The sequence below is a fragment of the Leopardus geoffroyi genome, chromosome C1 (assembly GCF_018350155.1).
Source record: "Leopardus geoffroyi isolate Oge1 chromosome C1, O.geoffroyi_Oge1_pat1.0, whole genome shotgun sequence".
NCBI lineage: Eukaryota > Metazoa > Chordata > Mammalia > Carnivora > Felidae > Leopardus > Leopardus geoffroyi.
In genome coordinates, this window is record NC_059328.1 from 210,748,502 (window position 1) to 210,856,739 (window position 108,238).

At 39.8% G+C, this 108,238-nt stretch overlaps 1 protein-coding gene and 1 long non-coding RNA gene across 12 annotated transcripts; one reads left to right on the top strand and one right to left on the bottom strand.

The window, feature by feature from the left end:
• Positions 1-6,456: 6,456 nt before the first annotated feature.
• LOC123599572 lies at positions 6,457-20,919 on the bottom strand. Its single transcript, XR_006713203.1, has 3 exons — positions 19,971-20,919; positions 19,666-19,836; positions 6,457-6,526 (listed from the first exon to the last, which is right to left on the bottom strand). It is a non-coding gene; the product is annotated as an uncharacterized LOC123599572 (long non-coding RNA).
• Positions 20,920-20,953: 34 nt separating this feature from the next.
• AGFG1 (ArfGAP with FG repeats 1) lies at positions 20,954-94,758 on the top strand. 11 transcript variants are annotated; one of them, XM_045481549.1, is made up of 15 exons: positions 21,113-21,391; positions 39,411-39,504; positions 64,961-65,076; positions 68,304-68,466; positions 69,472-69,625; positions 77,918-78,037; positions 78,717-78,788; positions 80,254-80,463; positions 82,010-82,190; positions 84,985-85,064; positions 85,275-85,367; positions 90,397-90,444; positions 92,279-92,437; positions 93,392-93,477; positions 94,073-94,758. In XM_045481549.1, the coding sequence occupies exons 1-15, from the start codon at positions 21,225-21,227 to the stop codon at positions 94,130-94,132; spliced, it is 1,803 nt and encodes a 600-aa protein (XP_045337505.1). In that variant the 5' UTR covers positions 21,113-21,224; the 3' UTR covers positions 94,133-94,758. The 11 variants fall into 11 exon arrangements, with proteins under 11 accessions (XP_045337510.1, XP_045337505.1, XP_045337504.1 ...); XM_045481548.1 differs by having other exon boundaries at positions 21,114-21,391; positions 93,386-93,477; XM_045481552.1 differs by having other exon boundaries at positions 21,114-21,391; positions 82,073-82,190; positions 93,386-93,477.
• Positions 94,759-108,238: the final 13,480 nt, after the last annotated feature.

A 108,238-nucleotide genomic window follows, 5' to 3' on the forward strand; every position in this document is an offset into this window, starting at 1 on the left:
TTATTTTTTAATTTTTTTATTTTTTAATTTATTTTTGGGACAGAGAGAGACAGAGCATGAATGGGGGAGGGGCAGAGAGAGGGAGACACAGAATCGGAAACAGGCTCCAGGCTCTGAGCCATCAGCCCAGAGCCTGACTCGGGGCTTGAACTCACGGACCGCGAGATTGTGACCTGGCTGAAGTCGGACGCTTAACCGACTGCGCCACCCAGGTGCCCCTGTTTTATTTATTTTTTAATGTTTATTCATTTCTGAGAGAAAGAGGTGAGGGAGGGGCAGAGAGAGAGAGGGACAGAGGATCCGAAGCAGACTCTGGGCTGACAGCAGCGAGCCAGATGTGGGGCTCGAGCTCATGAACTGTGAGATCATGACCTTAGCTGAAGTCAGATGTTCAACCGACTGAGCCACCCAGGTGCCTTAACTTGGTTTTATTTCTATTGGTGCCAACGGTTCTGGACTGATTTGAATTTAAGAGAAGGGAGGAACTTTCTTCCACATGTGTTCTGTCCATGAGGATATATGTTAAAAGGCCCTAGGCTAGGGCCAGATGGGGCAGGTTACCCACTAGCCATTCCAAGGAGGGATTCCCCAGGCTTGGGGAGAGATGACTCAGGTGGACCCAGGTAGAGCTCTGATTCCATGTGAATAGACAGCCAGAGAATGCCTGGCAGGTGGCAGGCAGCCAGGAATCTGTCACCAGGTGGCAGTCCCTTAGTGGCTTGGGTGAAGTTGGTGAGTTTCCCTAAGAGCAGACTGGAGCCCAGAATGACTGTACGAAGAGCCTTGGGGGCAGGCTCAGATACAGTAGTGTGTTTCTGGTATGTGTTTAAAAGCACACAGGTTCAAGGTATGTCCGGGGGGAACAGGAAACTAGCCAGGAAGATGGCTGGGAAAACGATGCATTCCTGCTTTAGGATTTAAAGGGAATAGTTAGGGTCCTGCCTCTTGAAGTAACAAGATACTCAAGGTCTATGTGTCCGCTAATGAACATCCCAGTTCCACACGGTCTCCTTCGATTAGCAGGATGATGTTACTTTCAGGCTCCACTGCGTTTCACTACATGAAGCCCTTTTTGTAATTAAAGAAAAACAGCTACAACATTCCAAGTCAACTTGGGAACTTGGGTTAAGAGCAGATAGAGAGAGAACTCACTGAAGGCTGGAGACAATGTTATTTAAAGCCTTCCATTAATATTAAGAGATTATTTTCTCTAATTATCTCTCTCACTTATTTGAAGCAGCTTGAGTTATATATCCCAGGGACTGGCCTGGTAAAGGCTTAGTGGCGATATAAAACACTGTGAGTTCTGGAAATAAAACAAAAACAAAAACAAAAACAAACAAAAACAGAGAGAGAGAGGGAGAGAGAGAAAAGGAGTTGGGGCACAGAAAAAAAAATCATTTTTTCTCTCTTCTCTCTGAAAATTTCTAGGAGAACACACGAGGAACTATTAAGTGCCTCTTTCTGAGCAGTGGGGCTGGAGGTGGGGCAGGTAGGGAAGGGCAGGGCAGGGGCAGGTTGCTTTCACTATCGCTTTGTGAGATCGGCATTTTTTCATTCACCATGAGCTGAAATGACTATTGCAATTTGTAGAAAATAAGCAAATCAGAAAGAAAGGAACAGAGTTTATTAAGTGTATTCTGAGTTTATGGAGAAAGTTAGGACTGGATTTTTCAATTCTTAGCTCTGTTACGACCCTCCTATTGTCTTCCCTGTAAAGAATTCGTGTTTGAAGTATCCTGGGCGGCCTCATTCAGTAGAGGAGGAATGTAAGCAACTGATTTTAATAACAATAAAGGGCTAAGATTCTAGACTGTATCCTTTGTAAAGATGCTTCACGCACTAAACATCGCCAGGATGTCTCCGCTAAGCCTTAGCTGCACGATTGTCATAAATACCCCAGGAAATGCCCAAGGATCAGACACAGTTCATTAGGAAATGTAACAGAGTTGTAACTGAACGCTAGTGACAGATTTTAATTCAGCTTAGCCCAATAGTGCAGAAAAGTCCACCCTTGATTCTGTTTGGGGCAGGGGAGGGGACAGAATGTCATAACCAAGGCACAATTTCAAGGAAAGAATGACTCCTTAATGGGTTACTGAGTAAATGTTTTTAATGTCTCCCGTGGGCACATACTATTCTGCTACCGGCATCAAAGAGTTAAACAAAATTCCTTGTATTTCACAAGGATTTGCAAGGGATCTGGCTTGCTTCTCACACTTCCAAAACATCTGAGCTAACCTGGAATTTGTAACAGCTCTTTGGTCTTTGAAAATATAAACTCAAATTAGATTCCCCAGACCAGAAACTCAAAGCAAGCAAAAATATTATGACAAGCTAATGTATTTCTAATACTGCTTACCTTTTTGATGCTAGTGTTTTAGTAACTGTTCATAAGGTAAATTGTTTTACCTGTTATTTCCCCCTTTAGAATGTCACTGACATCTACATTACATTGAAATCTACACTGCAGATGAGAACAAGGCCAGGGCTAAATTCCACAGAAAGCTGGAGACCCAAGAGCCAACCAGGAACCTTTGGGCAGCCAACGTCCTTTCAAACCTGGAGACACCAAAATTTTAGTTATCTTTCTACTTTCCTTTTATTTCATCTTTCCTTCCCTTATTCTACCGCTCCCTTCTCTCTTCTCTTCTCTTTTCCTTTCTTTACTTCCTAAAAAAGAATGAAGGCTGGATATGATTTGGGGTGAGGGCAGATGATACAGTGTCTGTGGAATACTCTTGAGATATTTGTTTGCTACCGAAGGGTTGTCACTTAAGGTTTGACTTTGAAGATCTACCCTGCCTGTCAAAACTTCTGTTTGAAGAATACATAGAAACAAAAATATAAGTTTCTGATTAACAATAGGACTCTAATGATTTAGGCAAGTATGAGGGTTTCTTTTTCTTTACATCTCTTTAATGTTAGTTACTTGATCTGGAGTCCTATGAAATTCAATTCGTCGACTGCTAGAAACAGTCTACCTCTTGAAATAACTAGAAAAGGTGCCTTTGTTTCTCTGTATGATTTTTCATACTTGCTGAGGTTGGGACTAAGAACCAGAGTTAGTAGGAAACTAAATAGTTTATTTCAGAATAACGTGTGCTCCTTGGAGCCACGTAACCAAGGAATTGGCTTTGCTTGGGGCTGAGTGAACAGTTAGACAACAGGCAAAAAAGCTTAGGAAAAAAGCCTAAACCAGTTTTTCAATCTCGGCAATAATGACATTTGAGGCCAGATAATCCTTTGTGGTGGTGTTGGGGCGGTAGAGGAGGGCCCATGCAATGTAGGATGTTTAGCGACATCCCTGGCCTCTACCCAATAGATGGCCGAAGCGCCTTCCCCTCCCCCAAGATGCGACAGCTGAAAAAAAAATTTCTCTAAATATTGCCAAATGTCTCCTGGGGGACACAATCGCGCCCCCCCCCCCCAAGAACCACTAACCTAATTCAGCAGTGGAACTGTTTTATGGACAATCTCTGGGAGTCATTTTGGAAATTTAAAATAATTAAAAACTGTAGCAGAGTAAAACTGTACACGCCTCTTCATTTTCCTTGGTCATTTGCCTAAGGTGACCTGTCACAGCCTCTCCCAGGGGACACAGACCCGCGCCAGGAATGGGTTTTGATGACCTAATAGATCTTTTCCTGTCTCGGTATTCTGGCTAATGACAGCATAATCAATGTGCTGATGCTGAAAACATGCTGAAGAAACAATGGGAACAGAGTCAAATTCCCCTGAAGAAAGATTTTTCTTTTTTGTCTTTTTATTTTTTTTTTTAGTAGCCTGGGCCAAACACAACATTGCATGGTACATTTTTCAGAAGGCAGAAATCATCAGAGATTCGAGGCAAAGTGAAAAGTCGGCCCTTTTATTGTGGTTCTGTCCGGCCCATATCTGTACATATATGGAGCTAAGATATAGTGGCAAAAGCAGAAATCTTGAAATATGTAACCAGGTGGCTTAAAATTCACAGCCAAATCTATATATTCAATTTGGCAGGAAAACACCTTCTTTCCTTTTTTGGGAGAGATATCACACTATGCCTCCCAGATTCTGCTGAATTATGAAATGCAGAAATTGAGACGCAGGGACAAAAAAGAAACCACTTTTCCCCTCCTTTCTTCTTTCCTTTTTTTTTTTTTTTTTTTTTTCCATTATAGTGTTCACAGATATAAGAAAAGTTGATTCAACACATCTGGATTGTGAAATCAAGCACGAGGCATGGATGTGTCAGTCCAAGTATTGCGTACTTTAATGTTCGATTGAACGCTGAAAATCAAGCAGCTGCCTTCCTTAGCAAGCTCTGAGAAGGGAGCGTGGGTTTTGCTGTCTTCTCTGTAGCTTGCAGAACTTTTCATGTTGTACAAACCAAGGACAGGTCTTTTGTTGTAAAAGTTAAACATGATTCCATGAAATGTTTCCTAGGGGGGTGCCTGGCCAACTGTCTACACCACTCATGTAGCTTGAAGTGCCTGGAAACTTCTTCTGCTAGGAGAGGTAAGGGGGTGGTCAGACAAGGGACTGGCTAACTGATGAGAATTTCACTTCATTGAAAATCGTTTTTTTTTTTTTTTTTTTTTTTTTTGAGAGAGAGAGAGGGCACAAGTGAGAGAGTGGCAGAGAGAGGGAGAGAATCCCACAAGGGGATAGAGAGAGAGAAAGAGAGAGAGAAGGAGAGAGAGAGAGAAAAGCGGGGCTCACCTGATGTGGGACTCGAACCCACAAACCTTGAGATCATGACCTGAAATGAAGTCAGATGGTTAACAACTGAGCCACCCAGACACCCTCAATTCATTGAAAATTATTAATGTTTTCTAAATCTCAATAACAGAATTTGCCATTAAAAGCCTGACCTTCAAGCATCCTACTCTATGAACAGATGAGATTCTCCATTCTCTGTCTGCCTCCTGCGTTTTCCCACTTCTAGCTTTAACCCTGGTTGTTTCCTTTGTCTGGGATGGTCTTTTTCCCCGGGGCCAAGTGGGAAAACCCTCCAACCCTGCCCATCTCAACTGCCACCTCCTCCGTGGAGTGTTCTGTCCCTCATCCTTTGAGACCAAGGAAGTCACGCCTTCCTTTGAGCTGCCTTAGCACATTATCTCCCTACTCCTGTGACACTTTGCCCTTCCAGCAAAAGATCTGTCTCTGGTTCCTTGCTCTCTATTTCTCATACCATGTGGCTTAGGGCACTGTATTCGGGAGATAACATGTTAAATGTATGACCCTTTAGATACCTATCCATGTCTGATATTTGTTCGATTCTAAGTGTGTCTGTCTAGAGGTCAAGATAATGGGGTCAGGCTCCCCTGTAACACCATCGGTTGAAGAAACACAAATATGGGTTTTAGTTCAACTTGCTGGACTCATGTTGCAATTGTTCCCTGTGCAAACATGTGTAAGCGTTTTTGCTACCATTCTGTCTACAGATCTGGGATGAACAAACTCCCTAGTAAACACGGGCTGCTTCTTGAAATGGGGCATGTTCCTGCACACACACCATTCTTTTTCTTTCTCTGTTGTATAACACGCCAACGTGCTCATTCATATTTAGAAATAGAAAAACAATTATGTCACCTAATCCAATCCCTTTTCAGGGATGCCACTGTAGGCCAGAGGTTGAAATGATCCCATGCCTGACCTTTCTGAAAGATGAGAAGGAATGTTCTAGAAGTGAATTCTTACGAATGAGGAAGGACGATGTTTAGAGTTCCTAAACCCATTGGCTTGTTATTTTTATAAATCGATATTTGGATTAAAGGAACTATTTGAGCTGAATAGTTCTAACCACGGGGTGAGAATTAGATTTCTTTAACTTGGCCTGGCTCAGAGTTTCTCTGTCTTCCTCCTTTGGAAGAACTGAACGCTGGCAAAACAGTTTCACGTTTTCTGCCAATTTGTGGTCATTGACGCTTTTGCAGTATTTGAGATTCGCACAAAATTTATTCTGTCTCCGAATATTGTGCGGTTGGCTGGGTCTCAGATGGTACTGGGGACAAGGTAATGGTGTTCTGGTGGGCAAGGTATGGAGGGACACCTGGATTGGTGCCCTGGTTCTGCCACTATTGGCGATTTGGTTTGGGGAAAGGCAGTTAACCTCTCCTACCTCCAGTCCCCTGTTTGGGAAGGGACAACAATAACAGTGCAAGCGAGCGTGCGTCGTAAAGTTGTTCAGTGCTCTGTGAGTGCCAATTCTGGTATCACCAGACTCTGCTTTCCACACCTTACATCCATCCCAACACCTTCTCCCCGTGCGCAACAGGCAAAGCGAGCGAGAGGTCCTGACCTTGCCTTTGGAGGGCATTTCATCTAAAACTGAAGTTGAGGAGACAGGTGAGTTTGGTCACGTTTGCTTTGCGAAGCTGGAAAAGCAGCTTATCTTTTGTGAGTCATGGTTTCTTCCACTGAAAAGAAAAGTGGTAACACCGACTTTTCGAAAACAAGTTAAGACCGTACACACGAAGTATCGATCGAACCAGAGAGGGCGGATGGAGAACTCAGGATCTGCCTCTCCTGGGAAGAAGCCCTGTAAAGAGGAGAAAGAGGCACGTTCGGAAAGAAACGGTGTGTGATGAAAAAACTTAAGGATGAAAGGGCCAGAGGGACAAGGGTTGGCACAGTGGCCACAGAAAGGTCTCAGAGAGTGGCCTGGCATTGAGCCTGTTGACACCTGCTGACTTTGAAGGCAGCAAGAAGGAGGCCTCCGGGTTTTTCAGATCCAGGCCAGACTTAAACACAGGGCCTGGGTTTTCTTAGGAGGCTATCTTGGCTAAGAAACCAGGGTTACCCCCTTCTCTGTCCATGAAATGCTGCTAACCTTGGATTTACACCAGAGATTCACCTAAAAAGCTTTCTTTAGTCACCTCTCGTCAAGTCCTAGCAATTACGTGTACTTTTTTAAAAGGTTAGGCTTGCAATTGTGTTAGGCCCGCACGGTAGGATGCCGTTGGGTTCGGGCTGAAGTAGTCACGTCGGCATCTAGATTGTGAAAAGTACTTCGGCAAAGTACATTGAAGGAAACAAGGAAGGCCCGTCAAACTTTAAAACCCAAACTGCGGGGGCGCCTGGGTGGCGCAGTCGGTTAAGCGTCCGACTTCAGCCAGGTCACGATCTCGCGGTCCGTGAGTTCGAGCCCCGCGTCGGGCTCTGGGCTGATGGCTCAGAGCCTGGAGCCTGTTTCTGATTCTGTGTCTCCCTCTCTCTCTGCCCCTCCCCCATTCATGCTCTGTCTCTCTCTGTCCCAAAAATAAATAAAAACATTGAAAAAAAAAATATTTAAAACCCAAACTGCTACAAAAATGTACGTTTTCCTTAAGAAGCATAAAATCTCTGAGTAAATCTAGTTTGTAACACGATTTTGTGTGAGATTACCCCCCCCAAATTCAGAGCTTTATGGACACGATCTCATTGGGCCTCAAGTGTCGGGCTTTCTTTTAAATAGAATCATGATGTCTTTATATACCCCAATATTGCTGGCATATAGATTCAAGGTTGCTTCCTCCGCAGAAGTTAATTGGATGGGACGATGGTTATTCACTGTTAATCCATTACCCAGCCTTAGTGTTACCCTTGGGCCTGGCGTTTCATTAACAGTCCAGAGAGCATGTCTCACTAAGGCTTTTTGGCTCATCACATGAGCTCACCTCTGCAAACTTAGAGACACTGAAAGGTAGTTCGCATAAATTATTCCATCATTCAACCACAAAAGCAGGTTTCTTCAGGCAAAATATTTATGACTTTTAAGTCACTTCCTTGTACGCACATTTCTGCTTCCCATCCAATGAAGCCAAACCTGACGTTCTGTTAGAGCGATCTAGGCAACACTTTGTTTTTTGCCCCAAAGACCCAAAGATCGGCTGGGAACGTCTTTGGTTAAAATAAATAAATAAATAAATAAATAAATAAATAAATAAAATTATAATAATACTGTAAAAACGACTTTCTGGAAATTGTATGTTTTTCCTCCTATCAAGATACGTAAATACCACCAGTGAGTAATGTGCGAAGGACAGTAATAAACGCCATCATTTGCTTTCAGCCTTTCTACCATGTTGATTTTTCCCTCTGTTTCCTTACTTCAACAACTGGTGGGGATGTTTTTGTAACTAATCAATACTCATCCCAGAACAAAGGCCTTATTCACTCATTTGTTTATTCATTCAACCCTTTATGCATCAAATATATATATATATATATATATACATGTATGCACATAAATATATTTAAAGTTTATTTATTTATTTTGAAAGAGAGAGACAGAGAGCAGGGGAGGGCTCGAGAGAGGGAGAGACAAAATCCCAAGCAGGCTCTGTGCAGTCAGTGAAGAGCCTGAGGCGGGGCTCGAACTCAAAACTCACAAACTGTGAGATCATGACCTGAGACGAGATTAAGAGTCAGATGCTGGGGCGTCTGGGTGGCTCACTCGGTTAAGCGTCCGACTTCTGCTCAGGTCATGAACTCGCAGTTCGTGAGTTTGAGCCCTGCATCAGGCTCTGTGCCAACAGCTCAGAGCCTGGAACCTGCTTTGGATTCTGTGTCTCCCTGTCTCTCTGTTCCTCTCTCTCTCTAAAAAATAAACATGAAAAACACCCAGGTGCTCCTATGCATCAAATATTAATTGAGAACTTCTTAAGTGCCTAGCACTGTTTAGGGCACTTGGAATACATTCGTGAAAAAGAAAATTAGTAAAAAAGATGCCCACCCTCTTGGAGCGTACATTCTCATGGGAGATCGTTGCATAGTAAACAGTAAACAGAGTAGTAAGAAGTGCTCTGGGAAAAGTAAAATTAAAAATAAAAACAAAAAGGAGAGGAGGGAGGGGAGGGCTAATGCGGATGGTGTGTAGGTTAAACTGGGCTATCAGGAGAGGCCCCGTAGAGAAGCGCGGGAGACGGGCAAGCAGTATCCAGTCTAAAGCAGAGTGAGGGCCCCAGGGAGGAGCCTGGTGTCTTTCTGATGTAGGCAAGAAGGTCAGAGAGGCTGGGGCAGAGAAGACAGAGAGGAGAGGAGGAGCCTTGGGGACAGGAGGACAGAGCTGGGAATGGGGGGCAGGCAATACGGGATTTTGAGTGGCAAGGGGACATGATCTGGCTTAAAGCTTAAAAAGACCCCTCTAGCATTTGGTTGAAAATGGACAGTGGACGAAGGTGAACATAGAAGCAGGAAGACCAAACCATTTGTTAAACAGAAATCCCAACAGATAGCATGAAAACCTCTTCGATTTGCGTCTTTGATTTGATTTTAAACCAAATTTTGAACTAGAAGGCAAAAGACACAGCACCCCTTCCGGCTCGGCCCCTCTCTTGCCCGTCTCTTTCAGGAAAACATGGCCGTCCTCCTCAACACGGGCTGCAGCGTTCCTAGCACGTGGCTTCTTCCACTGTGGCGGAGCACGACATTTAGGCTAACTCGGTAGCTCCCTTCGGGGGCAGTACAGTTATGCTACAGAAGACAAATCATCAGTCAAGGGGCACTCAGGCAAACATAGGGTTGGAAAGTTCCAGAAATAGTTCTGGAATGCTTGGTGATGCAAGCAAAGAACAGAATCAAGAAGTGGGGGGGCGGGGGGGGGCGCTCCCCTGGGCTGTACGGTCAACATTATCTAAGCTGTTAGTGGGTTAGACTGCTGGTTTTCTTTGATATTTCGAGTGGCAAGACGTAAAATACCATACCGTTCCTTACTCTGTCATTGCCTTTGAATTTCGTGAGGCAACTTAGACTTGTGTCAGTCTATTTTTTTCTTTTTATTTATTTTAAAAATAATTTATTCTTTTTAGTAATCTCTACACCCCACGTGGGACTCATGACCCTGAATTCAAGAGTCGTATGATCTTCCGACTGAGCCAGCCAGGAACCCCTATTTTTTAAAATATCTAACATTAGGGATGTCATCCAGATTGGCGGGGATCATTGTTACAAAAGAAGGTATCAAAAATTAAGACACAAGGGGCGCCTGGGTGGCGCAGTCGGTTAAGCGTCCGACTTCAGCCAGGTCACGATCTCGCGGTCTGTGAGTTCGAGCCCCGCGTCAGGCTCTGGGCTGATGGCTCGGAGCCTGGAGCCTGTTTCCGATTCTGTGTCTCCCTCTCTCTCTGCCCCTCCCCCGTTCATGCTCTGTCTCTCTCTGTCCCAAAAATAAATAAACGTTGAAAAAAAAAAATGCTTTAAAAAAAAAAATTAAGACACAAGACTTAGGAGCAATAATGGCGTTGGCCTTGAAACTTCTGAAGAACTGTCTTCGTAACCTATGTAAACATAAGGAAGTCAGCAAGAATTCTTAGGGCTCTCTTCACTGTTCCACGTGACTGAGAATGTAGGAGCACAGCTATTAGAAGAAGTCCCAGGAGAGATCACTGCCCTAGAAAGGGAGGTCTCTGGGCCTCTGCTGAACCGGGTAAAGCCATCAGAAAGTTTAAATGGGACCACAGGGAGATATCTACTCACAAGGGACGGGAAACCGTGTCGGAAGGTCATTTAGCCATAGAATGGCAAATAGGTTGCAGACCTCATTGCCTCCTGGGAATAACTTCTGGAGTGCTGAGTGGTGAAGGATTCTGAGGCCACCCCTGGTATTGATTTGGACACGGTACCGCGTGGACCAACGATGCCTACCCCAGGCAAAGGGAGTGGGAATGGTGTACATGGACCACGTGTTTATCATTCCTGACTCACTGGTCCTCTTGCCTTCATATTTGTCTACAGTTTAATCATCTTAGGGGCGCCTTGGTGGCCCAGTCAGTTAAGCATCCCGCTCTTGATTTCGGCTCGGGTTGTGATCTCATGACTCATGGGGATTGAGCCCCTTGTCAGGCTCCACACGGGGCGTGGAGCCTTCTTGGGATTCTCTCTCTCCCTCCCTCTGCCCCTCTCCTGCTCATGCTCTCTCTCTCTCTCTCTCCCAAAATAAATAAATAAATATGAAAAAATTGAAAAGAATAAATCAGCTTAGAAAGATGAGGTGCTATTCTATTTTTAAGAGGTTTGCAGAGGACATTATATAAACTTCTTTCAGAAATGGAAATGCAGAGATTGTTACTTAAAATAAATTCTCCTCGCATTATCCAGGCTTTTGTTGCTCTGATGTCAAGTTCTTTTCCTTTCTTTTGGCCTTGGTGGACAGTGGAAAAGTGCCCTGTCCAGGGAACCCACCGTGGTGTCCCGGTCTCCACGTGCACCTTTGGTGGAGACCTTGGACTCTCCCGCTGCTCTAACCATCGGCCACCGTCAGTCCAGGGTTTCCCTTCTCTCGGTGCCCTCTTTCCCACCTTTGTCACCCCTGCTGGCAAACTGGGGTCTTCAGACCGAGACAGAGAGAGCCTCAGGGAGACGGCATGTCATGGAGAATCTGCACTCTTTGACTGGCTCTGCCCACAGATCCCTTTCAGGCCTTTTTTGCTTTCTCTCTCAGAGGCTGCTCTTCCCCGTCCGTAAAACAAGGCAGATTTCAACCTAGGCACAAGGACCGACCTGAGATTATAGTTTGTATGTTCGGTGCACGGTTCGGGGATGGCGTCTTCTATCAGATTCGCAAAAGGAACTGTCACTCCCACATTGTTAAGAGGCGATTTCTAACATTCTTTCCATCTGAAACTTGGCATGTGAAAATCCCTTTTCCTGTATGGATCACTGTGTCTCATGCTCACAGCTGCAGGATGGGGCAAAGCACTCTCCCATTTCTTACAGAGAATGGACCCATCTTAATCCTAAAGGACCTATATTAATCAAATTTGCAGAAAATGACGAAGGTAGACCAAAAATGTAGCCTGTGTGAGGAAGAGGAACTAACGTTGTTAAAATGACCCTGAAAGCCCATAAGTTATGAAAAAGGACACATTGTTCTAGAGGATTCCAGTGTCTTCTAAAGGTCGTCAACCAGAGGCAACGTTCACGGGAGACAGGAGATGGTCCTTGAAGGACCCGGCAAGAGGCAGCGGCCGCCGATCCTCTCCTGGCCGTGGTCCAGGGGAACTTTGGTTTTACTGACCGTGTTTGTTTTTAGGGCTGTTAGTGTCACACACTAGGTAGCTGAAAACAACTGGAATTTATTCGCTCACAGTTCTAGAGGCTTGGAGCCCCAAATCAAGGTGTCAGCAGGGCCATGCTCCCTCCGCAGGCTCTAGGGAAGGATCCCTTCTTGCTTCGTGCAGTTTCTGGCCGTCCTGACAGCATCACTCTGATCTCTGCCTCCTCTGTCACATGGCCTCCTCCCTGTGCGTCTTCGTGTGTCCTCTCGTCTTCTTATAAGGGCACCAGTCACTGGCTTTAGGGTCCACTCTAAATCAGGATGATTTCATCTTGACCTCCTCAACTAATCGCATCTTCTTAGATCCTACTTCTAAATAGGATCACGCCTGAGGTTCCAGGTGAATGGAGGATGCGATTTAACCCCCCACGCCAGCATTGTTGGAAATTTTTCTACAAACTGAGCCTGTACTCGTGGGGTACTTAGGATAGAAAAAACCAAAATGAAACAACAACAAAAAAGAGTGCATATGTATACACACACACATGATATTTGCTCTCTTACTCTGGCTGAATTGCAGGTGAGGTGGTTGATGGGAAGAGAGGAGAATAGAACAATAATAATACCTAACACTTGTAGAGTGCTTACTATTGGCCAGATACTGTTTTAAGTGCTTTTGCATATTATATCACTTAATCTTCGTAGCGATCTTGTACAGCGGGGGAGAGTATCATTCCCAATTTCCAGGTGGGAAAACTGAGGCACAGAAAAGTTAAGTTACTTGCTCAAGCTCCAGGGGAAAATCCAGGATTGGAACCCCGAAAGTCTGACTCGGAAACTGTGCTTACAACTGCCCCCCTGTACTGTTTCTCCGTGTGTGCAAGGCACACATAGGAAATGTAGGTCTGATTCAAGAAACTCCTCACCACTTCCTAAACACATGCAGACACACAGACTCTCCCTCCCCGTCCAAAGAGAACAGTAATAAATGAGCACATAGCTTCTCTGGTTAGATGTGTTTGCAGCATTTAAACTGCAGAATCCATTGAGCCAGGGGCAGTCAGACACATACTCGGGACAGATGAAAGCTACTATGGACTGGGTAAAATACAGCTGTTCCTGCACATCACCGATGGCCTGGCAGGTTCCTCAGACCGCAGGTGGTTTCAACCGACCAGAATGTGACATCGCACTGGTCAAAGAGTAGCCACACATCCAGGGCGGGGTTCACTTTATCAGCTTCTAGCAAATTGCTGCTAGTCTGCACTTGTGGTCGACCTGGTGCCTCACAAGCCAACACACACAGAGGGAAGAAAAGGGAGTCGAGGGAAGAAAAGGGGAGTCGGTAGGCCTATTTAAAATAAGAATGACTGCAGTGCTTATATAAATGCCAGGTGCTGTGCGGAGTATCTCGCCTCCTGCAATCCTTACCACAACCTTCTGAATCATCCATAGCCCCAGGGCTGGGACGGTGACTAATAATAAAGTGGTAGGTTATCCTGATGATAAAAATGGCTATGGGCTTGTTCCTGTAAACTTCCTCCAGGGGCTGTCCCACCTCCAAAGTGGACTCAGCTCTATGGTGCTGTGCACAGTCAGTGAGGACAAATCTGTCCGGCAACAATTACCCAAATGAATACTAAGGACGTTTTCACTGTCGCCGTCCGAGCTCGTGTGTGTGTGTGTGTGTGTGTGTGTGTGTGTGTGTGTGTGGCTTTTCAGGTAATTTTTCTTATCTAAATAACTTCTTGAGAGGAAACACGTCCTTCAAGTGTGCAGCCTGGAGCTCTGAGCAAAGGAGGCAGCCTCGGAAAGCAGAAACCTCAGGCTAAACCAGCCCAGTTATGGCCCCCGGGTGCTCGTACCCTCAGAGGCTAAAGCAAGACCAGGAAAGCATACATACAGCCTGACTTCTGCTCTCCTGTGGGATCGTGCTTGGTTGATCAGAGCATCCCACAGACAGTGCCGCGCTGACCTTGGAGGGTATTAAATCATGGGCTCTGGAGGCAAACGCCAAGCTGCAAATCTCACTCAGCTCCATCACCTTCCAGCCGTGTGACCTTGGCAAAGTCAACTCGGGAGCCTTAGTTTCTTCATCTGTAAAATGGGCACAGGAATAAAACATACCACCAAAGGCTGGTGTGAGGACGAATGGGGTTACCCTGCAGCATGTGCCCTGCAAGGGGCTTGGGGCTCAGGGCCAGGAAATGTTAGTCATCGTTACTGGGATATCAGCAGCGGAGTTCTGTGCGTTGCTTCCCTTCTCCAGATGAGGTGTGGTAGTGACATGGTTCCACTGGGCTCCGTTCACCTCCTGTTGTATAAGGAGCCATTACCCACCTGCCAGCATTAGGTGAGAAAAAGAAAAGGAAGAGGAGTCTTTGCAGAGACCCACCTTTTTTTTTTTTTTAAGCTTATTCATTTATTATTTCTGAGAGAGAGGGAGAGAAAGAGAGTGAGTGGGGGAGGGGCAGAGAGACAGGGAGACACAGAATCCGAAACAGGCTCCAGGGTCCGAGCTGTCAGCACAGAGCCCGATGTGGGGTTCGAACTCACGGACCGCGAGATCATGACCTGAGCCGAAGTCGGGCATTTAACCGACTGAGCCACCCAGGCGCCCCCAGCAAGACCCACTTTTAAAAATGTCTGCGTCTGACCCCTTCAAAACAGAGGGCAGATGGGGAGGGTCTATCTTCCTTTTCTGTAAGTCCCACAGGCCTTGCTGGTATTTCTTTCCTGACAACAAGAGCAGGTTTCTCTCCCCACAGGGGCCCCTTTCTTTCCCCTGAACCAGAAGGGAAGGTCCCCTTTCTCTCCGCAGTAACGGGCAAGAACAACGTCCCATTGACAACGTGAATGGAGCGTTTCTTACCCTGAGACTCTTCCTGCTGCAGAGGCAGGGACCTTTTCTCTCTGGCTTGGCTTCCCAAGACCATGATTCCAGTTCTCTGGAGGCGACCAGGGCAGGGCAGTTCAGGATGTCTGATTCCGGCACGATCCGACCAAGGAAGGGAAACTGCCCAGTTGCCCAGTCTCCACAACAGGCCATTTTACAGGCACGCCATGACTTCCGATGCGTGCAAGTTCTAGAAATTTCCCTGTGACGCCTGCCTCTGGGCCTGCCTGCCCTGACCACCCAGTAACATCCCCTCCTTCCACACCACCTTCCCTTGCCCTGCTTCATTTCCTATCAGAGCGCTTAGCGTCACCCGGTCCATTTCCACGAACATGTTTATGGTTTGTTCTCCCTCCTGTGGGAACACAAGTTCCAGGCGAGTAGGGACTCTGTCTCGTTCACTGCCGAATCCCTAGTGTCTGGCAGAGAGTAGGTGCTCGGTGGATATTTATTGAATGAACGGATGAATGAAGTCCGAAAGGTATTTTTGCGTTCCCTCTCCAATCCAGTAAATGCCTGATAAATGGGTAACTGAAGTCTAGTTGCAATTGTCCTGGGCTTCCAGAACGGCCTGGGCTTGGAGCGGTCAACCACCTGGCATGATCCTTTTATGGCCTGGCAAACTAGAGACGCAGCTTATGACCTGGTCCCTGCTCTCTGAGCAGACAGAATTCAGCTGCTGAGACCAAACTCACAAAGGACAGAGTAAAGTGAACCCCAGCAGAAGAGAAGGTCTTCAACAGCTGGGACAGCTGCTGGGGGTGTCGGGGGGGGGGGCAGGTCTGCCGCCTGTTTATCCTGGCACCTGTAGGGAGGAGGAAGCCAGGTGACTGCCTAGTACTGAGGGACTAGGGTCCTTCGGCTGTCTAGTTTCTCGCTGCTCTCTGCAGTCTACCCAGAAACCACACCAATGTTTCCAGGAAGTATGCACTACGTGTCGTCTATAGGTTCCAACGCCCCGCCTGCCGTCTTCTTTTTCTCTCTCACTGCTTCTTGCAAATTAAAAAGTGAATCAGAAAGCAATGTTAAAAATAATCAAACCACAGCTAAAGGAAGGTGCTATCAACAGAAGAAAGGCGGGGAAAAAAAAACCCGAGGTGAGTATTATTCCGCTGTGCTTTGAACACAGGCCCTGTGATTATTCATTCTGTGAAACCCCTCCGCGGCGGGGGGGCCCAAGGGAATTAATGGGGCCACAATTACTTGCCTTTTGCATTACTTAAATGGGCCATAAAAATTAGCATTGGTTTCTGTGGCCACCAGCTGGAAAAAGTCAAGAGGAGACAAGCTGTCAATAAAAAGGAAAAACCCACTGCTCCAGTTTTCCCAGACTGTAGATGCTCACTGTCATCAGGTAACTCCTCTTATAATGAAAGTCAGCTTGGAGCATCAGAAGGTCCTGAAGGAAAGATTGGAGGACCCTAAGGATGTAGAATCGAGGCTCTCCAGCCCGAAACTGGGTGCCAGAGGGAGGACAAGGAGCTTCTGAAAGGTCAGCTCTCCAAGTTGGGGGCTGGGCAGAGACCTTGGCGCTCACCTCGGAGAGGGTTCCTGCCACATCCACGTTTTCAAGGCTCCCCGTAGATTAAAACATGACAAGCCATCAAAATGGGGCCACGAAGACTGTGGTGTGTTTAAAAATAATTATACTTAACAAATCAGGCCTTTTAATACGCAAGCAAACCAAGGAAACAAGATGGCGGTGCTATTCGCAAGGCAAATCCAGGACTCACTCCAAGCAGGAATTCGGGGTGTGCCGCAGGGGGCCAGGATGGGCAGGGGACACGCGTGTGCGTCTGGCAAGAACTTCTCTCTATTCTGTCGCTGGGTCGCCTTGACCCCGGGGCTAATTCAGTTAGAGATTATTGTCAAGTCTAAATCTGAGTTCTTCCTGAATGGGAATCCCTCTCCTCTCCTCACTCAGATGCTCTGGGCCACGAATCCACTGCCTGTTCTCCCACGGTATTTGCCACTGCTTGTCCTGCTTTGTGTCAGGGAGGGCAGTTGAGGGGCCTCCTCTCTGGGTCTCGCTTGCAGGTGCTGAGGGTGGGGTGGCCTGGCTCCTCGGGGTCTCTCCAGGACATTTTCTCTGAGTCGCCCTTGGGGATAAGAAAGGCTTGAGCCGGTTTTAGATTCCTCCCCTCCGAGGTTTGATTTCGGAAATTTGCAAGTTCTTTAACAACACTGTGGTAGCTTTGACAGAACTGGAATCATTCCGGGAGCCAACGCAGCAGACAACAATGAACAGAACCCTGAACCCATGGCATAGGATTGAAGGAAGCTTTCTTCTCTGCCTCCTCACTGCTGCGTTGATTTATTCATTCAACCAGTATTCACTGAGTCCCTTCCAAGACCAGTCTCCATATTCAGGAGGAGTGATTGTGAGTAAACACAGACCAAGCCCCTTCCTGGTGAAGCTCACCACATAGTGCGGGTCTAGGGACCCTAATTGAAAATCACAAAGCATTGTAAATAGCCACCGCAACAAGTGCTGTAAAGCAGAGGCATGTGTTACTATAAGCACCTATTACGGGGTCTAGCTTAGTTAGGCGGGATAGGGAAGGATCTCTGAAAACCCAGACATTGAGCTGGATCTGAGGGATGAGAAGGGAAAGAGAAGGAAGTCTCTTTTTGGAAGCAACAGTGCATGTGCAAAGGTCCTGAGGTGGGACAGAAGAGAATATAAGGCCCCGAGAAGGAAGTGGGGCTGGAGCAGTGTGGCAGAGACTTAAGGTGGTTCCCCGGGGCACACTGGAGCTGCGGCAGGGTGTGGAGACCTAGCATGGCCTGCAGGAAGGAGGCCCCTTTCAAGGAGCTTCTGGGCCTCCCAGATTTTCTTTCAGCCTTAGAGCAATGGGACGTCACTGGTCACTGAAAGGTTTTAAGCAGGGGGAGAGGGCTGGGGAGGACTGAATTGCATTAGCATTTGGAAAAATCACTCTGGCTGCAGCTTTAACATCTCTGAAGGTAATTGCTGCTTCAGAAGCAGGGTCAGTATTCAGTTACGGGAAGCAGAAGCTGGTGTGGTGTAGCCCGATCTGGGTTTGAATCCCAGCTTCTTGCTTCATTTCCAGCGTGGCCTTGGGCAGGCCAGCATTTCAGAGCCTCAATTTCCTCAATAAAATGGAGATAATAATACCTCCTTCCGCGTTGTTATGAGGGATAAGGAAATTTAAGTAAATAGTCTGGCCTGACATGCGGCAAACTTCCCTTGGGATCTTTTAAAAGTGGAAACCTGCGTGGATGTGACACAGAATACGAAAAGGCCAAAATTCAGCCCATCATATGGACTTGCAACTTTACTTGGAGAAAATATTTCGGACTTCAACTTCACCTTCCATCCAGGTGGATGGTCTGGAAACACCTTCTCCTGCTCCTTTGAACAATGCAATAGCGAAACAACCACTTATTAAACTGTTTGTAGAAAGGTGCTGCAGCCACGCCTTGTGACTCTGACATTTATCGGATGATAAACCATAGAAAGATGAAGCAAGCCATTGGCTGTGGGTTAAGTGCATTTGTTGGTGATGAATAACAGTCTGCTGGGTGTCATATTTGGCCAAAGTGACGCTGGTAAGTAAGCCTCTGTTTTGATCAATCCACGCTTGGGCATTCTGGCGCCCTCATCTCCCAACCAGCCCAGGCCCTGCTGTGATGGCACTCCAGATGACCTTAAGTCAACAGTCTTGGTCGGAAACACTCAAGGCCAACTTTCAGAGGCTCTTGCCGGCCGGTGATGAGACTACGTGAACACCCAGGATATGAAATATATCAACTGTGCTCCAATTCTCGAGTTGGTAATGACATTGACAAAAATACCAATCGCACACAAAAATATTGATCACCGTTGCAAGGTGATAGGAAACCAATATAGTATTTTGAACATCTGTGTATAAAGGACAGGAATCAAACATTGATCCTTTGTGATGTAAACTGTGCCAGATACTAGCTGAAATCTTCCAGCTGACACACACAGAAGGAATGACAGAGTTAGATTATCACCACTGTGTAACCCTTAACATATGAATGAATCTAGACATTAATCATCAATGGCTGCTAACGTCATAAAAAGATAGAAAGGACAGCCCTCCCTCCCTCCCTGCATTATGTGCCTCCTGATGGAAGAACACAAACCCATATATGACCCAATGGCAATGTGGGGATTAAAATAAACTATAAAAATCTTTTTTTTTTTAAACGTTTATTTATTTTTGAGACAGAGAGAGAGCATGAACGGGGGAGAGTAAGAGAGAGAGAGGGAGACACAGAATTGGAAACAGGCTCCAGGCTCTGAGCTGTCAGCACAGAGCCCGACGCGGGGCTTAAACTCACGAACCACGAGATCATGACCTGAGCTGAAGTCGGACACTTAACCGACCGAGCCACCCAGGCGCCCCTATAAAAATCTTTTAAAAATATCAGTGAGAACCTTGAACACCTGATGGGCTATTGCATGATTTTAAGAAATTATCATTAACTTTTTAGGTGTGCTAATGCTATTGTGGTTAGGTTTAAAAAAAAGAAAGTTGCTATTTTGTTTTTTAGCAACCCAAATTAAGATACGTGCAGATGAATAGTGTATGTCTGGAATTTGCTTCAAAATAACAGGAGGAGAGAATGGGAAGATGAGGGCAGAAAGCACATTAGCCATGAGCTCGTGATTACTGAAGGTGGGCCCCAGACTCATGGGACTTTGAGATTTTCCTTAACAGAAAGTTAAAAAAAAATCCATTGACCGATCCAAAATCTGTTGATCACTTTAATATTTAGCTATTATTAACAGTATTATATTAACATGAAGTCTCACCTGTGCGATGCATCCAGGCACTTGCATGGGAGGTGTGGGGGCTGGTGGGTTCTAGTCTTACTCTCCCATTCAGGAGCTGAGTGATTTTGGAACTTCAGTTCTCTGGGTCTCCCTGTACTCCTTCAGGAACCGAGGAGCAGGGGTGATTTCTAACATCCTGCGGGCTGTGTGCTTAGAGGGACAAAGAGAGTTGGGTCCTACAGTCTGACTGTCTGGGTTGGAATCCCCAGTTTCCCATTTGTATCCTACGGTAAATTTGCTTAATGCCCCAGAGCTTTAAAGATGGAAAGAACAATAATGCTCACCCCAAAGGGATCCTGTGAAGATTAAATGAGATACTGAATGCATTCATCCCATGAACATTGGGCACTTTGCTCCCAGCTCTGGGAAGGGGGGGTGGGTGGAGTAGTGAAGAAAAGGCTGGGGCCAGGCTGTTTGGAGCCCAATGGGAGGTCCCAGACGACACCCAGTAAACACTAAATAAGAAGCAGGACTTCAAACAGCTACAACTATGAAGAAAACCCAACAGCGATTTCATGGAAGCCTGCTTTCAGGGAGGTGGGTGGCAACATTAAACGGGTAGGTTGGGCTGAGGAAGGTTGCCTGCCTTACAGGCATAAATCAATTGATTACATCTCTCTCGACCACGGTTCCACATTTGACGATGTCTGAGGATTTTTGGTGGCCGCAACTGGGGGTGGGGTTGAAGGGGCGTTCTGGCATCTAATGGATAAAAGGCTTGGGACGCTGTTCAATATTCTCCAATGCAACAAGACCGCCGCCTCACCAAAACATTATCAAATGCAAAATGTGAATAGTGACAAGGCCGAGAACCCCGAATATAGAGCGGACAGCAGGGTAAGGGTCCTGGGTCAGAAGGCAGCTTGCGGTGTCTGGGGTACAAACGGAAAGCCAGCGTGGTGGAGGAAACCAGGATGGGAGAGAGGCAGGTTGGGGTAGGTGAGGGAGCACCTTTTGGAGCACGGTGAGGAAGTTGGAATTATCCCCAAAGCAGTGGGCAGCCCCCGGGAGAGTTTTGAGCGGGGGAGGAAGTTAACTCAGGTAATAATGCGCTTAGCACATACAAGCTCTCTAATAACTACAGTCCATCGCTACCATCACCTGCGTATCTTTGCTCCTTTGCCCCGGCCCAATTCCAGGCCTCAGCGCGGCCGCAGTAACTAACTCCTCCTGGCCAGCAGAGGGCGCCGGCCGCCACTTGGCCTCCGGCCGCCGGGGCGGGCCTCCTCTTGCCGTCCCCCTTCCTCCTCTTTTCCCCTCAGGAGAAGTCGGGAAGGTGGCGGCGGCGGCGGCGGCGGCGGCGGTGGTTGTCCCGGCCGGGCCGGTTGGTGTGGCCCGTCAGCCCGCGCTCCGCAGCGTCCGCGCCGCGCCCAGCGCAGTCGAGTCGAACCGAGGCGGCCAGATCCGGCGCGGGCGGCGCGCGCTGACGGAGGGCGGCGGCCGCGGCCAGGGCGGCCCGTGGGACCGCGGGCCCCCGGCGCAGCGCCGCCCGGCTCCCGCTCCCGGCCCTGCCGGCCTCCTCCCTCGGCGCCGCGGCCATGGCGGCCAGCGCGAAGCGGAAGCAGGAGGAGAAGCACCTGAAGATGCTGCGGGACATGACCGGCCTCCCGCACAACCGAAAGTGCTTCGACTGCGACCAGCGCGGCCCCACCTACGTGAACATGACGGTCGGCTCCTTCGTCTGTACCTCCTGCTCCGGCAGCCTGTGAGTGCCGGGCCGCCGGGCCGCCGGGCGGGGGTGGGCCCTTCCCCGGGGCTGGGGGCGGGGGGAGCGGGGGCGCCGGGCGGCGCGGGAGGCCGGCGGGGGCGCCCGCTTGGGCCGGCGGTTGGGGCGCGGGCTGGCGGGGAGGGGCGCGGCGGAGGCCGTGGGGCGGGATGCGCTCGGCCCCGGCCGCCGGGCTGGGGATGCGCGCTTTCGGTTTCTCGGGCCGAGGGTCCCGGCCCGGGGCAGGCTTCGTGGGTGGGGCGTGGGCGAAGGTGGGGTCAGGAGGGGGCGCCCGGGGTGAGCATCTCTGCGCCCCGCGGAGCCGGCGCCGTCTCCCTCGGGCCTCTGCTCTCCGGGGCGCTGACCCGATGGGGCTGAAGGGGAAAGACCGGAGGAGGCTGGGGAGGGCCGTGCGGGTCTTTTGTGTGGCCCGCTTGGCGGCGGCCGGGGCGCGGAGATCCCCGGCGAGGCACCTGCCGGGCGCCCGCAGAGAGGGGGTGGGGGGGGGGGAGAAGCTAGGGTGGGAAAGAGCAGGGACGCTTAGGCTGGGCTTCCTCCCCCCCTCTCCCCGCCCCCCGGGTCGAGAGAACCTAGGTCACTGGGAGAAAGCAGGCACTTAGGAGGAGTAGCAGGATTAAAATGTCTTGGTGGCAGAGATGTGAATCCCAAGGGAAGAAGTTCGAGAGGCTTAATTGCGAGAGAGGGAGGCAGAGAAGCAGATGGGAGGTGGTGGGGTTTTAGTTTTATGGTCCAAAGAGAGTCTTGAGTTTGGGGGAAGTTTGAATGCAAATAAGGTACCGACTAGAAGCTGTGTCATGGTATCTGGAAGACTTGTCTATCAGTGTCAGTATCTGGCTGTAAACAGACAGGGGAGAGGGGACGACAGCATTTTGTTCGGAAAAACGGAGACTACCTCTTGAATTGTTTGGGGTGGTTTGTATTTGTTCTTCTTCGCTTCATTAAGGTTTATTTTGATAAGGTTTTTGTCACTGTGAAATTTCCTTTGGAAAGTTTGCAGATGATTGTGGAACTGCCGAGCTGCTTTTGGGTACTAATTATCTTGGCAAAGTGGTGGTCACTAAATAGTCTTAAAACCTTTGTTGTACCAAAACATCCACTTGAGTTCTTCATTGGTAGCATTCTTTCAAGTAGAGTAATTTGGACCCCATCCCCCCCCCCAAAAAAAAAACACCTTGTAAGATTAATACTGAGGCAAAGTGTATAATAGATTAGAAAACTCATGTTTAGAAAATGCAGGACGTGCCTAGCAGCCCACAATTCGCTTTTTTTCCCCCTTGGGCAACAAGATGTTATTAGCCTTCCATGATGTTAATTCTTCAACAGACATTTATTGGGTGCCTACTGTGTTTTGTGTGAAGCCTTGGGGTGTGCTGATGAATACAGCAAAACCACTGTGGTTTTGGTGCTTACACTGTAGGGGAGATGGTAATATAAGTAAACGAGAGAAATGTCAGGGGTAAGTATGCTAAAACGTATGTGATAGGAGAGACCTTGTTTGAAACGTTACTATTTATTTTTAATTTTTGTTTTTAAAAAAATTTTTAATGTTTATTTTGAGAGAGAGACAGAGAGAGTGTGAGCAGGGGAGGGGCAGAGAGAGAGAGAGAGAGAGAGAGGGAGGCCCAGAATCTGAGAACCTGTGTGTCGTAAGATCTTGAACTGAGCTGAAGTCAGATGCTTGCTTAACCAACTGAGCCACCCAGGTGCCCCGAAAGGTTACTCTTAGATTGTAGTCAGAGAAGCACTCTAAGAAGTTGGTAAACAGTAATATTATTGAATTACACAGAATTGTAGAGCTGGGTGGTATCTAGAAGAAAGTCTGGTTCACACTTTGCGTTTACAGATAAAGTTAAGTGACCTGTATTGGGCAACTTTGGTTCCTAAATGAAGGCCCACAGTCGGGTGATTTAAATGTATTTGGTTTCTCTTATGTGCATAATGGTAAGTATGTTCAGCTTTTACTAAGCACGAGATCGTTTGGTACATGGGAAATACTTGGTTTGGAAAAAAAATGTCTGTATTTACTGTTTTGAATTTCTGACATTTCTCTGTAGTCCTTCATAAGTATAGCAGGGCAACATTTAGTCTAGGCAGCAAATGTTTAAGATCAACAAATATTTACAGATTTCTTCCTAAAAGCCCACATTTCAGAAACATTCTATGTAGAAGGATATCTCACTATGCTGACAATTGCTTATTTTAAGGAATTTAATCTGTGATAGATAGGACTTTATATCTCCATTCGCAGGTGATTCTGCATATATTTATTGCTCACTTGGTCTGTGTCACATACATTATGGGAGGCAGTGGTGTTACTTGGATCCTACTGTCTTTAAGGAGCTTGTATTCTAACTGTGTAAACGTAGTGATGATACGTTGTAATATTTCCTTTCTCTGAAAACTATTCATGAAATATGTAAATGGATAGAGAAAGCTTCACAGAAGATGTGATTTCTGAACAAAGACTCTTAAAGGCAAGATCCATGTGGCTGGCTGCTTCATGGTGTTGAAAGAACAAGTACTTGTGAGCTAGATAAACCTGATCTTGAATCCTGGCGCCATTTATTACCTGTGTGGTATTGAGAATGTCACTCAGTCTCCTTGAGTTTGAATTTTCTCATCTGTGAATAGTGAGGGTAAAGTTTACCTTGTAGATTTTGGATGTAGATTAGTTTTCAGTGTTAGAGATAACCTGTTTAACATCTCACTTGATGCCTGGTACGTAGTAGCTGCCCGGTAGATAGGAGGGATTAACGTGGGGGAAAAGCCATTCCGTGAGTGGCAAACAGTATGTGAAAGACATTGAAATGAGAAGCACCCTTATAAAAATCTATCAGTTTGGATTCTTCAGATGTGACTCAAAACCTTTGTTCTGAAGGGAGACTTTTTCCAGGGGCTTGATGATGTTGCCTAGATTTCTCTCCACCAAAGTTGGCTGCTCCCAGCCCCTGCAGCTGGGTACTGCCTTAATTCCCGTCAGTGTCCCAGCTTTTCCAGAAGTTCTGCCATTCACTTGGGCATGTAGCTACCTTGAACTGGTGCCCTCATTGGACTCACTATCCACAGTGACTTCACTGGGACAACAAGGGTCCCCAAATAGAGTCCTCACATCAGAAATCTGGGATTCTTGGGAAGAAAAGAAGAGATGCGGGATCTGATGGCTACTGCAGAAATATTGAAGGGACAGTAGCTCCTAAGGATTTCTGTCCTTGAAAAGCAATGATAAAGGAAAGTAATTTGAGGAGAATAAAATAACTATTGAGTTTAATAATTATTATATGTTTGCTATGTAGGTGACATGGTATATTTGGAAGAATACGAATTTTGAAGTCAGATTCTGACACTGCCACTAGCTTTGTGACTTAGGGCAAGGTAGTAAGCACGGCCACCATGTGCACGTTGTCCTGGATCCTTTGGGAAACCTGGATGTGCCTAGAAAATGCTGATGCGCAGTAAATGGTATCTACTGTCATGAGTTCTAAATTTTAGAGGTTAGTCACATACCCTTTATTACTCATTTAGTGGCATCTTTGTTTACACAAATTGAATAAGCATCTTATTGTTTATATTGCTAGACCCTCAGGATCTTTTCTTTCCTGATGATTGTCATATACCTGTTTGATGCTCATTCAGAGTATATGACAATTCAAATTGTGAAACTTTAAATGTAGATGGTTATACTATTTATTACTGAGCTAGAATGGGGGTATTGTAACAGATTGATTTGTCACTTTCTTTCTGGTCCTACCTACAGAAATACTTAAAATTATGAATGGACACTCCATTACAGCCAACAGTCAAACATTGCCTTCATGTTAAGGAACTTTTAGTTGATTTAAAGACTAGTTTTAGACCAAATTGGGGTGGCTGGGTAGCTTAGTTTAGCATCCGGCCTCAGCCCAGGTCAGGCATGATCTCAAGGCTTGTGAGTTCAAGCCCCACATCAGGCTCTTTGCGGTCAGCACAGAGCCTGCTTCGGATCCTCTCTCTCCCTCTGCCCCTTCCCTGCTCATGAGCTTTCTCTCTCTCAAAAAAAAAAAAAAATTAAAAAATTTGGGGGTGCCTGGGTGGCTCATTTGGTTAAGCAACTTGAGCTCAGGTCATGATCTCACGGTTTGTGAGTTTGAGCCCTACACCAGGCTCTGTGCTGACAGCTCGGAGCCTGGAGCCTACTTCAGGTTCTGTGTCTCCCTCTCTTCTTTGCCCCTCCCCTGCTCATGTGCGCGCGCTCTCTCTCTCTCTCTCTCTCTCTCTCTCAAATATAAAATAAAACAAAAATTAAAAAGACTAGTTTTAGACCACATTATTTAATATTGGCATAATCAGTAAATAAGAATTGTTCGTCTTTAAAAAGTAATTCATGGGGCGCCTGGGTGGCTCAGTCGGTTAAGCGTCCGACTTCAGCCAGGTCACGATCTCGCGGTCCGTGAGTTCGAGCCCCACGTCAGGCTCTGGGCTGATGGCTCAGAGCCTGGAGCCTGCTTCCGATTCTGTGTCTCCCTCTCTCTCTGCCCCTCCCCCATTCATGCTCTGTCTCTCTCTGTCTCAAAAATAAATAAACGTTAAAAAAATTAAAAAATTTAAAAAACGTAATTCATGTTTTTCAAAAGGGTTTAGATAAGATAAAAAATAACATTTGAGAAATACTCTGTCCCTTCTAATACCAGCTATTTTATGTGGACAGTGTATTTAAAATGGGAATTTCAATAGGTGTATAAATGTAGCCTGATACTAACTTATACTTTATTAATTTTGTGTGCATTTTGACTCATGGTGAATATTTTAAAGTTAGATGAAAAGGCATCTAGTTTGTTTTAATACAATTATTAGCATTAGAGTGGATTGCAATCAAATAGTCTTTTGGAGCTCTGTTTATAATAGTCAGGATCTTACGAGATTACAGTGGGCAGTGATTTATATCTTTAATTCCTTTTCCATTTTTTTAGTACTCTAATGTGGCTGTATTCAATGAGATGTTTTGAAAATTTGGTACAATTTCAAATTAGTGTAAGTGGGAAGACCATGAGATACTTCAATTATGAAGGACATGATGTTTTTAAGCAAATATTCATTAGGTTCCCAGCACTAGTACATGTGTTGGGGATACAATTCAAGTATTTGTTGAAATAGAAAATGTAATAATAATAATAATTATTAGTAACATTTATGGAGTGCTAGCTGTGTGTCAGGCAGGATTCTAGTAACAACACGAGGAAAGTACTGTTACGTTTATCATTTATCGAGAGCTGTTTAATATAATAACTTGGTAATCCAGTTGGCATGGTATTTGGTAAATATATAGTTTAATTGAAGACTATGTAAATAATGACACATGAATTGCTTCCATAAAAACGACTTCAAATTGTAAAATTAGCATACATTCTTTTTTTTCTAAAATATTTTAATGTTTATTTTTGAGAGAGAGAGAGAGAGACACACACACGGAGCATGAGTGGAGGAGGGGCAGAGAGAGAGGGAGACACAGAATCCAAAGCAAGCTCCAGGCCCTGAGCTGTCAGCACAGAGCCTGACATGGGGCTCGAACTCACAAACTGCGAGATCATGACCTGAGACGAAGTTGGAAGCTTAACCAACCGAGACACTCAGGCATTCCTAGCATACATTCTTAGTGCTTTGTTGTGATACTTTGGTTGATGTTGAGATCCAGAACTAATGCTGAGTCCACCGCTAGCAAATGTATAAAGGTTTCCCATGGATTATTGTAAACTGTTTTGAACTCTATATTTTGGGGATTTAAGTGGTAGATTTTAACTTCGTTGGATTTTAAAAGCAGGACAGACAGTTTATGGATGTACCATGCATTTTTACTTCATAGCTATGCTTTTCAAAAAAACTTAAAGGAACTTAGTTGCAAATGTGTTTTCCCAACTTTGAATTTTGTTCAGAAACTGCTGTTGTGTATTGTGAGTGTAGTGGGAATATGGTGCTGTTTTGAATTTGGCCTATCTACACTGCCATGAATGAATTCTCTTACTATTTTCTATACCTGAATTGTAATGAAAACCTCCTATCCTATGCATTTAGAATTGATAGTGATTAGATTCATTAAAAATCAATTATGTATGTATGTGTGCATATGTATATATGTTTTTATATACTTAGTTTTTTTTTAATGTATAATTGTTAATTTGTCAGAGTTTTTTGTAACACCTAGACTTTTCTTTGAATGTGGTTCCACTGACTAGATTCTTTGTCCCTTTGCTATAACCCAGACTCACATTGTATTGTTTACAATATTTAGAATTTTTTTTTTTTTAATGTTTATTTTTGAGAGAGAACACAAGCGGGGAAGGGGCAGAGAGAAGGAGACACAGAATCCGAGGCAGGCTCCAGGCTCTGAGCTGTCAGCACAGAGCCCCACGCGGGGCTCGAACCCACGAACCGTGAGATCATGACCTGAGCCGAAGTCAGACGCTTAACCGACTGAGCCACCCAGGCGCCCCACAATACTTAGAATTTTAAGTTGCTTTTAAAGCAAGTTGAGTGCAGGATTGTTCTCGATCTTCTCTTCAGTCTTTTACAATTCTTGTCTACAGTTAAACAACAAGTTTTCATAGTGACTCAATTAAGTCTCCAAAATACTTCGTTTTTATGGAAACAATTCTCATGTGTCGTTATTTTACATAATCTTTAATTAAACTGTATATTTACCAAATACTGTGCCAACTGTATTACCAAGTTGTTATATTAAACGGCTCTTGATAAACATGAAGCTCAGTTGGAAGGAGCAGGAGAGAGCCGGCCTCCTAGCTGGGAATGTTTGTTGTGCAATAGGCATTTGCTGTAGGTAGGTTGTTCAGCAGGGAGGAGAAACATGGATTCCTCCAACAAATTGATGAAGGGGGCTGTTCTGTAGTTCGGTGAGCATCTTCTGTCCTGGGAAAACTCATAAGCATATATGGTATGGTGGCATCCTATTTTCACCCTTTTCTAGACGACGTGCATAATGCTCATATTCTTGAGAAAGTCCTGTGGAGATAATCAGAACTAGGTGCCGTTACTCTTCCCATTGATCCCCCTGACTTCTTAATGTATTTCCCACTTTACACAGTCAGAGTGGTAATTGGTTAGGAATACCCACCGTGGATTCCTCTAAGGTGTATAAAAAAAAGGTAAATCACTCATAACCTGGAGTAATTAGTAGCAGGTTCTTTGTGACATCCTTTACAGGCCCACACCTGAGAACTCTTGTCTTAAGAGTTGGATGATTGGATGTGATTGGAAGGAAATTCATAACTTGCTTTATGGTAGCGATGGGAAGTTTGTTTGAGTTGTTCGAAATATGAGGAATGACAGTTTTTTTTAAGTTGGAACATATTTTTTCAGACTCCTGAGTAAGATGTAGTCTCCTTTTGATTGGAACCATACTGTTTCAGAGAGAGGGAAGTCATAAATACACCTTGCTTTTATTCTGGTTGCTTCTTTTAAGAGGTACATTAACTGCAGCATGCTCTAAGGAATTTTACCAGGATGATAAGCAGATTTAAAACTGCGGGAACCAGAAGTAAAGACGGGTGGGTTGGGGAGCTGTATATATGGTCACTGTCTTTGGGTAATTTTAAGGCCTGTATGTGGAAGAGGTAATAAATTTATTCTCTGGGAGGAAATGGGAGACGTGTATGGAAGTTATAGAGAAGCATACATGTTTACAAAAGGAAGAAGTTTTTTGTAATTGTCAGATTCTAAGAATTCTGTTCTTCCCCCATGTTTTGTTAAACTGTGCTAGCTCTTTGATGGGGAGAGTATTAAAATCACTGCAACTAATAATGTGGGAAAACATGAAAACTCTTCCTCGTTTCTGTCTTCAAAGCTTTCTCTCCTACACAGTGAATTTTGGTAGTTCTAAAACAGTTGTGTTTAGTAGGTACGTCTATAAAAAGATCGCTAGTGTCTAGTAGAGAGACTTGATACCTTTGAAATTTAAAAAATTCCTCAAACTTTTTCATCAAAGAAAACAACCTGTAAATTGTATGTCAGTTAAACTTGGCTTTGGAGAACAAGGACTCTTTGTATTGATTCTTTTTTTATGTTTCATTTTTAATTCGGTTTTAATGTTTATCTAAAGAATACGTGCACATAATGTAAAAAGGGAAAGGCTTATAACGAACAACAGTCACCTGTTCCCTTCCTCCATTTCAGATTGTCCTAGACAGTGACTGTGAACTCTTGTCTCTGCCCTCCTTCTGTGTTTACTTTAGTATTTCTAACATAGTTACAGCTATTGGAAGTTTTTTTTTGTTTTTTTTTTCCAGTGTTGGCTTTATATATTCACTTCTCTGCTGTACAAAGAGGAAATAAGGATTTGGTCCTCAACACTTCTCTCTCCCTTTACATCTACTGTTTCTACCTCTTCCATGTAATGTTATCACCGTTGTTGGTTAAATCATTATTTAGTGTTTGCCTTGTTGCAAGTATGTACGTATTCTCAGCTGAGACCTATAGTATATTACTACTATTATTTTCTTATACAAACTTTTCCCTGAAGTTTGTAATTGTTTAGTTCTCTTCATTTGTTTTCCATGTATGTATCATTAATATATCCCTAGATAAATAATCTCTGGCTGAGGCATAAAACTTCTTTCAATATGATCAGACACATCAGGTACCTTTTTTTTTTTTTTTATTGATAAATCTTTTCTGGGCACTTCTGTCATCTTCTGGCCTGGTCATGCTTCTCTCTAGACCTACTATGCAGTGGTCATCCTGGGACTTTTCTTCTGCCTTCATTTTGGAAATTTCTTTTTCATGTTTAACCTGTGTTAGACCCTCTCTTTCCAGGAGCCCACATCTTCATTAGCCTCCTGATAAAGATCAGTGGGAGATAGTTTTGAGAGCTGTATGACTGTAAATGTCTTATTCTGCCATCATTTTTAAATTAATCATTTGTGGGGCGCCTGGGTGGCGCAGTCGGTTAAGCGTCCGACTTCAGCCAGGTCACGATCTCGCAGTCCGGGAGTTCGAGCCCCGCATCAGGCTCTGGGCTGATGGCTCAGAGCCTGGAGCCTGTTTCCGATTCTGTGTCTCCCTCTCTCTCTGCCCCTCCCCCGTTCATGCTCTGTCTCTCTCTGTCCCAAAAATAAATAAACGTTGAAAAAAAAAAAAAATTAATCATTTGTCCCCATTCATAAGGGTGGAAATACTTTATCCTTGCAGTTTTAAGGCATTGCTTAATTGTTCAGATCCTCAGTATTGATGTTAGGAATTAGGAAGTCTGATGGTGTTCTTCGTATTCATCAGTAGACTGATGCAGCCTGCTGATTCTTCGTGTCCCATTTTCCCCCTCCCTCTTTGGGAGTATATGTGATCATTTTTTCTCTTTTCTTCTTTTTTTAATCCCTGCTGTTCTGAACCGTACATTGAAGTATTTTGGTTAGGTCTTTTGTTCATTATTTTCGCCATTCTTTTGGACTCGGTTTGGAAATCATGCTTTTTTAGTTCAGAGGTATTTTCTCCAAAATTGTTGTTTTTTAGTTCAGAGGTATTTTCTCCAAAATTGTTGCTGGCTGCCATTTTTCTAGGATCCAAGTTGAGGAAGAAGACTAGAGGCACATAATCTATCATTCAGTTTGTAGAAATTCCCAGTTTAGTCCCTGGTTTTTAGCATGGTAGTCTCTGCAGATTAAATTTTCCTTCAGACTTCTGCCTAGGGCCTGGTAGGGGTAGTCTTGTGGCTGTAGTGGAACTGGGAGTTTATTTTTGACCCTATGTAATCCCCAGCCCCACCCCCGCCAGCCTGCCTGCGATTCCTTTTGTGAATCTTTAAGGGGTTCTATAGTGGGAATGAGCTTCTAGTTGGCTTCTCTCTGAAAGAGATTCTGTTTTGCTTTTCTTGATTCTGCAAAGTCAGTTACTGCTGTTATATTCACTTTTTATCTTCCAAATTCTGTTATTAGAGAACTATCGTATACTTTTGGCCTCCTTTATTCTCTGTTCCTCTGTCTCTTTGTGAGTTAATACCATTTTATTCCTTTGCTTTCATTTCAGTGAGGTTTGGAGAGGTTTGTGAATTCTTGGGTTTTGTCCACTTTTAACTGGATACCTTAATTAGGTTTAAATTGTTACTTGAGTATTATTTTTTTTAGATGTTTTGCATAAGTGTTACAAGTACCTTTTACAGACCGTATTTGTGACTTTCAACCCCCCCCCTCCCCCCGGTAAAAAAAAAAAAAAACAGGTGTGGTTTACATTGTGTGTGTGTGTGTGTGTGTGTGTGTGTGTGTGTGTGTGTGTGTGTGTTTTCAGTATTTTTAAGTTTGGTTCTGGATAGACTAATATTTTGGAATATCCAGTACATGTTAGTGCCTTGGCATCCACAGTTTGTAGAATCTTGATAACCTGTTAAAGTTGTCTTCCATCTGCTGTAGATTTTAAAGGTATAATTTTTTTTGATATGAAACATTATTTATATGTAATATTTTTACTACATAACTAGGATTGGGATAGATCTAAATGTCATATTAACTTTATTACTTTATATCAATATTAGCAACTGCATAAGTTTCCACAGGCTATTAAAATATTTTAACCAGCTTTTCCCCCAGGGGGAGAAAAACAATTAATAAAACTGAATAAGTGTTCCTATTCACCCAGCACACATTGTTATTTGAGTTGAACAAATGGCAATTTGCAAGATTGTTTGAGGCATAGTTAAGAGCAGCATACTGGTGGACATACGGAATGAGTCACACCATCTGGTTACAGTCATACCTGGGTGGTGGTCGTTAAAACTAAAGCTCCTGGGATCTGCATATGACTTAATTATACTGTGAAAACATATTGGGCTCCACCAGTAGGTGACTGGAACTTCTTGAAACCAATTAACTGGCAAACATGCTTTCAAAATATCAATACTGCTGTTATTAAATGAGTCATTACCTAATTTTTTTTTTTTTGCACTAAATTGGAGACTTAAAATGTGTATTTTAGGATCTGCAATGGGTGGTACTTCAATATTGGCACTATAAAAATAATGTGGCTTACTTGCTCAACACTTTCATCCAGTAGTTATGACTAATATCATTACAGTAAAATGTTTTATAAACACTGAATTCACATGACAGCTAGACTGGGCTTAGCAAAAAAGGGAAGTGGCAGCAGCTTTCACAAATCCACCTTTAAAGTGACTAGATAAATAATTCAGTTTTGATCAGGTTTCATTCATTTAAATGATCAAACTTGGTAAGTAGAGAAGAAGGTAGGTCCACTAATGAGAAAAAATTTATTTTAATTAGTGTAAAAATTGTGGTTACCGTGAAGAGTAACACGGAATTAGGACTATGGTGTTTTATTTAAGTTAGTGCACATCACTGTTAACGCTTTTGGTGTGAGTCTTAACGTAAGGGTAGATTCCTGTCACTACTGCCACAATCAGCACACGGGGCTGTTCCACCATCCCCAAGACTCTTCTTAACCCTTCTCTGTTCCTAACCCCTGCCAGCTGCCTGTAGTTCTCCCAACACTGATTTTTCTTTCCGATAATGTCAGGTAAATTGTATCATAAGTACATAACTTTGTCAGATTGTCTTGTCTTCGTCACTCAGCATCGTACCTTTAAGATTAATCCAAGGTAGTTACATATTCCAGTAGTTCGTTTCTCCTGATTGCTGGTTAGTATTCCATTGCTGGGTAAATAAAAGTGGGATTGCTAGGTCATTTGGAAAGTGTATGTTTAATTTTTTTTTTTTAAATGACGGTTTTTCTTTTGATTTTCCCTTTTTTTAAAAAAAAATGTTTATTTATTTTGAGAGAGAGAATGGCAGTGCGAGTTGGGGAGAGGGACAGGGGGAGAGAGTCTTAAGCGAGCTCCATGCTAAGTGTGGATCCCAAGGTGGGGCTCGATCCTATGACCCTGGGATCATGACCTGAGCAGAAATCATGTGTCGGACACTCAACTGACTGAACCACCCAGGGGCCCCCAATTTTCCCTTTATACTATTTGGGAAGCTGTGAATTCCATGTACTTTTATGGTCATCATTGAAATTTTGTTCTCCATACTGACATTCTAGAGTTAATTTTAACCTTCCCCTAATAACTTAACAAGGTCTTTGAAAATACAAAGTACCCTCACATAAGGGGTATTGTTGATGAGATGTTAAATTTGTCTCTGTTCCACCTCATAAATCAGGTGTGGTTTTTGGTTTTTTTGTTTTGTTTTGTTTTTTTTGAGATTTACCTACGTGTTTACCAGCATCTTTGCATCTCAGGAACTTCCTGGCGTCATTCTTCTTCTTAAAGTGTATACAATATGCATTTCTTCAGTGAGAATCTCCTGGGGGGTAAACTCTTGGTTTTTGTTTATGTGAAAATACTATTATTTTGATCTTATACTTCAGAGATAGTTTTACTGGGTTCACAACTTATTTTTTCTCACTACTTAAAGATAATGTTTGTTGTCTTTGGTTTCCATTGAGAAGTCTACTTTCAGCCAGATTTTATCTTGACCTTTTCTTTCAGACTGCTTTTAAGATTTTCTATTTTTGAAATTTAAACAAAATGTTTCTAAGTGTGTATTTTATTTATCTTGTTTCTGATGAGCTGTAATTCCTATATCTGTAGATGCATGCCTTTTATTGGATCTGAAAAATCTCAGCCATTATCTCTTCTAATATCCCTTCTCCTTATTTTTTCGATGTTCTCTTTCAAAAGTTAAGAGTATTGATTAGATATGTTAGACCTCCTCGTATCCCTTTTTTTCCTTTTTGTCTTTTTTTCTGTCTCCCTGTATGTCTGTGCTGCTTTCTGGGTGGTTTGTTTCCTGTCTTCTAATTCACCAGTTTTATTCTTTGGTGTATCTCATCTCTCTACCTGCTTTGTTGAGTTTTTAGTTTCTACATTTATAATTTTTCATTTCTAAAAGTTCTGACTTTTAAGTTGCTTGGTTATTCTGGTAACTACACAAAGCTTGTTTATTTTTATGCCATCTTTTATTTATTTTGATGTTTCTTATATACTGTATTTATTTTCTGTTTTGTATTTGATCACTCCAGTATCTAAAGTCTTCGGGAGAGGTAGGTATAAACATGTCGTTTCTACCGACAAGCTTAGTGGTATGTTTTGTTGTGTTATGATTTTTATTGTAACCTCATAGTTTATTGAGCTCAATATTTCCAAATACCGATAGTATAAATTGGAAGTGCATTGCTCCTGAGAGGATTTGCATATTCTTCTGCTGGGAACCTGGGATACTACACCTGGAAACAGTTTTATTTCTCTTCCAGGGTCTTGAGTTTAACAGGTCTGTCTCCGTTTCAGCTCTCTCATCTGGCCATAGCTCTTGTTGATTGGTGTTTGCCTTCTGAGCAACACTACATTTTGTGTATGACATGGGTCACTTTTCTGGTTTCAGCTCAATTTTTAATTTTTTTTTGCCTTTTTTTGCCTTTTGGAAGGAATTCTTAGAGATTTTCTTTCCTTTCTAGAAAGCTCAACAATAGGTTAACAGGGTTTTGTTTGTTTGTTTGTTTTTGTTTTGTAACTTATAGAGTATCTATCATATTTTAGCAGAGGGGACTTTTCAGAATATCCGGTCTGCCATACTATTAGAAGTAGAAATTGGATGAGATTAAATATGCAAAGTGTCAGTATAGGTACTTTATAAATATTAATTTCACTGTGCCTTATTTAACTTTTATTTTACCACCAATTTTGTCAGCATGTTTGACATAATAAAGGTTTTTTTTTTGTTTTTTTGTTTTTTATTTTTTTGGTTTTTTTTAATTTTTTTGGTGGATACTTTCCACAGTCTTTTCTAATTTAAATTTAATATATAATATACAAATTTTAAACTGCTATATTTATTTTGTTACTTATCACTTCATAGGAAAAAGTATTCATTTCTATTTTCTGTTTTTCTGAAAATATGATGTTAAGGGAAGATTTAACTTTGTTGTTGTATATGGGGGAGAATGTCTTATGGAAGATTAAACCTGTAGGGGTGCCTGGGTGGCTCAGCCAGCTAAGCGTCCAACTTCGGCTTAGGTCATGATCTCACAGCTCGTGAGTTCAAGGCCCGCTTAGGTCATGATCTCACAGCTCGTGAGTTCAAGGCCCGCGTCGGGCTCTGTGCTGATAGCTTGGAGCCTGGAGCCTGCTTCAGATTGTGTCTCCCTCTCTCTGCTCCTCCCACACTCGTGCCATATCTCTGTCTCTCAAAAGTAAATAAACATTAAAAAAAAAAAAAAAAGATTAAACCTGTAGAAATTGATACTCAATAAAGATCCAAAGGAATTCCAGTAATTTCTTTTGCTTGGTAATTAACATTTGGCATATGTAGAGCAGTGATTCTCAACTGGAGGCATTTTGTGCATTAGGGGAGTTTTGGCAATGTCTGGAAACATTTTTCATTGTCCCTTGTGGTTTGAGGATGTACTGATATTCAGTGGGTAGAGGTTGGAGATGCTGCAATCCTACAATGCACAGAACAGCCCCCTCACAATAGTTACCTGGCCCCAGATGTCAATAGTGCGAAAGTCGAGAAAACCTGGACTTAGAGAAATAAAGTGAAGATAAGGTGTTAATGCTGGTGGTATATTTGGGAGGCAAGGCTTTCCAGGCTTTTTTTCTTTTTTCTTTTTTTAGAAAAACTGAAAGAAAGCCTTAGGAACACTGTTTTCTCCTTCCCATATTTTCTTTCTCTAATTCTTAAGCACTGGCATTCACATCTATACAGCAAGGACTCAGAGTCCAAACTTTTTGACTACTGCTACTAATCAGTTGGACTCTCTCATTATTTCTTGCTGTTTTTTTCCCCTATTATAGAATAATACATATTCATTGTGGAAAACTTGGAGAGAATAGGAAATTATAAATAGAAAAAAAATCATCCTATCATTTATATGCAAGGACTGTTAACGTTTGGGGGTATTTGGTTTGTCTATTTTCGTTGTAGATAGATTTTATGTAGTTCTGAGAATACTATGTAAGTTTAATCTTAAAAAATTAAAACATAACCATAAGTATGAATAATGTTTAGTGTTATTGTCATTTATGTAACCACTTCCCTTTGATATTGTAGTGTTTCTGATGTTTTCTTATTATGAATAATGTTTGATGAACATCTTGTATGTAATTAGTTAGCTGTGTTTCAAATTCCTTCTTTAGAATAGATACTTAAAGGGTACTTATGGGTCAAAAGGTGTGAATGAGGTTCTTGCTAACAAATTGGTGAATTTATCCTACCATAGTGTATGAGACCACCTATTTTCATTTTGGGCTTAATCACTTTTTTTAACCAAACTATTACATTAAAAAAATTGTTTTTAATGTTTATTTTTATTTATTTATTTATTTATTTATTTATTTATTTGAGAGAAAGAGAGACAGAGTGTAAGTGGAGGAGGGTCAGAGAGGGAGGAAGACACAGAATCTGAAGTAGGCTCCAGGTTCTGAGCTGTCAGCACAGAACCCCTCGCGGAGCTTGAACTCATGAACCGCGAGATTACGACTTGAGCCCATGTCAGACGCTTAACTGCCTCAGCCACCTAGGCACCGCTAACCAAACTATTTTATAAGCCTTTAGTATCTGTACAAAGCTTTTGGAGGCCAAAAGGGGAAAATCATTGTATATCCTTGCATTGAGACTATAGTTAATCTGCCTGAGTCAATGGAATATAAAAGAGCAATTAGAGAAATCAACATGAAGACATGTAAAATTTCCTTGGAGCTACTCAATTTATGTAATTATTGTGGCCTTGCAAAATTGTATCTTCTAGTTGTGCAAATTGACTCCTATTTTAAATGCACTGAGTCAGCTCACTTAAAGAAGTCCTAGAGTAAGTGTTGTTAAGTAGAAAAAAAAATGTCCTTTCATAGTTTGGTTATGAGTTCATTGTGGTTGTATTTGTTTCATAAGTTCAAAATTTTGTCACTTATTTAAGTAAAATGAATGCCTTCTTCATGCATAAACCGACCCTGTGATACCATAGGGTCTTGAGATCTGGGAATGAATTAGCTATACACTGTACTGTCATGAGATTACGTCTGTAAAATAGAACTAAAAACGAGCTTTAGAAAGAAAAAAGAATCAGGGGTTTCCTCATTTAATGAGTTGAGAAATACAGGAGTATAATTCTTTGCTTGAAAATTTTCTTATCCAAAGCATACCCCCTGGTAAGCAGTGTTTGCCACTTCCTCATTAGGAAATTATTCCTTTGCCTTTTCCTTTTTTAAAAAGGATACTGTAAGGGAGGTGGAAAGGTGAAGGGTTGACTGGAGCAAGGACGGAGGTATTAGCAAATAAGGGGAGACCAAGTTGCTAAGTGAGAGGGAAGGAGTTGTGGAACTTAAGAGAACAGTAAGTTAATTTGTTCTTAAATTATTTTGAACAAGGTGGGATGTAAATACACATTGGAAGTTAATACGCTTCCCTGAAAATGGTGAATCTAGTCTTGTTCTCATAATACAGATGAATCGGAAAACAAAGCGTATTGCTTTACATGAATAATGACTTTCCTACATTTTCACTTTTGGAAATTTAGGAGATGCTTTTAAACCCTTAATTTGTGATTATACATTTACTTGAAACTAATTCATACTGTAGTTGTTTCTTCATTAGTTAAGTTTGAAAGTTTTACAAGGATGAAATTGCTGTGTTCAATTTCTCCTACTGTGCAGTCCTTATTTCTGTATCTTATGACTTAACCAAGAGCTAGAAGTAAATGAATTAGTTTGAAACTTAAAAACAGCAACAAAACCCAACTTAACGTTTCCCCAACTTCAAAACATGAAACCTAAAGTGCTCTGTCATAATTCAAAGCATGATTTGAAAGATGTGTCGTCTATCTCTGACTGTCCTCTCAGGGAGCGAGAAGGAGCAGGACATGAAAATTGAGGAACGTCTGTTAATTCTGAGTTCCTTATTGTTTTGGCTTATAATATTGTGAATTTGTAGGGTTATTGTGTAATATTTAATTATTCGGAATGTTTCCAGGTTACTTTTGAAAGACTTCTGGCTCATATATTATTTTACATCTTTGTTAAATCTCTCAGCATAGGAGTCTGCAAGAGGACTGTGATAAATTATGTAAAAATATTAATAATCTGCTCTAGACCCTGGGTTCCAAATGAGGCCTTTACCAGAGGACATGACTCAAACGTAATTAGATGAAACTTTGCATAGATTACTTGTTACTTTGCATAGATTATTTAACCCTTATTTTTGTGGGTTGAGTAGGTCACTTTGGGCAAAATGTAAATAGTTTTTATTCTTCTTTGAGTGCATTTCTATTCAGTTTTTTATGTGCATTGTAAACATCAAGAAGCGCAGAGATAAAGTCCTTTTAAGGCCACCTATACAGAAAAGACTTTAAGGTTGTAAAAGAACTTAACAGGCATTTTTAATCTTGAGTCCAGGCATTTCTTGAGTCCCTTTATGTCTCTTCGGTTTCGTGTTGAATGCTTACTGCCTTCTGAGATGATTGAAAATATCCTTTTATTATAAATTTTTGTTTGAATTGATGGGAGAGGTGGGACTTCATTCTTACAGGTTAATCATTTCCAGTTTTCTTGGGTTAGTTTTCAGTTTTCAAATCAGCCTCAAGCTTAAAGGTAGTAGCTGTTTGATTAGAATATTTGTATAGCTCCAGACCTCTAACAAACCATTGTCATTTTCTTAGGAAATGTGAAAATATTTAAATGATTAATTGCTTTTTGAATTCTTTACCATAGAGCTCTTACGTAGTCTTGTCCTTCCATTAGAAACACACTAAAGCAACTTTTGTATTTCCAAGAAGCTCATGTATTACAGGTACTATGTATTCCTAATTAGATAGTTACCTGAATTTATCTTTAAATATATTATTTAGTGTGAATCTGACTTATCTTGACATATCTATTGTGGAGATTAATAATAAAATAATTTTTAAATACTTTTAGTTTATGGAGTGAACTGTTCTACGTTTAAATGCACTAATTAAAAATTTTTACATTGATGTGTAATTTTTAAGATATAGTAACTTTGTAAAATATTTTATCTTCTAGGAGAGGGTTAAATCCACCACACAGGGTGAAATCTATCTCCATGACAACATTCACACAACAGGAAATTGAATTTCTGCAGAAACATGGAAATGAAGTAAGTGTTTTTACAATTTTTAACTTTCTTGTTGGCAGTCGTTTTAATAAGGTTTAATAAGTTGTTTAGAATGGTGGATTTCACTGTGGAGGGGTGCCTGAGTGGTTCTTGTCGGTTAAGTGTCAGACTTCGGCTCAGGTCATGATCTCAGGGTTCGTGAGTTTGAGCCCCGCATCGGGCTCTCTGCTGTCAGCAGACACCCTGCTTCAGATTATTTGTTCCCCTCTCTCTCTGACCGTCCCCTGTGCTCGCTCGCTCTCTTTCTCCAAAATAAACAAACATTAAAAAATAAAAGATGGTGGATTTCACTGTTTAAAAAGTTATTTTTGTGTTCTATATCTAGATACCTAGAATGTACTCATTTAGTAATGTACTTAGAATTAATATCTACTGCAAAAATACCTTTATCCTGAGGTGAAACATGTATCTAAAGTTCATCAGTGTTGAATGTAAAAGCCATTTTTGGAAGACATCTAGTATGGGAGTAATTGTTAGTGTTTACTTTAAAAGACCAAAAGAGTAAACTTTTGTTAGGCCATTGTGTAATCAGCTTTTGCTTGAGGTCCCCTCCTACCTTTTTATTATATGTTGAACTTTGTGTTGAGCAGGTGCTGGGTAGGGAGGAGGCTGGCAGTGCTGGGGGAGAGCCCAGCGTGAAGGGGAGCCCAAGAAGAACTTGGAGAGGAGCTGTTTCATTCGAACTCTGTTTTAATGGGCTTCCAGCAATGCCATTCTGTTTTGTTTGCTTTCTTGTTTTTAGTTCTATGTTTTTACCATGTGTTCATGAAAGTGGTGATCTGGCATTGAAAAAACTATAAAATTGACCCAAAAAATTATTTCATTACTTCATGGAAAGGAAATAATTACTTTAGTTATACTACTCTGTTTGCATATTTTTGATATAAGAGAAAGAAAAAAGTTGTTTTAGTATTTTATTCATTTTAATTGTTCACCCTCAGAATATATGTAGGCATTTTTACTTGCCTCTCTTTCTTCCTTAAGCAAGTAATATCTTAAACTTGCTTGCCTACTTGTTTCGCACATCTGATTTTGGCTCTAAAACAGCAAAGAGGTATAAATTCAAGATTATGAGATATTTTTAAACGCATGATTCAGAGTAGTGAGCACACTTTGAAGTCTCCCAAATTTTGCTGATAAAAAATTATTTTGTGGAATCAAGTTTCAGACTGACATGGGAAAATCTAAAGCTAGGAGAAAGGGCAGAAGATTTGTAATGACAGTATAGAATAATATATTTACTGATTAAAATATAATTTGAATTGTTTATATAAAGTTTGGGATTAAACTAGCAGTGCAAACTTTTAATTACACTGTTAGAATGTTGGCCTAGTATGGAAAATTTTGGATATCTGAAATAGGGAGTCAGAAATAAAATATTACTGTTCTTAGATGAAAGATCTAATGATCATAGATAACGTCAGAGAAATAGAACTAAAAAGGTGACAGTCTATTGGAGAGGCTAGGTAAAAACATCTGCACCTGTCAGTAAGTAGCTAAGGTTAGGTGAAGATCGGCCTCAAAATACAAGATTGATTGTGATAAGAACACTCAACATAAGATCTCCTCTCTGAAAACAATTTTAAGTGTCAATACAGTATTCTCACCTGTAGGCATAGTGTTGTACATTAGATCTCTGGAACTTACTCATCTTGTATGAATGAACTTTATACCCACTGCATAGCAGCTCCCCATTTCCCTTCCCAGCTCCTGTCAACTGCCATTCTACTTTTTGCTTCAGTGAGTTTGACTGTTTTAGATGCCTCATGTGAGTGGAATCATACGGTATTTGTCCTTCTGTGACTGGCTTATTTCACTTAGCATAGTGTCCTCAAAGTTCACCCATGTTGTTGAATATGGCAGTTTTTAAGATGGACATCAAAATAAATTCAGAATATAGGCAAGGAAACAATTTTAGGCAACTCATATCAAAAAGTGGAAACAGGGATGCCTCAGTGGTTCAGTTGGTTAAGCGTCCAACTTCGGCTCAGGTCATGATCTCGCAGTTCGTGAGTTTGAGCCCCACGTCGGGCTCTGTGCATACAGCTCAGAGCCTGCTTCGGATTCTGTGTCTCCCTCTCTCTCTGCCCCTCCCCCACTCACAATCTGACCCTCTCTGTCTCAAAAAAAAATTGGAAGAAAAAAGTAGAAACAAAATATGAATATTAGAGATGACTGGAATGGGTTCATGGATTTTAAATCCCGAAAAGAGCCATGCAGACTGATAGGCCACTTAAAGCCCTTGCCAGGGCAGTCACTGTGCGAGGTGCTGTGGGTGTGCGAGGTGCTGTGGGTGCAGTTATGGGTGTGTCTCAGAGGCTTAGCTGACATAGAGCTTACAGTGTAGTTGGGGAGGCAGATATGTAACAGTTATAGCATATGTTAGATAACTAATGACAAGAATAAGAAGTATCAGAAATAATCTGGAAGGACAGATTCAAACTGTGGGTGAAAAGGAAAGAATTGGGAAGATCTCATAGAGGTAAAACATTTAGGACCTGAGCTGGCTGGAAAAGAGATTTGTTCGTTTTTAAGTTTATTTCTTTCTTTATTTTTAAGTGATCATGACACCCGACGTGGGGCTTGAACTTATGACTCTAAGATCAGAAGTCGCATGCTCTTTTGACTGAGCAAACCAGGCGCCCTGTGGCAGGAAAAGATATTGAAGGCAGAGCAAACACATTGCACAAAGAGAAAGGGAAATTTACTATAGTTCGTACTGTTAGAAAATGTACCAACCTTTTAAATACTTGTTAAGGAAGATGCACATAGTTTCTTGTGTCCCTAAGAACATCTTAGAATCAAAGTCTTGGGCTAGGTATATTTAATTCTTACTAATATTAACAGTATCTGTGTTCTTAAAAACTTAAGAGGTGCTTACTTAGAAGGTAAGGATTGATACTATAAAGTGCAGGATGGTCAGCACAGCCTAGCAAAAACTTGATAGACTTCCAAGCGCAGGTGCTCTATTATCACTTTATCTTATGTAAACATTTAAATATTAAGTTTAACATGCATAGAGAAAGCATGCAAATGTTAATTTTTCATTTTAAAACGTTGCCATATTCCAACTGTGTGTCACTGTGTTTGAGGACCATCCTCAATCACATATATTTTGGATTAAAAAGGCCCTGCCCGTCTTACGTAATGTGCATGAAGGGGTCATACCTGAGGATGAGTGTTTCATCAGTTAAAAGGGAGTATATTGACTGGCGGCGGTCCTGGGGTCTCCTCCCTCCCGGGGTTAGTGTTCTGAGGGTCAGTTAGCTGGTCCTGATTGGCGGGTGCAGGCTTACGCAGGTAAGCGCGGTGGTTGCTGAATGACTCAGCAACCCGTGTGTTGAACAGAATTCACCTACATTGCACATGCTTTCAGTGTTCCTCCAGACATTTCTATGTGGGAAAACCTGTTTACAGTCATCTGAGTGTATAACTTCAATCTGTTGCAATGCTTGCATTACGGTTGTGAACAGCTTGCCAAAGGAAGTCATGCTGCCAAATTCAGGATAAAGAGTAGGAGGGGACCGCCAAGTTACAGGGCAAAGGGCACAGATTCAGGGAATCCGTTTTATTCACCATCAGCGCAGTGGCCTAACACATGTGCGTCTCTAGGGAAGATTTCGTTTTTCATTCAGACCCGTGTTAAGAATTGTTCATTGGTTTTGGAAAATCACAGAACTGATGGCAGCACCACTTACGGTATTTGAGTGATTAATAAAGTTCATCTGTCTTGGTCTGCGAGCTGTGGTAAGCAAATACTGTTATTACCGTTTATAAATGTGTATCAAGGACATGCTTAATATTTATTACATTATACCATTAGCTTCTACGGATGTGGTTTACGAAGTACTTGAACATTACTTTAGTGTTCTGAGACTCCTGCGGAGCAGATGTATATGTTATTATCTTATAGAACATAATGTGCCAGATGTCCGTACAATATTTTTCAGCAAAGCACCTTGTATTTATTATTTGCAGAAATACTTGTGACATTTTTTTCAGAAGTAAAGTGTTTTACAAAAAATTTCTATATACTGTATTTACCTAGTAGCACTTTTCTATCATGATGTTAATTTAAAAAAAAATCTTTAGTTGTTTCCTCCATATATCCTCTTTTGTGATATTGTGGGTAATTTATGGTCCTCTAGCTGAGGGAATTTCACTACTGGGTTAAATCCTGATTATCAAAGTTAATGGAAGCAGGGCTGGTGATCAGTGCTCTAGAAATTCAATAAAAAGAAAATGTATTAGTAATTTTATTTTGAAACATCAGTTTTTCTTTTCTAGGAGCAAATTAACTCTCCTTAATTTTGTTTTAGGCCTGAGAATAAAAGAGTCACTATTGATGCTCCGCAGGCGCATACAGTCTACATGTAGAAATAAAATCATTTAATAGACAATATTTGATTATTTTTATGCTAGATTATAAAAATAACCCCCAAAACAAACTACTGCTGTAAGAAAGAAAAAAAAAAAAAAAAACTTTCTAAAACAATTGGCCCATAAAGTAAGGTGCTCTTTTCTCTCTGTTCACATTTATGATGGATTCATTTTTCATTTTTAAGAGAGATTTATTAATCACCTGCTGTGTACCAAGAACTGTCCCTGGGTGCTAGAGATAGAGTGACAAGCAAAAGCAGACAGGACTTGCCCTCATGTAAAGCTTGGAGTTTAGTGGGGGGAGACAGACAACAAAAATCATTTTTTGCCAATTCCATTTTGGTTTAAGACAGAGAGGGCTTCAGTGGTAGTTGTAGATGCTGTGGGAGTGTGGAGATGAGGATTTTTCAGGACGTTATACTTATGATTAAATAGGCCTTAGTTTATGAGATAAGCTATTGAGAGTTTTTGGGCAATTAAATTGCATCTTTGGGAGAGATTGGGGCCATTTATAACAGGAAACAAACACTGTCACACAAAAAATATTTTTGTTTCTAAAAAAATTTTAAATTCCAAATTCACATGCTCGGACAGTTTTTCTGGAATATCCAGTTATCATTTTATGATACGTTGTGTGTACTCAGTCTACTATGGGTTAAACAGGACACCTTGTGTCCTGTAAACTAAATAAGTGATGGTGATTCTCCACACAGACTCGTGGACTCTGAAAAGTGGAAAGCCAATATCAGAAAGAGTTTATGGGACATTATCAGAGTAAAGACCGTGAACTTTTTTTTTTTTTTTTTTTTAACGTTTATTTATTTTTGAGACAGAGAGAGACAGACCATGAACGGGGGAGGGTCAGAGAGAGGGAGACACAGAATCTGAAACAGGCTCCAGGCTCTGAGCTGTCAGCACAGAGCCCGACGCGGGGCTCGAACTCATGGACCGCAAGATTGTGACCTGAGCCCAAGTCGGCCGCTTAACCGACTGAGCCACCCAGGCGCCCCAAGACCGTGAACTTTTGAATGAATCGTGAATCAGTGTGTGAAGATACCATGTCGTTTCAAAGTGCTGTAGTCATTTCTTTAAAGTTTTGGTAAACGCTAAGCGGTCTTAACCCAAACTGTAACTCTCTAGGGAAATAGATAAAATTTGAGCTGGATTTGTTAAATACTTCTTGAAGTGCAGTGGTCTTGTGCAGAAAGAATGGGATTTGGACTCGGCAGGCTGAGAACATTGGACAGGATGCCCCTGAGACTCCATTTCTACCAACTGTAAAATAGTGACAGTAAAATCTTTATATAGAAAGGTTAAAATACTTTGAACTTGAGCAGTCTGCGAAAGTTCCGGGTGTAGTTCTTGTTGGATAATGTAGGTATTCAGATGTTTATTGAATCAGAATCTAAGGTAGTAGAAGTTACAAGGGAAGGATTATCAATATGTATTTTTGTTCCTTATTAGAGGGATTTTTTTAGTTTTCATAATGTACAAAAGTGTCATTTACATTAATGTTTGGGTTATGTATTTAAATTCTTGGGACATTTTAATTTTTATGCTGATCTTAAATAGTAGCAACAATTGGCTGTGATTTTAATAACAGCATATTAAATGTCATGATTGAGAGAGCTAAGTTACAAACTCAGTACTCCAGGATCTAGAATTACCTTGTTGCTTTTAGCAAGGTTGGCAAACTGTTTCTGTAAAGGACCAGTAAATATTGTAGGCTTTGTGGGCCACCTACATACAGTCTCTGTTGCATATCCTTGTTTGAATAGAGCATTTTTAAAATAATCCTTTAAACAGCTGTAAAAACCATTGTTAGAGCAGGGGCAGTGCAAGAACAGGCCAGTGGCCCAATTTGATCTGCAGGTGGTTGGTTGAAGACCCCTGGTCTGTGGCATTCCAGAGTTTTCAGTTCTCAGTATAAATCCTTTCATAACCTTCCTAGTTAATCTTTTTCTTGCTTCATTTCCAGCAGAAATGTTTAAACTGTAGTGATCTCTGTTTTGTTTTCCATATATGCTGTCCGTATTCCAGTTTTCTTGCCATTTTGCTCATGATGTTGTATTTATTGTGAATCTTTTTTTAAGCCCTATCAAATTTTTACTCTCCTATGAAGTCTTCCAGGAGTATTGGAGCTGACAGGGACTATATAAACCCCCCACTCATACTTCAAAAAAAAATTTATATTTATATTTAATTTATATTTATATGTATGTGTGTGCATATGTGTATATATATGTGTATATGTACATATATATACACATACACACCATGGCATTCATTCTAAGATATTGCACAATATATATATATATATATTTTTTTTGATTTCGTAGTTTCTTCTGTATTGGTTTTACTATCCTCAAAACATTGTAGACATTTCTATATCGTATCTTACATACTTCTTCATTACACTTACAGCAGTGAGAGTGTACAAGAATATATATCCAAGGGAGTTTGAGACTTTGGATCCATGTGAATTTCATCCAAATTACTTTTAGTAGTTGTTAAAATTTTTTCTTATTTCTTTCTTTATTTATTTAGTGTGTGTGTGTGTGTGTGTATGTGTGTGAGAGAGAGAGAGAGAGACAGAGAGAGAGAGAGAGAGAGAGAACTCTCCAGAGATTCTGACTGTGAATGTATGGTGAGTATGGTGAGGTGAAGGGGTGTCTGTTTGCATTTTTAGCCAGAACCCCATTGTGATTCTGAAGCTGAGGGCTACAGGCTACCATTTGAGAAAACCACTATAGCAGCTAAAGGCTCCAGACTAAGACTCAAAATAATTTGTGGTCTTGTCACTTTGGGCAAACTACTTTTTCCTGAGTTTCATTTTCCTTTGTAATCTGTGAGAAATACCTGTCTTGTGCCTTTGATGTGAACATATTGTAGCATGGTCTTTTTGAATGGTGACTGAAAACCCAGATTATTGTAGAAGGAGCTAGGTGCTAGTTTGTAACTAATGCTCTGAGCGTTTAACTTTTTCTTTTGCACTGGTATTTTAGGTCACATTATTTACTTCCTTCTAGCTTATTTGCCTCAGCCATTGTAGCTTCCTCTCACCTCTCAGCTATTTTGTTTCTTTTTTCCTGTTAGTGAGTTACCATTTTAAAAACTTACTTGGATCTAATTGAAAATAGAAATTGTCAGTCTTTTTTGTTCCTTTTAAAACGTCTTCTTATGGAGATATTCATATATCTATACAAGCACATGGAATAATATAACAAACTTCCACCCATTCATGGTCTTCTTGTCCCTTCTTTATACATATCTATATAGATATTTTAAGTGTATTTATTTTGAGAGAGACATTGTGAGTGTGGGAGGTGCAGAGAGAGGGAGAGAAAGAGAGAGAGAATCCCAAGCAGGCTCCACACTGTCCATGCAAAGCCCAGTGTGGAGCTCGAACACACAAAGCCATGAGATCATGACCTGAGCCAAAACCAAGAGTCGAACGCTTCACCGACTGAGCCATCCAGGCACTACCCCCGCTTTATTTTTTGAAGCAAATCTTAAGACATATGATTTTATCTGTAAATTCATCAACTAATGTTATCTCTGAAAAACAAGGGCTTTAAAAAATACATAATCGCAATACGATTTTCATGTCCATAAAAATTAGTAATCTAGTTAGCAATGTTCAGTTTTCTTTCATTTCCTAAGTTTCATTTCTTTTCCTTAATGGTTTGTTTGAATCAAGATGCAAGTAAGCTCCACTTACTTGCTGTGAGTGGTTAATGTGGGTTTTGAAACTGTACCTGCTGATAAACGGTCAGAAGCTAGATGATCACAGTCTTACCAGGCAACTTCTTGGACTGTATCGCTTGGATTGTGGGATAGAGCCAGGTTTGCATCAGGAGAGTTGGGGCTTCAGATCATTGGGGCTGGATGCCCTGTAATCCGGGGTAAGTAGTGGCCATCTTAAGTCTCTGGGAAGCCTAACAGCTCAGATGACTTTAGACCTAGCAGTCAAACATGCTGCACAAGTGCCTGTGGTGCACATCTGAGTTCTAGTCCTCCACCTGTGTCTCTTGTGCTTCAGCATCAGCTGCTACTCAGGCTCCTCACGATTGATGTTGAGTCTTACCAGAGCAGGAAGTCTGCTTGGCTTCTAGGACAGCACCTGGCATTCATCTTGGCAACAGAGGATGCCATCTGGTTGTGGGGTGCTTTATGAACTGGTAAGAAGAAAGTTGAAACAGGCTCTGGGCCCATAGATTTTTGAGGAATTGGTGATGACATCGAAGAGTTCTTGGTTCTGTTTCCGGAAATTAAAGTCATCCTGCACAGGCAGTATCAGCTTTGGGTAGGAGTAAGCAAAGGCCACACCCAGCAAGAACTTCTTACAGATTTAGATGGTGTCTTGTCAGTCTTCTACTGGACCATGGGCTCCACCAGCTCCTCAAGGAAAACCTCATACCAGTCTGTGATTCTGGGATCTTTGCAAGGATGGGGTGGTGGTGAGCAGTTACCTTCTGTTGCAGCTGCTGCTGTAGGTCTCACTGCAGGCAAGGGGGGTCTCTGGTAGTGTGAGTGGCTTGCAGGTTGACCTACATGCTGCACTGTCTCTCAGAACCCCTTTTCATGGATGCCCATGGCAGCATCGTCTCAAAGCCACGGCACAATGGCCAGATCTGCCTGTCTTCTGCCCCCTCCACCTCCCAACTTATTTATTTATTTATGTATTTATGTATGTATGTATGTATTTTTGAGAGAGAGAGAGAGAGAGCAAGATAGAGTACGAGTGGGGGAGGAACAGAGAGAGAGGGAGACACAGAGTCCGAAGCGGGATCCAAGCTCTGAGCTGTCAGCATAGAGCCCAACGCGGGGCTTGAACTCACAGGCTGTGAGATCATGACCTGAGCCGAAGTCGGACGTTTAACTGACTGAGCCACCCAGGCGCCCCCCCAACTTTCTATTATGAAACATTCAAATATACATAAAAGTTGAAAAATTGTGCAGGTATGGTAAACATTGTGCTGTGTTTGCTTTCACACATGTCTGTGTATCTGTCCATTAGTTAATTCCACTTAACGTTTCTTACGCTTCAAAGTAAGCCACAAACATTAGTTCACATCACCCCTTAAATCCTCAGGAGATCATTAATTGGAATTCAATATTTGTTAAAAATTGAAGTATAATTGACATAGACGGAAATGTAACAATCTTACCTTGGGAAGAGTTTTGATAAATGCATCCCCTTTGGTAACCCAAAGCTCTGCAAAGATAAAGCACATTGACATTTCTTCTTACTTAATGTCTCCCCTCTCCAGAGGCAATCACTGTTTTGATTTTTATTTGTATTTAATAAAGTGTGCTTTTTGCATAAGACTTCTTGTGAGAGTTATGCATGTGGATACATGTAGTTTGTTCCTTTTTTATTACCTAGGACTGTTCTATCTATATTTATATATAGATATCTATATATAGATATATCTATATCAGAATTTGTTCATTTTTCTTCGTAAGACTGGTTTAGTGAGTATTTTCTTTCAGTCTGTGGCTTTCTCATTTATTTTCTTAGTGTTTTTTTTTTTTTTCTTTTTGACAAGCCAAAATTTGTCTTTTTTGATGAATGTTATCAGTTTTTAGTTTTATAGTTTCTTCTCTCTCGGCTCTAAAGAAATCTCTGCCTAGTGTCATCATCATAATCTCATTTTATTTTAGAAGCTTTGAAAGCTTTAGCTTTTACATCTACATCTATGATCAGTCTCAAATTAATTTTAGTATATGGTGTGCTGGAGGTTGAGGTTCGTATTTTTCTGTGAATATATACAGTTGTTCCAGCTCCATTTGGTAAAAACACTTTTCTCAATGGATTACTTTGGAACCTTTGTCAAATACAAAATGACCATGTAAGTACGAGTATGTTTCAGGGCTCTTTGTTCAGTTTCATTCATTCATTCATTGCCCTTTATGCCAGTGGCATACCGTCTTGAAGTCAGTCTTGAGGTCAGGGAGTGCAAGTCCTCCAATTTCCCTTCTCTTTGAAGATTCCTCTCCATATTGTATATCAGGAGTTGGCAAACTGTGTACCTGCTCCCCGCCCGCCCCCTTCACTCCCCGCGCCAGCCAGATTTGGCCTATTGCCTGTTTTTAAAAGTCCCACTTGGTGATGTACTGTTGTTTGACATGGAGACCCCTTCCCCTGTTGGCAGCTTCTGCTACCAAGTGTTAGAATCTTATGTGGGAGTTGATGACTCAGTCGTCTTTGGCCAGCTGCTTTAGTTGAGATGACTGGGCGCTTTAGAAGGACAGAAAGAGGAACACTGGGATCTGAGTGTCACTGGGGCAGAGAGTGAAAGTGATCACTGGTTATTAAGATTATGTTTCTTGTATCCGTTTTGATGAATTGTATTTTTCAAGGAATTTGCCTAAGTTGTCATATTTATTGTCAAAGTTAATGGGAGCCTTCTTTTAAATGTGTTTAGTAGCTTCTATAATTTTGGTCTTTGTTTTTTCTTCAATTTACTCTGGGTTATTTGCTCTTTCTTTGCTTAAGATAGAACCTAAGATCACTGATTGGAGAGCTTTCTTTTCTAATCTTTTAAAGCAATAAATTTCTCTCTAACCTCTGTTTTAACTGCTTTGCACAAATTTTGATATGTTGTATTTTATCATTCAGTTTAAAATGTTTTCTAGTTTCCCTTATGATTTCTTCTTTGATCCATGGATTATATAGAAATGATTAATTTCCACATATTTGGAGTTTTTCTAGATCTCTTACTGTATAATCAATTTCTAATTCTGTTTTTGTCAGTGAACATTCTCTATGTTTTCTCAACCCTTTCTTATTTTTTGAGTCCTGTTTTATGTCCAGCACATGGTCTCTCTTGGTGAACATACTACGTGCACTTGAAAAGAATGTATTTCTGAAGTTATTGGGTATAGTGTCCTATAAATGTCAGTTGTGATTGATAGTGCTGTTCAGATCTTATAGGTCTGCTTTACTGATTTCGTGTAGGTAATTTATCAGAGCACTTAACAAATGATTGTGGATTTGTATATTTTTCCCTGTTTTATTGTTTGCTTTATTTATTTTGAAACTTGTTAGGGGCCAATATTTATTATTACTATGTCCTCCTCACAAAGGTGACATTCTGTCATATACAGTCTCTCTCTCTCTCTCTGGTAATACTTTTTTCTTCTTTGAAAAGAGCATTATCTGATCTTTATATTGTTCTTGCCCTATGGCAATAGGTCATCTTGAAGCTCTTTTTTTTTCTAGATATAGCTATGACGTACCCATGTGTGTTTTATGAGCGTGTGTGTGTGTGTTTATCCTTCCTGGCGTTTGCTAAGCTTCATTAATCTGTGAATTTGTCTTCATCAAAATTATTTTAACATTTTGACCATTTTTTCTTTAGATACTTTTCCAGTTCTAGGATTTACATTTGATTCTTTTCTGTAATTGTTCCCTTTGCTGAGATTTCATAGTTTTATTCATCATAAGCTCTTGCACAGGGGGATACAAGTTGCTTTAAATCATTATCTACCAATTCCAAAGTCTTTGTCACATCAGGTGTGTCACTACTGATTGCTTTTTCTTTTGATTGTGGGTCACACTTTGCTGTTTCTGTGTATATATCTAGTGATTTTGGATTATATCCAGAAGGCTGGAAATGGTGCATAGTAGAGCCTCTGGATTCTGTTTTGTTCCTTCCAAAAGTGTTGGTTTTGTTTGTTTCTTTTGTTTCCTTTTTACTGTAGCAAATTCTGCTTCTCATGGAAGATACCAGTTAAAATCTCCACTTAGTTCTTTTAGTCTTTAATTGAGTTGGTTTGGAGTCAGCCCCGCACATGCCTAGGTCAAGGGTGAGCCAGAGACCTGGGCAGAGTTTTGTGGCTCCTACTCTCTGATTCTCTCCTTCCTTGGATTTGCTGCTCACTTTCCAGTTTTTGTAGTTGCTGCAACTACTCTGATTGTTACTGACCACGTCTTAAAAAAAAAAAAAAACAGCAAATGCTTAATTTCCTTTCCAACATTCTGTTTGCTTTGGTTGTTCCCTAGTGTCTTCTGGTAGTTTTTATAATGTACATAGAGATTCTAGTTATCTGTTGGAGAGTTGGGTTTTAATGTGAGCTATTCTGACATTACTAGAAGTGGTACCTGCTTTGCTTGCCTGTTAAATCTTTGTTTTCTAGGAATTTCCCCTCCGGTTGTTTACTCCGGTTCTCTCTCTCTCTTTCCACCTCCCCTGCCCTCCCCCACTCCCCTTTTCTCCCTTCTCCAGCCCAGTCATTTGTTCAGTAGTTTCCCACTGTTTGGATTTTGCTGATTCGATCCGTATAAGTAGTGTAGTAGTGTCGGTGTTCCTCAGTCATTGTAGTTACCAGTAAATTGGTAGTTGGATCTAGTAGCTTCTCAAGATTCGTGTTTAGTTTGGAAAAAGAGGAAGTCCTGGGTGTTGTGTTCTTTCATGGAGAGATTTTGGTGGCACGGTTATGTTAGGGGCTGTTCTTGTAGTTCTCTGTTCCTATATCCATTAATTTGGGGTTGTAAAGTGGTGATTTTTAACTAAGTGATTTTCCAGGTGCACTCTGGGGATCTACTGGAGATCCTGGAGACCTTTTCAGGGATTCTGTAAAATCAAACATTTTTTTTTTTTTTCAACGTTTATTTATTTTTGGGACAGAGAGAGACAGAGCATGAACGGGGGAGGGGCAGAGAGAGAGGGAGACACAGAATCGGAAACAGGCTCCAGGCTCTGAGCCATCAGCCCAGAGCCCGACGCGGGGCTCGAACTCACGGACCGCGAGATCGTGACCTGGCTGAAGTCGGACGCTTAACCGACTGCGCCACCCAGGCGCCCCAAAATCAAACATTTTTAATAGTAGTTTGAAGACTTGATTGGCTATTTTTACTTTCATTCTCATGAGTGTATGGTGGAGTTTTTCAGAAGTTACATAACATAAAAATGCAGAGGCAGATGAGAAATCAGTTATCTTCTATTTAATCAAGTATTCATGAAATTTGCAAAGATTCATGAAATTTGCAAACTTTTTCACTAATATTTTTGGTTTTAGAAAATACAGCTATTTTAATAAAATTTACATTAATGTGCAGTACTTTTATCATTCTTTTTTAAGTACATTAAAACTAGTCACGAATATCAGGTATATAGTGCACATAAAGCTATATGTGGTTCTCAATATTTAACTGTTTTCAAAATGAGTTCCAAAACGTCTTCCAACAATGACCAGTTACATGTGGTTTTTTTTTTTAAGTATTATGAAATTATTTGATGTGTTTCAATCTGTTGTAGTTATTCTTATTGGTGGTCAAATTGTTCCCTTTGGACATTGAGATAATCTGTTTTGGAAACCTACTTAAAACTCCCCTCTTCTGCACATCTCATTTTTACTGACAAGAGCTTTGCCTGGGTATTCCTTTTCCTTTTTTCTTTTCTTCTTTTCTTTTTGATTAACCTGTGGGCCACCCATGTACTCACAAATGTTCAAAGAAAACGAAATGTTTTTTTCTTTTCCTCATGATTACTTCACATAGACTGTGGTATGGATCAGGTTTACTTCCAAGGCTTGTTCTGCACTTGGGCCGCTTAGTCTCTCTGTTCCTCAGCCAGAGGCTACATTCCCAGCCTCAGTCAGCTGCCTGGCAAATGCAGGCTTTGAGTCGCCAGGACAACCAGACAATCGAGGGTCAGTACAAATCCATGACTGTCGTTGAGCTTTCGGTTGAGTGAAACAATGAGTAGTGTTCCTGTTAGAGGTGATTCACTGGTATTGGTGCTGTCCTTAAGCCATCGATAATCCACAAACAGTTCTTATTGCATATTGTGACGAGTAAATACAGTTGTACTTCATATTCAGCTCTGAAGGAAATGTGATTAGGTCACCTTTACCATTCTCTCTTGCTCAGTACCTTGTTTCTGGAAAATGTCAAAATTGAAAACTTACTCTGTAGAGAGAAAGAAACGTAAACCTTTGGTTAATCTTTCCTTTTTGGCAGGCTTGCTTATAATATTCATAACTGTCTTTGGGAATGAGAATGCTGTGCTTTAAGATTTATGAAGGCTTCACAATTTAAGTGTAGAACAATTGGAACCAAGACACTGGTAGGAGTTTTCTACTCCTTTTTAGATAATGATTCTAAAACAAAGAAGTAGAATTATCTGGGAAGAATTTGTAAACCAAAGAGTAATAAATAGGATTGGCTCCACTTAGACACTAAAAATATATCTCTGTGTTTATAGGCAATAATTTGCAATATAAACTTGGAGTAATTACAACGGTCCGAAACTAGAATAGGCACAGATCTACAGACTAGATCCTTAGACGTGCTATAATCTTTATATATATTAAGTGTATAAAGTTACTGTAAAATAAACACATTTTAGCAGTTAAGTATGGAAGGAATTGGTTATTCAGTAAATGGAAAGTCTGAGTGTTAACTGATGTGGTAGACCAAAATTAATTTCAGAAGTATTTTAGGCTTAAAATTTTAAAGCACAAAGAAAGCAGCAAAAATATAGAAAATGTCTCATAGGATCTCCCTCCAAGATACTTAATCCCAAAGGGAAAAATAGTGACTTTAGTATGAAGAAATCTGGCACATGTCAGTTAACATCACCTAGGAATGGGACTGATTGACATCATGTGTCTCCTGATACAATTCACGGAAAAGGATACAACATCACTTAGGTTGTATTCCTTGCCAAAATGTATAACATAAGTTTAGTCATGAGAAAACCTAAATAAAGGAGCATACTACAAAATAATTGGCCTATACTCTTCAAAGATGTCAAGGTCATGAAAGACAAAGACGCTTGTAGGAAGTGTTCCAGATTAAAGGCAACAGGACAGTTCAGATTCTCTACCCGTTGAACCTTTTTTCTTTTTGTTCTAAAGGACACTATTGGGGCGCCTGGGTGGCGCAGTCGGTTAAGCGTCCGACTTCAGCCAGGTCACGATCTCGCGGTCCGTGAGTTCGAGCCCTGCATCAGGCTCTGGGCTGATGGCTCAGAGCCTGGAACCTGTTTCCGATTCTGTGTCTCCCTCTCTCTCTGCCCCTCCCCCATTCATGCTCTGTCTCTCTCTGTCCCAAAAATAAATAAACGTTGAAAAAAAAAAAAAAATTTAAAGGACACTATTAAGATAATTGGCTAGTCTGTGGATTAGAGAATAATAAAATGTAAATTTCCTGATTTAGATAGTTGTGCTTATATTTATACAAAAGAATGTCTTTGTTTTTAGGAGGTAGACATTAGGAAGAGAAGGTTCTAAACCATTTAAAGCTTAGAAAAAATTTTATCTAAAGAGCATGATAAAGTAAATGTTAACATTAGAGACTGGGTAAAGGGTATATGGGAGTTCTTTTTTACTATACTTGCAACTTTGCTGTAAAACAAATTATTTTATAACTAAAAAACAAACTAAATTGTAGTGTTTAAGGATGTAAGCTTGAGGGTAGGTAATAAAAAAACATAAATGATTACTGTAAAATTTAATAGAAAATATAGCTGACTACTTAACATTTGAACGTGTAAGGACTTTATATGCTAAAAGCAATGGAAAACCACAAAGTAAATATTGATAAATCTAACTATCTAAAACTGGGAAGCTTATTAAAGGCAGCATACAAAATTGAAAGAACAATTGTTTTGTTACCCATACAGGGTAACTTACATAGTCATACTAGTTTGAGAAAGGAGGACAATTGATAATCTTACTTGAAACCAATGTGACTTCACTAATACAATAAATTTTATATTTATAAAGCTTTTTATAATTTGCAAAGCGTATTCATGAATAACGTGTGTTTAGGTTTGGGGAGTGCTTACCAAAGCTCTCATGCTTTGCTGAAGGAACAAAGGGGGAAGACTCCCTCCCTGCCTTGGAAAAACCACAAAATAAAGACAGAAAACGCATAGCTTATTGGACCAGGAATGGACAGCTAACCCTGGGGGCCAGTGACTAATCTGATCCTCCCTCTTATAAGAAACTGAATTAAGGTTCACAGAGGCTGGATTCAAATGATGAATCACTTAAACCAAGAAGACAGGAGGTACTTGGGCCATGTGCAGTCTTAACAAGTTAAACAGAAAAAAAAAAAGTGTACTAAGATAAGCAAGAGCAGGGATTTAGACATAGTGTGAGAAGCAAAAGTGATCAACTGTGTGTTTGGGGGGGTGGAGAGGAGAGGGGCTTAGGAAACAGATTCTCAGACTACCTAGGTCCCAAATGGCTTTTTCTGTTTGCAGCTCAGTTTCCCCTAAAGTTTTTGTTTTCTTGGTGTTGCTGTATGCTTCCTTGTTTTATCTGAACGAGCGTGGCTGGGTTTTTGTTCTTTGCAACCTCTCTGGAACACGATTTGATGTTAGAGATGTTAAGTGAAATCAGGCATGGGAGTGTGCTGTGCATTGCGTATACTGCCCTTTACTAAGTTGCACGGTAAGTTTCTGAATTACAGCTACTGGTCTCCTGCACAAACTGCAGATTTTTGCAAGTAGGTTTTACTGCTCTTACCACTGCATTTAATTTCTCTCTAGTGTTTGAGTATTTGCTGCTTTTATCTCTTTTATTTGTTTGTACTTGTCAGTTATGTAGAAAACAAGTGTCAAATACATTAATCCTTATCTGAAACTTAACTCTGGTACTTTTTCTCCTTTATTCACTAGTGAATGGGTCCGTAGAATACACTGGCCCTTACATAGCCCTCATTCTTGGAAAGTACTTCCTCCAGGGAAAGGCTTCTTTCATGTTAGTTTCATCTCTGTTACTCCCCATACACTTTATAAAACCTGCCTCAAAAGCAGGCTTTTATTTATTATCCTATTTAAATCGTTATTACTTTTGGGTGCTGGGATGGTATCATAGAACGTCCATGGTTGCAGTTAAAGTCAGGGGTTGGCAGACCTTTTTGGTAAAGGGTCAGATAGTAAATGTTAGGTTCTGTGGACTGTACTGTCCTTGTTGTAACTACCCAACAAAGCAGCATAGACAGTAGGTAAACGAGTGGGTGGGACTGTGTCCCAGTGAAACTTTAGCTGCTAACACACACCAAAGGCCAGGTTTTAGCTTGTGAGGTGTGTTTTGCTAACAACCTCTGGTCTAGACAGAATGTGAGGATTCGCATCAGTGAATTTATTACTTCTGCATAAATAAGTTAGTATGCTAAGTGTTCTAGGTCAGCCTGTATTTTTCAGATGGAACTAAGGGAAAAAAGAATTTCTTAAGTACCTGTATTTCAACACTGTTAAGAAGTTGCTTTCGTTCATGTGCTAGGTTATTTTTTTAGTGTCTGCTATGTGTCAGGCTCCGAGAATACAAATAGTGGTGAATCAGAGAAGGTTCCTGCCTCGTGAGTTTTACATTTAGAAGCTGTGAGATAAAGGGCATGAAAATAATATGTTGTAGTAACGTACAGGTGAGGTTTGGTGTGGGAGATGTTGCCCCCCACTGTGGGATTGGCTTTTGAGGGAAGACTTTCTGAGGAGGCCTGGAAAGAGTAATGATAGTAAAGGAGTCTGGAGAGATAATCAGGGGTTGGCTCATTTGGGGCCTGAATAGGTGAAGAATTTGATTTTTATGTTAAGGAAGCCATTATAAGGTAGTTTATGCTTAGATTAAAAACAAAACCCCTAAGATTAAATAAATTGGATTTGATGGAAGTCTTGCTCCCTCATGTATCCATTTATATGTCTGGTTCACAAAGGCTCTGGTGCCTTACTGATCTGCACATAAAGCTTGTGTGTGCCCGTTTCCAGTGAATCAGTTGCATAGGTTCTAATTCTTGCACATTTTTTAAAACCAAATTTTAACATGGACTATAACATAACAGTCTGAAAAAGATACATACATGGAGAACTGTTTCTCTTGCATTAGGTGTATGGATAGTGTCTTTTTTTCCCTGAGTGTTATTGATACACATCCTTCAGATAGGCTATAACTGGGAAATACCGATCAGTCTAGAAATATGAGCACAGTCATGCTAATGGAGGCTGGATGAATGTAGGAAATGCTAATAATGTACTTTTCAGTATTTAACTTGGGTCATGACATATATTTGGGATATTTTTCTGATTTTGGATGTTTAGGGCAAATTAAGGCAAAAACCTGATTGTTTTTTCTTTTAGCGCTAAATAATATGTTGCTGTTACATGGTATCTTTCTAGAGAGCTTTTAATTGTATTTCCTGTTCGTATTTTTTTCTGTGTAGCTTTTCTTTGTGCTTTCAAAGAGTGGATGTTTGTTACTTGTTCATGAAGTTTTCAATTCTGAGGCCTCCAGTTATTTGTTTCTGTATTGTCTGGGCAGTACTAGCAAGTGCTGCAATTGTTATCTTAGGGAGTCAGTAACCCTCCACGTCTCCACTAAGGAGTGAGGGCAAAATAGTCTGAAATCTGGCTGGATACATGTAGATGGATTTAATGAAAAAAGGTTCTTTAATTCCAGAGCATCTTTCTGTCATTTCCTTCTTTTATTAACTTTATATATTTATTTTGAGAGAGAAGAGAGGCAGAAAGAGCGGGAAAGAGAGAAATCCCAAGCAGGCTCTAGGCTCGAACTCTCAGAAGCCATGAGATCATGACCTGAGCCAAAATCAAGAGTTGGATGCCCAGCTGACTGAGCCACCCAGGCACTCCTCCTTTTCTTATTTTTTATCTTTTTACCTAGAGGTTGCAAACAGAGTCCAGTCACAATGTTTATTCTTTATCCTTTTTATGAAAACAAGGGTTTGTCAGAATAAAGGTAAATTGCCACTCACACAAATTTCTGCTCTGTTTTGCTGTCCCTGAGAGGATTAGGAAGCTGTAATCTCTATCCTTATCTATTTTCCTTCTCAAGCCTGGTGCAGCACCGTTTCCTTATCCTTCCTTTTTTTATATGAGCAATTGAGAATTAGTATGGATGTTTCCTATCTTTGGCGTCCGTAATTGAGTTTGTGAAATTGCTTGCACCACATGTATTTATTATCGTGATTTAGGTGCTGTTCTGGATGGCTTCCATCTGCCCTTCTAGCTCTGGTCTTTACCCTGCTCTGGCTCCAGGCTGCTCATTTGTCTGGATACACAGATGGGCTTTCTTGACTCTTGGCTTCCAGTTGGGTTTAGCTGATGGGGGAACATTGTCAAAGCAAGAAAGGAAGGAGGGAGAGGTTAAAATATTTACTTTCTTCTTCCATGTGGGATTTCTTGTCTCCTTTCTGCATCCTTCCATTGAAGGTCAGACTCCCATCAATTAGCCCTCTTCGTCTTAAGGTTACCTCTTCCTCTCCTCCTTCCCCTGCCAGTGGGTGGGGTTGAGCTGTTACGAATGAGGATGAGGGGAACCGTATTCTCACGTGTGAGTTCCTTACAGCCTGCCTGTGCTTTGTAAATAGTCTATTAAACTTTCTTTCAAATTTTTTGAATTGAGCATGCCACCTGTTTTCTATGGCAACCCTGACTGATACTTTAAAGTATTTTAGATTATGTCAGTGGCTATTATGATTACAATTCTAAAGTGGATTAGCACTAGAATAAGGAAAAAACTATTCTGAAAATTTCACAGGCTTATTCTTGTTGGCTGATGTGTAATTTTAAAATAAATACATGATAGGGGCGCCTGGGTGGCTCAGTTGGTTGAGCGTCCGACTTCAGTTCAGGTCATGATCTCACTGTTCGTGAGTTTGAGCCCCGCGTCGGGCTCTGTGCTGACAGCCCAGAGCCTGGACCCTGCTTTGGATTCTGTGTCTCCCTCTCTCTCTACCCCTCCCCTGCTCACACTCTGTCTCTTCTCTCTCTTTCTCAAAAATAAATATTAAAAAATTGTTTTAAAAAAATAATAAATGAAGTGTGTTTTTCAGCATTATTGGTATATTTGTTGAACACTTAATGTGGCACAACCCATTATTTTAAGCAATGTGGGGAATTCAAAAGTAAATGAGACACATGTGCAGTAATTCAGATATGAGGCAATTGGTAATGAGCCTCATGTAAGACATGCTATAGAAGTGCTATAGAAGTTTGGAGGAGGGAGTTGTGTGTTGTTTTTTTTTATCAAGACCACTTTGATTCTGTCTGCAGCAGGATAGAAGGGAGACCCATAGTTTCCTGTGTTCCTGCGGAGACCTACTTCCCAGTGCTTGCTTACCTCATTATTCCATAACCCACCTCTGAGAGTAATAATAACTGGTACTAGTTAAAGTTCATTATGTACCGCTGTTCCGGAATGGAAACCGCCCCCCCTCCCCCTACTAACTCCTTTAACCCTTCCACCATCCCTGTGAAGCAGGTTCCATTACTAAACAGAATTGGGATTCAAATTCAGGCTGTCTGGTTCCCCTTGTCCAGGCTCTGAACTACCCCAACCATCACATTATTCTATAATCAGAACTGATTATCCACCTCCCTAAAAGAGATTATCAAAACCATTCCGTCATGAGTGCAGTTCTTTCAGATGATGGCTTTTAGGTATCATTCTTGCTCCTCAGTGGTGTTTCTGGTCCCCCAGCACCATGTTTCTTGTGCCAGTAGATTTTGTCACCTGCTGTGGCTTCTTATTGCAGTCATACCCCTCATTCATTTTAGATTTTAGCCCCTTATGTAATGTCTTTTTTCTCCTAGTGTTAATCATTTCTTCTAGTCTCACTGTCCGCATAGATAATCCACGTGATTATCATAATAATAGATAATTTGGCCTCCTGAATTCCTCGACCTCCTACCTCCAATAATCCTTCATCTTATTTTAGACTTTTTATTTATGATAACTGAATCACCTCTCAGAGTTCAAGTTGAAGCATCCTGGTCTCTGGCCACCTCCACTTCTCTCTTCCCAGCTCATTCCCTCTTAATTTCTAAATCCCAACAATTGTGGTACAGCCGTCAGGACTGCAGCTGCTGAGGCTAAACTTCTTGGCCATCATCCTCACCATATCTTTGTTTTTCTTACCTTAGATTTCATGGTCTGTTATAACCATTCCTTTTTAACTTGTCGTATTTTACCTTGAAAGCCGTCACTCAAGTACTTTGTACCTAAATAGCCAGATGAGGCTGGAGGCAAACACAACTATTAAGACTAATTTCACTTTACTACTCATCTCCATGAGTCCTCAGTGCTGCTTGCTGTGTTAGTAATTCACTCTCCCACTCTCCTTCAGCTTTGAAAAACTGTTCCTTTTCAGGTGATCCTGTTTATTATTTTACTAACGGAACAAAAGGAACAGAAAGAACTGTATACTTTTCTTTCAGCAAATCTAGAAACTTGAAAGAGCAATTTTAGTAGAATGGTTGAAACAGAAGCCAGCTTTTCAGGGATGAAAATGTGAATCGGTCTCAAAGAGATTGACATTGTGTTTTCCCAGATGTGTCCCTGGAACACTGTCTCTGTTAAGTGAATCTTGCCCGATACCAGGATTAGTGATTTCATAATTTTGAGAAATAACCGGAAACCGTATGTAGTATATGTATGGAAAGAAAGTTTCCATTTGCTGGCCTAGATTTTACTAACGCACCAGTTTGCAAACTTTGACCAATTTCACAGTCCCCCAAAGGGTTTGCTGAAACACACATTGCTGGGCACCACCTCTTGAGGTTCTGATTTCATAGATCTTGAGTGGGTCCTGAAAGTTTGCATTACAAGTTCTTAGGTCACCTTGATGCTGCGGATCCAGGGACTTGGGAAATCCATTTTGAGAGCCGCTTGGCTTAGGTACAACTTAAGCTGACATGAGTGGCAGGTATGGCTAGGATCTTGAGCAATAATAGGAAATAGCTATTATGGGGTAACATAGTGAGAAATCAGAACTAAAGATTTTTCCTGTCAGAGAGCAGGGACAGAACTGCAACAGTACAGAAGTTTGAGTGATACCCACTGGCTGCTGCTGTCAGATGCCTGTAAAGTCTACCGCCAAGCACTTCATCTTTGCTTTGCATTCCCATGATGAATGAGTGCCAAGACAGTAACTCAGGGATGTGTCTTCAGCCCATCTCCTTTTTGTTTGTATGTTTATTTGTTCACTGTTTGTTTTCAGTTAAAAAAAGTTACATATGGGTGGCTCAGTCGGTTGAGCGTCCGACTTGATTTTGGCTTGAGTCATGATCTTGTGATTTGTGGGTTCCGAGCCCCACTTCAGGCCCTGTGCTCACTGCACAGAGCCTGCTTGGGGTGTTCTCTCTCTCTCTCTCTCTCTCTCTCTCCTTTCTCTGCCCCTGCCCTGTGCTTGCGTGCGCTCTCTTTCTCTCTCTCAAAATAAATGAACTTAAAAAAAAAAAAAAAGTTGTATATGATAGTTCTTAGGAATTTTTAGCACGCAAAGACTAAATGTCATGAAGTGTCCTGAACTAATTGTGTCAGTTACGGTTAATAATTCTTTGGCTTTGGGCAAATAATTACCATGTCTCTTGTTTTCTCATTTGGGACTTTTTGAGAGAAAAGAACTAGAAACTTCCAATCCCCCCTTTATAAATGTAATTGCAAAGCCACAGAATCTTTCAAAATTAAATTTTCGGAGAATCATCAGTCAGGTTTCTAAGGAGAGTCCCATGTGGTTCTTTTTAAGTTGCTAAATAGTCAGTGGGGAAACTGGCCCTGTACAGGGTTGACAGCATTTCTGGCAGTAAGTTGCATTACCATTTCTGGGTGTACTTCTTGGGCTTTGCCACTGTACTGCTTTGTGCCTTAGCCTAGGGCTCATGTGTGTCACCTACACTGCCTTAATGATGTTACAGTATCTGCACTGAGCCTGGAGTAGGAGGGAAAACAAGAAAACAAGAAAAATTGTTTTGAAGCGTGATTGGGGTACAGAGAGAGGAAGAGGGCAAGTCCTTCTTCTGGTTCTTCTTTCTCTCTTTGCCATTTCAGTGAGCAGGTACGATTGAGAGGAATGCTGCTTTTTATTTATTCTCTGATTCCTCGAGTTTTGGGGGGCTTTTTGAAGCTGGATACTGTGTGCTTTTCACAGTGTCATAATTGGTTAATTTTTAAAATGATACAAGTTTGGAAGCTTGTGGACTGGTTTCTTATAGCTTTACTGAGGAACAATTAATTACAATAACTTGGATATATTCAGAGTGTACAATTTTGATGAGTTTTGACCTATGTGAAACCATCACTATAGTAATAAGACAGCATACATTTTCATTATCCCGAAGAATTTTTTTTGTGCCCGTTTGTAATGTTTGCACTAATCTGCTTTCTGTCACTATAGATAAAGTTGTACTTTGTAAAAGTTAAATGGGGGGGGGGGAGGGTCATACAGTATGTACTTTGGAGGGGAATCTGACTTCTCCACATGTAGTTGCTTGTATCAATAGTTTATTCCTTTTCATTGCTGAAGAGTATCCTATTTGAATATTCTAAAATTGATCCATTCAACCTGTTGATGAACCCATTTGGGTTGTTTTCACTTTGGAGTTATTATCAGTAAAGCTGCTATGAACATTGGTGTACAAATCTGAGTGTAGACAGGTTTTTTCTTTTTGTTGGGTAAATAACTTAGAAGGCATGGCTGGGTTATATGGTAGGTGTATATTTAACTTTTAAGTAACTGTAAACTGTCTTCCAGAGTGATTGTACCTTTTTAACCTTCTTGAGAGTTCCGGTTGTTCCAAACACATGATATGGTCTGTCTTTTTATTTTGGGCCTTTTAGTGGTATCTGTGGGTGCCTGTGTAGTAGGTCTCGGTGCTGATACTGGGCTGCTGTGTATATCTTTCATGAGGTGTCTGTTCATCTTCCCTGCCCACTCTTACTGGTTTTTTATAGTTGAGTTTTAAGAATTTTTAAATGTATTTTGGATTCAAGTTCCTTTAAGTTCCTATCACGTTAGATCACAAAATCTTAACACATTTTGCAAATAATTTTTATCAGTTGGCTTCCCTTTTCATTTTTTCTTTTTAAGTCTTTTGAAGAGCAATAATTTTGGGTTTTTTAAGATTTTTAAGTAATCTCTACACGTGACACGGGACTCGAACTCACAACCCCAAGATCGAGAGTCATATGCTCTACTGACTGAGCCATTGAGGTGCCCTGAAGAGCAAGTTTTATTTTTATTTATTTATTTTAACTTATTTTTATTTTTTATTTTAGAGTGTGAGTGGGGCAGAGGGAGGGAGGGAGAGAGAGAGAGAGAGAGAGAGAGAGAGAGAGGGAGGGAGGGAGGGGGAGGGAGAGAGAGAGAGAGAATATCTTAAGCATTAAGAATATCTAAGCACAGAGCCAGACTTGGGGCTTGATCCCAGGACCCTGGGATCATGGCCTGAGCCGAAATTGAGTTAGACACTCAACCGACTGAGCCACCCAGGCACCCCCAAGAAGAGTAGCTTTAAATTTTGAAGTCCATGTTATTAATTTTTTTCTTTATAGTTCTCTGCTCTTTGTGTTCTGTTTGAGTTCTGCATCATTTCATTTCTTTGATTTTTTCTAAAATGTTAAATATCTTAGATTCTTATTTTTTAGCCATTAGTGGGAAAAAGCATGGGAGGTACTTATAAAGCTAGAGTTGTATCTGCCTTGTGTTTTTGTTATTATTATTATTATTGTACTTTAAGCTCAAATTGTTTATGATTCAAGTACTTTTTATTTGTTGTTGTTGTTGTTGTTGTTGTTGTAGATTTTTTTTTTTGTTTTTTTGAGTAACCTCTTTATCCAGCATGGGGCTCAAACTCACAACCCCAAGATCAAGAGTCACATGCTCTACCAACTGAGCCAGCCAAAGCGCCCCTATTTTGGTTGATTTTTAAATTTGTCAAAGATCCACGAAACTGCTCCTGGTCTGATTCCTCTGTTTTATGGGGTGAGGGAACTGAGATTTATCAAGGTAACACAACTTTGCTCATGGCTTACAGTTTAAGATCATTCCAAGACCAAAAAGGCCCAGATCCATTCAAATCCCATTTCCCTATGAGGTGTTATTCTTTATGATGCTGTTGCTAAGATTTTACTGCATACTGGAATATATTAAAATAAATTTAGTTCATTCTTTGTGGTAATATTCTCATTGAAAGCAGTGGTATTAAGTAGGTTAGCTTTTTGAAAGAATCATAATTTTCCCTTAAAATTTCATTAAGTGAAGATGTTGAATTTAACACTTTTGTTTTTTTAATTCTTTCCAAAGGTCTGTAAACAGATTTGGCTAGGATTATTTGATGATAGATCTTCAGCAATTCCAGACTTCAGGGATCCACAAAAAGTGAAAGAGTTCCTACAAGAAAAGTATGAAAAGAAAAGATGGTGAGTGAATAGTTTGTATTTAGAACAAAGGCTCCCAAAAATCACATTAATTATGGGTAAGATTAATCTGACATAAGGAAGGAAGAAAGGATGGAAAGAAAGAGATAGTTATATAGGAAATAGGTATGTAGGTAGATAGATACTCCTTATATTTGGGCATTTTATTGGATTTGGTTTCGAAAAGCCTTGACTCTACTTAAGTCATCTGTGCCCAGCAGCAACCAGTTCCTCATTCCCAGGCCTCCTACCCTTTTTGGAAAGCGAAGGATCCTTCCTTCTAATCCTTCTCTAGCCCTGCTAGCTTCTCAAGACATTCTAGTTTCATAGCCTCTTTTCTTAAAATCTTCATTCATTTTGCAAGTATTTATTTAGTATCTTTTATATACTAAGCAGTATGCTAAAGCTCTTGTGTAGTAATCCATCCACATAATTGCATTTTGTGGTAGGTCTTTGCCCAAAATATCCTCACTTCTCACCCAAGAAATGATTTTACTCCCTGGTTAAGAAGAGAGCGTTTATGCTCCCCTAACTAAATCCATCAGATGTTAATTTTTAAAAAGAAGTTTAAACAGGTTGGACATATGGCTAGTACAGCCCTTTAAAAAGCATAGCAGGAAATGTGTCTGTAAAGCTACTGTTCAACTACCTTGGACTCTTCATGTTTAGTTATATGAGCACAATTTAATTCAATTTATTAAGACCTATTATTCAGTAGTGTATGTTTCCTTCTTGGGGGCTTAAGAAAATAAAGGAGAGAGTCACAATAGAGGGAATAGATAAGGTGGAAGTGAATGGCTTAACCCCAGGAATACTGAAGGACTACTTGGCTGTGGGTTATAGGTGAGATATCTCCGCCTTCATTCAGTGAGCAATAGAGAGAAGTTGCTTTAATTCGTTTCCTCTGCAAACTCTGTATTCTTAACTGTTCTCTAAAGGAGACTTCTTTTTGCCAGGCAGGATCAACTGTAGCGCAGGCTACATTTAGCAGCACTAGGTAGTGTTAGGTATGAATGCAGATAAAAGCATGCTCGTAAAATTTTAGTTCAAGAAAGAAGAAAATCTTTGAGGGTGGGGTGATAGTAGAAACACGGTGGCATAAAGGATTCTCTTAAAATGAAGTATATAATTAACTTTCTGTCCTTTCAGTTCTTAATTTCCAAGACCTTGTATCCTATACTAAGACCTTTCTCCATACATAACTGTAGCCTAATTTTTTATTTTCCCAACAGTTTTACCAACTCTGCAAGTTAGTTTGAATAGAACTTAGCTAAGATTTTACATAGTTTATCTTCATTTAGCAAAAGAAAGTGTGTATGAGTAAGAGTTGTTAGATTTAAAACCATAAATTTCCATCCCTTGCATTTATAATGATGATGATGGTCGTGATGATGATAAATTATTAATTTAAACTATAACTCAAATAACTGTAAACCTCAAATAATTACAATTTGTGTTATTTTTCTGTCCTGAGAAACAGGATAGTAATAGCAAGCATAATACAGTTACAAACTTGAATGCTCGGCATGTAGAGGGAGTGACCAGCATTCAGGTGGACCAGGTTCCGTGCGTTTTAAGCACTTGCACATACCTGTGACATGTAACGAGAGAGCAGTGCAGTGGGTTTTTAACATGATATAAGCACTGTCCAAATGCAGTCTCCCTGCAAATCCTCAGTTCAGGCAACTGTATTTAAAACATTGAGACTATTGTTGTCGTAGATCTAAAGGGGTTTTGAGATTGTATGACCAGTTTTCAAACTCACTTCCTGTGCAATACAAGCGTCACTTCTTTACTTTTAGTCAGGTGAGTGTTTTGAACTAAATACAATTATCTGGTTTTGTCCTTCGGTAAGACTTGACTGTGCTCAAAAATTGATCCCATCAGTGAATATACCAAGTTACAGCAAAGCAGTTGTATTGTTTGTCACTGTCATATAATTGAAAATAGCTAACACTTGTGTAGCTAATACATGTGTACCAGGAACTGTTGTAAGTACTTGAAAAATAAATGTTAACTCAGTTATACCTCATAGCAACCATGTCTCCATTTTATAGATGAAAACTCGGAGGCACAAAGGGTTGGGGTAGTTTGCCCTAGGTTTCCAGGGGTAGAGCTGGAACTTTAACTCTGTCTCTAGAACACGTAGGTGCTCCTTAACCACTTTGTTTTCCTGTGTCCCCTAAGTGATCTCAGGGTGGTGTTGGGGAGAAGGGCAGGGTGGGACAAAACCCAGAAATAGAACAAAAACTCTTACGTGATCCTAGCTCTAGAGATTAGTGTTGCCAGTGTTTGGGCATTATGTTCTTACTGCCTCTCTTTAGTTTTCTTCACTCTCTTCCTCCGGTAAATCCTGTACTTACGTGAATGAGATCAAACCTGAAAGACCCTAAAAGTCTTAGGGACTTCTTTCCTTGTCCAAACAGAGTGGCTATGCAGTATTCTGTTATACAGATGTTAGCATAATCTGCTGAATCTGTTGAATATTTCTCTCCTGATGAATGTTTGATATGTGGCCAGTTCTTTGAAATTATAAAGAGTGCTGTGATAACATGCATGTACATGTATCTGTGTGCACCTATCCAATTAATCCCTAAGGATGAGTTTCTGGAAGTTGTACTTCTGAGATACAACATACCTATTTCTGTATTTTAGCGGGCAGTAACAAAATTTAAAAATTTATGCTCAGAGCAAATGTGAATGATATATTAATTTGCATTTTTATTAGGTTGCAAGTGTTTTCATTTCTGTGTCCCCATTTGTGAATTGTTTCTGCTTATTTAGAAATCGAGTTGTTGATCTTATTCTTCTAGATTTGTAATAGACCTTTGTATTTTAGACTACTAACTGTAATGTAATAGATGTTTTCTCTTTATTTTGCTCTTCCCAAATGTTATTCATGATCTTATACTTTAGTTTTTAAAAAGTAGAGTTTTAACTGTTCATCATGATTAACTATAGGCCCTCTGTTGTTAAAAAAGTTATTTATGATATATATTTTTTTAGAAAAATTATAAGTAAATAATTGAAACAAGTTTTGCACATAGTCTGTATCAGCCTTTCTGAGTACTTCAATTAAGTGCAGTCTTAAGCTGTCAATTCTAAGAGGGTTTTGAAATAAGAGTAATGTCGACATAGTCTGACAAGAAATTAAAATTAAGTTTATCATTTTTTAGTATTCCCTACAGTTTTCTCGGTTAAGTGCCTGTTGAACTTTTCATATGTTTTAGGTATGTCCCTCCAGAACAAGCCAAGGTGGTGGCATCAGTTCATGCGTCTATTTCAGGGTCGTCTGCCAGTAGCACAAGCAGCACGCCTGAGGTCAAACCCCTGAAGTCTCTTTTAGGAGACTCAGCACCAGCACTGCACTTGAACAAGGGCACACCTAGTCAGGTGAGTGGTCTTCCATCTTTGCAGAGACTTCTGCTCCAGGAGGATTGAGTATCACGGACCTGAGAATTCTTTAGGACAGTAGCTTTATGTCCTAGTGGTCATATACAGTAAGCTAGTGGTTCAGGTAGTGCATTCAGAGAGTCTTGGTTAAGTGGTTGGGATGTGCATATTTTTGTTCTTTTTGCTCTTGAGTTTCTTTGAATGCTCCACAGGTTTGCAGAGGTACACAGGAACACTGTTAATAGCTGTCTGTCATATAGCTACATTTAGTGAAACAGGACTCTGGGGACCATCAGAGTTAGAACAGTATAGGCTCTGTGATGTCCTTTTACAAGAAAGGATTTCTTAAGTAGTAGAATTTTTCCCCTGCCTCATTGTGAAGCATGCTTATCATCGAAACACAGGTGGCTTTGCATTACATACCTTATTTTAAAAAACTAAACGGGCTGAAGGCTTTTTAGAAGTTGGTGAAAAAGCTTGTGCTTCTGCACTTTGTGACCGTTTTCTGAGCTGTGATCGGTTTGTTGATCTGGCACGACAGCGTTTGTCCTACACAAGAATGGTTCTGAGGCACAGTACTGTTGGAATTAAAGCCCACCCCTTTTACTAATGCATACGAGGACATCTGGATAAAATTGCTCAGTTGTCACAAGAGGTTTGAGTGAAAGCTGAAGAGAAAGGCACTGTCCCCACATAGAAAGGATGTGTTCTGTGAAAGTCTTAGTATTGCTCTCCTAGCAGGACGTCTTGCTTGTGTTCTGAGGTGTAACAGCTGTTACAATACAGCATTTCTTTGTCTTTGGCTCTGTATTCAAAATTGAGAGATGATTTGGGAATAGATGTGGAAAATTTGTGCTTTTCAAAAAATACCAAGGTATTCAAAACTACAAATAAAAGATTATGTAATCTTTCAACTGCCTTTTAAGCTTGGTGAATTGGAAAGAGTGTTACAAAAATGTGGCAGATCTGACTGGAAGCTTTTTATCGTTAATGTGTGGTGTGCAGTCCCCTGTTGTAGGTCGCTCTCAAGGGCAGCAGCAGGAAAAGAAGCAGTTTGACCTTTTAAGTGATCTTGGCTCAGACATCTTTGCTGCTCCAGCACCTCAGTCAACGGCCACAGCCAATTTTGCTAACTTTGCACATTTCAACAGTCATGCCGGTAAGTGTTTGTTCTCGACAGCTTTTTGCCAGGCACGTGTATTTAGCACCAAGAGACATCCATTCTTTTGAAAACTGAAATATCGGTAAATGTGTTCTGTTGAGCGTGTGGGCCCTCATGGCTGTTGAGCTGTCATATGTGACCGTGTAGCCGCGGCCTTTTTAATCCCAGAAGAGATTATACTTAATGCCACATACTGACATGACCTCTTTCCAAAGAAAAATGAAAAGACTTCTCAATATTTTTTTTTACCCTTTTAATGTGGAGAATTGCAAATATTCAAACATGACAATATAACCCTCGTGTATTCATTGCTCATGGCTAATCTGGTTTCATTTCTCATTCTTATTTCCTCCTCTTACACTATTTCGAAGCAATTTTAGACATAAGAGTTTATCCCTAAATATTTTGTATTTATAAAACAGAAGAACTTTGTTAAACATCACCATTGTAGTGATATCACTCCCTTAAATAATAACAGTAACAATAATTATTCATTAGTCACTACTTAGACTTTCTATTCCACTTCAGACGGACACACACACACACACACACACACACAGTTTATTCAAATCAGGTCTACATGCTACAGTTGTGAGCTACATCACTTACTCTGTGGGTACTTCCTCCATCCCATTTTTCTCCTCTGCAATTTATTTAAGAAATCTGGTTATTTGTCCTGTGGAGTTTTTAGCAGTCTGAATTTGTTGATTGCACCACTGTGGGGTCCCTTAACAGGTTCCTCTGTCCTCCGTATTTTCTGTAAATTGATAGTTGGATCTAGATGCGTCGTCCATCACAGGTTCTTTTCTTGAAGGGGGCAAGCCTGCCACTTAAGGTTTAAGCACGTAATACCAATCGTTTCTGTCTCTATAATGTGAGCTGTTGATGCTCAGTGCCTGGATTCATTATGCAAAATGTTGATATTCTGAATTTATCATCCCTTCATTTATGAGTTGAAATATTTCTTTAAAAATCTTTGATTACCCAATGGTATAGTTACTATAATATGTGTTAGTATAATATGTTAGTATAATAGAAAGTTAATATGTGATTGATTCTGGCCACATATCAGAATGAGTTGATTCCCTACCACATTTTAATGGTGATCTGTTTTTTTTTTTTTCTTTCGTATCATTATGAATTCATAGATTTAACATTTGCTACATCTCAAATCTGTTGTCATTTTCTTTATTTTTTAAATGTTTATTTATTGATTCTTGAGAGAGCACAGTGGGGGAGGGGCAGACAGAGAGATGGGGGGAGACACAGAATCTGAAGCAGGCTCCAGGCTCCAAGCTGTCAGCACAGAGCCTGATGTGGGGCTTGAACTCACGAACCATTAGATCATGACCTGAGCTGAAGTTGGGTGATAAACCTACTGAGCCACTCAGGTGCCTGCCCTCATTATTATCTTTATTAATTCTCAAACTATCTCATCTTTAGAGTAGCAATATCTTTAGGTTGGCTGTAGCAGATATAACTTCTTTTTTACTCTCAGATTTAACATGTTTGTTACAGGGGCGCCTGGGTGGCTCAGTCGGTTAAGCGTCCGACTTCGGCTCAGGTCATGATCTCGCGGTCCGTGAATTCAAGCTGCACGTTGGGCTCTGTGCCGACAGCTCAGAACCTGGAGCCTGTTTCAGATTCTGTGTCTCCCTCTCTCTCTGACCCTCCCCTGTTTATGCTCTGTCTCTCTCTGTCTCAAAAATAAAAAACGTTAAAACTTTTTTTAACATGTTTGTTATAAAGAGCTTAATGTTGGGGCGCCTGGGTGGCGCAGTCGGTTAAGCGTCCGACTTCAGCCAGGTCACGATCTTGCGGTCCGTGAGTTCGAGCCCCGCGTCGGGCTCTGGGCTGATGGCTCAGAGCCTGGAGCCTGTTTCCGATTCTGTGTCTCCCTCTCTCTCTGCCCCTCCCCCGTTCATGCTCTGTCTCTCTCTGTCCCAAAAATAAATAAACGTTGAAAAAAAAAAAATTAAAAAAAAAAAATAAAGAGCTTAATGCGCTTCACCAGAAATTAGAAATTATGGAGTTTTATTTTATGAATGAATGTAAAAACCTTGCAATTACCTAGGTAATATTTAAAAATTATTATTTAAGTATAGATGTAGTCATTGGTGTCTCTAATTGTAATAGTAACTAATTGTAATGGACAGAGAAATGGCATAATGTAGTGAAAAGAATGGGCTTTGGAGTTAGAATGAGTCCTTATAGTTGTTTGTTTATGCTTTGTTCTACTTTTTTATAAGGTCTGGTGTAAATGATCTAAAAGCCTACATTGTATTTATATCAGAGATATGTATGAAATACCTTTTATTTTTTTCTTTTTTTTTTTTTTTTTTTTTTTTTTTAATTTTTTTTAATGTTTTATTCATTTTTGAGACAGAGAGAGACAGAGCATGAACGGGGGAGGGGCAGAGAGAGAGGGAGACACAGAATGGGAAGCAGGCTCCAGGCTCTGAGCCATCAGCCCAGAGCCCGACGCGGGGCTCGAACTCACGGACCGCGAGATCGTGACCTGGCTGAAGTCGGACGCTTAACCGACTGCGCCACCCAGGCGCCCCATGAAATACCTTTTAGATGCCAGTAAGCTTTGATGTGTATCTCATAGAAAGTTTATCTAGTATGCATTTGTGAACGGTTGAGTAAGCATCAAACCAAATGCAGAGAGCACTAAAATTAAGAATTAGGTCACTTTGTAGCCATTTTATTTGACCTTTTGAAACTTTGCTTTATATTTTTGCATGTATGTATAGGGGTATTGGCTAATGTTTATTATTTCTTTGTCGCTGATTTTCTTAACTTTAATTATATAATCAAGAAAAACTCAAGGCTATCTTTCTAAAACATGTATTTCACTATTTAATGCCCATAGCAGAAACCAGTACTTACAGAATTGATTTCCTATTTGTATTTTTGAACTTATTTTACCTTCTTTTACTCACCTGTGAGATTGTGATGCTGTCCCTTCTTTTTCTTTCAATTTGAGGACTTGGTTTATAGTTGGATCATGATGGTATAAAGTGAATCTCATATATATATATATATATATATATATATATATATATATATATATATATATATACATACACACACACACACACACTCACACACACACACACACACACACACACACAAAATGTACTGTTTAAGATAGTTTGAAAAATTATGGAAAAGCTGCTCTTTGGCCACATTTCTTTCTAGCAAGCATTAAAGGAACTTTTTCTTTTAAATATTCGAGTATTTTCTAAGGGCGTACTGTGGAAGAAGATTACAGTGTAATTTATATATGTTTGTATGTTGCGTGTGTTTGATTTAAAAGGGGATTGTAGGGTGGAGAGGATCTCTTTCTTAGCAAAGATTATGCTGAGGAGGGAAAGAAGTCAGGAAGCTGAAGTTGTTGGGCCTGTGGTAGGTTTCCCTTCTCCTGTGTTAGCCGAGCAGCGAAGCATCCAGGAAACCTGGAGAGACTCTCTCCCTTCACCTTCCAGGTGGGCAGCCAGGCTCCTCTGACCACACAGGAGTCTCAGCTCTCTGTTCCCACCTGTTGTTTTTGACTGCTGGCAAAAGGAGCTGGAGAACCAATGAATGTAGAGGGGACCTTCTGAATAGTTTTCATTTATCTCAGTTTTGCACTTGCTGAAATAGGATTTGAAATGACTGATAAGTAAGTACCAAGCTCTTTTGTACATTTTCAGCTTATTTCATGTTTCCCTTGTGTGTTTTTTTGTCTTTAAATGCAATTTGTGAATATTTACCATTCAGGGAATTAATGCTGTACTCTTCCTTGTAGACTTGTTAGCCAGGCGTGTTTATACGCGTCCACACTGCAGCTGCACGGACTACTTTGTACCATGACGGCACGCATCCTTATCAGTAACTCCCTTGGAATTCTCTTTGAAAACAATAGCCATTATTTAATTGTAGAATATGTTAAAAAAGGAAAGAAAAGAAACCTATAATTTTATCAGATTGATACAGGAAGTAGATCTTAACAATTTTGTCTCTTTTCCACATGTGGTGGTTGGAGATGGTAGGAAAGATGAGTCTGTGAGGCTTTTACTAGTCATGTCGATTAGATCAGGTTGCCTAAGAGGAGTTAGTTTTTTCAGCCTGAAGTTCTTATTTACGAATGCACACTCAAGTCAGCTTTTTTTTTTTTTAAACTTCAAGATTCAAGAAGAATAAAATATATACACATACTGCAAGAAGAAGCTAATAGAGTTAGTCACTTATCTCCTCTTTTCCCATTCTTTGTCTTTTTCTCCAGCCTTTGCAAGAACCCTGAATCTTTATTTTTCCGTGTATGGTTCACAAATACAAAGTCATTGACAGCTCAGTTCTCACCCTGAAATTTTCATGTTTTTTTTTTTTTTTTTTTTTTTTTTAATTTTTTTTTTTTCAACGTTTATTTATTTTTGGGACAGAGAGAGACAGAGCATGAACGGGGGAGGGGCAGAGAGAGGGAGACACAGAATCGGAAACAGGCTCCAGGCTCTGAGCCATCAGCCCAGAGCCTGACGCGGGGCTCGAACTCACGGACCGCGAGATCGTGACCTGGCTGAAGTCGGACGCTTAACCGACTGCGCCACCCAGGCGCCCCTCATGTTTTTTTTTAAAGAAGTTTTTAAGTGAGAATATTCTCCTGTACAGATTGATACGACAAATGGGACCTTTAATTTCAAATGATAATTATTTAGAAATGCCAATCTGGTTAGCATTATTTTGTAGGGAAACCTGTTATTTTGCAGATCATTTAATGGCTTAAAAGCCAGAAGTCTTCACCCTTCATCTGAACATTCTGGCTGAGATGGTATGTGAGGATATGTATCAGTGGTGAGGTTATTACTGTGTTCAGGAAAAGTCATCTTCTACAGAAATATTTGTGCAGTTAGAAACATGATTAACTTACGGAATTTAATAGTTACTTTGCTTGGTAATAAACTCCACAGCCCTGTGAACTGTAAACTGTAATTGATTTTTGTCACACCTTACTGGGGATCTCAAACTTTTAATTGTCTTGACATCCAGTCAACACAAATGAGTAATATAACGCAGTGTGGAAGGAACCGTGTGCACGGGAAGGTGTTCTAATCTCCTGTTGCCACATGGTCAGTCAGGCTCAGGATTACTAGATTCACTGATTTTCTTTTAAGAAAAGCAGGAAATCTTGTTTATTTAATGTGAGATGTTGTCTTTTTAAATGTTGGGTTGATGAAAAAGAATTTAAACATGTAGGTGAAACGAAGTGTATTTGTCAGCTGAATTCATGACGAAGGCAGTCAGTTTCTATCTCTCATCCCTACGTTTATCTCCCTTTCTCAGGAGTACCTGTTTCTCACTGAAGAGGAAAGACAGTTCCCAGCTAGATTCAGGCTGATTAACTTGGTGCCTTAAATTCTAAACTGAGGTCACTTCTTTGTACTTTAAAAAAAAATTTTTTTAAATGTTTATTTATTTTTGAGAGAGAGACAGCATGCAAGCAGGGGAGGGGCAGAGAGAGAGAGGGAGACACAGAATCCCAAGCAGGCTCCAGGCTCTGAGCTGTCAGCACCGAGTCCTACCCGGGGCTCCAACTCAAGAGCCATGAGATCATGACCTGAGATGAAGTCAGATGCTTAACTGACTGAGCCACCCAGGAGCCCCACTTCTTTGTACTTTTTGAGATAAGATTATTTAAAAAGCATCTATTATTGTTTTGTCACATTCCATTTAGTTGATCTTTCTTTGTATGGTAGTTGCTTGAGGTGGTTCCAGACAGTAATTTTCACATTATTGAATTTATTAGTGTTTAATTTCCAAAGTTGTGGTTACTAAAGTTTCATTCCACGGTACTTAGAAATTTTAAAATTTACCATAACCAGTTGTTGAAGACACTGAATAGATTTAGTGTCTCCATATAAAGACTGAAAGAGGTATTACAAAGTCCTGTTTTGCTGTAATGAATAGATATTTGATTAATGGGTTTGGTGCTCTGGTTGGAAACACCAGTGTTTATAAATTTGATAAAAATAGACTTGACTAACAAAATGGATTACATTGACCTGATTTCTTAATGATGATGTTTGAAACACGTTAAATGTATATTTCTCCTGTAGTGTTCTAAATATGTTAAAAGTAGAATATATATTATTATAGGCTACTCATTCACTATATTTGAGATTATAAGTGATAAAGCAGCTTAGGGACCCAACTCCTGTTTCTCCAAGGGATAGATGTATTTCATTTGTTCAAGTAAAATTTCAGCCTATAAGGAAATTGAATTTTATCATGGTAATAAGTAAAAACAATAACAAAAGATTTCAGAGTATCCAGAAAATACAGAATTTTTTGTGTTAAGCAGTAAGCAGCCTTTTAATTTAGATACGTCTGTGTGATGTTTGAGAGAGAGGACAAACGTCTTTAGAAAAGGTTTTCAACAGTGCGAGCAGTGATAGGTGTATGTAGGATAGCACTCCACCTGTCACAAGTGCTGGGTGTGAGGACGACACAGGGAGGGAGGTGTCACAGGTGTCTAGTAAAAGGAGGACTGTCTAGTTCAGGTGCATTTCCCCCTATAGTCATATACCCTTTCGGATATACACAACATAGTAATTACATAAAATGCTGTTAGGTTTTTTTGATCATTTCCCTAGAGTAATGTTTTACTTCATTAGTGGAAAATTTGTTTAGTAACTTTTTTTTTGTTGATGTACAGTTAGAATACATATTCATTGCGAAAGCTTGGTAAACTATAACAAACTGAACTATAACAATAACAATAACAATAACAATAAACTATAACTATAGTAAACTATAACAATCTGAAAACTCACCACTACAAGTTAATGAAAATGCAGATTTTCTGTGCACATGATACCATGCTGACAAAATCGGCAGATGAAAATGTATTTGGCACTTTTTGGCATGTTTATCTTGATATACTTCATCATAAGTATTTTTGAATAGGACTGTATCTTCTATGTGATTTTTTAAATGGCCGCATTATATTTCTTTGTGTGATGTTTCATAATTTAAGCGATCCCTCATTGCTGGCCATTTGAGTTTTAAATTTGTTTTATTATTTTAAAACAAATCATTTAGCTTTTAGATGCAGCCATACTCATTTGCAAGATTATTTCTTTATGAAAGCTTTTTGAAGTAGAATTGCCTGCAAAGGATTTAAAGTAGCTGACTTGTACTATGTTGATGGCATTTAACCTTTATCTTTTGGGCATGCTTTTCATTCTTACCACTTAGCATTCTCTTTCTTACATAGCAACCACTTCTTATTATATTCTCTATAAAAATCTTAATTCAGCATCTATTGTAGCCTTTAAAAAAAAAAACAACCTTTTGAATTGTTGTATTTAGTTACATATTTTAAGTTTAGGGAAGCCTAAAAAATTGTTCTTAGGTTAATGACAAGTGGGAAATACCAGTTGGTCTTTTTCACTGAGTCTGAAGTACACAAATGTCACAAATTTTGCTATTTTCATTTCTCAAATTTTAATATGTATTAAAAATAGCAGGCTTCCCCCACCCCCCCACCCCCCCGCCTTAAGAGAGCATGAGCAGGAGGGGGCAAAGGGAGAGGGAGAGAGAGAATCTTAAGCAGGCTCCATGTCTGACTCGGGAGACCCGACTCGGGGCTTGATCTCACAACTATGAGATCATGACCTGAGGTGAAATCAGGAGTCAGATGTCACCCAGACTCCCCAGAACAGCAGCCTTCGAAGAGAATGTGACTATCTGTGATTTATTTGGCAGTCATGTCCTTGTTAAACATTTAAGTTTTTTTCATTTTTACATGCCATGATGTGAGATGGTTGTAAACTTAGGGAAAAAAAACCCAAAAAGAATATTAATGAAATTTAAACTTCTATGTATCATTATTTTAGATTCACAAAGCTGATGAATCACTCACCACCATTTTAAATCTGAGTTTCCCAGAATGTAATCTATATCCTACATCTCAGTTTGCTTTACTGTAACTCATATATTTCATGCTCTTAGAGTTTCCTTTAGTAGAGTCCCTTTTGCAGTACTATTCCGGAGGTCACTCAAAGGGTGTTGTGTACAAATTTATTGTTGTACAAAGTGTTTTGGGAAATTTTTGGCTACCCTTTAATGAATTGTTTGGCATTGGGTTAAATCAGCACTGGCAGGATTTAAAATTGGATTCTGAATGAATTCTCTTTAAAGTGAGTTGTGAAACAAACTTCTCATAAGATTCTTAAATTCATTTGTCATATTTTTCATTTATAATTTTCATATTCATTAACATATATTGTTCCTTACCATTTACAGCTCAGAACTCTGCAAATGCAGATTTTGCAAACTTTGGTGCATTTGGACAGTCTAGTGGCTCGAGTGATTTTGGAGGTTTCCCCACAGCAAGTCGCTCTCCTTTTCAGCCCCAAACTCCAGGTAGAGCTTCTCCGCGTCACGCGTAAACGTTTTGACATACAAAACTCTCTACACGTAGTTTAAAAAATTATTCTAAACTTAAATTCTATAATTATTTGATTTAAAAATAGTTCTATCTTACAAAGCTCTGGGGAAACCTGAAATCTTTATTTTTTTCTGTGTTCATCTGGTTTTTTGAACTCCTTGGTGTGTTGTCTAATTCACAGTGTCTGTTCTCTTCCTTTTCCTGCATATGAATCTTCCTTAAATTTCTTAGGCACAGGAGCGTTACAGTCCTCAAAATTTGTTAGGTTCACAGAACACATTGGTTTAGGCTTTGAGTAAAGGAAGCTAATTGATTGCTTCCATAGAAACAAAAACGTAAATAATTTTCAGGGCAGCAAGCTTGAGACAATAAATATTGTCAGTCTATTAGTCAAGAGTAGATTATTTCACAGTCACTTTAATCAGACTTGGAAGTAGTTTTCTGTGCAGGAATTGGGCTTTGGACAGTGAGTAGTCTCCCCTGAACTAAGTATTGTTTCCAGAATCCCGTTGAACCCTTGTTGAGATCTTTGGCTGATGACTTTTCTTTCAACTTTTAACTCTGTGTATTGTCTTATAAAGCCTTTTCTTTCACTTTTCTTTTTTTTTTTTTCTTCTTTAAATTCCATCATTTACATAATTTCTGGCTGTCCAGCATTTAGAATGCTTTCATCTAGCTGCAGTTTTGGTGAATTTACTTCAGCTTTTCCTCTCCAGGCTTCCAACAGTAAGTTGTGTTGTCAAGTAGGCATCTTTTACTGATTTGTATGTTTTATGCTCTTCCATGGATTTTTTGATTATAGAGTGTTATTCATCTTTTAATAGTAATCATTCGGAAACTCTAATTTTGTGTCTTCTTCACTGTTACTAAGCTCAGACTTAGCACAATAGTGTACAGTAAAAGAGTTGATTTAATAGTTCAGTTTTTAATAATTTGAAATAAATTTCATCATAAAAATTGTAAAGATTAGTATTGTGTACTATGTTCACCAGCTACTTGTAACAGACCACAGTCTTAAAATACCAGCACATACTACTTTTAATTGCAAACGACTGGAGTTTATTCCTGGAAGAAATTATATCCATATTTATTTTAGAGTGTCTGTAATCCACTGATTGATGGGAAAGTGTTTGTGTTCTCTTTTTTAAAATAGGGCTGTATTCTTTCTGCTTCTAAATATCTGTTAATTGTGCTTCGCTGTTACTTTAATACATAGCTGTAATGTATATACTGTTTTCATTGCTGAAACTAATGTGTAGGTGTAAAGAACTAATACCAACAGTATAGCATCAAAAGCATAAAATGAAATATCCTGGCTTTAGTCTTTTGGTAGTGCTTTAGGAAAGTCTCTGGTAACCAGAACAGTCTTCAGAATCTTAGCAGGATGTACAATAGACCATTAGATGAATTATGATCTTATAAGTCTCAAAAGATTATATATTGTATGCTATAATTTTTATTCCTTGAACTATATAATAGGGTATGATTTTACTGATACTGTATATATATTACAATATTATTATGTGGAATTAAATATTAACTCTTCAAGTAAAATAAGTTCCAGAGCTCAAAGACCACTTTTTAAGAAATTGTGGATCAAAACAGTACATCTTAAACATTTTAAATCTCTGCTCTGGGATTTGTTGCCACCAGGTCTCCATTGGAGCTGTAAGAGCTTATAGCATAAAATACTTTGCATCTTGTCGATGGAAATCCGTTTAGGGAGAACTAGTAAAAGGTCATAGTAATATATATGTGTGAGAGAGAGAGAGAGTGTGTGTGTGTGTGTGTACACGTATATATGAATATTAACATATATATGTGTAATGTGTATATATATGTATAATGTATTAACATATATATGTACGTATATATGAATATTAAGGTAACTAAGTCTGAAACCCAGCAAGCATGGAGTTACTCCTCTGTGAATTATAGTCTTCACTTCAGGGTAGATAATTACACATAGAAATTTGTTACGCTCCATGTTGCCAGGATCTTTGAAAATCTAGTTCCCCAAATTACAGTCCTACGTAAATAGAAGATTAAAGTTGAATACCATTTGCCAGTTGTTAATTCTAAGGATGTAAGATTGCTTATAGAACACTTAAGGAAGAAATGATCATATAATCTATCAAAGGATTTTGGGAAAAGTCTAGAAATTTCAAGTGTTCTGTTTATTCTGTTACAGGTGGAAGTGCTGGATCAGTAAATGCTAATTTTGCTCATTTTGATAACTTCCCCAAATCCTCCAGTGCTGATTTTGGAACCTTCAATACTTCCCAGACTCATCAAACAGCATCAGCTGTTAGTAAAGTTTCAACGAACAAAGCTGGTCTGCAGACTACAGACAAATACGCAGCACTTGCTAATTTAGACAATATCTTTAGTGCTGGGCAAGGTATTAAGCTTTACACAAAATAAATACAAATTTGTAATAACATAGTCCTCTGAATTCGGTTGTGTTTATTGCAATTTAAGGTTGTTATGCTTTTTTCAGTTGTAAAGAAATTCTGTGTACACTAAATGTCATGACCATTCGGCACATTTTTGATGTGAAATAATAATAGGCCTTTTGGAAGGCCTAGAAAACTAGGAACTATTTGTAAACTTCTAATTCTAAAAGAAAATAATTGACAAAATTTAATTTTGTCTTAGAAAGCATGCTTCGCTGTTCTGAGGCTATAGAGGGCCAGCAAATCCAATTAATAATGCTGACTGGAGCGTTATTTGGTTGTTTTTTTATAATATATTCATTTTGAGCTATTTTTACTGTTAATATTTTGGTATTAAAAGCCATTCGTTTTACAGGATATTTTTATACCTGGTTTTGATCTTAAGGCCAGTATTTTGCCTCTCAGAATGCATAGTGTGGTAGGGAACAGTAGAGGTCTGCTTTTGGACTGGATTCTGCATCCGAATCTCTGTAGCTGTTTTCTCATCTCCAGTAGTAATAGGGCAGTAATAGCATTGAGCTCATATGTATTATCACATCTAAGTCATTTAGAACAGTGCCTGGCACATAATAAGTGCTGTGTAAATGTTTCCTTGTACTACTGTCTCTAATTTTTTTTCATGGAAAACCCTGGGAAGATGGTATTATTAATGGATTGTTCTCATTAGGTCTGGGATTTTAGAAATTTTTATGTTCACTTGAATGACACGCACCTGTTTTAGAGATGTTAATGTAGCACTTTGAGAATTTGCTCCTAATGCATAATTTAGACAATGGTACAGATTCTTTGCTTTTTGTTTTTAAGTTTATTTATTTTGAGAGAGAGTGTGCGCAAGTGGGGGGGGCGGGGTAGAGAGAGAGGGAGATGGAGCATCCCCTAAGCAGGCTCCGCGTTGTCGGTGTGGAGCCCAACGCAGGACGCAGGGCTTGAACTCACGAACTGTGAGATCATAACCTGAACTGAAATCAGCAGTTGGATGCTTAACTGATTGAGCCACCCAGGTGCCCCACTTTAGTTTTTGTTACAGAAACTGTATCCTGTCTTTACCACAGTGGTGTGTATAGCAATTAATCTTGTCTAATAGTTTGTAGATAGTTTATTAGATAAGACTACAGAATTCTTGTCTATTTATTCGCTTAACATTAAAGTAGTTTTAAATTTACATGTCTCAGGGCACCTTGGTGGCTCAGTCGGTTGAATATCCCGACTCTTGATTGCGACTCAGGTCACGATCCCAGAGTCGTGGGATCCATGTGCAACACGGAGCCTGCTTGAGATTCTCTCTCTCTCTCTCTCTCTCTCTCTCTCTCTCTTTCTCTCTCTTTCTCTCTCTCTCTCTCCCCTCTGCCCCTCTCCCCTGCTCGTGTGCTCTCTCTCTAAAATTAAAAAATCTGAAAAATTAAATTTGCATGTGTTTCATGGCACATGTGGTTGGTAAATTGAAAGCATAATAACTAAGTTTTCGGTGTAATTGTTTTTGTTTGTTTATAGGTGGTGATCAGGGGAGTGGTTTTGGGACCACAGGTAAACCTCCTGTTGGTTCTGTGGTTTCAGTTCCCAGTCAGTCAAGTGCATCTTCAGACAAATACGCAGCCCTGGCAGAACTCGACAGCGTTTTCAGCTCCGCGGCCACGTCCAGTAACGCGTATACTTCCACAAGTAATGCTAGCAGGTACCTTGTCTTTGTCCGTGTTCCTGCTTCGTGTCTTCTCTTTTTTGTTTTTTAATTCAACGCTGAATAATGATGTTAAATAATGGCTGTTTGGGGACACATTTTTAAAATTCTTGAATATATTTGTAAGTTTGCAGAAACGGAGTTTAATCTGCTAATTAAAATGTAATCCTTGAGTGATTGCCATTTTATCTTACTTACTCAAAGGTTTTGTTACTTCTCTTCCTTGAACACGGAAGTGTAATTGAGAGTATGTACACGTCTCAAAATGGAGAGTTATATACGGATTTAATTATACTGAGCAGAGAATCCATTTAGCAAATTATATACTTTTAAGGTACAGTTTTCAGTCATGAAGACTAAACACTGGAAGTAACATGTAGCTTTAGTTGTAAACAAACATTTTTAGATATGTTTGCAAGAGAACTCGAGACCCCGTTCTATATCTCTTCGGTGTCCCGCTGGTACACATAGCGTATCCATTACTGTGCTCAGATTCGTGTGGAATGAAGGGATTCTAGGCAGCAGGGAGTCTAACACATTTTAACAGCAATAGATCTTTAAAAACACTTCTAATTGTAACTTCTTCATTTTGTAGTAAGGAAACAGACCCAGAAGTATAGGTGACTTAGCTGTGCAGTGTTTTATCCAAGTGTTTTCTGTCCTGTAGATTGTCTCTTCTTTCTTTTGTTATCTGAGGCGTTTTTTTTTGTTTTTTTTTTTTTTTTAATTTTCTTTTAGCATCTTTTCTAGGGAGAAGTGGGAGGATTGTAACACTAATGACTTGGACTCTCTAGTAATTAATTTTACAGCCAGATGGGAAAAATTGAATCCAAAGAACAGTTTAGAGTATTTATTATTTTTCTTTCATTAAGATTGTCTATGTTAGATAACAGTCGTGACCTATTGCAAGGTAACCATAGAGTCTGGAAACAGAGAGAAACATTTAACAGATGGTTTATTGGTATTATATTACAGTATCTTAGTGGTCCACAGTGTGGTCCATGGAACATTTGGGGTACCTGAGACACTTCCAAGGGCTCTGTGGAGTTCAAACTCTATTCATAATAATTCTGAGGGGTTAGTTGTGTTTCCAGTATTTGACATTTGTATTGATGGCACAAAAACAATGGCAAGTAAAAACTCGGTGGCGCCATAGCACAGACTAAGGCCATGACACCAACTGTCCTAGTCATGTAATAGTCACTATATTTCTTATACCACTTTCAGTTTTACTTGTGAATAGTCTTGATTGTTTTTCTTCTGAATATTCTTTTTCTAATTTTTTTTATTGAGGTATAATTGATATTTAACATTGATTTCAGGTGTACAACATAATGCTTTGATACTTGTATGCACTGGGAAATGATCATAGTAAATGTAGTTCGTGTCCATACCCACACAAAGCTAACTTGTAGGATTTACTCTCTTGATAACTTTGAAGTACGAACTACAATTATTATTGACAGTAGTCACCATGCTGTACATTACGTCCCCATGACTTATGTATATATTCTTACAAATATTCTTGATGAAACAGTAAAGAAATTTAACTTTATTAAATCTTGACCCTTACATAATGTTTCCTTAACTTGCTGTGTATTCAGATAAGGTATACATCACGTGGTTCTGATGCATATTGAAGTATGGTAGGTAGCTTCCGGAAAATCAGCTTGTGTGGTTAAATTGTGGAATGAACCAGCCACTTGTTTTATGGAACGCCATTTTTCCTTAAGACTGATAAACCATGGTTATTCAGATTTGGATATTTGGCACACATTTTCTCAAAAATGAAATAATTGAAGTCTGTCACTTTAAGGAAAATAACTGATAAAATTCACACTTCCAAAGCAAATATTAGAATTTTGGAAAATTTATTGACTCCATCATGAACTCGACAGCTTTACATTACTTTTTGATAAGATGAGCAGTGATAGTTTTTGATTTTATATAAGGAAATTGTTAACATTTGGAAGATTTGTATCAGATATTTTCCCAAATGATACAAAAATGGTAAAAGATTCATTTAAAGTGCAAGATAGATTAGTAGATGTTACTTCAGAGAGCACAAAGGAGTTCATTGATAGGATTTCAAATTCCATTTTGTAGCTAATCTTTAGGAAATTATCACTGTCGTTTTGGCTGTGATGTCAAGGAAAATATTCACAAGTATCTGAAGAAACTGTTCAGATTCTCCTAGTTTGTTTAGCTAGGTGTCTATGAGAGCAGTTTTTTTCATACACTTTTACATAAACGACATATTACAGGAGATTGATCTTCTGTTAAGCCCAGCCATTGAAGGGATTTGCAAACATGTTGTGACTTTTAAGTTCCTTTCGTTTTGGAAAATATAGTTCTTTATCCTAAAAATGCTACTTACGTTAGTGTATAATGGCTTTATAGTTAATTTTGAAAGTATGAGATTTAAAAAATTTTCCATTTTAATTTCTGTATATACGTATTGTTAATATAGCACATTTAAACAAAGACTCTTTGGAGTTCTCGGTAACATTTCAGAGCGTAAATGAGTCCTGGACCTCCTGGCTGGCTCAGTCAGAAGAGCACGCGGTTCTTGATCTCAGGGTCCTTAGTTCAAGCCCCATGTTGGGCGGGGAGCCTAGTTTAAAAAAAAAAAAAAAGAATGTAAATGAGACCGGACTCCAGAGTTTAAGAACAGCTGTGATACATGATGTGTTCAGTATTACCTGTTTCCACATCTTATGGCCACCCTATAGATAGATTAGCCTTGCTTTAAAAAATAAATAAAAAGAACTCTTTCTGTATTTATTTTCAGCAATGTTTTTGGAACAGTGCCCGTGGGTGCTTCTGCACAGACACAGCCTGCTTCTTCGAGTGTGCCTGCTCCATTTGGAGGTATGTGTTTCTGGTGTATATACCGGATTTTCTAAAGAGCCTGTGTAGACTGTAGAACATTTTCTTACGGGTACTGGAAGGCAGTCAGAGCAACAATTTATTATCCAAAAGCTCTAGTTTTCTGATCTTCATAAATGTATGAACAAATATTTTAAATGACTGAATACAAATATGTTAGGATTTCATAGCATATTTTCTAATTTTTTAAAGCTACGCCTTCCACAAATCCATTTGTTGCTGCTGCTGGTCCTTCTGTGGCATCTTCTACAAATCCATTTCAGACCAATGCCAGAGGAGCAACAGGTAAGAAATAAATATAGATTATAAAACAGAAAGCTTTGGAAAAGGTATTTATTACAAAGACATCATGGGAAGAACATCAGAAAATAAAGCTCTTCTTTGTTACTGTGGTGAATGGGAAGTGGATGGAAGAGTTTGTCCATAAAGACATACACTAGCTGGGGGCGCCTGGGTGGCTCAGTCGGTTGAGCGTCTGACTTCGGCTCAGGTCATGATCTCGCGGTTTGCGGGTTCGAGTCCTGCGTCGGGCTCTGTGCTGACAGCTCAGAGCCTGGAGCCTGCTTCGGATTCTATGTCTTCCTCTCTCTCTGCCACTCCCTCACTCACGTTGTCTCTCTCTGTCTCTCAAAAATAAATAAATGTGAAAACATTAAAAAAAAAAAAAAAAAAAAAAAAAGACCTACGCTAGCTGAAAGTTTATAAAATCCTGGACTTCTAATATTTGGGAGGAACCCTAGAAATTCTGTAGCGCCCCCTGGTCCCCATTCCCTGCTTTCATTCTTCAGGTGAGGAAACCCAAGTGTGGAGGCGAGGCCTCCTTAGAGCCCTGCGCCCTGCAGCCACTTTGTGACCAAGGTGGGACTTTGAACACCGAAATTCTGACTTATTTGGTGATCGGGTTTTGGAATTACTGGTTACTACTCATTCAGTCTTAATAGAAAAAACTTACGAGAAGTTTTTTTGTTTCTTATTTTCCTCTCCACGAGATGGCAAGGAAGGAATGAGCTTTGTTACATGAGGTCTTAAAAATCACGTCTTTTCCAGTGCTTATCTCTTTTAGAGTGTTCACGTTTTTTAACTTACACAAACCTGATTTGATTTAGGGAATGGTATTTTAATATTTTCTCTTGATAATTTTTTAATCCTCTTTATTCCTTCCCTTTTTTTTGTTTTTGGTTCATACTGCAAGCCAGCCACATATTTTTTTGTATTGAGCCTCTTTGATTTTTGTCTTATCAACCTGAACACCAGAACTGTTTGCCAGTACCTTGGAGCGTCAGCAAGTGTGTGTGGAGTTGCTGGATGCCCAGTAAACCTCAAGTTGGCCAGCTCTGTTTTTGTGTATGTGTCCCGGTACACTTGGAACTAAAGCTTTCAGCGTATGGCATATAGTGGTGTACAATCTGGAAAGAGTAAGGTGCTTGTAACATAATTTGTGCCATCAGAATTGGTATTTACTGGTAAATCTCTGTCATAGGCAAGAGTAAGAATTGTGGTATTAATGGAGTTTGAACTATAACTTTCCTTTTACATAAATGTCTTTAGTCATAATTTGTTGGTATCTCGCATGATCGATGTTTAACAAGTATTTTCATAGATAATTTTTAAAAAATGGTTTGTGTTTGTTAGAATTCAAGTACACCTAATCAGTGATTGTTTTCGTTTCTATGTGTTTCAGACAAAAATATTCATCAGTTATGATACATGTAACATTTCCGTTTCTTAGCATGCTATTTTGACTTGGCGGAATGAATTTGTAAAATGTCTCACGTCACATAGGGATTTGTGCATTGTGTCGTTTAATCCTTTTAGCTCTCATCAAATAAATGTTTTAATCACTCCTTGACAGCTGAGGGAACTGAGGCTCAGAAAAGTTAAGTGTGGATATGTTTTGGGTACAGCCAGACTTGTGTTCAAATCCTGATTTAGTATTTACTTGCTGGGTGATCTTAAGATGCTTTTTATATATTAGTTGTGTGATGAATAAAGATGATAGAAAGATGTACTAACATTTGTTGAGTGTTTAAAATTATTGACAAGATACTGTTGAAACATTTATAGCTATCATAACCCCATTTGACAACAGAAAGATGGAAATTCAAATTGTGCCTTGGCTAAAACTTGTATTGATCTAACTTCTCTGAGCCCTATTGTTGGCCTTCTCTATAGAATGTGAATAATATTCTCCTATTGGCAGGGTTTTTGTGAGAATTTAGATGATACAAATCATCTTTGCATGGTGTTTGCATTGTCCTGTATGGGAAATCGTTCCTATTATTTTCCTTTCATGACTACCTTGAAGTTAGTTATGTCATTAGAATTAAGGGCTTTTTATTTTTTATTTTTTTGCTTATTTTATGTAGAGTATGAAAGTCCTTTAAAGTTAAGGTTCTATATAGGATGTACATTAATATAAAACATACAGTATATGTTCAGATAATATAAGGTGATTTTAGTATTAGGCTAAGAAAAATTTATTGAAAGGTAAATCTGTGTCCATAAATTTTTATTTCAAGGTTAAAAAATTTCTCTTTATAAACTGCTTTGATTTATCACATTGGTCACCTTCATTAAATTGTTATAGAATTGATGAAAAGTAAATGTTAGCTTATATATGTTTCTATTGAAGTTGAAATATGAGCAACATTTTGACAAATACACTATGCTCACTATGCTCAGGAATTTCCAGTGTCAAAATTAATATTCTTTAGGGAATATTTCTTGTTGCTTTCAAATATATTGTTGAATTCCATTTGAAGTAGCTTTTGAAAGACGGATTGCATAATAAAAGGTAAAACACTTTACTGATAACATTTCTTTCTTAAAACATATATATTTTAATAATTTTTCTTCTGCATCTATAAAGCTTTGAGGCTTTAATTTTCTTCTGCCATGTTACATAGAGACTTTCATTAGGATATCAGCCAGCATGGCCTAAGACCCTTTTTATTTTAGGATTCTGTAATAGCATTTTTTTTTAAAAAAGAGGGCTCTTGAGACCTTAAATCTAACAGATTTAATACAGTTTTCAATTATTATGAAATTCTGTTAAAACTCTTCAATCTCTCCTTTGCTGTGGAATGAAAAGTCTTTATTATTTCCCTAACTTCATTTTATTGAATGATTTTTTTAAAAAATAATTTTAGAGAGAGTGAGGGGAGAGGGGCAGAAGGAGAGAGAGAACCTTTACACAGGCTCTACGTGCAGCTCCAGAGCCCGACGCAGGGCTCGATCCCACGATTCTGGGGTCATGACCTGGGCCAAAATCAAGAGTCAGATGCTCAACTGACTGAGCCACATGAATGAATGAACAAAGATTTTAAAGATTTTTTTACCCCCCAGGAGATAAACTTAATAGAGATGTAGAGCTGAAAATCACAGTAGCATCTAGGCTAGTGTCCTTGTCTTATTATCTAGGGGGAGACTGGTTTGATGGGTTTGCCTTAAGGGTTCAAAATTAATTAACGGCACAAATATTTGTACCTAGAACTCTTCTAAACTAGCATAGTTTCCACTGGTTCCACCCATTCCACTCATTAAGAATATACCTAAGAGAAATGAAAATGTACGTCCCCATAGAAACTGGCGCACAGATGTTCCGTTGCAGCATTATTCATAATAGCCAAAGGGAGGAAACAACTCAAAATGTCCATCAACTGATGAAGGGGTAGACCAGATGTGTTATAATCATACAATGGAATTTGCTTGACAATAAAAAGTAATGAAATATTGACGAAAAATAATGAAGCAGACATGCTGCAACATCAGGCTAAAATAAAGGAAGCAAGTCACAAAATAATGTGTAACTTGTGATTCCTTATACATGGTGGTGTATCCAGAACGGGCATTACAGCATTCCAGGGCTAGAACTTGAGAGGGCATCGTTGTTGCAGGCTGAGGCAACAGCAATTAATACTGGTTCACAGTCACTGTTGACTAAAGGTCAGTTTTTATCAGAGTGTATTTTGTACAGCATGTCTCTCGAGATGTTATCAAATACTTCATGGGAAAGGGTTCTATGCTCAGATATACATGGGAAATGCTGGTATAAACAATTTAACCAGCATTTTATTGTAGAACTTCTCAAGAGACTTAACGTGCTGTAAGAAAGGAGATAAACATAAAGTGACCTACCTTATTTATTGTAGAATCCTTCCCCCGAATTACCTCTTTGTTGAATTCATAACACAGTACTGGTGTATCTTAAGTACACATCTTTTAAAGTGATTTGCAAGTAAAATACATTCATTGAATATTTACATCATTTTAAAAATTTTATTGTCAAATTTATTTTTACTGCAGCTTTGTAAATAAAGTAGGTATTGTTGTCCCTGTACCTGTACCCTCTATTTGCAAATGAGGAAACTGAAGCCTGTAGAGGTTACATAATCTCTTGTAGTTAGAAAATGACAGAACCAAGACTCACAACCACTCTTCTCTCCCAATTGCTCTGTTTCCCCAAATTTAATTGGTAAAGTTGGCTAATGTAAAAAGCATACATAGATGGACCTGTATTTTAGAAACAATTCCACTCCAGAAGTGGAAACAAAAAGTTTCTAGTACTTAACAACAAAAAGTAGAAACAAAAAGTTTCTAGTACTTAACAACCTAAGCTTGTTTTCTGTTCATTACGTTTATTTGTATGTAACCTCTCTGGCCTCAGTTATGCCAGGTAAGATTTGCAGAAGATGCACTTCTCTCATCTCTCTTTTCAGCCATTAACATTTTCAATTGAAAGTTGCACTTACCTTTCTAATGAACTGCATTGAATAATTTCTCCCTTTCATAATACGTAGTTCGCTTGAGTTATCTTTATGTATTTTTAGTTAGTGTACAGAGTTGTAAACAAAACAGTCAAATATCATCCAGGTGCTGTCTGCAAGATCCGACTTTCTAGAGGCAAAAGGTAGATTCTAGATCATTTTAGATGATCCTGCGAATAGCAATTTGGGGTGTAATTCATGAGACCTACAAAGCCTTGTTATGGACACAGTTGTATCTTGATACGAAAAATACGTTAGCATTTATTTAAAAGTGGATTTCATAAATGTTTTTTTTCATTTGATATTTATTTTTCTGGTATTTATTATTGGCGATCTCCCTTTTACTTCAAACAGGTTAAATATTACAGTGTCATGAATATAGTTGAAATTAAAAAAACTCTTGGTGGATATGTTTTTATATGTATTCTTATGCTACCTACTTTGTAACAGTGTATTCTAATTTTAAAAGTTTTTAATGAAACAGATTTGTTTTGACAATAGTTAACCATAAGTTAATTGACATTGGTCTCTCTATGGCTTTCCGTAAGGCCTTTCTGGAGCAATGCATTCTCAAGTGTTCCCTCACGCTCATTTTGGTAGGTGGCCACAACTAATACCTAGATTTGTGTGGCAATCTGTCTACCTGCTTGTGGAAGCTTCTGCTAGTGTTCTGGATCCCTGCATGTGGAATTGAGTTTTTTCCATGTTTTAAAATGGAGTGGGCATGGATGTGTGGCATCGGGGTTACATTATATTTAAAGTTACATGAAAATTGTGGTGATTTGTTTTTAACGCTGAAGAGCATTGTTGCTTACCTCCATGGTCACATTAGAATGTTAATAGCTTTTTTGATTATTTTTCTTGAGTTTGATTTCATAGTACTTTGACACCTTTTCGACACACCAAACCATTTTACCACATTATTCCATGGAGTTTGGTTTTGCTTAACTGTATACAAGTTGCGTTTTTTAGTGCTTTCTTAAAAGTGATTTGTCAAAGTTCGTCAGTGCGTTGTTGTCTGTTATGAAACCCTTCTGTTTCCCTTGCAGTGTGCTTATTATTCTTTAGTTCACTTGCTTCCTAGTGGCTTGTTTTTCCTTTTTGTCATCAATAGTAATTTCAAGAAATTTGGCATTCTAATTAGGTTTATTGAGAAAAATTGCCTTGATATAAACAATAGGATTATGAAGATTACTTTGGGCAGTATCTGTAACATGACTCTCAGGTTTTTTTCAATAAAATATAAGTCTATGTGACATTTTTAGTTATTAATTCCTATGCCTTAAATCAGAGGTCAAATTGGTAAATTTTTTTATATCAGGAAATTCAGTGAATTGCCACGTTTTTGATAGCATCATGCCAACACTATTTCACTGTTACAATTACTAATATTCCATATTAAAAGCACCATTATTGGCTCTTACTTTACTGAGACTTTTTCTAGGACATTATTCAGAAGGTTCTGTTTTTAATCTTCACTAGTAGTGAGTAATAAATTGTTTTACTACTACATGTGTTTCTGTGATGCAGATTCGATTATAAGTAATTTATAAGTGGGGGAAGGATGGCAGCATTACCACATATGTACTGGTTGTTCACACATGGATTTCAGTGCGGTATTGATCACAGTGCTCATTCACCCTACATCCATCTTTTCTAAGAATGCTTATTTCGCTTCCTTTTCAGTCTTTGTGCATTTTGCCCCAATTTCTTTAACTCAGCAGTCCTAACCTTAAACCCCGTATCCAGAGCAGTCTGTTTATCTTCCAAACAAGAAATGGGTATCCATATATATTTCTTTTGGAATTGATGTATTGGGAACTTCACATATTCTTTTAATTTTGTGGGTAGTTTTATTAGAGAAACCCCTCCCCCTCCTACCCTTTTTGGGCTCTGGTTACAAAGCTGCATAGGTTTTGAGTGGCCTGCTTCTAACCCTATTTCTCCTATAAGTCTTGTTAATTTTGGTGAACTATTTTTTAGAGGTCTAAAAAAATTTTTTTCAGAACATACTTTATTACATTATAGTAGACAGTTCAGTGGACAAAACTAAATTTTGGGCCATTTTATGTATATAGCAAAATGAAACTAAAAAATGTATGCTAGGATACATGTGAATTGCATGATGATTAAAAGTTGACTGCTATTTATTTAGACTTGAACTTTCTATAATTATTTTGAGAAGTTTTCTTGTGATTTCAAATGATAGTTTTATTCTTCGTTGGGTTTCAGGAGAACAAAATGTTATAGATTGTGTTCAACTGTAGAGTGCTAAAGCTTACTGCTAATTTTGTTAAGAGTTTTGGAATTTAAAATGCCTTTAATGTGCATCTTAATATTTTTCGAGGCAAATTATTCTGTAATATGTGGTATGAGAAACAACGCCTGCTCTGTTGTGTGGAAATGATCGGCCCTTGCTTTCTCTGTCAGCTGCGACCTTTGGCACCGCGTCCATGAGCATGCCCGCGGGGTTCGGGACTCCTGCGCCCTACAGTCTTCCCACCAGCTTTAGTGGCAGCTTCCAGCAGCCTGCCTTCCCGGCCCAAGCAGCTTTCCCTCAGCAGACAGCGTTTTCTCAACAGCCCAATGGTAAGATCCAGCACTCGACTAGCTGTAAGTCCACCTCAAATGTCCTCCGTGTATCGTGACGTTGTATGTTTGGACAAAGAGGCTCGTCTAAAGAATGCCGTGGTATTGGCATTGTCTGCTAACGTTTACTACGCGAATATAGACGCCCTTGGTGATTTGGGCCTTGGAAAGTGGAGTGATTTGGTGAGATCTTGTAACCAGGTTATAGATTTAGGAGAAATCAGAGACTCTCTAAAGACTACCCCCTCTTCTCAGAATCCCCAGTGTCTGTCTTAATAGTATATCTATGTTCTGATGTTCCTCTTGATTTTAAAAGACCTTGAGTGTTTTTGTTTTGCGTGTGTATTTTTTGTATAAATTATTTATTTTGGTGGTGTAGACCAAATTTCCAATTAGGTAACTATAAAGTTTGTTACTTGTTTTCAGGAACTTTCAGTAGAGACCAGGGTTGTTTTTTTTACCCATTAAGTTCATTTGCTAAAGTTTGAAAATCCGTAGATTTGAAGATTATTCTTAAATTACAACTGTGTGTTTTCTTTTTTGAAGTCAGGTAAAAATTGGGTCAGGGTTCATGGCAGAGCCGTAATGATAAAATATTTCCTAAGGAATACTGCGCTGTTCACACGAAACCATTGTGTTGCACTCAGAGCCCGTCTCAGATAGTCCATCCCAGGCTCATCTATTAACTCCATCCTTTGAAATGCCAGCAGTTGATGTAGCTGAGAACGATTAGAATTAACCATTTCTGAGGAGCTGTGTGAAAGCTCTTTTGAGATGTGCCACAGGAAGTTCTGTCTCTGGTATTTGAAAGAGCATGAGACTCAACAATTTCATATTGGTACTTTACTATTGCCCTGGTGGGAATTCCTCTGAAACTCTGAAGTCTTACAAGTTATCAGATTGTCTCTTAAAGGTATGGCTTATAATTGGTGGTTCTGTTTTAACAAGGTGCAGGTTTTGCAGCATTTGGACAAAGCAAGCCAGTGGTAACCCCTTTTGGTCAAGTTGCAGCTGCTGGAGTATCTAGTAATCCTTTTATGGTAAGTGAGACACAGTTTTAAGCACTTGCATAAATTGTTGTGTATTATCTGCAGATTGGGAAAAGCAGGATGTGACTCTGCTAGATGCTGTTATTCTATTGATGTCACGTGATGAGATTTTACAAATTGAGATGGCTGTCATGCACGATCCTTTTGTGATTTAAAAACCACACTTTAATCAGTTGCAGATCAAAACATGGACAGTAAATAAGCTATTTTAGAACTTGAGACTTGTCTGCTTTCTTGTCAACATAACATTTTATGAGTGGCTGTAGGTTTAGTGAACAGTATGAAAAGGGCTTGAAGTCGGAGGTTTGGTTTGAATCATAAATGCATTTTCTTAAGGGCCAAGTCCTTTCTGAGAATCTGTTATGAGAGTTATATGAAGTAATGGGTATTAAAGACCACCTAATAGTTTTATTATAATATGTTGCTGATAACAATAATGAATAAATGTAATTGCCAGTAGTTATAAAGGAATTTCTAATGTAAATACTGTTTAATTAAATCAGAGTTAATCAAATAAAGTTTATTTTCCTATTTTCCCCACATACACCACTCTTACATGTCTGTTTCGTCTTATGTTTTCCTTTAGACTGGTGCACCAACAGGACAGTTTCCGACGGGAAGCTCATCAACCAATCCTTTCTTATAGCCTTATATAGACACTTTACTGGAACGAACTTTTACGTGGTCACATTACATCTCTCCGCCTCTTGCACTGTTGTCTTGTTTCACTGATCTTAGCTTTAAACACAAGAGAAGTCTTTAAAAAGCCTGCATTGTGTATTAAACACCAGGTAATATGTGCAAAACAGAGGGCTCCAGTAACAACTTTTAACCTGTGAATTGGCAGAAAAAGGTAGCGGTATCATGTATATTAAAAATTGGCTAATATTAAGTTATTGCAGATACCACATTCATTATGCTGCAGTACTGTACATATTTTTCTTAGAAATTAGCTATTTGTGCATATCAGTATTTGTAACTTTAACACATTGTTATGTGAGAAATGTTACTGGGGAAATAGATCAGCCACTTTTAAGGTGCTGTCATATATCTTGGAATGAATGACCTAAAATCATTTTAACCATTGCTACTGGAAAGTTACAAAGTCAAAATTGGAAGGTTTTATTCATTCTTGAATTTTTCCTTTCTAAGAGCTCTTCTATTTATACATACCTAAATTCTTTAAAAATGTAGAGGGATACCTGTCTGCATAATAAAGCTGATCATGTTTTGCTACAGTTTGCAGGTGAAAAAAATAAATACTAGAAAATATGCTATCGTTTTTGTGTTCTTGCTGCAATGCCTTTACCAAAGTGGCCTTAAAATATGAGTAGTGAATTGAGAACATCTTGAATTCTTAAATTAGAATTTCAGAAGACTTCTAGTGACTAACTTTTATGTCTAAAAGAGAACATTTTATAAAAAGGCCATGTAGAAAATTTATTAAAACTACTATGACTGCTATATTCAGGAATATGTCAGTGGTAAAGCATTTAAATGTAGCTTGTCAGATTCACCGTAATCCTTCTAATTTCTTTGCAACTTCTTAATTTTGTGAAAATTTGTATATATGAAGAATTTGCATGTATGTGTATTTACAAATTTTTTTAAGTATCTTGAATTCTCAGACTGCAGAAGTCCTATTTTAACTATTGATTTTTAAACAAAAATATTGTCTTTGAATGTATTGGAAGCAGACATGCATTAACTGTGACATGATTGCACCTCATTTTTTTTCCTTTGTTTGGATAAACTGATATTGTTAAAATAGGACATTTATTTATGTTCATTTCTGGGGGGAAACAACCTGGAACCCAGTGTTACCTTAAAGTTATAGAATACTTTGTTTAAAAAGGCAACAATACTAATGTTAGGTTATATCTTTTTGTTAATACTCAAGACATGAACTTGTTTAAATATTTATGTACAGTGATGCCTCCTTCATCAGGCCATAATCTAGAAGCCGCCTCAAAACCGAACACAGCTGAGAAACTTGGAATTTTAATTTTTCTTAAATGCCTTTGAGCAACGCACAAGAGTCACAGAGTCTCTACGTGTTAGAGCTCATGCATTTGTTTTTATGCGAAAGTTTGATCATTTGATTTACCAGCCCATAGCATATTTAAGTTCAGAAGTGGTGGTTTGGAAGGATACAGAAAAGCTGTGGAAAACTGTTGACCATTTAGTATAAGGACAGCTAGGCCAGCCTAGAGGATGTCGCCGTATGACATCATCATCTGACAGTGGTCTGTCACTAGGACTCTGTGTCATCAAGAAAAGGTAACATCACATATACAAATATGTAATACGTGTTTGAAAAGTTTCATCTTACAATGAGTGAACGTTTCGGAAAAAGCTTTCGTATTAAAAGAAGTGAACGTCGGTTTCTTCAGACAATTTATTTGTGTCGAATACCTTTTCCAGTGGTGACTACATGAGTTGTTGCACTATCTTAAAGTCTGTGTGGTGTTTCAGAGTTGCCACAGCATTGCTGTCCGTTGTGTCTCCAACCGAACGTGTGGTTGATGAGCAAGAAGGCTGGGAAATCCCGGCCCCTTTTTGAACAGTATGCCTCTTCTCTTAGAATCGAGTGAATGTGGCAGGGTCTAGGTGTGTGCGTGGGGGTGTATACTTGGAATACCTACAGTTTGGGGGTCTCCCTCCAGCCCCCCTTTCATGGAGGGAATACTTAGGAAATGTCTTTGAATTTCTATGCTTTAGATTGTATTGGGTCCCAGGCAATTCATATGTACAAAGTTATGCTATATAATTGTAGGCCATTACCGAAATAACCTACCAGGCTTTCCATCTGAGAAATAAGTAAATTAAACAGTTGTTGTTAAAATAATTTTAAAGACTGTTTTTTTTTCTGGGTAAATCTTGAAGTTTGTAATGAAATGAGAACTCTCAGTTACTGACTTACTACTTTAAATGAGTGCTTATAAAACCCAAATGCTTAGCTTAAAAAGTGATCCAGCTTTAATGTGGATTTAAATCTACTTCTGTTAAACCTTCATATTCAGATTTGCTTTTGGTTTTTTGTAGACCATCAGAATTGTGTTGAGTGCTAAAGAGGAGAAAATCCTCGAAAGCGACGAGGCTGAAGACCTACACGTTTTCTGGCTTACTGGTTGAATCAGATCTTCTCTCCCATCTTTGCTCTGGGAAGAACATTTTCTTGTAGGGTGCAAACATTGTCGATAACAGTTTAAAGGCATATTTTATGCTCGTTTTTGTGACCACAGAGATGAGGCAATCACTTTGTTCCTTAAAACCATTCCTTTTGGCAGTTTGGAGAAGCGTGTCAGTGCTCTCCGCCTGTGGGTTGCCCTTGCTGCCAGGACATACCGTCTTCGGCACCGGTCCTAGAAGTTGGCACAATGGAGAGAAGAGGAACGGGCTGCCCCACCGTGACAGGACTTACAGTTCCCAGACATTTTGGTCTCAGGACCATAACTCGTACAGTTTTCAGGACGCCCAAAGAGCTTTTGTTTATATAGCTTGTACCGATCAGAAATTACCGACCATATTAGAAGTTAATGCTGAGGCACCTAACAGGCGTGTTCATTCATTTAAATATAACGATGATAAACCCATTGCATGTCAACATAAATGCCCTTTTTTAATAAAACATTGTTGTCTTCCAACAACAGTTAATGAATGAGAAGAACATTGTTTTATGTTTTGCCTATCTCTAATGCCTGGCTTAAGAAACCGTGAGATTCTCCTTCTACTTGGCATTCCAGCTGTTTCTGTATCACGTGGCATGCGGGCACTGGGAAACTCCACTGTGCACTTGGGAAGTCATGAGTGAAACAGACCTAGAACGTCTTCGTATTGTCAGGAAAATAGTTTTGACACTTGGCTCTTGGGGACTTTGCACAAGTCTCCAACCACACTTGGAAAACCGCTGCGCTACACTTTTAAATTTCTGTAAGCATACCACTCCTTAAACTTCAAAGTGTTTTTCTTTGCGTGGTGGGAAAAATGGAAATTTGAGGTGAAACTGCAAACATTTTTAGTGTTGTTTTCTGGATTTTCTCCTATTTTTATTTGAAATCGTTTTAATAATGATGAAATTGGTGAATACTTCCTTGAAGGATATTACAAATTCAGATATTACAAGTTATGGATGTTTATTTTGGAATCATTTCCTATTCTGACCACTTTGAAATTGGGTAATTGCTTTGGGGGACTATCAAATAGCTATTTAAAAAATGTTTTAAATACTTTGCTGAAGAAAAATTCAAAATGAATAGTTTTTTATCTCTTATATTTATAGTTAATGATTTAGCTATAGTTAAAGAATTTTTTTTTAATATATGAAATTTATTGTCAAATTGGTTTCCATACAACACCCAGTGCTCATCCCAAAAGGTGCCCTCCTCAATACCCATCATAAAGAATTTTTTTAATGAAAAGTATAGTCCTCTCACTACCCTCCAGGAAATGCACTGTTACAATTAAAGGAATATGTTTACTGATTAAGAAAGAGGTTTGCTATGGTTTTCCCACCGGTGGCTTTTTATACCTTGTTCGTTCTTAAAGAGAGCACTGGCTGTTGCTTCTCATTTAAACAAAATGTTTTAAAATTCGTTTGAGGTGACTTTTTAAAAGATGGTTTACAGTAATTAGTCACCACCAACTCTGGCTTTGTTGCTGCTGCTGTTGGCATGCTCTGAAACATGCTTTTTAAAAAAAAAATTTTTTTTTAATGTTTATTTTTGAGAGAGAGAGAGAGAGAGCGTGAGCAGGGGAGCAGCAGAGAGAGAGAGAGGGAGACAGAATCTGAAGCAGCTCCAGGCTCCGAGCTGTCGGCACAGAGCCCGACGCGGGGCTTGAACTCACGAACCGTGAGATCATGACCTGAGCTGAAGTCGGACACTTAACCGACTGAGCCACCCGGGCACCCCTAAAACATGCTTTTTTGAGATAATACACCATTTCCATTCCCAAGCAGGCCCTGTGCCTTGCTTCTTGCGCCCTCTTCGTCCACACGTTTATGCTCCTTCTCTGAACTGGTGTTCAGAATGACTCGCCTCATCCTTGGCCTCCACTGACAGTTTCAGACTCCTGTCAAAAAATCAGTCCCTAGGAGAGTGTTGTGAAGAAGATCCGGTTTTAAAACCGTAATGACTTCAAAGTAATGTGGTGGTTTATTGAGCCCTTTCAATGTGTGAGATGCTCGCTGAGTGCTCTTCACGTATTACACGATCCTGGAAGTGGATGCAAGGAGCAGGGCACAGGGAGGGTAAGCTGATGACAGGGCTGTTGCTCTGGGGAGCAAATACTTCGTTGCTGGGTTGAAAGGCTGTCATATTTGTGTGTAAGTAGCCTTTAAAAAATTCTTTTGGAATTCCAAGAGCATGCGTTTCTACATCCCATATACCTAACACAACTTCTTAATTTGGGTTGCATTCAGAATTTGATGAAATCAGCATACTTTACTCTCCAGGCTTTTTGGTAAATTTCACAAGTAAATTAATGAGGTAATTAGTGGAGCTTGTTTTAAACTGGAGAGGCATCTGAAGTATCACAGTGATTCCTATTTTGTGAAGCATTCCAACTTGGATGGCTAAGGTTTGTGCCCTGGACAGTTTTAACATTTACTCTCTAAAGGATGCTGTTACTGAAATTTGTGTAAGATTAGCCTATCATACCGGATTCATCCTCCTTAGTTAATTTTTTCTTTGTGTATTTTAGCACATTATAATATCCTCAGTTAAAATTTTGCAGTGTGTATTTGAGCAAGTGAATATGTGACCAAGATGGAATTCTTAGTGTTGTGCTGGTGAGACTTTTTCAAATCTTGTGAAAAAGGGCCCTGTGTTGTCCTGTTCACTGATATTTGTGGTGGAAATGGTCTCGCTGTGGCTGTCGCCTCTCCATCCGACGTCATAAGCTTGGAGTTGGGAGGCACACAGCCGGCGCCCAGGCCTTTGCGAGCCGGCGCCAGCTCGCCTCTCGCAGCCCACAGCCCGTCTGGTAAATTTGCTGGTGATTGTAGCCAATATTTAAAGAGGCTTTTGCTTTCTATTGTTAATTCAGCAAGCATACGGACACTCGCCCTCGTGTAGAAATGTTCGGGGCACTGACGCATTTAATCTGGAAAGACCCAAGTACTGTGAAGCCTGGTATTGAAAAGTCCAGTCACTGTGCTGCTGGTAGGGCTGGTACGTTCATGGCGAAAGTCTGAATTCTGTCTGCAGTCCTGTTTTGTTTGACCAGCACAGTGTCCTAAAAACTTGGGTTTTGAGTAGTTTTAAAGGGCATCCGTTCTTCCAGTGGTCACTAGCCTGCCCGCCCAATTTCCTTAGCCTCAAACGTTCAGATGTGTTTGAAGACCTTTAAAGCGACGCATCTGTGTCTGCGTGAGAGGTGCTCATGACGCCACTGCACCGGTCGGAATTTGGAGTCCCGTAGGCTTTGAATCGATGGTGTTATTTTCCAGGCAAGACTTTCACCAACAGCGCGTTTCTTTTCAAACTTGTGGCCTCTATGTACTCTGCTGATTTTATGCCCCTGGATCAGAATTCAACGTGTGTTTGAATGTACTTTTGAAATCTGTGCTTGTCCAACTCAAAGGGCTGTGGAGTTTAATGAAAAGAGAATGTTGCGACTCAGGCTTTTTGTAAAAAGGAAACATGATCCCGGATAAAATATTTAAGTAAGTGATTAAAATGCCCATATTTTCATTGGTTCTCTGGAATCTTGAGTAGGTGTCATCCTGGCTACAGCTCAAGCAATGAGAGTTAAGATTTAAACTCTAAATTCTCAACATTTTCCCTCAATCTTGAGTGGAGAGCTAGAGGAGGCACACACCCAAGGAGCCTTCTGATTTTGACGAAATGACCATTAAGTGAAAGGCATTGAGGGAAACGACCGTTAAGTAACAGGACTGTAAACTGATGCTGTATAGTCAATGTTTCATAGAATGCTGTGGGTACAATCAGGTTTTTTAAAGACTTTATCTTTTTTTATACGTTATGATACATGCTTGTGATTTTTAAAAATTATGCAATATATAAAGGGTATAAAGTGAGAAATTACGTCTTGTCTCCTTCCTCTGACTTCATTCCCACACCACAGGGGAATATAGTTTCTTGTATTTCTTGTATAGTCTTTGAGAAATGTTATTTACTTCATACGCCTCTATTTCCATATATACTCCTCTCGCTGTCCTCCCTTATTTTAAATGTACAATTTTGTAACTTGGCTCTTTTTATTTAACTTGGTTATCTTTACATATTAGCACCTCCAGCTCTAACTCATTTCGATGGCTTCAGGGTTTCATTATATGGATATCCCTTTTGAAGAGTATTTGTATAGATTTTTCTACTAAAAAATATTATTAAATTGAGACTATCCTTGTGCATATATGAAGATAAGTCTTGACTCTGCCTGACTGGAAACTCAATAAAACAGACCTCATTCAATGTTGAGGCTCGCCAGCTGTTTATTATCTTCTGCTTCCATTTAGGAAATTCTTCCATTTAAGGGGGTGGGGGCAGGGGAGAATCCCTCGGATTGACTATGTACAGATATCTGAAAAATCCTACGCTTTCTAACTGAACTTTGAAGGTTTTCTTTCAGTCAGTTCTTTCAGAGGTTGTGCAAGTTCATTCCCATTTTGCACCTTAAGTTTTCCATTGTCCCCACCCACGACCCTGAAAGTTTCTAAAAGTGTGCTTTGGGGGTATTTTCTGTTACTACTTGTTGGTATTGTACCTGTCCTTACAACATTGGCTTAGAATGTACCTTATATTTAAGAAGAAATGGTGTGGGTTTACTATAGCAAAATCTATTTTGGTACAACCACATATGTATTCTTCAAAATTAGTTCCCCTTTGCCTTAGAGAAGACTTGGGAAATAACTGAAGGTTCTGATTCTTACTCCTCAAAAGATTCGATTCCAGAGAATTTCTTAACGTCCACTTACCATTAGTCAAGACAGGACTTGCTTCCTGGAGTCATTTGTTTATGAGGAATGATATCAGCCCTGCTAACTGATGGTGAAGGGTACCGTAGCACCTTCAGGCTAAGCCTAGGGAGGGGAGAGGACTCCGTGAGACCTCTGAAAGACGGGAGACCCTGAACGCCAGCCAGCCAGGCCTTGGAAGGGGTGTGAATATGCTGACATTTATAAAGAGCAGTGCAGGAGATGATTTTAGGAGTTGGACAAAAACACAGGCTGATTTCGTCCCCATCTCTAAAACCCTTTGGTAGGTGAATTTGGTAAAGAAGTTTCTGTTCATTGTGAAATATTGTTGGAAGAATTTTTTCAAAATAACGACTCCTCAATTTGTGTGCCATTTGAGAGTAGCCTCTTTAATTGTTGCATAGCATGAATTGTCTGCAAAGCAGTTCCTGCATCTACTTCCGGCTTAATCTTTTTATTAATGACACATTAGTGTTTCTCACTTTGTCTACACATTGCGAAACTTTTTTTTTTAATGTTAGCTCACTTTTTTTAAGTTTATTTATTTTTGAGAGAGAGGGAGAGAGAATCCCAAGCAGGCTCTGCATTGCCAGTGTGGAGCCCCATGTGGGGCTCGAACCCACAGAGCGTGAGATCATGACCTGAGCCGAAACCCGAGTCAGACGCTTAACCGACTGAGCCACCCGATGCTTAACTGATGGAGCCCTGCGAAACATCTTTTTAAATTTTTTTTTTTCAACGTTTATTTATTTTGGAGACAGAGAGACAGAGCATGAACGGGGGAGGGGCAGAGAGAGGGAGACACAGAATCGGAAACAGGCTCCAGGCTCTGAGCCATCAGCCCAGAGCCCGACGCGGGGCTCGAACTCACGGACCACGAGATCGTGACCTGGCTGAAGTCGGACGCTTAACCAACTGCGCCACCCAGGCGCCCCGCAAAACATCTTTTTAAAAGCACGTGTTTTTCACTGAGTTTCCAATACTGATTTTTCCCCCCCTAAAAGACATTTTTTTTTCTTGAGCCACGTGTTGATCTAGCTTGGTTTTAAGACGGTAGGTATTGTAATTAGGTTTTACCTACTCTATTACCTATGGAAATATAACAGGTAAAATCGTGAACTGCCTCCCAGCTCTTTATGCCCCAATCCTCCTGGTAGTTAGTCATTATTATTTGCTCTGTATCCATCCTGACTATTGTATACATTTCTGTTGTTTAAATTGTTGTCAACCATCACCAGAACCCAGAAGAAAATTTCCTTCCCTTAGAGTCGGTATTTCCACCCTGACCACCAGTATCCCCTCCCTTCCTCCTGGGGGAAAACTAATGTTTATTTTAGTCTCACTTAATGGGAAGAGATTAAAATTCTTCTGTCCTTTTTTTTTTTTTTTTTTAATGGTACGTTAACAGTCTTTACTGAACTTGACTTGGGATCTTCGAAAAGAAATCCCCTAGAGCCCTTTCCTCTGTTCAGATCTTAGGTTCTGCCATTAACTGACTTTTGGGCCTGTGATTTAGACCCTTCAGTTCCTCAACTTCAAAATGAGTTCTCTTCCAAATGGTGACGTAGGATTCCCTCAGCCCTGGGATACATAGTTAAATTAGTAATTAGCCTTGGGAATTGGAATTCAATGTTTCGGAATAATAGCTGTTGAAACTGGTATTTTCATAGATTCAAAATACCAGGTGTCAGCATCATACAGTTTAATATGGCCACTATTTGTTAATTACTATTAGTTTTGTGACATGCATCTCATAGAATTGGTCTCACTTACTGGTCACAGCAACTGTTTCCAGGCAGTATTTGTGACCAAAAAGTGGACATTCAGGTGTTTACTTTGCCAAGGCTGTATTTAGTAAGTAGCAGGAATACACTTCTATCTGATTTTAAAATTCGTCCTCTCTCCTATATTCATACTTTGAAGCTTCTGTTCCTGAAGTTTTAATAGGAGTGTGAGTATTTTAAAAACCTATTTCACAAACATTAATGGAAATTTTAAAAAAAAGTCTTACCCAGTTTTGGATTTTTTTCCCTTCCATATTTGCTTCTTGCCCATAGCAGATCTTGCATTGTGATCATGGCCAGTTAATTTTTAAGATCCTTTTCTCACAATTGTTTTCTTCCAAACTGGAAATATATTTACTATTTTTTTCTGCTTGTCAAAATAATAACACCTATTGTAAAAAATCTGAAAATGTAGAAAATTATTCTTTTTAAAAACCCTCTAATCTTGTGTAGATACATTGTAAGGACTTCTGGGTTCCATTCCATATGGAAGTAAATACAGAGACCTCTCCCAGAATGGAATCGGGCTGTGTTCACTATTTTATAATCTGCCTCAACATATCAGGCTTTCTTTCAACTTCAAGTATAGATCTACGTTCTCTGCCAACGACTTTTCATTGTGTGTGGTGCTCATCCCTGTGGCGAACATTGAGATAGTTTCTAATTTTTCAACATCAGAAATTTTACCTACACTTTTACACACTTAGGGTTTGACGTCATCATGGTTTCTTAGAAATGGAACTAGTGAACAATGTATATCTTGGTCATTTATCATTTTTCACAATGTTAATTAAATATCTTGCTGTGTGTGATGTTTCATTTATGCTATTTTTTGGAATAAGTTCTTCTAAAATCACACGCATGGCTTAGAAGGATTAACATTTTATCCTCTCAACTAAATTGCTATTTAAAGGGATCGATTTAATTTTTACAAATACCAAAAAGGCACGTGGCCCATTTTTACTTCAGTATCCAGTTGCCACAGGGAATTCCGATCTTTAATGATTGCCACTTTAAGGAATATGAAATAACGCCTCATTTTCCTTTCTTTGATTACTGGTGAAGTTGATTTTCCTCGTGATTTCCTAGTTGCATTTTCTCATGTATGGATTGTTTTAAAAGTTAATCTAAAAATATTAATTAGGTCACCTAAATTTATATTTTTATTTCATCACATTATATATTTGGGGATTACAGAGACACAAAGGAGAACCTTTCTAATGCTAATGATGTCATTTAGTTTAGGATGAATAACCTTGTCCATAATGGGATTTCAAATCTAGATAACTGCCAAGGTTCCTTCTAGTTCCCTATTTTTTTTTTTTTTTTTAATCAGAGAAGAGAATTACTTCTTTAGATCCTCTAATGGAACTGCTCATCATTATTCAGGCTCACAAGTGCATCTTTTCTCCTTTCCCTGTATTTGGTACATGCAGACATGGCTCTTTCGCGGGTGCATTAGTTTCACTGTGATGTGGCTGGATGTAGGTGTTTATTTTGTGCCTGGAATTTGATGGGCCTCGAGTCTGGATTGCTGTTTTCACTAGTTCTGCAAGTTTCTCGATCATTAGGTCTTTAAATGTTACCTCTGCCATATGGTCTTCTGCAGTAACTTTTAAGGTTTTTAAGATTTTGAAAGAAGCTACTATGACAAAGGCATAAAGCATCACTTCTTTTAGTTCTCAAACCTCACTTAAAAAGTCAAAATTGTTGGGGCACTAAATAAAATTCTGTGTAATCCTAGAAGAATTTTAAACATTAAAATTTTTATGATTCTAAATACCAATTCAGACTATATTTCCAGGAAATTATCACAGAAGAATGTTGTGTACTTATAGAATACATTAGTTATGATTTTAGGACAATACAGTTCCTTTCAAGGCTTATTTTCAGTTAGTTACTAAACATATTTGGGTAGCTCTCTCAGAGAGAGAAGTGAAGAAATAACCACATCTTCCAGGGAAATCCAACATCCTAAACTATGGGGATTTTACAATAGAGAAACTTGCAAATTTAGGGCCATTCAGAAACTCAATATTTTGAACTTTTATTTAAACATAATACCTTCAAAATACGTAACAATTTTGACTTAAATTGTTTTGAGGTTTTTTTTTTTTTAATTTTTTTTTTAAACGTTTATTTATTTTTGAGACAGAGAGAGACAGAGCATGAACAGGGGAGGGTCAGAGAGGGGGAGACACAGAATCCGAAACAGGCTCCAGGCTCCGAGCCGTCAGCACAGAGCCTGACGTGGGGCTCGAACCCACGGACCGCGAGATCATGACCTGAGCCGAAGTCGGCCGCTTAACCGACTGAGCCACCCAGGCGCCCCACTTTTGAGGTTTATTTTAAGAGAGTGTGAGTGGGGGAGGGCAGAGAGAGAGAGAGAGAGAGAGAGAATCCCAAGCAGGCTCCATGATGTTGCAGGGCTCGAACTCACGAAACCACGAGATCATGACCTGAGCCGAAACCAAGAGTCTGACACTTAAGTGACTGAGCCCCTCAGGTGCCCCAATAATTTTGACTTTTTAAGTGATGTTTGAGAACTAAAAGAAGTGATGCTTTATGACAAAGTCATAGTAGCTTCCATTTAGCGTTATTTTGGTGTCACTTTGCTAAATGATTTTTAAACATTATTTTCTATAGTCCTCACAACCTTGTATGTAGGGCTGACTTCTGTTTTACCAGACAAAACTGGCTTAGAGACGGCGGTTTACTTGCTCAAGTAAGGGGAGTGGCAGAACTGAGCTTTGAACCCAGCTCTGACTCGAAGTGTGCTCAGAACCACTTTACAATGCACAGAAGGAACCCATCGTCCAGACCCAGGAGGGAGGAGGGAGGCTGATGGGATAATAATCTGTGCAAGGACAAGGGGCTCTGGAGAGTAGGAAAGATCTCAACCCTTCCCAGTGTAGACTTAACAAAGGAGTAGCAGCCTTGACAGCAGAATTTAAGACCGAGGGGGAAGGATGAGCAGAAGCCGAAGGAAGCCAGAGGAAGAGGGGTTTGTGTTGTGGATACTCTATAATGATGGGAAAGCAGCTTGGCCAGTTTCCCCCCCTCCCAGGATATGAGAGCATTTTTAAAGGACGGGGCGTGTGGGGAGAGAGGAGTGTAGAAATACTTTCCTTTGCAGAGTAGTAGTAATTTGGACTTCTCTCAAGCATGCATATTGCACCTCTTCATTAAAGATGGCTACGGGGGCGCCTGGGTGGCTCAGTCCGTTGGGCGACCCGACTTCGGCTCAGGTCATGATGTCTTGGTCTGTGAGTTCGAGCCCCGCTTTGGGCTCTGTGCTGACAGCCCAGAGCCTGGAGCCTCCTTCGGATTCTGTGTCTCCCTCTCTCTGTCCCTCCCTTGCTCACCTTTCTCTCTCTCTCTTTCTTTTTTTTCAACGTTTTTTTTTTTTTATTTTTGGGACAGAGAGAGACAGAGCATGAACGGGGGAGGGGCAGAGAGAGAGGGAGACACAGAATCGGAAACAGGCTCCAGGCTCCGAGCCATCAGCCCAGAACCTGACGCGGGGCTCGAACTCACGGACCGCGAGATCGTGACCTGGCTGAAGTCGGACACTTAACCGACTGCGCCACCCAGGCGCCCCTCTCTCTCTCTCTTTCTAAAAAATAAACAATAAAAAAAATTTTTTTAAAAAGCTGATCATGGTCATTTGCTCCTCAGAGTGCGGTCTGGGGACCCAGGCCAGATGCTGCCTGGGAGCTGGCTAGGCCTGCAGAATCTTATCCCTTGGTGGTCAGTCAGCATCTGCCTTTTAACAAATCTCAGGCGATTCGTACACATATTGAAGACATCAAACAAAGTGCACTGACTGAGGCCCTACCTACGTTAGGTAAATAATTTTTGTATCTAGCTTTTTAAGTCCATACACATTTCTTGGGCTAAAATTGCTCTAGAGAATCTTCAAACGGTAGATTTAAGAAAAACTCCTCAAAAGAAATGATGTAAAAGCACCTGGGAATAAAATTTCCTCTGAAACATGTTCCGTGTTCAATATGTTTCTAGCAATGAGGAATCAGGGCAGAAGGTATCTCACCTCTTGCCAAGGGAATTAGTAAAGAGAGAGAGGGAGACACAGCAGGCTCCAGGCTCCAAGCTGTCAGCACAGAGCCCGATGCGGGGCTCAAACTCACAGACCATGAGCCGAAGTCGGACGCCCAATCGACTGAGCCGCCCAGGCGCCCCCCTATAAAGTCATTTTAATGGTGGTAGTATCTGTCTCTCTAGTCAGACCATAAATTTCTTTACTAGTGCTGTAGGTTGGGGGTCCACACACTTTACTTAAAATGGCCAGAGAGTACATACATATTTAGACGTTGCAGGCCATGTGGTCTCCGTCCCAACTAGTGGGTGTTGCCCCAGGAAAGCAAGAGCAGTCTTAGATAAATGGATGAGCTGGGCTGTGGCCTAGTGAAACGTGACTTACAAAGCCAGACCGGCAGGCTACAGGTTGCCCACCGCCCTAGTTGAACCTTTAGGCTGTTAGTGTTCCCTGATCACCAACCAAATTTCGGCATCTTTGCTCAGCTGCATTTTCCATAAATTAATCTCTGCAATGGATATTGGGGATGCGTATATTCCAAGTAGGGAGAACATTCCTTTACTTAACAGTTAAGAAACATGCTAAGGATGTGAATAGACAAATCCCCTCGCCCCCTCAAAAGGAACTAGAACCAGCAAATAAGACTTGGGAAAATAGCTTTTCTAGCAGTTGAAATACAGTTTGGGCAATGAGACACCATCTTCTGCTTATAATAATACTAAAGACTACTTAAAAATCCCCCATCAACAAGGATCAAGCAAAATGAACATTCACATCCTGATGGTAAGAGTATAAACTTGGTAAAAATCTCTTGAAAGGCAGTTAGGCAATAATTCAGTTGAATCTTGATCAATCAGTTGAATCTTGATCGATCCCAGTAAGCCTACTCCTGGAAATCTTTCCAAAGGTAACATCATATATACACACAGATTTATGTATAAGGATATTTATTAAAATACGTATAACTAACAC

What these genes read in the sequence shown, in the direction of transcription:
- AGFG1 (XM_045481548.1), top strand. Translation starts at nt 21,225, where the DNA reads ATGGCGGCCAGCGCGAAGCGGAAGCAGGAGGAGAAGCACCTGAAGATG. An exon ending in TATCTTTAGTGCTGGGCAAG is followed by an intron (nt 80,464 to 82,009) that starts GTATTAAGCTTT and finishes GTTTGTTTATAG; the next exon opens with GTGGTGATCAGGGGAGTGGT. An exon ending in TGTGCCTGCTCCATTTGGAG is followed by an intron (nt 85,065 to 85,274) that starts GTATGTGTTTCT and finishes AATTTTTTAAAG; the next exon opens with CTACGCCTTCCACAAATCCA.